The sequence below is a fragment of the Carassius auratus genome, chromosome 4 (genome assembly GCF_003368295.1).
Source record: "Carassius auratus strain Wakin chromosome 4, ASM336829v1, whole genome shotgun sequence".
Lineage (NCBI taxonomy): Eukaryota > Metazoa > Chordata > Actinopteri > Cypriniformes > Cyprinidae > Carassius > Carassius auratus.
This window is the reverse complement of record NC_039246.1, coordinates 9,364,294-9,508,472: the sequence shown is the minus strand read 5'-3', so window position 1 is coordinate 9,508,472 and position 144,179 is coordinate 9,364,294. Positions and strand designations below refer to the sequence as shown.

The window sequence follows — 144,179 nt, the reverse complement described above, 5'->3', positions numbered from 1 at the left end:
AAGTAAACATTTTTCTGCAAAAACAGACAGAGCAGGTGAGAAGAGTCTTGATTATACAATGTTTTATTTCAGTGGAGGAGAGTGAAGAGTCTCCTCGGAGTAATCTGACATGTTCAGCATCTCCTTACCAGAGACAGTGTTCAAGTAAGTTTCCTGATAATACACCTGTTAATGTTTTTTAGTTTAATCATGTATTTGCCTCATATATTATTATCTGTGGATTGGAATATTTGCATTTAAAATAAGCACATTTAAATTTCTGTCTTCAGTTTTAGTGTATTTTGTTGTAAATTATGTGCTGAAGCTGCTCCGTGCTAGTTGATGTGTGTGTTTCAGATCATGTTCCTCTCAGACTGAATGGAGGGGAGGGCCGGTGCTCTGGGAGGCTGGAGGTGTATCATAACGCTGTGTGGGGCTCAGTCTGTGATGATCAGTGGGACATCAGCGATGCTCAGGTGGTCTGCAGGCAGCTGGGTTGTGGAGCAGCACTGAGGGCTGATGGGAATTCAGTCTTTGGTGCTGGTGAAGGTGTTGTGTGGATGAACAGAGTCGAGTGCAGAGGGAATGAGATTCATCTGTGGGACTGTCCTCTCTCCCTGAAAACCCACACTGACTGTGCGCAAAAGAAGCTTGTAACACTCAACTGTGCAGGTTTGTCAAAAATTTTGGACCATCTCAATTCTAACAATATTTGCATTTAGATCAATCATTTACATTATTGTTAATGTGTTTATATCCATTTTGCCAGATTTGTCTGTGTCCTCTACTCCTGCCACAACAACATCAGCTTCTCCTCCAGTTTCTCCTCCAGTGCGCTCAACATCAGTCTCTCCTCCACAAACTCTCTCCGTCCCCCCAGTGCTTGTGATTGTTCTGGGAGTTGTGCTCTTACTGCTCTTAGTGCCACTGCTTATACTGATTCAGCAGAACAGAGTGATGAGGAGAGGTAGGAGAGATCCAGAGACTGTCATATTGTGTCTTATTCAGTGTGTGATCAGTCATGTGTTGTGAACTGACAGCAGGTTTGTCTGTCTACACTCACAGCTCTCTCTAAGAGGAGACACAGGACGACGACTGAGGCCGTTTATGAGGAGATTCAGCACAGACACAATCACTTCACTCAGAGGGGTGAGACATGAGCCATCAATCTCATTTAATAGCATTAATAAGAGTCTGTCAGACAGTTGATGTTCATCTATTATTAGTCCTGTTAAACCTCCTGCTTCAAACCACAGAATTCCTGACAGAAAACCACAGAGCTGCAGGTGCATATTTATGTGTGTGTGTGTGTGTGTGTGTGTGTGTCCGTGTGTTTGTGTGTATGTGTGTATGTGTGTCTGTGTGTGTGTGTCTTCCTTTGAGTATTTTTAGATTGTCATAAGGAGGTGTTCATTTGTTACACTTGTTTAGTGTAGGTGCAGGTGTGTGTGTGTCTATTTCTGGAATGCAGTGAGGAATGGGTTCATTTGAGGATACCTGTGTGTTTAGTAACATAAAATAAAGGGATTTCTGCCTATAATGCTTTTAAAATGTGAATAATTAATATTTGAGCTGTCTTCTTTATGATCAAAAGGTATTGAAGATTCAGTTTGTTTGTAAAGATTAACATGTTTCTGCTCTGCTCTTCTTTAACAGGGAGTCTCATCTCTGAAGAACTGCATTCTGGGTATGAAGATGCTGATGAGCTTTTCTCAGGTTCGAGAGATGATGCGCATATTTACTCAAATCTTTTTTTTTTTATTCTTAAATAAATAATTAAGTGAAGTGAACCAATGCTATTACAAATTTGATTATTGACCCAATATTATTTAAGTACTGCTGTTTGCTTATATATTAACAGTCTGTTCTCCTTTTTTTTTTTTTTGCAAAAGAGTTCAAGACTGCATATTATGAGGATGTCACCAATGGCAGTGGCCTAAAAGGTCAGAGACGTTTTTAACTGATCACATGATTCATCACCAAATGATTAATGTATTTACGATCTGCCAAAAGAAAATATTTTGGTTTGTATCCAAACATATTGTGTGTTGATGCAGAAGAGATGGTGAAGGAAATCACATCGGGATACTATGATGATGTCATCACTGATGGACTGAAACCATATCTTGAGACAGGTGTCACTCTCTTACTCTACAACAGCATAGAATATAGTTTTAATTTAAAATATTACTGTATAATTAAGTTAGATATTTATTTATTTTTTGAATGCAATGAATGTGTCTGTTATGAATGTGTGTATTTGTAGAAGACTATGATGATGTCATGACGAGCAGACTGAACTCTCATATCAGAAAAGGTGTTTTACTTTTTTTATCAGTTAAAATATATATAATATTTAAAATCCAGATTGTTACAGATAATATTTTAAATTACTGACTTTAATGGGTTTATTGGATCATATTTTATTATGACTCATATTTAAATGTGCAGTGGACACACCAGAGAATTATGATGATGTCATCATTAATAGAATGATCTCTCAAGGGGAAACAGGTGAGATGAACAGAACTACTGTATGTTATGGCCATTTTCATGTTTACAGGAGGATCAGATATTCGCTCTTTGTAATCATGTCACTGAAAGGAAAAGGGACTGTTTATAAACTGATATGAGATGTTTTTATGTCATTCTTGATCAGAGAGAGTTCATCAGAGAGAGTATGATGATGTCATGAGTGTCAGTGAAGATGTAGAGTAAGTTACTAAAACAATTTTGTTCTCATATTAACATCTTTATTTAGATTTAATATTTTATATTTTTCCAGTTGTTTAGACTTCAAATATTTATTCAGTTACAGTATTTGACATGATTTAAAATGTTGTATTTAATAACAGATTATGATGATGTGGAGGAGGAGGAGGAGTCAAACAAAGAAGGGGGTCATTTGGTCAATGATGTCATCCACTGCTTCAGTTCAACACATCTAAACAAATGCTGAGTTATTGATATATCGATATTGTTATTGATATGTAAAATTTCAGGCTTTTATATTTTTCGCCATTTTTTTATGAAATCTGTTTTGCCTTTGTGGATTTTGTTGGATGTTTTTGGCCTTGTTAATAGCAATAAAATAAAAAAAAAATTTGGACAAGTTTTTGAATGTCAATAAGAGATTACATGATCCCTGAAGTCAAATATATGTATTTACATTATATAGCACAAAAAACAGTGACAATCCAAGACTAAGTATAAAATAAATATAAACACAATGACCATCAGTGACGTAACAGCCCTCAGCATTACCACAGAAAGTACTGAGTTCATGAGCGGATAATGCTGATAATATGCTTGCATTTATTTTGGATGCGAGAAGTAACTTTCACAATGGAGAAAAAAGAAATAAAAATTAACTAAAATCAGCTGTATCAACTTATTTTCTTATGTGATCAGGCATAAACCAATAAATAAATTATGCATATTGCTTGTCTGCTGGGCTTTTATATTTTACATATAAAAAACGTTTATTTTTATTTTATTACTGTAGAAGTACTGTGTTATGTGTGTAATTCAACAACCTGTAACACGTTTAAAATATTTATTCTATCATACTGTATCATATTGTCATAATCATGGACTTTCTGTTCCTTTTTGTTCCACTCCCTTGTTTTGTTAATTAATCCCCACCGGTTTCCATTCCCCTGATTACTTTCCTTGTGTTTAAAAACCCTGTCTGTTTGGTTCCTCCTTGTCTGCTATTAATGTTATATCATATGTTTTGATGATTTGTGTTGGATGTGCCTTGTTCTCCCGTGAGCATTAAAATAACTTTTGATATAGCCTATATATCCTTCATCTTGCGCGTTAGCACACTTGTGACAGAATAGCGGACCGAAAAGTGAGTTTAGCTATGTTTTGTAATCTTTCCTTTTTTTTTGTTTTGTTCTCCCCCCTCCCAGAATGAATATCCCCCAGCTGTTCAGTTCCTATGCCTGGAGCAGTCGGTCGTGGAGTGGGTGCTGGAGAATAATGGATCCCCTTTCTCCGTCTGCCCTGCTGAGGAGTATATTATGGGATTAGAATCCCGCCAAATGTATTGCAGTCACAGATCGAAAAATAATAAGCATAAATAAAATATTTAAAAACACGTGTAAAATAATAACGCACAAAACCGAAAAACAAATGCAATTTTTTAAAATAACAAACAGTGCAGTCATGGATTACACAAAACTGAAACATGAATTAAAAATTTTCCAAATCGCAAGCAAAATCAAAATCAATTTCCTGCTCATATGTTATTTTTTTATGTGCTTGTGGTCTTTTCCCCTTTGCCCTTCTTTCCACTGTCTGCGCTTGAGTTTCTAAAAGTTGCAGTTTGAGTTTCAATCAGTCCAAGGGGGAGTTGACGTCACTCCAGTGCGACTTGTGGCTGCTGTGGCAGGTGTGTGAAGATGGATAACCAGAGTCAGCAGACAAATCTCAGGTAATTAGCCATAAATATTTTGTTAGTGGGTGACAGCACTATTTTCTGCAAGCACTATGTAGGCCGATATCCTGTTAACACGTCTTGTTAGTTTGGTTTATTTACCAATACTTTATATTTTAGGCAGTTGGGCTGCACGATAAATCACACGCGATATTTAATTTATCTTGTCAGTAAAGCCGGTTGTGTAATCAGCGGTAAATCTTCATCATCTGCTGACAAGATGCGCATTAAATATCACACAAAGGGAATGTTTCTGTCACCTGCTAACAAAATATTTAAGACCAATTACCTGAGATCGTCCGGTATTTGCCTGCTGACACTGGCTATCCATCTTCACACTAGAGGCTGACATTTATTGTAAACAAAATCACTATCACAGGATTGGGACGGGGCAAGAAAATTTTTTTGGTGGGACCTAGAATCGTAATAACACTTTGATCCACAACTTTCTACACAAATATAGCCTACCTTTTAAATAAATAAAGTATAAACTGTAGGCTTATATTTTAATTTTGAATTCAATTGTACTCGACCTGTGTCTTTATGCTGTCCTCCTGTTTGTTTGGTGTGGCTGATTGTGGCAGGGGGGGCGTGGTTTAGCGAAGTCTGCAGCGGGAGAGAGAATCAGGAGACGAGCGGTAAGTGAGTGGTTTGGGCAAAAATTATCATCACCTGTTTCTCGTTCTAGTAATTGGCGTGGAGAGAGTATAAAACGCCGGGAGAAACGGATGCAAGCGAGAGAGAGACGGACTGCTGACCCGAACCGGAAGGAGTGAACCGGAAGTTTGACGGAGTGTCAGAATAAGAGTCCCCGTTTGGGTGGTTGTGATTTTCTTTGTTCTTTGTTTAGTTTTGGTCAAATAAATACGTCAGCAGTCCAGCCGACCCCTTTGTCCTCTTCCTTGCCACACGAACTCACTACACTGGTGCCGAAACCCGGGAAGGAAGAAGGACCGCCGCCGCCATGCAAAGCCCGTCCTCCACGCCGCTTGCGGATATCATCGCTTCCCTCGCGGTCCTGCACCAAGAACAACATCAGGCCCTGCTGGACCTGAGGACCGATCAGGAGAGACGATTCCAGGCCATCGTTCAGGCCCAGCAGGAGGACCGCGAGAGGTTCCGGAGCTGGATGGATCGGGAGGTTCGCGCCGAGGCCGCCGGGCCGCCCGCCGCCCCCATGCACCTGCCGCTTCACAAGATGGGGGCCCAGGACGATCCGGAGGCCTTCCTGGAGCTCTTCGAAAAGTCGGCGGAGGCCTGCGGGTGGCCCCGCGAGCAGTGGCCGGTACGCCTAATACCCCTGCTCTCCGGTGAGGCCCAGGTGGCCGCGCAACAACTTCCGGTGGCGAACCTCCTGGTCTTCGACGACCTCAAGAGGGCCATTATCCAGCGGGTCGGCCGGTCGCCAGAGCAACATCGCCAGCGCTTCCGGTCCCTGGATTTGGGCGAGGCCGGCCGGCCCTTCGCGATGGCCCAACAGCTCCGGGACTCCTGCCGCAAGTGGCTACTGGCCGAGGGAAGTGACGTGGAGCATGTCGTCGACCTGGTGGTGCTGGAGCAGTTCATCGCTCGGCTTCCCAAGAAGACGGCCGAGTGGGTCCAGTGCCACCGCCCCACGTCGCTGGACTCGGCCATCCATCTGGCGGAGGACCACATGGTGGCGTGCCCAGGGGTCGGCGCACCCCCACCTGCTAACTCTCTCTCTCCTTCTCTCTCTCCCCCCTCTCTCTCTCGCCCTGTCCCTCTCCCTAGGTCCCGTCCACCCGGCCCTCCTCGTGTCCCGCCCCGGGGGCGGGACAGGATCGACCATGGACACTTCGGGAGCCCAAGGGCCCCGCCCAGGGGGGCAGGGATTGTGCCTGCTGGGGGGGACAGTGCTTCCTTTTCTCCACTCTCTCCGCGCCAATTCTCCAATCCACTCCCTGCCACTGGGGCGGCGGGTAGGTCTGGGCTGGCCTGTTGGCGTTGCGGGGACCCGGAGCATTTCGTGGACAGGTGTCCAGCGATGGAGGTGGGGACAATGATCCGGGTCCCGGATGTCCCACAGGTCACCCCCGGTCAGGCTGGCGAGTACTAAATACCCGTGAGTATCAAGGGGGGTACATATCCGGCCTTGGTGGATTCGGGATGTAACCAAACCTCAATCCATCAAAGCCTGATTCAACCGGGGGCATTGGATACAAGCCGCGTGGTTAAGGTGCGGTGTGTACACGGGGATGTGGTGGAGTATCCGGTTGTCCCAATTAGCATTCATTTCCGGGGACAAAAGCATAGTGTAGAGGTGGCGGTTAGTCCCCACCTCCGGCATCCGGTAATTTTGGGAACGAATTGGCCTGCGTTTACGGTTTTATTGGGGTCGTTATGTGCGGATGCCTCTTGGGGAAATAAGGCACGGAAGGAGGCCGTGCGGGTACAGGTGGGAGAAACTGAGCCAGGGTCGCTGTGGTCTGCTTCAGGGGAACTGAACGAAATCGGGAGACTAATTCTCTCGGAGCGTGATGACTTTCCTCTGGAGCAGTCTCAGGATGAGACACTAAAACATGCGTTTCAACAGGTCCGCGCCATCGATGGCCAGTCTCTCCAACCTGCCCTCCCGCTCTCCTATCCGTATTTTGCCATTTTAAAAGACCGGTTGTATAGAGTGACCCAAGACGCTCGGACAAAATTGAATACAACCCAATTGTTAATTCCAAAGAGCCGCCGGGAAATGCTTTTCCAGGCGGCTCATTCTAATCCTATGGCGGGCCATTTGGGACAGGCCGCAACACTAAATCGCCTCATGGCCCGCTTCTTTTGGCCGGGCATTCATGACAACGTGCGCAGGTGGTGCGCGTCTTGTCCGGAATGTCAATTGGTAAACCCACCGGCCGCCCCAAAAGCGCCTTTGCGCCCTCTTCCCTTAATGCAGGTCCCCTTCGAGAGAATTGGCATGGACCTCATCGGGCCATTAGAGCGATCGGCACGAGGACATCGCTTTGCATTAGTCATAGTTGATTATGCAACACGATATCCTGAAGCGGTGGCCCTCCGCAACATTTCCGCTAAAAGTGTTGCGGATGCCCTGTTTCGTCTTATCTCCCGGGTGGGGGTTCCAAAAGAAATCCTCACCGATCAGGGCACGGCGTTTATGTCACGTACGCTACGCGAACTGTACGGATTGTTGGGCATTAAATCGATTCGAACTAGCGTCTATCACCCACAAACCGACGGCCTGGTCGAACGATTTAATCGCACACTTAAATCCATGATTCGTAAGTTCGTTCACGAAGACGCCAAAAATTGGGATAGGTGGCTAGAGCCCTTGTTATTTGCTGTGCGAGAGGTCCCACAAGCCTCCACGGGGTTTTCCCCCTTCGAGCTTCTCTATGGACGCCAGCCCCGGGGGGTGCTCGACGTACTGAGAGAAACTTGGGAGGAGGGACCGTCTCAGGGCAAAAGCGAAATTCAGTATGTGCTGGACTTGAGAACAAAACTCCACACATTGGGGCGGCTATCCATGGAGAATTTGTTACAAGCCCAGGACCGCCAGAGCCAGCTGTATAACAGGGGAACTAGGTTACGCAAATTTGCACCGGGAGAGAAAGTACTTGTATTACTCCCAACGTCGAGCTCCAAATTAATGGCTAAGTGGCAGGGACCGTTTGAGGTCGCACGACAGGTCGGAGATCTCGATTATGAGGTAATACGGTCCGATAGGAACGGGTCCCGTCAGATATACCACCTCAACCTCCTTAAAAAATGGAATGAGGCGGAATCAGTGATGTTGGCAACGGTGATTGGTGGAGAGGATGATCTCGGGCCAGAGGCGAATATCAAACCCCAATCCCTCGCTCTGGCTCCAGGTGGAGACCACCTCTCGCCGTCCCAACTCACTGATGTAACGAAATTACAAGCAGAGTTTGCCGACGTCTTCTCGCCCCTGCCGGGCCGTACTAACCTAATTCAGCACCATATCGAGACCGAGCCGGGCGTGGTAGTTCGCAGCCGGCCGTATCGTTTACCTGAGCACAAGAAACAAGTAGTTCAGGCTGAATTGGGCGCTATGCTTGACATGGGGGTAATAGAAGAATCTAATAGTAACTGGGCGAGCCCGATAGTTTTAGTTCCGAAAACGGACGGCTCAGTCCGATTCTGTGTAGATTACCGCAAGGTGAATGCTGTGTCGAAATTCGACGCGTATCCAATGCCGCGGGTTGACGAGTTGCTTGATCGGCTAGGCACGGCTCGCTTTTATTCGACATTGGACTTAACAAAGGGCTATTGGCAGATCCCCTTGTCTCCATTGTCCAGAGAAAAGACAGCTTTCACAACGCCGTTCGGATTACACCAATTTGTTACCCTTCCGTTTGGCTTGTTCGGGGCCCCAGCTACCTTCCAGCACCTCATGGATCGGATTCTACGGCCCCATGCTGCATATGCTGCTGCCTACCTAGATGATATTATTATATTTAGTAATGACTGGCAGCGGCATATGCAGCATCTGAGGGCTGTCCTGAGGTCGCTGAGGGGAGCGGGGCTCACGGCCAACCCAAAGAAGTGTGCGATTGGGCGTGTGGAAGTAAGGTATCTGGGCTTCCACTTGGGGCATGGGCAGGTGCGTCCCCAAATTGATAAGACTGCCGCTATTGCGACCTGCCCACGACCCAAGACCAAAAAGGAGGTAAGACAGTTCTTGGGGCTGGCGGGATATTATAGACGGTTTATTCCTAATTATTCGGACCTCACCAGCCCTTTGACTGACCTTACTAAAAAGGAGGTACCAGATACGGTCCAGTGGACGGAGCCGTGTCAGCAGGCCTTTACTCAGGTCAAGGCTGCTCTTTGTGGCGGGCCGCTGTTACACTCTCCTGATTTTTCTCTCCCTTTTCTGTTGCAGACAGACGCATCGGACAGGGGGCTGGGGGCAGTCCTGTCCCAGGAGATAGAGGGGGAGGAACGGCCGGTGCTGTACATTAGCCGGAAGCTCTCGAAGAGAGAGGCTAAGTACAGCACCATCGAGAAAGAGTGCCTTGCCATCAGATGGGCCGTCCTCACCCTCCGCTATTATCTCCTGGGACGGGAGTTCACCCTCTGTTCGGACCACGCTCCGCTGCAGTGGCTCCACCGCATGAAGGATACCAACGCGCGGATCACTCGTTGGTATCTAGCTCTTCAGCCTTTTAAGTTCAAGGTGATCCTCAGGCCGGGTGTTCAGATGGCGGTGGCCGACTTCCTCTCCAGAAATGGGGTGGGGGGGGTGGGGCTGCAGGCCGGATGGCTCCCCGGCCTGAGTCGGGCGGTGGGGGTATGTGGCAGGGGGGGCGTGGTTTAGCGAAGTCTGCAGCGGGAGAGAGAATCAGGAGACGAGCGGTAAGTGAGTGGTTTGGGCAAAAATTATCATCACCTGTTTCTCGTTCTAGTAATTGGCGTGGAGAGAGTATAAAACGCCGGGAGAAACGGATGCAAGCGAGAGAGAGACGGACTGCTGACCCGAACCGGAAGGAGTGAACCGGAAGTTTGACGGAGTGTCAGAATAAGAGTCCCCGTTTGGGTGGTTGTGATTTTCTTTGTTCTTTGTTTAGTTTTGGTCAAATAAATACGTCAGCAGTCCAGCCGACCCCTTTGTCCTCTTCCTTGCCACACGAACTCACTACACTGATAAAGGACAGATCATTAACATCTGGTCAATGTGGTAATACAGTAGCCTACATCGGGCAGTACATCCAAAAGCCCATCTATCATTCATAGACCTCAAATATAGCTTTTCATCGAAAAGATGTATGTATATCTACATACATATACCTACAGAAATGTGCGCTATTGAAGCGTGTGTAGACACTGAACAGCAGGACAGATGGAGGCACAATAAATACAAATAAATAAATACAACATGGGAGAGGGAGAGATCGTGAGTCATTCCGGGAAAAAGGACGGGATGTTTCCCCAATGTTTTTTTCGTAGGATTGGAATGGGACGGGATCTTTTTTTGCGGGAGGGGGATGGGAGAGATTTGAAAATCCACTCCCGTGTCACCATCACCCTCTACTTCATACACACACACCTACCCTCTTGGCCACAGCAGCCACGAGTCACATTGGAGTGATGTCAAGTCCCCATTGGACTGACTGGCTAGAGGTGCAGCTGTCAATCTAGAACTTGCGGGCCAATGGTGACACTGAAGCCTGCCCTGATTTACACGAAACTCAAACTGCAACTTTAAGAAACACAAGCGCAGAACATGGAAACAAGAGCAAAGGGGAAAAAAACCACAAACACACACACAAAAAAAATTACATGTGAGCAGGAAACCTGATTTTATTTGAGATTTGGAAATTTTTTAATTCATGTTTCAGTTTTGTGCAATATAATTTTAAATGCGTTTACATTTTTGATTTACACTTATTATTTTTCGATCCATGACTGCGCTTTTGGTTAAAAAAAAAACTGCATTTGTTTTTCGGATTTGTGCGTTATTATTTTACACGTGTTTTAAAATATTTGATCTTTGCTTGTTATTTTTCGCTCTGTGACTGCAATACATTTGGCGGGATTATAAGTGGACGAGTGAACGATTTAAGAACCACTGACATATAGATGGGAAGAGATGGTCTGACTGACATGTAAACCAAACATCAGTTTTGTTTAGTGGAGGGTTTATTTAAAAGTTTATTTAGGCTATATGTCATGTGTTCACCACTGAATCACAATTATTATTTGTGTGTGCAAAATGAAAAAAAAAGAGCAATTTTATGAAATTCAATTTGACATTATTTACAGGAGTTATTTTGTCAGATGTTCACAAAATTTCCCTCATAGTCTATTAAGCCTTATACAAAGCCTAAGGTAAGCCTTTATTTACTCAAATGTCATTTTATATAATTTTACAACTTTACAGAGTTGAGTGTGATATGGAAAGATGAGGACCCAAAAGCGGTTATGCAAAATGAAGCTCCTTTAATAGAGTAGCGTTGCAACAAAACAAGTCTTGGGAATAAACAACAAAAGCAGCCGATGAGCCGTGTGTGAGTGTAGCAAAATAACCAGCAGAGGAGGGGGAAGGAGAGAAGGGAAACCGAATCCATGACAGTTGAGTATATGATATATGTACACATTTTCAGTTTATTATCAGTGCTTTTATGTCATTTCTGCAGGTGTTTGGCTTTGATGCTGTAAATAAACTGGAGAGTTTCCTGTCTCCTGTAAATCAAAAACATGTGTGAGTCTGTGAGTGTGTGTGTGTGTGTGTGTGTGTGTGTTTCCCCTCACTGAGGTCTTGATGTATGGGGAGGAGGAGTTCATCAGCTCTGATGGTTTTTATGTATATATTTATATATGGAGAAAATGAGAAAAGCGTCCTCTGATTTGTCACTGAAGTTGTTTGATGATTTCCTCTGTTGTGTCTAATAAGGTAATAGCGAGTGTGATTGGAGGGTGTTGGGCCTCTTTCTCTCTCATTAAGAGGATGTCTGTACTTCTGTATCATCAGAGCAAATAAGCTTGTTCTGGGTGTTGAGTTAATCATGCTGAGGATGATGGGAAGATGCCTGATGTTCATTTTACTGTCTGCAGTTGTAATACTCATCACAGCTGGTAAGTACACAAATTAAAAACATCAACAATTTGCTTCAAGATGTTTGATTACAACTTAACATTTCAGATTTCGATATTTTTTATTTATTTATTCACAATATGCCTTTCTTTCTCACTCTCTCTTTTTTTTTATATTAGACCGTGTGAATGTGAGGTTGGTTGGTGGTCACAGTCGCTGTGCTGGTAGAGTGGAGGTTCTTCACAGAGGTCAGTGGGGAACAGTGTGTGATGTTGCCTGGGATTTGGCTGATGCTGCAATGGTTTGTAAAGAGCTGGACTGTGGAGAACCTGTAGATGTTTTGGGGAATGCCCACTTTGGACAAGGATCAGGGCCAATCTGGATGAATTTTGTCAGATGTGTTGGTTCAGAATCCACACTGAAGGACTGTGTATCAGGAGGATGGGAACAAAGTTACTGTGATCATGCTAAAGATGCTGGAGTCATCTGCTCAGGTAACATTTGCACAATTGTGGCTAAATCCGAGTTTTGCTGTTCATATTGTATCTAAAGTATGAAAAGCCAAATTACTCAATGCCATAGTTAACAACATTTTAGACTGATGCACAGCAATATGCACAAATATAAGAAACATACTGTATGGTAAAAAAAAAAAAAAAACAGCAAAAACAAAACACTTCCAGTACCCAGAAAGCAAACTCTGTCACAAATTTTAAATGTATGATATACAGTATATTGAACACTAATTAATGTTATTTTTATTTTATATACAGTATATAAAAAAACGTAACACTTATATTTTATTCCAGTGTAAACACATTTATGGCACATTTGTGCATCATTAACAGTTACGCACATATTCAAGGTATATACTGTTTGAGATGTAGCTTCTGTCTTGCCTTGAGAAAAAGTTACATTTTTACAAAGCAAACTTATAATTGTAACACTCCTGGTTAAATGTTCACATGTGTAATGTTTAATACAACTACAGTTGAGGTCAAAAGTTTACATTCCCCTTTGTTAAATGTTAATTATTTTACCAAAAGAATTTGCCATTCTTAAGAAAAATCCTTCAGGTTCCACAAATTCTTTGGTTTTCCAGCATTTTGTGTATTTGAACCCTTTCCAACATTGACTGTACTTTTAAACAGTATGGAGGCATGTACATTTGCTCTTTGGAGGCCACAGAAGATAGTTACATGTTTCTCAGAAGAAAATAAGTTACATTTTCCCTGATTTTCAAATTCAGCTCTTAATGATTGTTTTTTTTTTTTTTTTCTTTGAGAGTGTCTGAGCGTTTGAATCTTCTGTAATAGTTGCATACGAGTCCCTCATTTGTGAAAAGATGGATCTCAAAATCAAAGTCATTGTTGGAAAGGGTTCAAATACACAAAAATGCTGGAAAACCAAATAACTAATTAAAAAAAAACTAATTGAATATAACCTAAAACAATCATTACATAAACCCATCAAAATAAATGTCATAATTAGCTACCTGTGCCCTTCAGCAAGTAAATAATAACTGTATTCAGTACAGTCACTTTGTAAGCCAATCAGCTGTTAACATCACACTGGTTCCCGTGACAATAAGCTAATAACATTTTTCCATAGGATTTTGAATTATCGAGAAAAAATAAAAATAAAATTATAATAATAATTGTGATTCCTATGGAATCGCCAGAACTTAAAAGCTAAACTTTGGCAATAAACGGACTACATTACCACGGTCGCTCGTCTTCAACGTCACCACCACCAGCATGCTTCTGACCACTTTTTCAAACTTATTTTTAACATGTTCAGTAAAAAGGATTTACTATGTATATTAAATTTAATCCACGCTACGTTTTCATAAAAACTGGAATAAGTATAAAACTAGAGCCAAACTAAAGCTGAGACAGTATGTTGGTAATTAATAGTTTAGTGGATAAATTAAATAATCATAACTAAAGGACATATGAGAGCACGTATTTCTGTTCACTTCGAAATAAGGCGCAAAGTCAATAAATACTTGAATATTTTGATTTAAAACGTGTCTCACTGCTTCAATAAAATTCTAGTGCATATCGTCTAAACAACAGCAGAGTGAGCAAGTTTTTGAATATAGTAAGATTAAACTTATTTTTGTGAATAAAGTATCACATTTTAGCTAGCCTATCATTTTCTTAGGGTGGCACACAAAATGTTATTTTATCCTTGTTTCTAGAACAGCTTCATGTGGTGGTGGCCATTTAATTTTAATGGGGCTTTAAGCAGTAATTAAAGTTTTGCGACAAAAAGACATGCGCTTAGGACTGTGCATGCACACTGACTGATCTACCCTGAAAAATAAGCTTTTAACACTATTTGAGCAAAATAAACAAACAGTGTATACAAATGACTTTTTCTCTCTCTCTGTTCCCCATTACACAGCTATTAAAATAGTTCAGTTTTTGTTTTTAATGGCAAACTGGTCATGTTTTATTTTGTTTCTTAAGTTAATTTAGAAATACGTTTGGAACATTTTATGTTCGGTAATTTTAAGTTTAGTTTTTTAAAGGAAAGATCAAGCTGCAGCAGACAGTGAGTTGTGCATAATGTTCGATGAATTAAGCCTTCTCAAACCAACACGACTTGCCTAAAATAATCAGACATAAAACACTTAATGCATTTCACACTATTCATTTAAACATTTAACCTAGATAAATGAGTGCTGTTAGGTTCATATCCAATTGTTTGTGTGGAAGCCAAAGCATGCTTTGCAGGTCATTGAGGCGGCAGTGCGACCACATGCACTTTTATTTGCAATAACAGTGGGAACTTAAAAAAATTATTTTTGTTCATAAAGGCAAAAGTATGCATCATTCAGAACTGCAAAGGGTCTACTGGTATTTGAGTGCACTCACAATATCAACGAAACCTTATGCTTTTGTAAAAAAAGGAAAACAAACAGGATGCGCTTTCTGTCCTCTTGGTCTTGACCAGGAGCGCTTCACCAAAATTTTCTATACAGTGCTTTAAATTACTATTTTTAAACAAAATAATTCAAATCAAAAAGAAAAACTCTTTCATTATACAATCCATAAAGTTGAATTTCTCTCAAAAAGCACGTCTAGTGAGGAAATGGTAAGTCAGGTTCCTCAAATTCATTTTTGCAACATTGACTCAGAAAACATTAGCTTGTTAATAAATAATTAAAACATCCCCTCACTTTTTGGTTTGTTTTTTTTATTTATTATGAATGTAATATAACACAGGATACCTTTGATTACATGCATAAATAAATTGGACAAATTTCACTAAATTTAAAATTAAATTAAAAATCTAAATTAAAGTAAATGTATGCATTTAGCAGACGCTTTTATCCAAAGCAACTTACAGTGCATTCAGTCTATCAATTTTTACCTATCATTGCAGCTTCAGACACAGTTCTGCAAAAACATGAGTAAAAAAAAACAAACAAACAAAAAACTGGCTAAATTTGCCAATCACAAGTTTGAATGTGTGTATGTCATACTGTTTACTGGGGACCAAATAGTGAAATGTCCCTGAAAGCAGTCACCTGCTCTCCTGTTTATACTAGCCTGAGATTCTGATTGTTGTGTCATCAGTTTTGCTACTGAATGCTTGCTTTTGGATAATTGTGTTATTTGAGTTCACACTGTGACACTAGAGCAGTGGTTCTCAATTCCAATCCTCGTCCCCCCCTGCTCTTCACATTTTGTTTTTCTCTTATTGCTTCAGATGTTTATTCTATTGGGATGTTAGTGCCCTGCTAGGTGGACATCACAGGATATTCCGTCATGATTCACGTTCGAAGCGATCTTATATGTTTCAATCAAAGTGCTTTGATGTGTGCGAGACATTTAAATTGTATTTATTTAGAAATATGATGTCACATTTGTCTGTGTGTGAAGAAGTGTGCAACACAAATCAAATCCGTGAATAAATGTTCTGAAGTGAGGTAAACAGATTTCCTCTGCTCAGGGAGTAGGGAGCAATGAATATGCACAGAGCTCACTTCTAAAAAAGCTGGTTATCTGAATCAGGTGTGTTAACAAAGAGCTTGTGAGGGATGTGAGGACTGGAATTGAGAACCGCTGCTCTAGAGTTGATTATTTGAGGTGTTTGTGAAAATAAAATACCTGTAAAATGAGGCCAGCTTTGGAGAAATCATTAAAAAAAAAATTGGAATGTGTGTTTAAGTATTTATGCATTCCACTATAATATATTATAATTTCTACACAACAAAATTAATTAGTAAAGCATTACATGATTGAAGTGTTTACTCATGGTCCATCATTAATTTGGTCTTTGGATTTAACTGTGTTAATGCATTAAGCCATTTTTCGATTAATGGTGTTCTTGGGGACAACACTCAAAAAAAATGTGTCTTTAGATTATACTGCCGTTATCTTAGCGAAATATGGTGCTTACAAAAGAGTGAATTGGTCATAAAATCATAAAGTCATAAATTATTTATGTTCTTTCAGAAGTCAGACTGGTTGGAGGTTCTCGCTGCTCCGGGAGGTTAGAGATACTTTATGATCAGTCGTGGATGTCAGTGTGTGATGCTGTCTTTGACCAGCAGGATGCAGAGGTTGTGTGTAGAGAGCTGGACTGTGGGGCTCCTGTACAGGTGCTGGGAGCAGCTGCTTTTGACAAAGGAGACGCTCAGATGTGGACACAAGAGATTCAGTGCAGAGGAAATGAGTCTCAGATTCACCTCTCTCCAACATCTCTGCAACACAAATACAACTGTTCACATGATAATGATGTTGGATTGGTGTGTGCAGGTTTGAGCAAATTTATTTTACTTCACTGAAATCTTATTTCAAATCGTCTTACTGTTTGTATGAAATATTTTTCTTCTTACTATCTTGTTTGCTCTGTTGATACAGTAAATATAACTTTTCTTGTTTTCTGTATTCAATATACAGGCCGTGTGAATGTAAGGTTGGTTGGTGGTCACAGTCGCTGTGCTGGTAGAGTAGAGGTTCTTCACAGAGGTCAGTGGGGAACAGTGTGTGATGCTGCTTGGGATATGACTGAAGCTGCAGTGGTGTGTAGAGAGCTGGACTGTGGAGAACCTGTAGATGCTGTGGGTGATGCTTATTTTGGACCAGGATCAGGACCAAGCTGGACTAATCGTATAATGTGTACTGGATCAGAGACTACACTGAAGAACTGTGGATAATTTCTGTTGTATGATTATGACTGTAATCATGGTACAGATGCTGGAGTCATCTGCTCAGGTGAGCTGTTCTAAAATGTAATCTATTACATCACTGTTGATCCACATGCCATATATTTTAGTTCCAAAGATATTTATTTAGATAATTTTTTTAACACCAAGTGTTGGCAACACCAAAGTCATAGGCTATATTCTCAGGGAATGCATGAACTGATAAAATGTTAATCTTGAATGCATCTGTAAGTAGCTTTTTCTGTGTGCATAAATATGTGCCAAATACATAAAGATAATATTTAAATGTAAACCCAAATAATGCAATTATTGGTTCTTTATCAGTAGCTTTTATTGTACAAACCCAGTATCACAAGTGTTTCCTTTCAAAAAAGGCATTAAGTACACCTTCAGTTTTTGTCTGTGCGATCTTAGGCCAAGTCTAATGATAGTACCAATAGTTCATGTACATTCACAAAAATATATATATGAATCAGTTTAATAACATTTGTAACAATTTGAATGCACATAAAATAATGATCTGTCAGCATTATTGATTGTTGTTTATAACTTTGATAACAATGGTTGTGGAACTTTTATTTTATTTTCTCTCACTACTGCAGAAGTCAGGCTGGTTGGAGGTTCTCGCTGCTCTGGGAGGTTAGAGATACTTCATAATCAGACGTGGATGTCAGTGTGTGACGCTGTCTTTGACCAGCAGGATGCAGAGGTTGTGTGTAGAGAGCTGGACTGTGGGGCTCCTGTACAGGTGCTGGGAGCAGCTGCTTTTGACAAAGGAGACACTCAGATGTGGACACAAGAGATTCAGTGCAGAGGAAATGAGTCTCAGATTCGAATGTGTCCAGCATCAGAGAAACACAGCTGCTCTCATGATGATCACCAGGTGCTTCAGTGTGCTGGTAAGAAGATTAATATGAGAGAAATTAGTAGCATAACTAGGATCATATGTGTCCCATTGCACTTGTTGAGGCCTTCACCACACCCACAGCTTCAAAGAATGAGCTGAAATTCATAAAAATATGACACTGATATTATGTGGGTTTTCTCTTTGGTATATTTCTATTTTTAGTTTTTCTATTTTTTTATCTATTTTAGTAGTTAGGCTAATATTAAACACAATGACATTTCTCTAGAATGATTGATTGATTTTGATCTCTGTCTTTCTCTCTATTTCTCTCTCTCTCTTAGATGTAATGCATGTGAGACTGGTAAATGGTAACAGTCGCTGTGCTGGTAGAGTGGAGGTTCTTCACAGAAGTCAGTGGGGAACAGTGTGTCATGATAGCTGGGATATGCCTGCTGCTGCAGTGGTGTGTAGAGAGCTGGACTGTGGAGAACCTGTAGATGTTTTAATTAATTCTCATTTTGGTCCAGGATCAGGACCAATCTGGATGAGTGTTTTAACATGTTTAGGAACAGAGTCTACACTGAAGAATTGTGGGTCAGCAGGATGGAATAAACCTGTGTGCACTCATAATCATGATGCTGGTGTCATATGCTCTGGTGAATAAAATTTAACCTCAAAGCATTCCTCACTTTCTTATAATTTTGTCTTGATTATGTAAGAAAATAAAGATATTTATTTTTGGATGTGGTTGCATATCCGATTTAAACATGTCTATTTTATTCTTAGAATTAATACCACTTAAGTCTTATAGGCATCTTGAAAATAATGTAAATTTACCATGATTATTTATTTGTTTACTGAATTTTCACAATGATCTAAAGAAATATTTACAGCACACCTTCCAAAGATAAAGAGTGACCTCAACTGTCTAGCTTCAAGAAGCATTTTCAGTGAATAACAACTAATGAGTTTACAATTTTCATTTTTCATTTAATAATAAAAAAAAAAACTTTCATTATGTACTACAATAAACATTTACAAATGTATATATGTAGAAAACATGTTCAAGAGTGTTCGAAATGTAATTGGATGTAAGACTTGCCACATCCAGAACCTGTCAAACAAAACCTGCTCATCTAATCCTCACTTTTATGCAATATAAACAGGTCATAAACGCTCCAGACTTGCTGATGGGTCTAATCTTTGCTCTGGGAGGTTGGAGATACTTCATGTTCAGAAGTGGATGTCGGTGTGTGACGCTGTCTTTGACCAGCAGGATGCAGAGGTTGTGTGTAGAGAGCTGGACTGTGGGGCTCCTGTACAGGTGCTGGGAGCAGCTGCTTTTGACAAAGGAGACACTCAGATGTGGACACAAGAGATTCAGTGCAGAGGAAATGAGTCTCAGATTTCATTCTGTTCAATATCATCACTTGAACACAACTGCACCTTTGACAACATTGTGGGACTGATCTGCTCTGGTTAAGTATAAATATTCAGCATCTCTTCATTTGTTTTAGATTCTAGTTCATGTCTTAGGTTTGTGTTATAATGTGATCAATCTAATGACAGCTTAGTTTAAGAATGTTTTATGCATTGTTTCTGAAGTCTCTTTACTTTTCTCAGGTTACACTGATCTCAGACTGATAAATGGCTCAGACACTTGTTCTGGAAGAGTGGAGCTTCATTTTCTAAAAGAGTGGGGCACAGTGTGTGATGCATGCTGGGATATGAGAGCTGCCAGTGTCCTCTGTAGACAGCTGAATTGTGGGATTGCTGTGACTGTTGTGGGATCAGACTGGTTTGGAGAGGGAAGTGATGAAATCTGGGATGATGTGTTTGATTGTGACGGGAATGAAACAAAACTCTCAGAATGTTCCATCTCTTCATGGAGTCGAGCTGAATGTTCTCACAGACGAGATGTTGGAGTCATCTGCTCTAGTGAGAGGATTTTATTGAGTAAAAATGCAAACAATACATACTGCAACATCTTTGTAAAATTCCACATCTCCTCAGATTCCTCTCTGGCTCTTCATGATGGTCTGGTGCGGTTGTCTGGAGAGAGACAGTGTGAGGGGGAGCTGGAAGTTTTCATCCATCAGGTCTGGAGGAGAGTTCTGCTGGACTCCTGGAGTCTCACTGAATCCTCTGTGGTCTGCAGACAGCTGGACTGTGGCTCTGTGCTGAACTTCTACAGCTCCTCTTCATCCAGTCCTGGACACAGTCATGAGTGTGTGACGGGCTTCCAGTGCTCTGGGAGTGAAGCTCATCTGGGGAACTGCAGCTCTCCACAAACTCTCAACTGCAGCTCCACACAACAGCTGTACATCACCTGCCTTGGTGAGATTAACAACATCAGGGCAGATTCTTTAGTTGTTCATGATCAGTAATATTGTTTTTCTGTCTCTGTATATCAGGTGGTGGGTCCATCAGGCTGGTGGGTTCTGGGGGAGACTGTGCAGGGAGGCTGGAGGTTTTTCACAGCGGCTCATGGGGGACAGTGTGTGATGACTCCTGGGATATTAAAGATGCCCATGTGGTGTGCAGACAGCTGCAGTGTGGAGTGGCCCTCAGTAACCAGCAGGTACCAGCCTGGTTTGGTCCTGGTTCTGGACACATATGGCTGGATGAGGTGGAGTGTGAGGGGAATGAGACGTCCCTGTGGAGCTGCTCTTCTTCAGGCTGGGGAAAACATGACTGTAATCACAAGGAGGATGTAGGAGTCCTGTGCTCAGGTAAACATGCTGCTAAATTGTTTACACTGAAATATAGGTTTATAAGTTGTACACATTTGAAAATTCAAGTTCCCATAATGTTCAAATTTTTTTCAAATTTGTTATTTTAAAATTGACATTCGTTATGTAGAGTATAAAGAGATCAGGTTAACTGAGGGCTGTGACGGGAATGTGGAGGTTTTCTACAATGGATCCTGGGGTAATGTGTGTTTAAACCAGATGGACAGAGACACAGTGAGTCTGATCTGTCAAGAGCTGAACTGTGGAAGATCTGGTGTTTTGTCTGATTCTACATCAAGAGTGAAATCAGCTCCTAACTGGCTGGATAAAGTTACATGTCGACCACATGATTCCTCTTTATGGCAGTGTCCATCTTTACCCTGGGGACAGAATAACTGTGGTGACGATGAAGTGGCCAAAATCATCTGCTCAGGTAAAACATGACTTTTTTCATCTCTAAACAATACAATAGTTATCTTTTATTATTAGTACTTAGAGAAGATGTGTGGAATACATTTAAAAATAATTAAATTATTGTTACAGAACATGAGATCCCGGAGTCTCCTCGAAGCTCTCTGAAATGCTTCACATCTCCCCATCAGAGACAGTGTCCAGGTAAGTTCATTTAACTGAAACAACCATGAAAATTATGAATGTTGAATGCAACCCCTGTTGAACAACCAGCACATGCTGGTTAGGTATGTTTTGAAGCAGGGCAGCTGGTTTAACCCTCTGGAGTCTAGGGGTATTTTTGGGGCCTGGAGAAGTTTTGTCATGCCCTGATATTTGTGCTTTTTTCAGTTTCTTACAAATATCTAAATGGGTCTAATCTCACTGTAAACAGCACAAAACTGGGCTATAATAATATGTGAAATGCATGCATGTACACGATTGTATTTTTGAGGAAAAAAATGTTATGTGTGGATAGTGAAAAACTAAAAATGTTAAATCACTTGAATAAGGCCATAAAACACATAAAGAACAATGGTTCCCAGGATTTTTGAGAACTGGAGCTTGGCTTAGAATTTTTCTTTCTAAATTATGTGAAAATCATTTTGTTTACTCACTTACAGAAAACAATATATTGATTTACATTTTCTAAGACACTTTTTGTTGGTAAGAGTCATATGTGAATAGGCGTCAACTATCATGAATATCATTGTGATTTACACCTGAGAAGACAAAGGGCTGCATAATGAGCTGCATAATGAGCCTCTCAGTCAGCTGTGCCACTGTAAGGGAGGTCTTACAAGAAAGAATGTAGGGACAAAATAAATCTATATAATTTTATGTTTGTAGTTTATTAAGAATATATTTAATTATCCCACAACATAATTTAATATCCACTTGGGGAAGCAGTTAAACAGTTTATTAGACAAGCTGAGATGCAAGTAGCTACCGTCAGATCATCAGGATGGAATTAGAGGTAGAGTTGAGTGTCATCAGCATAGCAGTTGTATGAAAAGCCATGTTTCTGAATGACATAACCTAATGATGCCATGCAGACAGAGAAGACAAGTGGTCCAAGAACTGAGCCCTGAGGCACCCCAGTAGTTAGATGATGTGAATAAGAAACAACCATGAAAATTATGAATGTTGAATGCAACCCCTGTTGAAAAAGACAGCACATGCTGGTTAGGTATGTTTTAAGCTGGTCCTTAGTGTGTCATGAGCTGATTAAAAGATGGTCATGAGCAGGAGCTAGTTGCTCAGGACCAGCATAGACCAGCACATGACCAGCTTTAACCAGCTGCCATGCTTCAAAACATATCTAACCAGCATGTGCTGTTTTTTTCAACAGGAGTTGCATTTCACATTCATAATTTTCATGGTTGTTTACCCTGTTTTCAGGGAAATAAGATAATGGTGTTTTAACATGAGAAACCAGCAGGATTTCATCTTGGAATATACAAAAGATCACACACATACTCCTGTGCAGACGCTGCTGTTCAGACAGTACTCTGCTGATAATAAATGTATCTACTTTTTTGTTATGTGTATGTGTTTTAGATCAAGTTCCTCTCAGACTGAGTGGAGGTAAGGGCCGGTGCTCTGGGAGGCTGGAGGTGTATCATAACGCTGTGTGGGGCTCAGTCTGTGATGATCAGTGGGACATCAGCGATGCTCAGGTGGTCTGCAGGCAGCTGGGTTGTGGAGCAGCACTGAGGGCTGATGGGAATTCAGTCTTTGGTGCTGGTGAAGGTGTTGTGTGGATGAACAGAGTCGAGTGCAGAGGGAATGAGATTCACCTGTGGGACTGTTCTCTCTCCCTGAAAAACCACACTGACTGCTCCAAGAAAGAGCACGCTGGACTCACCTGTGAAGGTCACAGCCAAATACTGAGAAATAATATTTATTTTTAGAGCATTTTAAAGTGTGTAATGTTGGTATATTCAGAACATTCATAGCTTTAAATGTGCTTGTGCCTGTTTTGCCAGATTTTAAAGGTTTATCAATGTCCTCTACTCCTGCCACAACATCAGCTTCTCGTCCAGTTTCTCCTCCAGTGCGCTCAACATCAGTCTCTCCTCCACAAACTCTCTCCGTCCCCCCAGTGCTTGTGATTGTTCTGGGAGTTGTGCTCTTACTGCTCTTAGTGCCACTGCTTATACTGATTCAGCAGAACAGAGTGATGAGGAGAGGTAGGAGAGATCCAGAGACTGTCATATTGTGTCTTATTCAGTGTGTGATCAGTCATGTGTTGTGAACTGACAGCAGGTTTGTCTGTCTACACTCACAGCTCTCTCTAAGAGGAGAAACAGGACGACGACTGAGGCCGTTTATGAGGAGATTCAGCACAGATCCACTAACAGACACAGTCTCTTCACTCAGAGGGGTGAGTAACTGTCATAGTATTAGATTTGTAGTCATTAACAGGATAATCACTTTATACAGAGGGATGAGTGGAATACATCTCAATGATTTATTTGTGGGACCTTGAGTGTGATTTGATTATAATATTAGTGTTGAGTGATCCAAAGGAAGTGGAGGTTTGGCAGATTTGAAAGATTTTTGATTGTGAATGTCTGTCTGATGGTTCTACTCCATAACAGGAAGTGTCTTTTCTGGAGAACAGCATTCTGGGTATGAAGATGCTTATGAGCGTCTTTCAGGTTGGAGGACTTAAATATATTAATGTCACCCACTGATAAACTCTATGTACTGTGTGTAATGTGATTCATATATAATTAAAAACTTTCCAAAAATATTCACATTGCATGTGTACAGTAGCATGCACTGTACAAATGTTCTAGATCATCATTTTCAAAAAGTTTTTGATTACTGAAATTTTTTGGGAAAGATGTTTCATCAGCTGAACAATTAATATGTTGATCCACAATAGTACAATCCACTGTACACCATTAACTTCTGTCCCATCTTTTCCTTCTGTCCTGAATAATGTCTGCTCTCTCTGTTTTTTACTCATTTAGAAAAGCAACAAATCACATCAGAGAACTATGATGATGTAATCACTGTTGGACTGAGACATGCTACAGGTTTATGTATGTATGTGTGTGCTTATATATATATATATATATATATATATATATATATATATATATATATATATATATATATGTGTGTTCATATTTTCGATATCCAAAGTGTTTATTTGATGCATTTAAATTTTCATTATTTTGTTGTAGATGACTTACCAGAAAACTATGATGATGTCGTCATCATACGACAGTTCTCCAATAATAAAGCAGGTGTGGGATTCAATTAAAAAACTTCTAGATACAGAGTTCTTTATTTATTTTTCTTCAATTTATTGTGCCAAATAAAGTAGTCCAGTGGTGTCCAATCCTGCTCCTGGAGGGTCAGTGTCCTGCAGAGTTTAGCTCCATCTCGTCCCAACACCCCTGTCTGGAAGTTTCGACTCTGAAGAACTTGATCAGCTGGTTCAGGTGTTTAATTGGGATCAGAACTAAACTCTGCAGGACTGAGGCCCTCCAGGAGCAGGATTGGTCACCCCTGATATATGTCTGTTTGTTCATGTAATTAATTATCACCACATTTATTATCAGAAGGGGTTCAGGAGGAGTATGATGATGTGAAGAATGTCAAAGAATATAAGAGTGACATGTTTGGTAAATTTTGAACACCTTCAGTTAGTCTTTGTAATCACTTTGTATGATCAATTCCTGTGGTTATAAAAGCTCATTTAAATTTACTGCTTGTTTTAGTGTTGTAGTTTTGTATCATGCATTGTAATGTATGTATCAATACATGAATCATTCTCTTGTTTTTCAATAACAGACTATGATGATGTGGAGGAGGATCCAGGAAAACAGACAGGAGCTGTTTAACTCAAACCTCCCACACAGCATCAGATCCTTTTAAAGCTTTTAAGATTTTAGCAATCTTACTATATGTTTCAGTCTAACAGTGTTTTGTTACATTCTGTGCTGAAATATACAATTAAAATTTTTGACAGAAAAAAATGCTTTGCTTTCATGACATTTTAAAAAGGTGCTTGACTTTTTCCAGACACTTTTACAAATCTTTTCTATTGTGTAGCCTTAGAAATTTGAGAGAACAAAAACCTGTTATTTTCTGACATTCAGTAACTTTGTATAAACATAATTGTGTCGAGTTCAGATCGTTCATCATTCAGCTACCACCCATCATTAATGGATAACAATATCTTCAACTTAATAATATCATAATATGAAATATCAAAATATTATTCACTGATGGTTCACTGTTAATATTTTGTTAAATGGCATTAGAATGTTACGGGGACCGAGAGCTCAATGCGCTGCAACTCCAGAAAACACATGCAAATAGAAAAAGCACCAGCAAATAAAGAAAACATCTTCATCAGTCTGAGATCACATGTGCTGAAAATACTCACAACACAACCAAATAAAGAAACAGACCACAAGAAAATTACTTTAACTAAACGAAAATGTACGTTTTCTTTTTTTTTCTTTTTATTTTTTATTATTACCATTTGTTACCACAGTTGTACAAATACCATGGTTAAACTATGGTATATAGTAAATCTATGGTTCATTTGTGCATGGGTACCATGGTTTAATTATAGTAGCAGACATGAGCATAATATTTCTTTAAAAAATCATTTAATAACTTTTTTTTCTTTTCTTTTCTTTTTTAACTGATTCATTCGTTCTTTATTTAACCAGGATAAAAACTCATTGAGATTAAAATCTCTTACAACAGTGACCTGGCCGAAAAAGCAGAAACAAATAACAGAAATATACAAGTTTACATCAAAAACAAAAAAAAACACAAATCAAAGATCACAACAATGAATTTACTGAAAAGGAAAGCATGTCGTTCACTTTCAGAACTTGTCAGAAACACATGACATGAATACTTGCTCACGACATCACAAAAAGTGAAACCACCACTCCACCATATTGCTTTTTAGCATTTTGTTTTTTTTGCATTTTTTTATTTATTTATTTTTTATTAACAATATCAGAAAGAAACTGATAAACATTAGAACAAAAACATAAACATGAGGGGATACAATAACAATTAAAAGGTAATTAAATAAATGGTTTAATGTTAAGGCATCACGCTTTGTGAATGTGGAATTTTCCCATCATACAAATAAAGTCCAGGACATCCTCTAGCTCTCTATTATCAGAAACCACAGAATGAAAGAGAACATTAACTGCTGAAATGTTACATAGAAGAAAGAATTCAAGACGTAAAGATGCTGAGATCTGAAGACAGAATTGTTTAGTATAAGGACAGAAAAAGAATAAATGTGAAAGAGATTCTTCCTCTTCTTGGCAAAAAGAACAGAGCGGAGAAAGATTTTATATAAATTTACTTAAATGTTTCTTGAAGTGGTAATAATGATGAATCATTTTAAAATAACTTATTTTATTTTATTATTAAAACAAAATTGGTTTGGGACTGCCTATAATTTCTGAAAATTAACATTTGGATAAAGAGTCAACCACTTTCCATGAGCTTTAAAAGATTATTAGCAGTAACAAAGTTTCTCACAAATAAGCTTGTAAACGTATTATCCATAATATTAACGCCTTTAATAAATTATCTAGTGATAATTAAACTAAAATTACAATATATTTTCAATATATTTAAATAAAAATTCATTTTTAAATTAAAAATTATTAAAAATTAACAACTTAGCAGGAATGGAATTTTTGAGAATAGTATAGTCCCATTTTGAAGCATTTATCCCATATTTATTAATAAAATCAACATAAGCATGCTTTGCTCTAGTATTCTCACACATTAGAAAATCATGCAGTGAGAAAAGAAACAAGAAAACTTCACCTAACAATACACAATATTTATCTCTGAAGTCTCACTATACATTCTTACAATGCAGATGTCCTAAGCCTGTAAATGATTGTTTAATGTTGGTCATTCCCCCTGCTTATTAGGCAAGGCAAGGCAATGCAAGTTGAAAATATAGTGAAAAAAAAACAGTGAAAATATAGTGCAATCAGTTCAGACATTGCACAGTGCTCATTCAATAAATGCACAGCTAAACACATGGGTTTTGAGTCTAGACTTAAATGTGACTAGTGTTGTAGCACATCTGATCTCTTCTGGAAGCTGATTCCAACTGCGGGCAGCATAGTAACTTATAAAAAATAAAAAAATGACATTCATATTCATTACAGTAGCGAATATTTGAACGAGAAATCTCAGCATATGTATTACAAATGTAAAGTGTTCATTCTGAAATCTGAATATGATGTATGCTTTGTAATGTATGCGCCGTGTTATTCACTGTGCTTATGTGATTATGTCGTTGTAAATTTGTTTTTATTAGTACAGTAGGACAACTGCAAATGTTTAAAAAAATATTTTGGTAACAGTATGCAATTTGAAGCACTTAATGATTTACACATGCTTAAATTAATAATAACATAAAAACATTTTACTCCTATGGAAACTGTAGATCAGTAAAATGCCATGGAATTTGTACAGTCTTGAAGAGTCTGAAATAAATGTTGCTCAGTCAGGAAATAACATACATATCATTTATTCAGAGAAATAATGCTGACTTTGTAGAGACTTTAAAGACCTGAATCTTTAGTGAGGTTGGTGTGTGGCAGTATCTCTGTGCTGCTGAGTGAAGGTTCATCATGACGGTCAGTGAGGAACACTGTGTGATGATGACCCTGCAGCTCTGTTATTATATGATCGGTTTCTTGTATATTGTCTAGCTTTTATTTATTTTTCACACTGTAGGCTACAGATAAAAAAAAAAACAACAACAAAAAATTCACTTTATCAGTGTAATGTTACATTTCAGAGCTCACGCTAAACAATGATGATATCATTATTAATGGACAGCACTGAACAAGTTACACAGAACTGCATTAAATATTCATATTTTATGTGTATTAGTTTAATGGTAACTGTGTATATATATCAAGGGTTCTATAGTCTTCATAGCCGGCGCCAGCGCAGCACTGGTTTTCATTTTAAGAACAACTTGAACAGCAGCAAACAATAACAATGCAGCGAAATAATTAACAAATTACGATCATCTAGCCCTCTATTTAACATGAAAAAAATAAATAAATCAAAGCTTACTCAGTATTAGTGTTGTGCTGCTTTCTTAGTTGCAATTAAACAAGTGAGTAACAATTAAAATGCCACTTTGTGAAACACTGTGCTAAATTGTTGCTATAATAGCATCATATTAATTCTAGAAAGCCTATGCATTTGGCAACTATATATTTTTTTATAAAGAATTATATTTCATAATTAAAATCTATTTTCACACTCATCTTGGGTGAGGTGCGACCATCGGCGTGTGTTTGCTTTTGACATTGGTGGGGACATAAACCCAAGTACTTACTTTATTGATTCTCCCAAATCCAAATTCATAAAGTTTGCATTCTATTTGCTTTTTTTATATCAATATTGTATGTTTAATGGAAAGTTTAAAACAAGTTAGATAAAAAAAGTTATCTAAAAAGTAGTAAGAACACATTACCTAAAATGAATTACGCTATAACTACAGTTTTCATAATGTAATCTGTAATCAGTAATGGACTACAAGTAATAATTGATGACGGACCATTGAATTATTTAAAAATAATCTACACCCCAGATAGTTACAACGTGAAGTGCTTTTTTGTATTGTTAGTGTTTAAAGAAAATAACAATAATCCAAAAATAATTATCATACAAAGAAAAATCACGTAATACATTCTGAAAAATTAAAGCATTAATATTACTCCAAAAGGATTGAAAGGACAATCCCAAAACAAATGGCTTCTAGTTTTAGGCAAAAATTTTACAAAAAGAGCAGGATTTCCAATGAGATTGGAAGACATGTTCAATTATTTTCTGGAAACTGTAAATTAGTATTTCAAAACAAAATCTGAGTGATTGAATAAATTATTGTTATGAACTAACTGGGTTCAGATAAAGTGATTCTCAATACTCTGTTAATAAATACTCTGTCAATACTCCTTACTCTGTTCTCAACAAATATGTCAGTATTTGTATAATTGCATTTTTTTAACACATTTATTTTTAATTTATATATACGTTTATTTTAATATTTTTCTTTTATTTATATATGTATTTGTCAATATTTATATATTGTTTTCACATTTAGTCAAATGTGGCATAAATGCATATATAATTAATACATACATGTTGAAATATTTTTTTTTTTTCTATTATTATTCTGGCAACTATGGCATAACACATAATAGAGACTGTCCTATAATACTTTCACTGGTGAGAAGTTCCTCATGCAGCAACACAGAGACAAGACTCTTGTCTGCTCCTCTTTACAATAAGAAGTGTTTTGCTGCCATCTGCTGTACAAATGCAGCAGCGCAGTATTAAACTCACATGATTCCTGCTCTTTTTTTATTCTCAGTTATGATACCTAATGAAATTAGATATTTTTTTTATTAAATTAAATATTATAAAATTAGCTTTAACAACAATATAGTTTATACTATGGTGTAATAATTTTTTCTTAATTTTTCCTTGGTAAGAATAAAAGAACAACTGAATAAAATCCATTAATTCATTAAATTAGTCATGAGAAATTGGTTCTAGTAAGTTTGTGTAAGTGTTTGAAGTGTTCAGACTTACAGAAGTCAGTGATCAGAGCTTGTGTCTGCTGTGTTCAGGTTCAGGTTTGATGCTGAATATAAGCTGCAGTGTTTCTGTATCAATCTGCTTTAAGTTTAGTGTGACTTTATCTCCACACTGACTTCTGACTGACACGAGTCTGTCCTCAGTGAAGTGTCTCTTCACGCTGGAGGAGGAGTCCCGCTCATCAGCGCTCACACTTTATTGATATATATGGAGAAAATCAAAATGCTGCTTTCTGATTTGTCACTGATTGTGTTTGATGATTTCCTCTGTTGTTTCTAATAAGGGAACAGTGAGTGTCATTGGCAGCTGTGAGTCTCTCTCTCTCTTTAGGGGGCTGACAGGAGCCAGTTTCTTCAGTGTGTTTGAGGAGCAGACGAGAAACTTGTGCTGTGCTCTGAGTTGATGAAGTAGTGTGTGTCGAGCTGAAGGAGAAGATGGAGAACTGTCTGATGCTGATGTTTCTGTGTTATATGGTAAAACTCATCACCTCTGGTGGTACATACTCAGAGTCAAGAGGTAATCTATTCTTTAAAATGTGCTGAAATAATTTACATGCAATGTTACACTTTACTACATACTATGTTTGGTATGTTTACTGATTCTCTCTCATGTGTAGACAGTGTGAGTGTGAGGTTGGTGAATGGCAATAATCCCTGTGCTGGTCGAGTGGAGGTTTATAAGAATGGTCAGTGGGGAACAGTGTGTCATCATTTGTGGGATATTGCTGATGCTGAAGTGGTGTGTAGAGAGCTGGACTGTGGGACGGCTGTAAAAGCAACATACAACGCTCACTTTGGACAAGGATCAGGACCAATTTCAATGGGTTTTGTAGAATGTAGGGGATCAGAGACTACACTGAAAAACTGCCGTTCAGACAGTGAGAGTCCACATATATAAATATATATATATATATATATATATATATATATATATTTGTTAAAATAAACCTTTAAACTGCTCTTCCATTAAACATTTCCGTAATTCCTAGAGCATATGTCAGGCATTTACAGTAGGCTATTATTTACAAAACGAATGTGAAGGGAAAATAAATCAAATACATAATGAATAATAATAATTATTATTATTTGAAAAAGATGATCAGTTAATGGATTTAGAAGACTGGGATGGATAAAAATGATTTCTTGTAAGCCGATTTTATTTTATGTACTTCATTACCTCATGTAACATTTATTCATTATAGGCTACAGTCCGATAGGCCTGTGGAATATATAATAATTTAATAATTTAATAATTTACATATTAATAAATGTAATATTTTCTTAATTCAAATTAAAATATTAATAAATCCTTCTCTGATAATTCAGATTTACACAGGTTTGTTTATGCAAACAACCCTGGCCATATAAAATTAAATTAAGTGAATTTATTACATTCATACATTTGACAAAAAATTTCATTGATATCATCAATGTCATCGTTTTCTCTAGTCCTCCAGCTGAGTAGAGATGTTTCAGTAATAATCTCTTTTTATATTTCAACATCTCAGAAAAAGGAGTTCGACTTGTGGACGGGCTTCACCTGTGCTCTGGGAGAGTGGAGGTGATTTTTGGGAACACATGGTACACAGTGTGTGACGCTGTCTTTGACCAGCAGGATGCAGAGGTTGTGTGTAAACAGCTGGACTGTGGGGCTCCTGTACAGGTGCTGGGAGCAGCTGCTTTTGGTAAAGGAAAAGGCCGTGTTTGGTCAGAGGAGATTCAGTGCAGAGGAAATGAATCTCAGATAGACGTCTGTTCACGATCATCTTCACAGAAATACAACTGTTCTCATGACAATGATGTGGGAGTGATCTGTTCTGGTTGAGTATTAACATTTGTCATCTCTTTAGATAAATTACATACACATGTAATATACTGCTGTTGTGTTGTTTAATTATTTTAACTCTAGTGTCATACTGTTTGAAAGAGCTGTCAGTTGTTTGTCCAGGTTGCACAGATCTCAGGCTGGTGAATGGTTCAGACTCTTGCTCTGGAAGAGTGGAGCTTCAGTATCTCGATAAATGGGGCACAGTGTGTGATGCATGCTGGGATATGAGAGCTGCCAGTGTCCTCTGTAAACAGCTGAATTGTGGGATTGCTGTATCTGTTGTGGGATCAGACTGGTTTGGAGAGGGAATTAATGAAATCTGGGCTGATGTGTTTGATTGTGACGGGAATGAAACAAAACTCTCAGAATGTTCCATCTCTTCATGGAGTCGAGCTGAATGTTCTCACAGACGAGATGTTGGAGTCATTTGCTCTGGTGAGCACATTCACACCACACTGAACTCATGGGTTTCAGACTAAAACTACACATTTCAACAAATGTAGCATATTTTATATAAATATTGAATGACAAATAAATACTCTCTCCAGAAAGTAAAGCTCATCTGGAGAACTGCAGCTCTTCACAAACTCTCAAATGCAGCACCACACAACATCTGTCAGTAAAGAACACTGGTGAGAAAATCAACATCTGGACAGATTCTTCAGTTAATAGTGATCAGAAATATGTATGTACAATCACTGTTTTTCTGTCTCTGAATATCAGGTCACGGGTCCATCAGGCTGGTGGGTTCTGGGGGAGACTGTGCAGGGAGGCTGGAGGTTTTTCACAGCGGCTCATGGGGGACAGTGTGTGATGACTCCTGGGATATTAAAGATGCCCATGTGGTGTGCAGACAGCTGCAGTGTGGAGTGGCCCTCAGTAACCAGCAGGTACCAGCCTGGTTTGGTCCTGGTTCTGGACACATATGGCTGGATGAGGTGGAGTGTGAGGGGAATGAGACGTCCCTGTGGAGCTGCTCTTCTTCAGGCTGGGGAAAACATGACTGTAATCACAAGGAGGATGTAGGAGTCGTGTGCTCAGGTAGACATTCTGATGATTTTTTTTTCCATTAAAATGAATATAACATTTATAGTATATTAATTTGTCCACAGTGCCCATTGTTTTCAATTTTTAGTTTTTTCTTTTAGTGGTATTTTTGCATTTCTATCTAGAGTTTAAAGAGATCAGGTTAACTGAGGGCTGTGAAGGGAATGTGGAGGTTTTCTACAATGGATCCTGGGGTAATGTTTGCTGGAACCAGATGGACAGAGACACAGCGAGTCTGATCTGTCAAGAGCTGAACTGTGGAAGATCTGGTGATTTGTCTGCTTCTGCACCAAGACTGAAATCAGCTCCTAACTGGCTGGATAAAGTTACATGTCGACCACATGATTCCTCTTTATGGCAGTGTCAGTCTTCACTCTGGGGACAGAATAACTGTGGTGACGATGAAGTGGCCAATATTACTTGCTCAGGTGAAATTATATTTTAATGATTTAATATGGTCTCAGTAGTCATATTTCTGCAAGACTAAACAGAGCAGATGGGAAGAGTATTTGTGATTGTTTAATGTTTTATTTCAGTGGAGGAGAGTGATGAGTCTCCTCGGAGTCATCTGACATGTTCAGCATCTCCTCACCAGAGACAGTGTTCAAGTAAGTTTCCTGATTATTTATTTACATTATTTATAATACATTATTTAATGTTTCTTTGTGCAAGCCTGTATTTGCCTTTATTATATTATTATCTGTGCACTGGATTATTTGCATTTAAAATCAGTTTTAAATATTTTATATGTTTAACCAACTCTTGTCTTCAGTTTCAGTGTGTGTTTTTGTTGAAAATGTTCTAAAGTTTGTACTAATGTGTGTTTTAGATCATCTTCCTCTCAGACTGAGTGGAGGTAAGGACCGGTGCTCTGGGAGGCTGGAGGTGTATCATAACGCTGTGTGGGGCTCAGTCTGTGATGATCAGTGGGACATCAGCGATGCTCAGGTGGTCTGCAGGCAGCTGGGTTGTGGAGCAGCACTGAGGGCTGATGGGAATTCAGTCTTTGGTGCTGGTGAAGGTGTTGTGTGGATCAGGGGCGTCGCTAGGCCCTTTTTAGGGGGGCTTCAGCCTAAACCTATGCCCAGCCCCCCTAAAAAAAATATTTGATTAATTAATTAGTGATCGCTTCAGTCCCCTTTAAAAACTCATTTGAGACGGTGGCAAGCTGCATCAAGTTCCGGCATCCCCCCTTATCTGAGTCTGCATGGATTCAGTGCGTTTTTCAATCCACAGGGGCGCCGAGCAGAGCGAACAACAGAGAGTGCAAGGTGTGTGTGTGTGTGTGCGTGTGCGTGTGTGTGTGTGTGTGTGCGTGCGTGTGTGCGTGTGGTGTGTGTGTTCTCGTATCCAATACCAGTACGTCTTCGCTGCGTTCACTTTCAGCCTTTATCACAGTGTGACAGATGTTTTTTCTTCCAGCAAAAATGAAGCGATTAACACCCATGAAAACATGCTTTAGAAAACGATCATGATTTATTTTAATTTACTTTTTGAAATTGAAAACATATTATTGTGTATTTCGGCATTACATTATGCAGTCATGCAAAATAAATTATTAACGACACACATCATTGTCTGAAAGTACTAAATGGCACAGAGAGAGAAACATCATGTGGAGTTATTTTGTTTTCTATTATTAAACATAATTTTGTATTAAGTAATAATTAATCATTAGTGTATCATGATACATATATTAGAGTAAGAGTAAAGGGATCTGTGATTTTTTTTTTTTTAAGTAATTGATTTATAGAAGTGGCAAATTGATGATGTTATTTTTAATAAATATAAATAAATATAGAACAGATTAAACATATTGCCAATAGACAATTACATTAATACATGTTTTGTCTATATTCTTAATGAATATTAGCTGGTTAGTTAAATGATTTGAAATGAAATAAATGTTCAGGGGCTGACTTGATGTATAACCAACCGTATTGTTGATTATAAAGGCTAAAAAGCTAAAAATTAATAATAATAATAATAATAATAATAATAATAATAATAATAATAATAATAATAATAATAATAATAATAATAATAATAAAATATAATAATTTATATTTCATTGTAGATGGATATACAAAAAAATTTTTGTCGTGCGGGAGTAGGTTTGCAAATGAGCAACAGTCAGGTGAGAATAGAACAGACAGCCTCACACACACACACACAATACCACCGTGTTCCCAAGATTCATTGCAGTCATTGAACCCTTATGTTGTTTTAATTTTCTGCCAATTTCCACGTACATTTCATAAGAAAAAGCAGTGGTATCATCAAAGGATAAACATGAATGTCCTAATACTGAATCAGGAAGTCTTTATTGTAAAAAAAAAATAAAATATCTACATTCCCAATTCAACATTTTCCAGTGACTGGTCACATCTAAAAAAAACGGTATTAGTTTTTTTTACAGTGTTATATATGGCTCAGTCAGTACTCCTACTCCCATATATGAAATACAGGGAATACAATGGAATAGTGGATTGCAATAAGATTAGTAGTATACCACCCTACCCTAATAGTAAAATAATGTTTTTTAATCATACCCTTATTGGGGGCTGAGCCCCCCTAAAATCAAAATCTTAGAATCGCCCCTGGTGTGGATGAACAGAGTCGAGTGCAGAGGGAATGAGATTCATCTGTGGGACTGTCCTCTCTCCCTGAAAAACCACACTGACTGTGCGCAAAAGAAGCTTGTAACACTCAACTGTGCAGGTTTGTCAAAAATTTTGGACCATCTCAATTCTAACAATATTTGCATTTAGATCAATCATTTACATTATTGTTAATGTGTTTATATCCATTTTGCCAGATTTGTCTGTGTCCTCTACTCCTGCCACAACAACATCAGCTTCTCCTCCAGTTTCTCCTCCAGTGCGCTCAACATCAGTCTCTCCTCCACAAACTCTCTCCGTCCCCCCAGTGCTTGTGATTGTTCTGGGAGTTGTGCTCTTACTGCTCTTAGTGCCACTGCTTATACTGATTCAGCAGAACAGAGTGATGAGGAGAGGTAGGAGAGATCCAGAGACTGTCATATTGTGTCTTATTCAGTGTGTGATCAGTCATGTGTTGTGAACTGACAGCAGGTTTGTCTGTCTACACTCACAGCTCTCTCTAAGAGGAGACACAGGACGACGACTGAAGCCGTTTATGAGGAGATTCAGCACAGACACAATCACTTCACTCAGAGGGGTGAGACATGAGCAATCAATCTCATTTAATAGCATTAATAAGAGTCTTTCAGACAGTTGATGTTCATCTATTATTAGTCCTGTTAAACCTCCTGCTTCAAACCCAATAATTCCTGACAGAAAACCACAGAGCTGCAGGTGCATGTTTATATGTGTGTGTGTGTGTGTGTGTGTGTGTGAGAGAGAGAGTATCTCTTCCTGTGAGTATTTTTAGATTGTCATAAGGAGGTGTTCATATGTTACACTAAGTGTAGGTGCAGGTGTGTGTGTGTCTATTTCTGGAACGCAATGAGGAATAGATTAATGTGAGGATACTTGTGGGTTTACTAACAGGTTGAAAAGGGATTTCTGCCTATGATTATTTTAAATTGTGAATAATTAATACTTCTGTTGTGTTCTTTATGATCAAAATATCATGAGAATTCAGTTTGTTTGTAAAGATGAACATGTTTCTGCTCTGCTTTTCTTTAACAGGGAGTCTCATCTCTGAAGAACTGCATTCTGGGTATGAAGATGCTGATGAGCTTCTCTCAGGTTCAAGAGATGATGCACATCTCACACATATTTATTCAAACCTTTTTCATTTAAAAAAAAATAAATATTTAAGTGAAGTGAACCAATTTTATTACATATTTGATTATTGATCCAATATTTTTTTAAATACTGCAGTTTGCTTGTATATTAAAAGTCTGTTCTCCTTTTTTAGCAACAGAGTTCAAGACTGCATATTATGATGATGTCACTAATGACAGTGGCCTAAAAGGTCAGAGACATTTTAAACTCATCGTATGATTCATCACCAAATGATTAATAAATTCTCGATCTGCCAAAAGAACATATTTTGGTTTTGTATCCAAACATATTGTGTGTTGATGCAGAAGAGATGGTGAAGGAAATCACACTGGGATACTATGATGATGTCATCACTGATGGACTGAAACCAGATCGTGAGACAGGTGTCACTCTCTTACTCTACAACAGCATAGAATATACCTTATTTTAAAATATTACTGTACATTTAAGTTAGATTTTTTTACTGAATTAAATGAAAGTGAGACTGATGAATGTGTGAATGTGTAGAAGACACACCTGAGAGCTATGATGATGTCATGACAAGCGGACTAAACTCTGATATCAGAAAAGGTGTTTTACTCTTTTATCAGTTAAAATATATATATAATATTTTAAATCCAGTTTGTTACAGATATTTTAAATTACTCATATTCAATTTTGACACATATTTTTATGTGCAGTGGACACACCAGATAATTATGATGATGTCATCATTAATAGACGGATCTCTCAAGGGGAAACAGGTGAGATGCACAGAACTACATTTTTATGACCCTTTTCATGTTTACATGAGTATTAGATATTCGCTCCGTTTAATCAAGTCACTGAAAAGGGATCCTTCAAATGATATAGTGTTTTATAAACTGATATGAGATGTTTTTATGTCATTCTTGATCAGAGAGAGTTCAGGAGGTGTATGATGATGTCATGAGTGTCAGTGAAGATGTGAGAAACCTGTTGAGTAAGTTACTATAACACTTTTGTTCTCATATTATACTTTATTTAGATTCAATATTTTTATATTTTTCCAGTTGTTAAGACTTCAAATATTTATTCAGTTACAGTATTTGACATGATTTAAAATTTTGTTTTTAATAACAGATTATGATGATGTGGAGGAGGAGTCAAACAAAGAAGGGCTTTTGGCTCCATGATGTCATCCACTGCTTGGGTTCAACACATCTGAAAAAATGTTATTGAAATATCGATATTGTTATTGATATGTCCAATCTCACGTATTTATATTTTTTCCCATTTTTGTATTAAATCTGTTATGCCTTTGTAGATTTTGTTGGATTTTTTTGGCCTTGTTAATAGCAACAAAAAAAAAAAAAGTTTTTGTATGTCAATAAGAAATGACATGATCTCTGAAGTCAAATGTATGATCTTACATTATAAAGCACAAACACAGTGACAATCAAAACATCCTAAATATAAACACAATGACCATCAGTGATGTAACAGCCCTCAGCTTCATCACAAAAAGTACTGAGTTTATGAGCGGATGATGCTGAAAAAATGCTTGCAAAAAATCCACTATAATTATCTTATGTGATCAGGCGTGTTATAAACCAATAAATAAAGAATGCATATTGCTTGTCTGCTGGGCTTTTATATTTTAATTATAAACAACTTTTATATTCTATATTTTACTGTAGAAGTACTGTGTTATAAATGTGTAATTCAACCACCTGTAACATATTTAAATATTTATTCTACCATATCATGTACAAATATATTATGAGTTAACAATGCTTAACAACAGAATATTAAAATCCTAAGTGCAGCTCATGTCATATCTATCAATATAAAACAAGCAGAGTTGCCTGCTGTGTGACGTAATGCAATTTCATCAATACACAAGATAATGTCCTTCTACTTCTGATATTCTTTTGTTTGTAAATTATCTTTACCTGCAGTACTGAGTTTATGAGATCCTCTTTATTAATGACAAACAACATTATGGAGCTGCAGGTTTCTTTTTTCACTTTTATTATTTCTATGTTAATACAGTATGAAGTCACTGGACACTTAAACTGCTCTTTAACACAGATATCTAATCAGCCACTCATGTTTTAATGATTTTAGATAAGAAAGTTTGTATGACCACAGGTGCACTAGAAGTGATATAAACAGATGCCCAGGCTTTGTTCTTCAAGGCTAAAGTAGCAGCGTGTAACCAAGTAATAAATGTAGCTTGCAGCTCACTTTCACTGAAAATAATCACTATTGCTCTAGTAACCAGCAGCAGTCGTGGTTTTAACCATCATCCAAACATTCTATGTGTGTGGGGCCCCTGTGAGACCCCCCTCCCCTGGAACCTGATTTGTCACATGCAATGTGAGCATGAAGGTTATAGTCGTTCAAGACGCCTTGCCTTAGATTTCATTACTCTGATTTCCTGTGTGAACCATGAAGAGAAGCGGAAATAATCGAAAGGGACAAAAAAAATAAAAATAACTTAAAACTTTTTTTTTCCATAAAATAAATTACAAATGTTTATAACGTTACCTAAAGAAGCTAGGTATGTTGATATTTAAGCACTCGATGAATGGGGGACACCACAGGGTAGCGTCTTGTCACCATTATTATATATATATATATTGTTATTGTTATTATATATATATATTCTAGACTGATTGTTGTCGCAGTAGTTACCCTGGACGTTATATAATTAAATTTGCAGATGATACTGTTGTGATTAGTTTATTGGAGCGAGATGAAACTGAACACGGTCCAGTGTTGCATGAATTTGTTGACTGGTGTGAAGCCTCCCAGTTGAATTTGAATAAGTCCAAGACCAAAGAGTTGGTCTTTGATTTTAGAAATGGGGCTCCCTCACCCACTCCAACTCTGATAAAAGGAGAGGAGATAGAGATGGTGACGGAGTTTAAATATATCGGTCTTATCAGTAACTGTAAATTATCTTGGGATCAGTATGCTGTATCCACTCACGGCACCCCTCCAGGAGCTCGGCTTTTCCCGGAAAGAATCGGAAAGCTGTATTTGTCTTCTATAAATATGATAAAAACTAAAGACTTTTTGGAGATATGAAGGATGCAGTACTACTCTATAGGTACTCAGGATTAACATGAGATTAGGTGAAACTGTGTATGTTATGTACCCTATAAACTGTTGTAGCTTTATTTAAAGTAATTAAAAATAATAAGAAAACGTATTTATTTACTTATTATCAAATATTAAATAACCAAAATTTAATTCTCGGGTTATGTAGCCGATGTTTTCATTAAAAAGTACTGAAAACTACTACTACTACTACTACTAATTATTATTACTATTATTAAATCAGTCAATCATAGCAACATGGATGGATGAATTATGTAGTGCAGCTATTAATGGTCCAGATACTATTTTTTTTAAATAATTCTTGTCACGCTCTCAGTCTCTGTTTTCCTGGGTGTTCCCTAGTGAGCTCACTTCTCCTTAGGCACTTCACCATAGGCACTTTAATTCCTCTAGTCTGGTTGTGTCTTCACAGTAATTGCACTCCAATTAGAATCGCACAGGTGCTGACAATCCTCTGTCATTAGTCTCCCTATGTATAGCTGTCTTTCTCTGTCATCTGTATGGAGTCCTTACCCTATGTGTGAGTTGTGCTCGTCTCCCGAGTTTTCCCTTACCCTCTTGTTCCTCCGAGTTTCCTATCCGTTTCATCCGGTTCCCACTTTTGTTTGGTTTTGTCTCTCACGACTGTTTATTTTGTATTTTTTCCCTTCTGTAAATAAACCCGTACTTGCAATTGGATCCTGCCCTCACTTTGTGTTTTTCCCAAAACCCAACCGTCACAATTCTACTATATAACTTTTATCTTAAATCCAATAGCTATTAACAGTTTTAAGTGTCATTATTTATCCAGAACACTTCTAATGTCTCCAATAAGAAAAAAATACTCTGCGATATGAATGCAACCCAACAGAGGCTCTTTCTGAGTCAGTGAGGCCCCTAATAATAATACTTTATGTGGCATTTATTGTATACAGTACCATGGTACACACAGTAAATGTTTTCCAGAGCTGAGTAGTAATGTAATCAGATACCAAAAATCAAGTATTCATAATTAGAGTATATTACATTTTTAAAAATGCTCATATCAGTTACTCCTTTATGGATTACATTATTACATATTATTCACACAATGGCAGTGAATCATTAATAATTTATTGATTCCCCCTAATTCATCTTTCACCTCTCTTTTAAAATTTCCAAACTAAAAATCCTACTTTGAGTCATACATTTAGTTTTGGCTATATTCACAATATTGAATGTTCCTGTAAATGTCATGTTAATAAGTTTTCAAACCATGCTTCTGTATTTGGGTGAAAAAGGCACCTCTCAATCAATGAGATCATGTATGACTAATGACACAAATAATAATGCAAGTTACTAAATACTGCTGATGTCTAGCTGTGAAACACTAAAGCAGTCCTCATCATTTCCAGAAGGACCTTAACTGTTGAATTGAGAAATCTGGCCTGAAAGAATTTGGCTGTGGACAAAAACAAATGAAATATATCTGTTTTTAGTGTTCAAGTGTTCAAGTAATTTATTTGACTTTTTTAAGATTTAAATAATTATTAGCCTTTTAATCAGCTCAAAAACCCACCGGAGACTGCATTGTATGACGATGATATAAATATTTAATTATTTAATTGTGCGTGTGTGTGTGTGTGTGTAGCCTATATATATACATACATATATATATATATATATATATATATATATATATATATATATATATATATATCAGTAATGGACTACAAGTAATAATTGATGACGGACCACTGAATTATTTGAAAATAATGTACACCCCAGATAATGTGATGCAGCCACAACCTGAAGAGCTTTTTTGTATAGCTAGTGTTTAAAAAAAGAAAAATACTGACACAAAAAACATTAACCCAAAAATAATAATCATACAAAGAAAAATCACGTAACTTTTTTTGAGGGAGTGACCACACATGGTCCAGTTAATATCATCATAAATATTATTTCAATAGCAAATAAATTATTGTTATCAAATAACTGGGTCTAGATAAAGTGCTTCTCAATACTCAAACTGATGCTTCCTCGTTTCCTCACTCCTCTGTTCTCCAGCCCTGACCTGAAACTAATCTAATAAATAAATACATCTACAAAGATATGTAAAAAACGACTATTTCTATATTTCATTAAATATGTATAATTGCATTTTTTCAACATTTATTTATTTATAAATTTATTCATTTTCACTTTTATTTGTGTATTTGTCAACATTTGTATATTTTCACATTTATAAATAATAAATAAATATGAGAATTAATAAATCTATAAATAAATGTAAAATAAATTAGGAAAAAATACAATTATACATAAATAATGAAATGTAAGTAGAATTCTATTTTTTACATTTTATTTATTTTCTTGGTCTATTTATATAATAATTTATTCATTATTTTGGCAACTTTTGCATTTACTATAATAGAGACTGTCCTGTAATACTTTCACTGGTGAGAAGTTCCTCATGCAGCAACACAGAGACAAGACTCTTGTCTGCTCCTCTTCACGATAAGAAGTGTTTTGCTGCCATCTGCAGGACAAATGCAGCTGCGCAGTATTAAACTCACATGATTACTGCTCTTATTTTATTCTCAAAGTTCAACCTAACGAAAGTAGATACTATTTAATGTAATAAAAACCCATAAAAATAGTTTTAACAAAAATATAGTTTATACTATGGTGTAAACATATTTTTATTGCTTTCTTGGTCAGAATAAAAGAACAAATTAGTAAAATCCATTAATTCATTAAAATTAGTCATGAGAAATTGGTTCTAGTAAGTTTGTGTAAGTGTTTGAAGTGTTCAGACTTACAGAAGTCAGTGATCAGAGCTTGTGTCTGCTGTGTTCAGGTTCAGGTTTGATGCTGAATATAAGCTGCAGTGTTTCTGTATCAATCTGCTTTAAGTTTAGTGTGACTTTATCTCCACACTGACTTCTGACTGACACGAGTCTGTCCTCAGTGAAGTGTCTCTTCATGCTGGAGGAGGAGTCCCGCTCATCAGCGCTCACACTTTATTGATATATATGGAGAAAATCAAAATGCTGCTTTCTGATTTGTCACTGATTGTGTTTGATGATTTCCTCTGTTGTGTCTAATAAGGGAACAGTGAGTGTCATTGGCAGCTGTGAGTCTCTCTCTCTCTTTAGGGGGCTGACAGGAGCCAGTTTCTTCAGTGTGTTTGAGGAGCAGACAAGAAACTTGTGCTGTGCTCTGAGTTGATGAAGTAGTGTGTGTCGATCTGAAGGAGAAGATGGAGAACTGTCTGATGCTGATGTTTCTGTGTTATATGATAAAACTCATCACCTCTGGTAGGTACATAACTTAGAGTCAAGAGGTAATCTATTTAAAATGAACTGAAATAATTTACATGTAATGTTACACTTTACTACATACAATTTTTTGTATGTTTATTAATTGTCTCTCTCTCATGTGTAGACAGTGTGAGTGTGAGGTTGGTGAATGGCAATAATCCCTGTGCTGGTCGAGTGGAGGTTTATAATGATGGTCAGTGGGGAACAGTGTGTGATCAGCGGTGGGATATTGCTGATGCTGAAGTGGTGTGTAGAGAGCTGGACTGTGGGACAGCTGTAGACGCAACACATAGGGCTCACTTTGGACCAGGATCAGGACCAATTTCAATGGCTTTTGTAGGATGTAGTGGATCAGAGACTGCACTAAAAGACTGCAGTTCAAACAGCTGGTTTGCACAGCAGCGCTGTGATCATGTTTACGATGCTGGTGTCATCTGTTCAGGTAAACTGCTCCAAACCTCAGTCTGTTGTTTCATCACTCCCTTTCATAAACCACACTAAATCAATAACATAATTATGCAGGTGTTTACAAACATCACTATCAATCTTATGAAACAGGCAGTCTCTGTTTAATTGTTTTGTTTATAATAATATCCCAGCCAGCAATGACATGTGGGGCCCAAATGGGTTAACTGCGGGTTCCATGGTTATTGTGTGGGCATGGGCTTTGGCTGGGTGAAATCAGCGGGTCCCATGTAGGTTTTGTAGTATGAGTCCTACATAGGAAGCCCATATGAGCTGATTACATGGGCCCCATAAGGGACAGGCATGGGCCAATTGGGCATGGGTTTGATCTGGGAACACATATGAGTCTTGAATGGCATATTTATGGTCCAAGTGGGCATGGGTTTGAACTGGGAATGATCAAACATGCCCACTTGGCCCATAAATATGCTATGCAGGACCCATATATGTGTTCTCACTTCAAACCATGCCCAGTTGGCCCATGCCTCTCCCTTATGGGGCCCATGTAATCAGCTCATATGGGCTTCCTATGTGGGAGTCATACTACAAAACCTACATGAGACCAGCTGATTTCACCCAGCCAAAGCCCATGGCCACACAGTAACCATGGAACCTGTACTTAACCCATCTTGGCCCCACATGTCATTGCTGGCTGGGATTCCTTATCTTTCAATGATGAAGAGAATCACCATTAAACATGTCAGGTCTTTTGTATATTCAGACAGTCTGATGATCTGACAATCTTATGTAAATTGTTAATTTAATGAAGATTATCAAATTAGAGATGGGAGATAAAATTACATATCTACGTTTTGTCGTGTTCACGAGATCATTCTGTCGAGATTAACGACATTCTTATGTTTACAAGTTTAATGTATAAACCACTCTGCGTGACCATAGCAACCTGGGATTATGAGAAATGGATAAAACGACGGGCCGTTGAATTATTAGAAAAAGTCATCAATTATTTTGCATGATCGTAACTTGTTGTGTTTTTCATCACAGTCCCGCCCACAGCCCGAGAGAGCTTCGATGCCGGTGTTGTGCCCAATTTCGCCCCTCTGCCGAATTATCACACCACTAGTATTGGTAGGTTTAGGAGAAGGTGTGGGGGAGGGGTTAGTATTAGGGGTGGGGTTAGGATTAGGCAATCAGGTAGCGATTTAAACAAAGGGGGTAATAATTCGACAGTGGGTCGAAATTGTGAACAACACCGGAAGTAAATTTCCCATTAATTTCTCCCATTGACTTTCGGAAAAATCCATATCTATAGAGTTTTAGAGCATGTGTGAGGATAACCAGCTACGGCTGAACTCATAAGCATATAACATATAATTTTGAGTGAAAGAATTAAGAGAAAATCCAAAAAAAGTCAAAGGTACAAGACTGTGTACATATTTTCATTTCGAGCACAGGAACTCTGATGACGGCTGCCTGCGCTAACTTTTTCCTCCAGTGAATTTTATTTTATATAGTGAATGTGCAGTAATAGCAGTTCTTTCAGTATTAATCATGTAAATAAATAGTGTTTTATATAGGTATTGTGTATTGATTTTTATATTTATCATTGTGTATTTTATATTGTGTGCATGTGTGAAAGTGGTTAACGATAACATCATCAACATGGTTCAGTGCTTTGTACCTGACTGCAATCACCGCTCAGTCATCAACACATGTCGTTGCCATCACACAAATGTTCAGTAAATGCACAAAAAGGTATGCCTAGGCTAAATATTGTTTTGTCAGTGGCATTATAAAATGCTTGATATGACTCATACCATATGAAGGCTACAGTAGCCTAGCTAAAGTTGACGATAATGCTAACTAACTTTACCAACCTCCCTGCAAAACACTCATGGGAGCCAAGGAGATCATGATTGCACTGATAAGTCTACCGTGCAAAAACGCTACACAGGGTTTTATTATTTTTTTTTATTAATGATATTCAGTCTTCACGGACCTTCGCGGGGTTTAACCAGAGGGTTACACGAGCTCCACCAATCAGATGCATCACTGTGGGATTGTTCAGGATTGTGGGTAATGAAGTACTTAACCAAGACATCACGAATAAAAGGCATTTATCTCAAAACAAGATTTGTGCCCTATGAACCTTTGGCGTTTATATGAGCATATACTATCGCTTAGTACAGCTGTAGCTGGTTTTAAGTCTACCATGTATGGTTACGTTTTTATGGCTTATACCCCAACTGTCAATGCAGAAATTTTATTGAATTTGTACTTCCGGCACCGGTTGTGCGCGGAACTGTGATGCTCTATGGATGAAACTACGCAAATGATCCATTCATCAACGGACATATATAAGCTAATTATAGTTTATTTTTAGCCAAAATAAATTAAAATATTTGTTAAAATGAAACCTTTAAACTGCAGTCCCATTAAACATTAAAGCTGCAGTTGGTAACTTTTGACGCTCTAGCGATTAATAAACAGAACTGCTTGCGTCTTGCAGAAGAACATCGTAGCCAGAACTACTTCTCTCTGTTTATGTCTATGAAGAATCACAAAGGTACTGGGTTACTCCGCCGCGGTGCCCCCGAAGCAATCTAAAATAGTCTGAATATAAACACTTATTATAGGTGCACCCTAGTGATTCAGGACAAGCTAAAAACACGGTTTGGAAAATGGATTCATGGTATACTCGCTTATTATATAAATTTTTCTACATTTTGAACACAAACAAAGTTACGGACCGCAGCTCTGATTGGTTGTTTTCTTACCGGGAGCGGTCTGTAACTGCAAATGGCAATAGGACCACTGGGAGGAGCCAGAGGAGCTTGATTTTTTCACAGATTATCTGTCTCATATTCTACTGTCAGGACATAATGACAGGTTTAACAAATATGTAAAAAAATATATTTTTACAAAAGTTACCTACTGCAGCTTTAATGAAAGATATAATCACTGATATTAGTGCAGATTATATGAAATAATAAAATACAAAATTTAATAAAAGTTTTCTCTAGTGCTCCAGGTGAGCAGAGATGTTTAATTAATAATAATTTGTTCATGTCATGTAAACACAGGTCGTCACCCCAAACTTGTTAATGGATCTCACCTGTGTTCTGGGAGATTAGAGATACTTCAGGAGAACAAACAGTACACAGTGTGTGACGGTGACTTTGACCAGCAGGATGCAGAGGTTGTGTGTAGAGAGCTGGACTGTGGGGCTCCTGTACAGGTGCTGGGAGCAGCTGCTTTTGGTAAAGGAGACGCTCAGATATGGACACAAGAGATTCAGTGCAGAGGAGATGAATCACACATTCGACGCTGTCCATTGTCAACTTCTAAAAAAAACTGCACCCATGACAATGACATAGGACTGATATGCTCTGGTAAAATATTCAACCTTGTAAAGAATACAGTAACTAAAATTAATTTGTTTTAGTTTGAGTAGTTTGATCGATACCACAATCTGAAATCTTTGACAGAATTAAACAGAGATTAGAACTAGTGAATTATTCAGATTATTTCTGTTCTCTTAGTTTTTGATTGATTGACTGAATAATTGTATTTGATTTCAGTAAGAACTGTGTTGTTTGCCCAGGTTACACTGAGGTTAAACTAGTAAATGGTTCAGACTCTTGCTCTGGACGAGTGGAGCTTCAGTTCCTCAAAGAGTGGGGAACAGTGTGTGATACATGCTGGGATATGAGAGCTGCCAGTGTCCTCTGTAGACAGCTGAATTGTGGGATTGCTGTGACTGTTGTGGGATCAGACTGGTTTGGAGAAGGAAGTAATAAAACCTGGGCTGATGTGTTTGATTGTGATGGGAATGAAACAAAACTCTCAGAATGTTCCATCTCTTCATGGAGTCGAGCTGAATGTTCTCACAGACGAGATGTTGGAGTCATTTGCTCTGGTGAGCACATTCACACCACACTGAACTCATGAGTTTCAGAATAAAACTACACATTTAAACAAATGTAGCATATTTTAGATAAATATTAAATGACAAATAAATACTCTCTCCAGACAGTAAAGCTCATCTGGAGAACTGCAGCTCTTCACAAACTCTCAACTGCAGCTCCACACAACATCTGTCAGTGAAGAACACTGGTGAGAAAATCAACATCTGGACAGATTCTTCAGTTATTAGTGATCAGAAATATGTATGTACAATCACTGTTTTTTTCTGTCTTTGAATATCAGGTCGTGGGTCCATCAGGCTGGTGGGTTCTGGGGGAGACTGTGCAGGGAGGCTGGAGGTTTTTCACAGCGGCTCATGGGGGACAGTGTGTGATGACTCCTGGGATATTAAAGATGCCCATGTGGTGTGCAGACAGCTGCAGTGTGGAGTGGCCCTCAGTAACCAGCAGGTACCAGCCTGGTTTGGTCCTGGTTCTGGACACATATGGCTGGATGAGGTGGAGTGTGAGGGGAATGAGACGTCCCTGTGGAGCTGCTCTTCTTCAGGCTGGGGAAAACATGACTGTAATCACAAGGAGGATGTAGGAGTCGTGTGCTCAGGTAGACATGCTGATGATTTTCTTCCATTAAAATGAATATAACAAATTCGTAGTATATTCATTTGTCCACAGTGCTCTTTGTTTTCAATTTAGTTTTTCTTTTAGTGGTATTTTTGCATTTCCATCTAGAATTTAAAGAGATCAGGTTAACTGAGGGCTGTGAAGGGAATGTGGAGGTTTTCTACAATGGATCCTGGGGTAATGTTTGCTGGAACCAGATGGAAAAAGACACAGTGAGTCTGATCTGTCAAGAGCTGAACTGTGGAAGATCTGGTTTTTTGTCTGATTCTGCACCAAGAGTGAAATCAGCTTCTAACTGGCTGGATGAAGTAAAATGTCGTCCACATGACTCAAATCTGTGGCAGTGTCCATCTTTACCCTGGGGACAGAATAACTGTGGTGACGATGAAGTGGCCAAAATTACTTGCTCAGGTGAGACTTTTTTTTAAATGATTTAAAATGGTCCCAGTAATCATATTTTCTTTATATGCCATAAGTATGTCGTCCCCTTGGAATTACAAGGTTGTATCTGCATTCCGAGTAGTTTTGGGATTTTGAGCTTCAAAGTTTTTGCATTCCATTCGACTGTGTAGATACAACTTTATTTAAATAAAAAGTCCCAAAATGTACAGAACATTAAAAAATGGATCACATAATATAAATAAGTTGTCACTGAATAAGAATATGTGAATAACTCTACACTCGCCTAAAGGATTATTAGGAACACCTGTTCAGTTTCTCATTAATGCGATTATCTAATCAACCAATCACATAGCAGTTGCTTCAATGCATTTAGGGCTGTGGTCCTGGTCAAGACAATCTCCTGAACTCCAAATTGAATGTCAGAATGGGAAAGAAAGGTGATTTAAGCAATTTTGAGGGTGGCATGGTTGTTGGTGCCAGGGGGTCGGTCTGAGTATTTCACAATCTGCTCAGTTACTGGGATTTTCACGCACAACCATTTCTAGGGTTTACAAAGAATGGTGTGGAAAGGGAAAAACATCCAGTATTTGGCAGTCCTGTGGGTGAAAATGCCTTGTTGATGCTAGAGGTCAGAGGAGAATGGGCCAACTGATTCAAGCTGATAGAAGAGCAACTTTGACTGAAATAACCACTCGTTATGCAACCGAGGTATGCAGCAAAGCATTTGTGAAGACACAACACGCACAACCTTGAGGCGGATGGGCTACAACAGCAGAAGACCCCAACGGGTACCACTCATCTCCACTACAAATAGGAAAAAGAGGCTACAATTTGCACGAGCTCACCAAAATTGGACCGCTGAAGACTGGAAAAATGTTGCCTGGTCTGATGAGTCTCGACTTCTGTTGAGACATTCAGATGGTAGAGTCAGAATTTGGCGTAAACAGAATGAGAACATGGATCCAGCATGCCTTGTTACCACTGTGCAGGCTGCTGCTGGTGGTGTAATGGTGTGGGGGATGTTTTCTTGGCATACTTTAGGCCCCTCAGTGCCAATTGGGCATCGTTTAAGTGCCACGGCCCACCTGAGCATTGTTTCTGACCATGTCCATCCCTTTATGACCACCATGTACCCATCTTCTGATGGCTACTTCCAGCAGGATAATACACCATGTCACAAAGCTTGAATCATTTCAAATTGGTTTCTTGAACATGACAATGAGTTCACTGTACTAAAATAGCCCCCACAGTCACCAGATCTCAACCCAATAGAGCATCTTTGGGAAGTGGTGGAATGGTAGCTTCGTGCCCTGGATGTGCATCCCACAAATCTCCATCAACTGCAAGATGCTATCCTATCAATATGGGCCAACATTTCTAAAGAATGCTTTCAGCACTTTGTTGAATCAATGCCACATAGAATTAAGGCAGTTCTGAAGGCGAAAGGGGGTCAAACACATTATTAGTATGGTGTTCCTAATAATCCTTTAGGTGAGTGTATTTTGACAATGTCAGATAGAACCTTATAATTCCAAGGGGACGATGTGCTAAGTAAAAAAAAACCGAGCAGATGGGAAGAGTATTTGTGATTCGTATAATGTTTTATTTCAGTGGAGGAGAGTGATGAGTCTCCTCGGAGTCATCTGACATGTTCAGCATCTCCTCACCAGAGACCGTGTTCAAGTAAGATTCCTGATAATCAGTTTTTGGAATAACGGCGTTTAAAAGAACGGCGTTAGGTAACGACGTTATTTTTTCAGTAACGGGGTAATCTAACTAATTACTTTTCCCGTCGTTACAACGCCGTTAACGTTACTGAACGTTAAATGCGGTGCGTTACAATGCACTGATTTAATAAACTATGCAACCCGAACGCACCCCTGGCTCACACAGCGAGTGAGCAGGTGTGTTTATGACGAGATAAGCGATTGTGATGGGCTAAGGCAGAGTCATGTGTTTCATGGTAGCCAATCAGAGCCAGCGTTTTTACACACATGCCGGCACACGCGGCGGCGTCAGCGGCGCCAAACACACACACACACACACACACACACACGCAACAGCTACACAGAGATTCGCAGCAGAGATTGCGAGTCAGGAGCAATCCGATGAAAAGTTGGCATTTTCAAGGTGAAGATATAAGCACTACTTCAAATTAATTGTGTTCAAAGGCAAGAACGTGCATGTAATGTGTACATGCAATGTGTGACACGCATCTACAAAGCTAGTGGCCAAAAACACTTTTCTTACAAAGATAATACTTGAAGTGCAGGATAAAACTCTTGCTGTCTGTTGACGTGCAATAAATATTGAAAGATATGTACCTGTCTGTTCTACTCATTTCAACTGACTTGTAAAAACTGGAGAGAAAAAAAAGTACTCTGACATGTAGCAACTTTTTTTTTTTTTTTTTTACAGTAACGCAAATAGTTACTTTCCCTGGTAACGAGTTACTTTTATTATAGAGTAATTCAGTTACTAACTCAGTTACTTTTTGGAACAAGTAGTGAGTAACTATAACTAATTACTTTTTTAAAGTTCCCAACACTGCTGATAATACATTATTTAATGTTTCTTTGTGCAAGCCTGTATTTGCCTTTATTATATTAATATTTGTGCACTGGATTATTTGCATAGAAAATCAGTTTTAAACATTTTATATTTAACCAACTCTTTCTTCAGTTTGTGTTTTGTTGTAAATGTTGTTCTAAAGTTTGTACTAATGTGTGTTTTAGATCATGTTCCTCTCAGACTGAGTGGAAGTAAGGGCCGGTGCTCTGGGAGGCTGGAGGTGAATCATAACGCTGTGTGGGGCTCAGTCTGTGATGATCAGTGGGACATCAGCGATGCTCAGGTGGTCTGCAGGCAGCTGGGTTGTGGAGCAGCACTGAGGGCTGATGGGAATTCAGTCTTTGGTGCTGGTGAAGGTGTTGTGTGGATGAACAGAGTCGAGTGCAGAGGGAATGAGATTCACCTGTGGGACTGTCCTCTCTCCCTGAAAAACCACACTGACTGCTCCAACAAAGAGCACACTGGACTCACCTGTGCAGGTCACAGAATTTTTTTTTTTTATTAAAATACACATCACAAAAATTATCAATCAATTGCATGATTAATGTGTTTGTGTGTTTGACAGATTTGGCAGATTTGTTGGTGTCCTCTACTCCTGCCACAACAACATCAGCTTCTCCTCCAGTTTCTCCTCCAGTGCGCTCAACATCAGTCTCTCCTCCACAAACTCTCTCTGTCCCCCCAGTGCTTGTGATTGTTCTGGGAGTTGTGCTCTTACTGCTCTTAGTGCCACTGCTTATACTGATTCAGCAGAACAGAGTGATGAGGAGAGGTAGGAGAGATCCAGAGACTGTCATATTGTGTCTTATTCAGTGTGTGATCAGTCATGTGTTGTGAACTGACACAGCAGGTTTGTCTGTCTACACTCACAGCTCTCTCTAAGAGGAGACACAGGACGACGACTGAAGCCGTTTATGAGGAGATTCAGCACAGACACAATCACTTCACTCAGAGGGGTGAGACATGAGCAATCAATCTCATTTAATAGCATTAATAAGAGTCTTTCAGACAGTTGATGTTCATCTATTATTAGTCCTGTTAAACCTCCTGCTTCAAACCACAGAATTCCCAACAGAAAAGTGTGTGTGTGTGTGTGTACTTGTTTTTCTATTCTGGTGGGGACTTAAACCTGAATACACACAGACTCATGGGGACTTGTGTCACGGTGGGGACCTAAATTGAGGTCCCCACGGGTAAACAAGCTAATAAATTACACAGAATGAAGTTTCTTGAAAATCTAAAAAAAGAAAGTTTCCTGTGAGGGTTAGGTTTAGGGGTAGGGTTGGTGAAGGGCGATAGAAAATACGGTCTGTACAGTATAAAAACCATTACACCTATGGAGAGTCCCCACAAGGATAGCTGACCAGACGTGTGTGTGTGTGTGTGTGTGTGTGTGTGTGTCAGTAAGTATCTCTTCCTGTGAGTATTTTTAGATTGTCATAAGGAGGTGTTCATATGTTACACTAAGTGTAGGTGCAGGTGTGTGTATTTCTGGAATGCAGTGAGGAATGGGTTCATGTGAGGATACTTGTGTACCTGCAGCTCAATTGGTAGAGCATTGCGCTATCAAGTGCAAGGTTCGTGGTTCGATTCCCCAGGAACACATGATAGGTAAACACTGATAATGAAAGGTAAACATTGATAGCCTTAATGCACTGTAAGTCTCTTTGTATAAAAGCGTCTGCTAAATGCATACATTTAAAAAAGGGATTTCTGCCTATAATGACTTTAAAATTTGAATTGATATTTGAGTTGCCTTTTTTTATGATCAAAAGATAATAACAATTTAGTTTCTTTGTAAAGATGAACATGTTTCTGCTCTGATCTTCTTTAACAGGAAGTCTCATCTCTGAAGAACTGCATTCTGGGTATGAAGATGCTGATGAGCTTCTCTCGGGTACGAGAGATGATGCACATATTTATTCAAACCTTCAATTTTTTTTTTCAAACCCAATATTATTTAAATACTGCAGTTTGCTTGTATATTAACAGTCTGTTCTCCTTTTTTATCAAAAGAGTTCAAGACTGCATATTATGAGGATGTCACCAATGGCAGTGGCCTAAAAGGTCAGAGACGTTTTTAACTGATCACATGATTCATCACCAAATGATTAATAAATTCTCAATCTGCCAAAAGAACATATTTTGGTTTTGTATCCAAACATATTGTGTGTTGATGCAGAAGAGATGGTGAAGGAAATCACACCGGGATGCTATGATGATGTCATCACTGATGGACTGAAACCAGATCGTGAGACAGGTGTCACTCTCTTACTCTACAACAGCACAGAATACACTTTACTTTAAAATATGACTGTACAATTAAGTTTTTTTTTTTTTTTTTTTTTACTGAATTAAATGAAAGTGAGACTGATGAATGTGTGAATTTGTAGAAGAGACACCTGAGAGCTATGATGATGTCATGACAAGCGGACTAAACTCTGATATCAGAAAAGGTGTTTTACTTTTTTATCAGTTAAAATGTATATAATAATTAAAATCCAGATTGTTACAGATATTTTACTCCTACTTCATTTTGACACTTATTTTTATGTGCAGTGGACACACCAGAGAATTATGATGATGTCATAATTAATAGACGGATCTCTCAAGGGGAAACGGGTGAGATGCACAGAACTACATTTTATTATGCCCATTTTTCATATTTACATGAGTATCAGACATTTGCTCGGTGTAATCAAGTCACTGAAGGGAAAATGGATACTTCAAATGTGATAAAGTGTTTTATAAACTGATATGAGATGTTTTTATATCATTCTTGATCAGAGCGAGTTCAGGAGGAGTATGATGATGTCATGAGTATCAGTGAAGATGTGACAAACCTGTTGAGTAAGTTACTATAACACTTTTGTTCTCAAATTAACGTCTTTTATTTAGATTATATTTTTTATATATATATTTTTCCAGTTGTTTAGACTTCTAATGTTTATTCATTTACAGTATTTTAAATTATTTAAGATTTTGTTTTTAATAACAGATTATGATGATGTGGAGGAGGAGTCAAACAAAGAAGGTGGCCATTTGGCTCAATGATGTCATCCACTGCTTCGGTTCAACACATCTGAAAAAATGCTTAATTGTTAAATGCTTAAATGCTAAGTGCTTAGTTCTTGATCTTGTTATGGATATATCATCTCAGGTTTTTATATTTTTTTCCCCATTTTTGTATTTAATGTGTTATGCCTTTTGTAGATTTTGTTGGATTTTTTTTTTTTTTTTTTTTTTTTTTTTTTTGGCCTTGTTAATAGCAAAAAAATAAAATAAAAAGGGTTTTGTATGTCAATAAGAGATTACATGATCCCTGAAGTCAAATATACAATCTTACTTTATAAAGCACAAACACAGTGACATTCTAAATATAAACACAATGACCATCAATGATGTAACAATCCTCAGCTTCACCACAGAAAGTACTGAGTTCATGAGCGGATGATGCTGAAAAAATGCTTGCTTTTATTTTGTATGCGATAAGTAACTTTCACAATAGAAAGAAAATAAATAAAAATCAACTATTATTATCTTATGTGGACAGGCATGTTATAAACTAATAAATTATGCATCTTGCTTGTCTGCTGGGCTTATACATTTTGCTTATAAACTACTTTTTATATGCTATATTTTACTGTAGAAGTACTGTGTTATATATGTGTAATTCAAAGATCTGTAACGCGTTTAAAATATTTCTTAGGGATATGCCAGAATCAAATGTTCCTGTTGCGATTAATTGCTCATGCTTTTATCACAGTATACGGTATTATCACAGTATTGAAATTACAATTTTGGTCAGAATACAGTATAAAAGGTTAACTAACTTTTTTTTTTCTTATAACAAAAATAACATTTAAATGCAATAAAGCAATACAGAGAAAAAAATAAAGTCAAAAGTTTTACACAGATTAAAGTGCAAAAGAACTAAAAAGACTCCTAGGTATCATTTTACAATAAGACCTCTTTAGTTAACCATTAACGTTCACACTGTGCAATGGCTACATTTGTTACAGAAGTTATTCATCTTTTTTTTTTAAGTCTTAGTTCACGTTAGCTGATTAAATATACAGTTGCAACTTTAGATTTAACAACATGTTATTAGATACTGGAATAGCTAAGATTAATGAATGTTCAGAAGAATTTTTAATTGGCAGAGATGTTGCTATGATTGACTGATTTAATAATAATAATTATTATTAGTAGTAGTAGTTGTAGTAGTTTTCAGTGCTTCTTTAATGAAAACATCAGCTACATGACCCGAGAATTTTTTGGTTAAGTATTTGATTAAATAAATGTTTTTCTTATTATAATTTTTGTTAATTAGTTTAAAAAAAGCTTCAACAGTTTAAACCTGTAATATTTACTCGATACATATGAAAGCACAAACCAATACTTCTTCACCTGTAAACGATTCTCCCATTTCTTCTGGAATTTAAATCCAAAGTCAGCGAGGCTTCTCTGAGGAGAACAGCATCCTTTGTGTTGTGCACGTAAACCGTTTTAATCAATGTTTCTGATTATCTTTTATTAATCTGTGGTTCTGGTGTCTAAACAAATGTATGTCATGATATTCTGTCTTTCTTTTTGTGCTGATTTTTTTATGAAAGCTCATTTAAATCAGATCATGACAAAAAAAAACACACTTGCGATTTCTGAATGAGTGAGCATTTCTGATGGTAAGCAAAGTAGGCTAATTTCTAAAAATGTAAAGTGATGATAATACTTTATGTGGCATTTATTGTATAAACAGTACCATGATACACACAGTAAATGTTTTCCCCAGCTGAGTAGTAATGTAATCAGATTCCAAAATCATTTAGATTGTAGTTTTAGATTTTAGAATTAGAGTATATTAAATTTTAAAAATGCTCGTAATCAGATTAAAGTTTCTCCTTTATGGATTACATTATTACATATTATTCACACAATGGCAGCAAATCATTCATAATTGATTGATTCTCCTTAATTCATATTTTTTTTTCTCTCTCTCTTTTCATACATTTAGTTTTGGCTATATTCACAATATTGAATGTTCCTGTAAATGTCATGTTAATCAGTTTTCAAACCATGCTTCTGAAATTGGGTGAAAAAAGTGCCTCTCAATCAATGAGATCATGTTTGACACAAATATTAATGCAAGTTACTAAATACTGCTGATGTCTATCTGTGAAACACTATAGCAGTCCTCATCATTTCCAGAAGGACCTTAACTGTTGAATTGAGAAATCTGACCTGAAAGACTTAATGAAAAAAGACTTATAATTTATAAGACTTATAATATATCTGTTTTTAGTGTTTAAGTGTTTAAATCATTTATTTTTATGATTTAAATAATTATTAGCTTTTTAATCAACTCACTGCAGTTCTTACATTAAGCCCAGTTTGGGAAACCCTGAATTAATGTATTTTTTAATGCATGATGATGACATACATTTTTCAAATATAGTTTTATTCAATTTTATATATTCACCTGTTAACTAAGGGAGTGACCACACATGTGGCCAGATAATATAATCATAAATATTATTTCAATAGCAAATTGTGGAAGGAATTGGTTTAATATGATCCAAAAATTGAATCTGACTTTGTAATCACACTTTTGCATTGAGAAACAAATACCAACCAGTGAATTCAACAGAAATCATTAGCTGTAATTATTGTTGCTAAAGAGATTGAAAGCTATATTAAATTTCCTGGATACTGTAAAATAGTATTTCAAAACAAAATTTGATAGACTGAATAAATTGTTATCAGAAAACTGGGTTTAGATAAAGTGCTTATCAATACTGAAACTGAAGCTTACCTTGTTTCCTCGCTCCTTTGTTCTCCAGCTGTGACCTGAAACTAATCTAATACATAAATAAATAAATCTACAAAGATATGAAAAAAAAATTATATATATATATATATATATATATATGTATGTATATATATATATATATATATATATATATATATATATATATATATATATATATATATATATATGTATATATATATATATATATATGTATATATATATGTATATATATATATATATGTATATATATATGTATATATATATATATGTATATATATATATATATATATATGTATATATATATATATATATATATATATATGTATATATATATATATATATATATATAGTTAAATATGTATAATTGCATTTTTACACATTTTTCTTTATTTTTATTTACATTTTCATTTTATTCATATGTGTATTTGTAAACATTTATATATTTTCACATTTATTCAAATGAGGCATAAATACATATATACAAATATATAAATATGGAAATAAATGTATAAATGAAAAAATAAATGTTGAAAAAATACAATTCTACTTTTTTTCACGTTTTATTCATTTTTGTATATTTGTATACAATATGATATATTCAGTTGAAACTGAATGATTTACACTGAGTTTGAATATTTAGCATTAGCTCCCTCTGCAGGTCCTTGGACAGGTCCATCTTGGTTTTACTTTTCATCAACATTTCAGCTCTTAAGAACTGCTACACATGCAGGCATAATTAAACAAGCATGAATTATTAAATTACCATTTACAAAAAAAAAAAAAAATCACAATTTTATCCCTTATCATGCTAAATACCCATCACTCATAAATCATTAAATCTGACTCCTGATTCTTAGTGATTGGTTAAAAGTGCAGCAAGTGATGTCAGCATCAGAGATGGGCATAAATACATGAATTTTTTTTTATTATAAAATACAAAATAGAGTGTGGAAAAACGTATTTAAATACAAATACAATATTTTGTATTTTGAAAATATATACATGTGAAATTGTCCATCCAGTGCAGATATCCCTACAGGGTGAAATCTGTCTGGACCTATTCTGAATGCAAAAATGAAAATAAAATTGATGTTTACAACTGCTTAGAAACTTTTGATTTCACCCCCCTCAATATTTATTTAATGTAAAGGTTTTTGGTTGTATATAAAGTTGAGTAAACTTGTAAAGTTTATCTAAAATAAAGGGGAAGTCGTGGCCTAATGGTTAGAGGGTTGGACTCCCAATCGAAGGGTTGTCGGTTCTAGTCTCGGGCTGGACGGAATTGTAGGTGGGGGGAGTGCATGAACAGCTCTCTCTTCACCTTCAATACCATGACTTAGGTGCCCTTGAGCAAGGCATCGAACCCCCAACTGCTCCCCGGGCGCTGCAGCATAAATGGCTGCCCACTGCTCCGGGTGTGTGCTCACAGTGTGTGTGTGTGTGTTCACTGCTCTGTGTGTGTGCATTTCGGATGGGTTAAATGCAGAGCACAAATTCTGAGTATGGGTCACCATACTTGGCTGAATGTCACTTCACTTAAAATAAATAAAAATAGAATTTATTTAGTTGGCATTTACAGTTTTTCAGAATTTCGAAAACACATTTCTTGAAACCATCACTAATTTTCTCAAAAACTTGAACATAAATCCAAATACTCAAACTAAATTCACAAAACCTCGCAAAACGATTTCACTTACACTCAAAATCAACTGGTGCTCTCAGATCACACGAGTGAATCATTAAACACTACAGAGCATTTATTAGACACTACATGAAAAAATGGAGAACAAAGCACCCAAAACATTACAGGAAAAAAAATTATATTGTATTGAGTAAACAATTTTGCAATTCTGTATGAAAAAGTATAGTAATTGCAACAGAGTAAGGTGAATATACTGAATAGGCCTATGAAAGAACAGCCTTGAGCTGAATTCTGAATAGTACTGTATGTTTGTGTATATTCAGCACTTGGATACTGCAAAAATACTGCAGCCCAACTGCAAACGCCAAATATGTCAAATAAAACTCTAAACGAATCTGTCTGTTTATAGATAAATAATCTGTAATTGTTTATGTCTGTTGTAGATAAAGTTTAGTGTGACTTTATCTCCACACTGGCTTCTGACTGACACGAGTCTGTCCTCAGTGAAGTGTCTCTTCACACTGGAGGAGGAGTCCCGCTCATCAGCGCTCACACTTTATTGATATATATGGAGAAAATCAAAATGCTGCTTTCTGATTTGTCACTGATTGTGTTTGATGATTTCCTCTGTTGTGTCTAATAAGGGAACAGTGAGTGTCATTGGCAGCTGTGAGTCTCTCTCTCTCTTTAGGGGGCTGACAGGAGCCAGTTTCTTCAGTGTGTTTGAGGAGCAGACGAGAAACTTGTGCTGTGCTCTGAGTTGATGAAGTAGTGTGTGTCAAGCTGAAGGAGAAGATGGAGAACTGTCTGATGCTGAAGTTTCTGTGTTATATGATAAAACTCATCACCTCTGGTAGGTACATACTCAGACTCAAGAGGTAATCTATTCTTTAAAATGAGCTTAAATAATTTACATATATTGTTACACTATTCTAGCATATTACATGTTTGGTATGTTCACTAATTGTCTCTCTCTCATGTGTAGACAGTGTGAGTGTGAGGTTGGTGAATGGTAGTTATCCCTGTGCTGGTCGAGTGGAGGTTTATAAGAATGGTCAGTGGGGAACAGTGTGTCATGATGCCTGGGATATGACTGATGCTGCAGTGGTGTGTAGAGAGCTGGACTGTGGGACGGCTGTAAAAGCAACAAATGAAGCTCACTTTGGACAAGGATCAGGACCAATTTCAATGGCTCTTGTAGGATGTAGTGGATCAGAGACTGCACTGAAAGACTGTACATCATATGGCACACAGGGCTGTAATCATGATGAAGATGCTGGTGTTGTTTGTTCAGGTAAGCTGCTCCAAACCTCAGTCTGTTATTTCATCACTCTCTTTCATAATTCACACTCAATCAATAACATAATTATGCTGGTGTTTACAAACATCTCTATCAATCTCATGAAAAAGGCAGTCTCTGTTTTATTTTTTTGTTCATAATAATATATTCTTATATATATCTTAATTCCTTATTATCTTAAAATAAACTATGATGAAGAGAGTCACCATTAAATATGTCATGTCTTTTGTATATTCAGACAGTCTGATCTGACAATCTTATTTAAATTGTTAATTTAATGAAGATTATCAAATTACAGATGAAAGATAAAATGACATATCTACGTTGAGCGGGAGGGACATGTTCGTAGTTTTGTCGTGTTCACAAGATCATTTTGTCGAGATTAACGACATTCTTATGTTTACGAGTTTAATGTGTAAACAACTCTGCGTGACCATAGCAACCTGGGATTATGAGAAATGGATAAAACGAGGAGCCGTTGAATTATTAGAAAAAGTCGTCAATTATTCTATTCTATTCTATTCAGTTATTCAAAATTTGTAAATGCCTGACAATTAAACCAATAATGTTTTGACTTTATGATTGTATTTATGATCGTATATGACATGTTGTGTTTTTCTTTAACAAATTAAACTACGCAATTGATCCATTCATCAACAGTCATGTATAGGCTAATTATAGTTTATTAATTAGCCAAAATGAAATATATCTTAAATTAAACCTTTAAACTGCCCTTCCATTAAAATTTTCCATAAATTCTAGAGCATATGTCAGGCATTTAAACTAGGCTGTTATTTACAAAATGAATGTGAAGGGAAAATAGATCCAATACATAATGCATATAATAATATTAATAATAATATTATAAAAATATAAAAATATTATGGGAAAAAGATGATCAGTTAATGGATTTACAAGACTGAGATAGATAAAAATGTTTTCTTGTAGGCATATTTTATTTTATGTACTTCATTACTTCACAATTATTCATGATAAATATCTTTCGAATGCTGTCTATGAAAGGCTGCAGCCTGATTTGGCCTGTGGTAGATATAATAATTCAATAATTCAATAATGTAACAACCCCACGGAGTTCAGGGGAGGCAGAGACCATCACACTCAGATGCCAGTTAACACGCAATTCTTTATTAATTGTTAAAAACATAACACCATCTCATAAAACACGTTACCCCCCTTTTTCATTCGAAATTGGTCCACATGCAAAGCAGACAAGTTCACATCAGGAGAGGAGGATACACAGGAAATCTTTATCACTTGTGTCTCTCGACAGACATAATCAGACCCCTAGTTTCTTTAGTGCTTAAACAGTTACTGGTTGCATTAGTCATATCCCATTCTGCTGTACACCTTAATTTAATTAAGCAACACCCATTCATTCAGATTAAGGGGGCGTGTACATTAATCACACCTAAATTCAAAATAATTTCCTTCTATTCTTCACAATAATTTCTATAACAATTCATGTAATATTTTCTTAATTCAGATTAAAATATTAATAAATCCTTCTCTGATAATCAAAAGTTTCTATAGTTATGCAGGTTTGTTTACACAAACAACTGTGGCCACGACAAAACTAAGTGAAACGAACATAGTGAATTAATTACATTCATACATGTGAAAAAAAAAATGTCAAAATGTAATGATAGTTTTCTCTAGTCCTCCGGCTGAGTAGAGATGTTTCATTAATAATCTCTTCTTATATTTCAACATCTCAGGACAAGGTCTTCGATTTGTGGACGGGCTTCACCTGTGCTCTGGGAGAGTGGAGATGCTTCATACAGAAGGATGGGGTTCAGTGTGTGACGCTGTCTTTGACCAGCAGGATGCAGAGGTTGTGTGTAAACAGCTGGACTGTGGGGCTCCTGTACAGGTGCTGGGAGCAGCTGCTTTTGGTAAAGGAAAAGGCCGTGTTTGGTCAGAGGAGATTCAGTGCAGAGGAAATGAATCTCAGATAGATGTCTGTTCACATTCATCTTCACAGAAACACAGCTGTTCTCATGACAATGATGTAGGAGTGATCTGTTCTGGTTGAGTATTAACATTTGTCATCTCTTTAGATAAATTACATACACTGCTGTTGTTTTGTTCAATTATCTTAACTCTAGTTTCATACTGTTTGAAAGAGCTGTCAGTTGTTTGTCCAGGTTACACAGATCTCAGGCTGGTGAATGGCTCAGACATTTGTTCTGGAAGAGTGGAGCTTCAGTATCTCGATAAATGGGGCACAGTGTGTGATGCATGCTGGGATATGAGAGCTGCCAGTGTCCTCTGTAGACAGCTGAATTGTGGGATTGCTGTGTCTGTTGTGGGATCAGACTGGTTTGGAGAGGGAAGTGGTGAAATCTGGGCTGATGTGTTTGATTGTGACGGGAATGAAACAAAACTCTCAGAATGTTCCATCTCTTCATGGAGTCGAGCTGAATGTTCTCACAGACGAGATGTTGGAGTCATCTGCTCTGGTGAGCACATTCACACCACACTGAACTCATGGGTTTCAGAATAAAACTACACATTTTAACAAATGTAGCATATTTTAGATAAATATTAAATGACAAATAAATACTCTCTCCAGAAAGTAAAGCTCATCTGGAGAACTGCAGCTCTTCACAAACTCTCAAATGCAGCACCACACAACAGCTGTCAGTGAAGAACACTGGTGAGAAAATCAACATCTGGACAGATTCTTCAGTTATTAGTGATCAGAAATATGTATGTACAATCACTGTTTTTCTGTCTCTGTATATCAGGTCGTGGGTCCATCAGGCTGGTGGGTTCTGGGGGAGACTGTGCAGGGAGGCTGGAGGTTTTTCACAATGGCTCATGGGGGACAGTGTGTGATGACTCCTGGGATATTAAAGATGCCCATGTGGTGTGCAGACAGCTGCAGTGTGGAGTGGCCCTCAGTAACCAGCAGGTACCAGCCTGGTTTGGTCCTGGTTCTGGACACATATGGCTGGATGAGGTGGAGTGTGAGGGGAATGAGACGTCCCTGTGGAGCTGCTCTTCTTCAGGCTGGGGAGAACATGACTGCATACACAAGGAGGATGTAGGAGTCGTGTGTTCAGGTAAACATGCTGATTAATTTTTCCCATTAAAATTTATATAACATATTCATAGTATATTAATTTGTCCATAGTGCCCATTGTTTTCAATTTAGCTTTTCTTTTAGTGGTATTTTTGCATTTCTATCTAGAGTTTAAAGAGATCAGGTTAACTGAGGGCTGTGACGGGAATGTGGAGGTTTTCTACAATGGATCCTGGGGTAATGTGTGCTGGAACCAGATGGACAGAGACACAGTGAGTCTGATCTGTCAAGAGCTGAACTGTGGAAGATCTGGTGTTTTGTCTGCTTATGCACCAAGATTGAAATCAGCTCCTAACTGGCTGGATAATTTTAAATGTCGACCACATGATTCCTCTTTATGGCAGTGTCCTTCTTCACTCTGGGGACAGAATAACTGTGGTGATGATGAAGTGGCCAAAATTACTTGCTCAGGTGAGATGATATTTAAATGATTTAATATGGTCTCAGTAGTCATATTTCTGCAAGACTAAACAGAGCAGATGGGAAGATTATTTGTGATTGTTTAATATTTTATTTCAGTGGAGGAGAGTGATGAGTCTCCTCGGAGTCATCTGACATGTTCAGCATCTCCTCACCAGAGACAGTGTTCAAGTAAGTTTCCTGACAATACATAAGTTGATATTTCTTTGTGCAAACCTGTATTTTCCTTACTATATTATTATCTGTGCACTGGATAATTTGATTTTTAAATCAGTTTTAAATATTTTATATATTTAACCAACTATAACTTCAGTTTGAGTTTTTTTTTTTTTTTTTTTTTGTAAAGGTTTGATCTAAAGTTTGATCTAATGTGTTTTAGATCATGTTCCTCTCAGACTGAGTGGAGGTAAGGGCCGGTGCTCTGGGAGGCTGGAGGTGTATCATAACGCTGTGTGGGGCTCAGTCTGTGATGATCAGTGGGACATCAGCGATGCTCAGGTGGTCTGCAGGTAGCTGGGTTGTGGAGCAGCACTGAGGGCTGATGGGAATTCAGTCTTTGGTGCTGGTGAAGGTGTTGTGTGGATGAACAGAGTCGAGTGCAGAGGGAATGAGATTCACCTGTGGGACTGTCCTCTCTCCCTGAAAAACCACACTGACTGCTCCAACAAAGAGCACGCTGGACTCACCTGTGCAGGTCACATTATTATTTTTTTATATTTGTGTATATAAATCAATTAATTGCATGATTGTTAATTTGTTTGTGTGTTTGACAGATTTGCCAGATGTGTCAGTGTCCTCTACTCCTGCCACAACAACATCAGTTTCTCCTCCAGTTTCTCCTCCAGTGCGCTCAACATCAGTCTCTCCTCCACAAACTCTCTCCGTCCCCCTAGTGCTTGTGATTGTTCTGGGAGTTGTGCTCTTACTGCTCTTAGTGCCACTGCTTATACTGATTCAGCAGAACAGAGTGATGAGGAGAGGTAGGAGAGATCCAGAGACTGTCATATTGTGTCTTATTCAGTGTGTGATCAGTCATGTGTTGTGAACTGACAGCAGGTTTGTCTGTCTACACTCACAGCTCTCTCTAAGAGCAGACACAGGATGAAAACTGAGACCGTTTATGAGGAGATTCAGCACAGACACAATCACTTCACTCAGAGGGGTGAGACATGAGCAATCAATCTAATTTAATAGCATTAATAAGAGTCTGTCAGACAGTTGATGTTCATCTATTATTAGTCCTGTTTAACCTCCTGCTTTAAACCAAAGAATTCCTGACAGAAAACCACAGAGCTGCAGGTGCATGTTTATATATATGTGTGTGTGTGTGTCCCTACCTGTGTATATTTTTGGAAGGCAGTTAAGAACGGGTTCATGCAAGGTTACGTGTGTTTGCTAATAGGCCCAACAAAAAACATGCCATTTCTGTTTCTGATGCTTTTGTGTGTGTGTTGTGACTAATTCAGTGCTACATGATCCAAAGGAAATGAGGATTCAGTCTTTTTGTAATGATGAACATGTTTCTGACTGCTCTGATCTTCTTTAACAGGGAGTCTCATCTCTGAAGAACTGCATTCTGGGTATGAAGATGCTGATGAGCTTTTCCCAGGTCAGAGAGCTGAAATATAATTAAATAATACCTAAATAGTGGTCAAAATCTAATTCACACTTATAAATCACACATATAAAGTGTAATTATATCACTAAATTAAATATATGACCAATGACTCAAAGGATGTGTTGATGCGGTTCATAATACTAAAACTTTTAACTTATTAAACAAGTAAAACGCTGTATATTATAATAATGTCAACAATGCCAAGTCTCAAGACCTGCAACAGCACAGTTTACATTTTGTTTTCTACAATATTCCACAAGCACCAAAACATATGATATGTTTTGATGCAGAAGAGATTAACAAAATCATGTCAGGCTACTATGATGATGTCATCACTGATGGACTGAAACCAGATCGTAAAACAGCTGTCACCCTGTTTTATATACATACAATACACATGTATTTACATATGATACATTTATAGAAGACACACCAGAGAGTTATAATTATGTCATGACAGGTGGACAGAACTCTAATATTAATGTGCTTTTACATTTTTATCTGTGTTTAACTAAATACCTTTTACATTTTTACTCAGTAAGTCTGATATGACAAAATGTGTTTTGTTTAGATCTACATGTATGTGTAGTGGACTCACCGGAGCATTATGATGATGTCATAATTATTGGACAGAACTTTAAATGTGTAACAGGTGAGTCACACAGAACTGCTTTTTATCATAACCTACTGTATTATATATTTATTTATCATGTTACATAATGAACATGTATTCAAACCATTAATGAATCATCATAGGTTTATCAGGTTTAATCTAGTCTTCAAAACTATTTTTATCTTAAAATAGTCTTAGACAGTCTTGAGGAGAAAGAGATCAGTGACACAAGCTGTGTTACACATTACAATGTGAGGTTTTATTTCACATGTGTATCAGAGGGAGATCAGGAGGAGTGTGATGATGATGATGATGATGATGTGAAGAGCAGGCGGTAAGACGAGAGAAACATGCTGGGTTGGTTATTGTTACCTTTTTACATAATCTACTTTCAATCAATATATTTAAAATTTAAACCCAATTTTAACTAAATAATGATATAATTATAATAATGATTTTTTTTCTTTTTTTTTTAAACAGACTATGATGATGTAGGGGAAGTCGTCAAATAAAGAGGGAGGAGCCATATGACTCTATGGAGACTGTTTATGAAATCATATAACAGTTACTGGTTCTACTGAGAGTTTCTTATATTGCTACAAATGCATCAATGCCTTCTGTTTTTATGAAAATTTTCATGTTTTATCAACAAATTTGAGTATTAAAATTTTAGTATTTGGCCTTTTATTTTGATATCAATGCTTTTAAATTAATAATCAAAATATACCATTCATTCATCATGTCACAAAAATATATTTTTTAAATAACGGTTAGAAGAAAAGAGAAATAATGCAAAATTCTATGAATGTTTAAGAAAACACTTTTAGGCAGTTCAGCTTCTGAAAGCATTTTATAGCTAAATATAATAATAAAATATAGATCTACCACTTATAAGATCTTAAAAAGCATCATTTTTTTTTCACAAACTTGAATTAACTCTAGTAAAATAATTTAACATTTTGTTTACTAGAAATATTACTGGGAAAGACAAACTTATGCACATCCTTGTGGTCAAAAAATAAAAAATAAAAATACACTCACCCAAACTGCAGAGTTTATTGTGTGGTAGTCTATTTTAACTTCAAACAGTCTCATTTTATGTTTGATGGTGAATTATTTACGCTGAGCTTGAATCTTTTGCAGCAATAGCTCTGTATGCAGATTGAGGTTGGGCTGACCTTTCTTAGTTTTTCTCTTCAACAACTGATAGGTTGATATTTTCTTCTACATATATTTTTTCAGCACCTCCTCTCGCTGAACTTTGTCTTTCAAAAATGCCTACAGACACACATAATAAAACATACATCAATCATGTGCTAAAGAATGTAAAGGATGATTAAAATGTGTTGTTTATATGACATAACTAGTCTTCCTTAATGACATCACAAAGGAGATTGGTTAGGAAACGGAAAACTGTACAATTCCATCATACTGATGGCTCTAGCACTGAGAATACATTTGACAGTTTTTATTTCTTCACCTCTTGTTTTCATGCACATTCCTCCTTTATCCTTTCATATTCTTGCTTTGTCTTCTGATACGATGACATTTTCTGCTTCCTTTGGATGAATGGAGTCTTATGGGAGCTGAAGACACAAATCAGAAATGTGGCTTTGTGTGTGTATACAATATATACCATATACATAGAGAGATATATATATTTTTTTTTTACTATCTGTGACTGTACCTGTCAGACTCTGAATCAGAGGCAGGTGTTTGGTCAGTTGTTGTGTTTGAGATTTGTTTCTCAGTAAAAGGTAAATCCAACACTGTTTTTAGTTCATCATATACCTCTGTCTCTTCATCTACTGCTCTCCCTTTACATCATTTCCTCTTTTTTTCTTGTTCTTCTTCATCTAGGCGTTCTTTTTCAGCCAGGTACAGATGTCTCAGATGCTCGGGATATTCCTTCCTCCTCACCGGATTGGTGATGCTTGATTTTCTTCTTCTCCTTTCTGAGAAGTTTGTCATATTCATGTTTTATCTTCTCCTTCCTTTTGAAGGCAAATCCCTTATCTGAGAAGGATTGAGAGGGAGATGAGATTCTAACAGTAACTTATACACTTAGTCCTAGTTAACTATTTGTTTTATAACTATTTGTACGACATTTTCTGGATCTATTACGTTGATCAAAAATGTAATTTATATAAGAAAAATAATTAAGTTAACTTTTTTGTATAACATGATATTAACGTTTTTCAAAATGTAACCAACGTCTTTATTTGTCATTGACCCTTATGTCAGATGTCTTATGTTTATTAATTGTTAACTTTCTACATCTAAAATACATTTTCTGAAAAAGAAGCTAGGTTTAAAGTGGACTAACGTTACCCACCTTTTTTAAACTAACGTTACCATCAAAAACTTTGTCCTCTAGAACCCATTTTCTTTTCTTCTTGCTATTATGTGTTAAACCACCATGTGCACATTTGTTATTGAAGTATTTTCCTTTAATCGGACCTTTAGTTTCTGCGATTTGTTTTAAAAGTGCCATGTTTCACGTTAACATATTCTAATTTGTGAACCAAACATTAGTTTGTTTCTCGCGAAAAGAAAGACGCACATTAATGACGTAATGACTATTTGTGTGAGGGCAACATATTCGATTTCACCATTCAACAAAACGCACACCGGTACACTCAACATGGCCGCGCATTCGGTCGCACAGAGGAATCATTTTCTGATTCGACTACTTACGTCTTAAATTACTGTGTCAACAGCTGCTGCTGCTCAGCCTGCTCTCAATAAATATTCTCACTTTTCTGTGCCCGTAAACAATGATATAAGATGATTTGCATTAAGACCGGGTTCGGGCAAAGATCTTAAGCTCGAATGCAGAATCTGAGACTGATGACTGGAGACACTTCAGCAGGTAACTGCAGTCAGACCAGAAGCACTGAAAATGACATTTACATTCCACTGGATCTTTAATATGATTATTATGCATGTCAGATTCAGATTATTATTAGAAGGTCACATGTCATGCATTATCTTTACACAAATAAATATATAAATAAGAAATAAATAAGAAAATGAATACATGTATAAATACCTAAATAAATAAATGAAAAATAAATGTTAAAAAATACAATTATACATAATGAAATATAAGTAGGAATTCTCATTTATTTTTTCACATTTATTATTTTTTTCTTAATATATTTATATAATAATTTATTTTGGCAAATTTGGCATAACACATAATAGAGGCTGTCCTGTAATACTTTCACTGTTGAGAAGTTCCTCATGCAGCAACACAGAGACAAGACTCTTGTCTGCTCCTCTTTACAATAAGAAGTGTTTTGCTGCCATCTGCTGGACAAATGCAACAGCGCAGTATTAAACTAACATGATTCTTGCTCTTATTTTATTCTCAAAGTTAAACCTGATGAAAATACATAATATTTAATGTAATAAAAAATCATCAAAATAGCTTTAGCAACAATATAGTTTTTACTATGGTGTAAACATATTTTTATTATTTTCTTGGTAAGAATAAAAGAACAACTGAGTAAAATCCATTAATTAATTCAAATTGGTTCTAGGAAGTTTGCGTAAGTGTTTGAAGTGTTCAGACTTACAGAAGTCAGTGAAAGTAGATAATATTTAATTTAATAAAAACAATATAGCAACAATATAGTTTATACTATGCAATAGTAAAATAGTATAATAGTAGCATAGTTTATACTATGGAGTAATCATATTTTTATAAGTGTTCAGACGTACAGAAGTCAGTGATCAGAGCTTGTGTCTGCTGTGTTCAGGTTCAGGTTTGATGCTGAATATAAGCTGCAGTGTTTCTGTATCAATCTGCTTTAAGTTTAGTGTGACTTTATCTCCACACTGACTTCTGACTGACACGAGTCTGTCCTCAGTGAAGTGTCTCTTCACGCTGGAGGAGGAGTCCCGCTCATCAGCGCTCACACTTTATTGATATATATGGAGAAAATCAAAATGCTGCTTTCTGATTTGTCACTGATTGTGTTTGATGATTTCCTCTGTTGTGTCTAATAAGGGAACAGTGAGTGTCATTGGCAGCTGTGAGTCTCTCTCTCTCTTTAGGGGGCTGACAGGAGCCAGTTTTTTCAGTGTGTTTGAGGAGCAGACGAGAAACTTGTGCTGTGCTCTGAGTTGATGAAGTAGTGTGTGTCGAGCTGAAGGAGAAGATGGAGAACTGTCTGATGCTGATGTTTCTGTGTTATATGATAAAACTCATCACCTCTGGTAGGTACATACTCAGAGTCAAGAGGTAATCTATTCTTTAAAATGTGCTGAAATAATTAACATGTAATGTTACACTTTACTACATACTGTGTTTGGTATGTTCATTATTGTCTCTCTCTCATGTGTAGACAGTGTGAGTGTGAGGTTGGTGAATGGCAATAATCGCTGTGCTGGTCGGGTAGAGTTTTTTAAGAATGGTCAGTGGGGAACAGTGTGTCATTATTATTGGGATATTGCTGATGCTGCAGTGGTGTGTAGAGAGCTGGACTGTGGGACAGCTGGAAAACCAATATATAGTGCTCACTTTGGACAAGGATCAGGACCAATTTCAATAGGTTATGTACATTGTAGTGGATCAGAGACTGCACTGAAAGACTGCAGGTCCAACAGCCAGTATACACAGAAGTACTGTAAACATGGTCACGATGCTGGTGTCATCTGTTCAGGTAAGCTGCTCCAAACCATTTCATCCCTGTCTCTTAAAATGCTTACTCAAGCAATAAAATACTTGACATGGACAACCTGCATCAATTTCAATCCCATGAAATAGGCAATTTGTTTAATTATTTTTTTTCAAAATAATATATTAATATTCATTCCTTATTCCTTTATAATAAACTATAAAGAGAATCACCATTAAATTTGTCATGTCTGCTGTTTTATTTTATTTTTATCTTATTTTACTCCGATTTAACAAAGATTATAAAATTATGGATGGAAGATAAAATTAGTGCTGATTAAGTGAAATTAATGAAACCCAAAATGTCAAAATTAAATACCAGTTTACTTAATTATCTGTCTTTATATTTCAAAGACTCAGAGCAAAGACTTCGACTTTTGGACGGATTTCACCTGTGCTCTGGGAGAGTGGAGATGTTTCGTACAGAAGGATGGGGTTCAGTGTGTGACGCTGTCTTTGACCAGCAGGATGCTGAGGTTGTGTGTAGAGAGCTGAACTGTGGGGCTCCTGTACAGGTGCTGGGAGCAGCTGCTTTTGGTAAAGGAAAAGGCCGTGTTTGGTCAGAGGAGATTCAGTGCAGAGGAAATGAATCTCAGATAGACGTCTGTTCACGATCATCTTCACAGAAACACAACTGTTCTCATGACAATGATGTGGGAGTGATCTGTTCTGGTTGAGTATTAACATTTGGTATCGCTTTAAATTAATTACATTCTTATGTAACATACTGCTGTTGTATTGCTCAGTTATCTTGACACTAGTTTCACACTGTTTAAATAAGCTGTCACTTGTTTGTTGTTTGTCCAGGTTACACAGATCTCAGACTGATAGACGGTTCAGGCTCTTGTTCTGGGAGAGTGGAACTTCAGTATCTTGGTAAATGGGGCACAGTGTGTGATGCATGCTGGGATATGAGAGCTGCCAGTGTCCTCTGTAGACAGCTGAATTGTGGGATTGCTGTGTCTGTTGTGGGATCAGACTGGTTTGGAGAGGGAAGTGGTGAAATCTGGGCTGATGTGTTTGATTGTGACGGGAATGAAACAAAACTCTCAGAATGTTCCATCTCTTCATGGAGTCGAGCTGAATGTTCTCACAGACGAGATGTTGGAGTCATCTGCTCTGGTGAGCACATTCACACTATGGTTTCAGACTAAAATTACACATTTTAATAAATGTAGAATATTTTACATATAGAATGAATGGCAAATTAATATTATCTCCAAGCTCATCTATTGAACTGCAGTTCTCAACAAACTCTCAGTGAGCTAGTGTTTGAATCAACATCTGGGCAGATTCTTTAGTTGTTAGTGATCAGCAGTGTACATGTACAATCAATGTTTTTCTTTCTCTGGATAGCAGGTCGCAGGTCCCTCAGACTGGAGGGTTCTGGGGGAGACTGTGCAGGGAGGCTGGAGGTTTTTCACAATGGCTCATGGGGGACAGTGTGTGATGACTCCTGGGATATTAAAGATGCCCATGTGGTGTGCAGACAGCTGCAGTGTGGAGTGGCCCTCAGTAACCAGCAGGTACCAGCCTGGTTTGGTCCTGGTTCTGGACACATATGGCTGGATGAGGTGGAGTGTGAGGGGAATGAGACGTCCCTGTGGAGCTGCTCTTCTTCAGGCTGGGGAAAACATGACTGTCAACACAAGGAGGATGTAGGAGTAGTGTGCTCAGGTAAACATGCTGAATGCTAATATGGCTATAAAATATTTTAAAGGGGTCATATAATGTTGCTAAAAATGTCTGCATTTGTGATCAGAGAAACGACAAACAACATGCGCTACTCTACCATACTGAAAACTTGCGTTTGAATATTCAGTTGCAAATTCTTTAAATATAAAAATTTACTTACAGGCTGTGAGTCAGAACAGACAGCATTGTACGCTACTCTCCCAGGTTCAGGTAACAGTCCTCTGTAAAATGCGTTTCACACACACAAATGTTTAGTTTGAACTGTGTTGTAAATACAACCTAACCACTGGTTTCTAGTTGTGTCCTCATTTGGAAGGCCAAACAAAGTATTTTCATTTTCACAATGAAACACAAAGCATCTTCACAACATGGCGGTGGCAACGATACTACAGCGAGAATCAAAGTTACGCCTTCTTTCTTTGCGTGAACATTTGGGCGTCATTATGCAATCTTTTCAACACCGTGACGTAGACATGCGGAGACATGTTTAAACAAGGTGTTTAAGGAGGGCGTGGTTGAGTCTTAACTTTTATAAAGAGTATCTCTTTGGGTTTGAGACTTTTGTCTTTGCAACTTTAGGGATCTTATCAATTCACGAATAGCTTGTAACACTCCAAAGAGAAAGAAAAACATGAAATCGCATCATATGACCCCTTGAACACATTTAACGCACATGCCCCGGCCCGCCCCCAGACCTGTACATCATCTTATATTTCATTCAGTTGACTACTGACAAATATCATGCACTCCATAAATGCAGTTATGCCCTAAAATTCAAGATAATGGGGTAATATTAGCCCCTGTATGAGTTTTTGTCTAATATTTATATCATATTCATATGTTCATGTTTTCCTGGGTCTGTGCAAGCAACAAGTGGATGGGCAATCTGCTAATGTTTCATGTTGACATGACATGAAATGGCTTGAGATTAGTTTTAAAAAGGATCAGAGTCTACACCTACTTTTGATAGACAATAACTTTATACACAGTGAATTTCAGATTTAAAACTTTGCAGGATTTTTTCATTCACTTCACACTTCATGAAAGGTTAAACTGAATTTTTATTTTATTCTCCTAATTTCTGCTTTATTCTCTAAATTTTACGACCTTTATCTTGTAATCTTAGATTTTTAAAATTTATTTAATGTGGCATTAAAACACTGTCATACTAAAACACCATCGTAAGTTCACCCCAAATTAAAAATCTTTCATCATTTACTCACCTTCATGTAGTTTTACACCTGAATAACTTAAAGAAGGTAGTTTAAACACTGTTGGTAACAGCAGATTTAGTTGCCAGTGACTTTCATTGCATGAACAAAAAATACTGAGATGTTTCTCAAATCATCTTTCTTTATGTTCCATAGTTTATGTTAGGCTGTTGTAGCCTAAATGTTTGTGTAATAAATTTTATGTTGAATCAAATAAAATATTTTTCTAAAGCTACTATTTTATATCTACTTAATACTTTTCTCGTTTAACTCAATAATAGCTTTATATTACCTTTTGTGGCTATTTTCAAAGTTAAATTTAGTTTAGTTCATTTGTTTCTGAAATTAATAGCGATTAATCCCACCTAAAGTTAAAGTTTTTCAGTATACTTTTATATTGCAATAATTTCACATTCAATCTTCAAATTAATGCAGAAACAACAAAGACAATATATTTGTAATAATTGTTTAGTGGCATCTTTTATTACATATCCATAATGCCCAGATTTTTACACTTTGGTATTTTAAAATGACATTTTCTTTTCATTTCTATCTAGAGTTTAAAGAGATCAGGTTAACTGAGGGCTGTGAAGGAAATCTGGAGGTTTTCTACAATGGATCCTGGGGTAATGTTTGCTGGAACCAGATGGACAGAGACACAGTGAGTCTGATCTGTCAAGAGCTGAACTGTGGAAGATCTGGTGATTTGTCTGCTTCTACAGCAAAAGTGAAATCAGCTCCTAACTGGCTGGATAAAGTTACATGTCGACCACATGACTCAAATCTGTGGCAGTGTCCTTCTTCACCCTGGGGACAAAATAACTGTAATAATAAGGATGAAGTGGCCAAAATCACCTGCTCAAGTGAGACGATATTTAAATAATGTAAAATGGTCTTAGTAGTGATGTTTCTTTAAACACAATGTTTTTATCTAATATGGTGAGTAAACTAATGTTTATGAAAGACTAACCTGAGCTGATGGAAAGAGCCTAAAAATTATTTATGAGGCTTAAATTATGTTTTCACATTGATATGTTTCACTGTGAGGTGTTACAATTTGTGCCTTGTATCTGAATGTTCTCTTTATGTTTTAATCTCAGAGGAGGAGAATCATGAGTCTTCTCGGAGTCGTTTGTCTTGTTTTATCTCACCATCTCCTCAACAAAAACAGTGTTCAAGTAAGTTTTTTTTAAAACAAATTTGGTACATTTTAGTTATTTAAACTTTTTTTATTTTTATATTTTTTTGCTTTAAAGGTCCCGTTTTACGTACTTTTTTTGAAGCTTTGATTGTGTTTACAGTGTGCAATATAACGTGTTCATGTTTCGCGTGTAAAAATACACAGTATTTGTATACCGCTGTTTTCACTGTCATAAAAACGGGCTGATATCTTCCTTGTTCTATAAAGTCCCTCCTTCAGAAATGCGTAACGAGTTCTGATTGGGCCTGTTGTTCCTGTGTTGTGATTCGACAGCAACTGAGCGCGTGCTGCCCTCCTGGAAACGCGATTGGACTAGTTTTGAGAAGCAAGGGGGCAGGAGCATGGGCAGGAGATGTATTTATAGTCACAGGAGCGTTTTTACTGACGATATGCGCATGAAAATCGCATTAGATTTTTTGCACAGCCCTAACATCTAGTTAACAAACCTAACAGCATTGCCCTTTGTGTAATAAGTTACAGAAACTGTTAAACACACCAACTTAAATAATAAAATACACTTACCGGTTGTGGTCCATAAACAACACCTTCTTCAGACAAAGAGGGAACTGCTCCATCTTTCAAGAATAATCTTTGTGCGAATCCGGCATTAAACTGATTGAGATTGAGGAAGTTATCCCCAGCAAGCTGTCCTCAGCAAAATTTGTTGCACATAGTTTTACATGTGGATTATAATTTTGGGGAACCGAGTTAAACATAAATTGTAACCATTAATCTCCAAGTACAGCATCCCTGGGAAGCCCAAACAAAGATGATTGGACTCCGAGATGATAATAACTGCTTTTCAAACGACATGGTGACAAACACAAACACATCTCTTCCTCCTTCTCCGTCGGAGCACAACAAGGCCACGCCCCCCTTTTTGTTAATTCATGTGGGCGGAGGTTAGTCAAAAAACTGTTTTAGTGACGTCATTACTGCAGGAACTAGAGGGCTGTAGTCCAAACGGGTCGTTTTTTGTAGGCGAATTCTGTTAAATCAAATATCTCGCTTGGCATTGAACTTTGAGCTTTAGAATTTTACAGATATTATATATACTCTATCAACAACATTACACACTAACTAAAGTTTAAAACATGGAATCACGAAGAAGGGGACCTTTAAATATGTGTGTTCAAAGAAGATCAAGAAGTCTAATCATACATTTAAAGCCATCTTGGTTTAGCTTCAGTGTGCTTTGTTATAAATTATGTTTTGAAGCTGCTCAGTGCTGGTTGATGTGTATGTTTTAGAGAATATTCCTCTCAGACTGAATGGAGGGGAGGGCCGGTGCTCTGGGAGGCTGGAGGTGTATCATAACGCTGTGTGGGGCTCAGTCTGTGATGATCAGTGGGACATCAACGATGCTCAGGTGGTCTGCAGGCAGCTGGGTTGTGGAGAAGCACTGCTTTCTGATGGGAATTCAACCTTTGGTGCTGGTGAAGGTGTTGTGTGGATGAACAAAGGTCAATGTAGAGGGAATGAGATTCACCTGTGGGACTGTCCTCTCTCCTTGAATAACCACACTGACTGCGCCCACAAGAAACATGTTAGACTCAACTGTACAGGTTACAGCAAAAAAAAATTAAATAATTTTCTAATAGTGCTAATAATATTTGTCATTTGCATGATTATTAATGTGTTTATGTATGTTCTGCCAGATTTGTCAGTGTCAACTACTCCTGCAATAACAACTTCAGCTTCTCCTCCAGTGCGCTCAACATCAGTCAGTCCTCCAGCAGTGTCTCTCTCCGTCCCCCCAGTGCTTGTGATTGTTCTGGGAGTTGTGCTCTTACTGCTCTTAGTGCCACTGCTTATACTGATTCAACAGAACAGAGTGATGAGGAGAGGTAGGAGAGATCCAGAGACTGTCATTTGTGTCTTATTCAGCGTGTGATCAGTCATGTGTTGTGAACTGACAGCAGGTTTGTCTGTCTACACTCACAGCTCTCTCTAAGAGGAGACACAGGATGACGACTGCGGCTGCTTATGAAGAGATTCATTTAAGACACAATCACTTCACTCAGAGGGGTAAAACATAAGCCATCAATCTCATTTAATAGCATTAATAAGAGTCTGTCAGTTGATGTTCATCTATTATTAGTCCTGTTAAACCTCCTGCTTCAAACCAAAGAATTCCTGAAAAAACCACAGAGCTGCAGGTGCATGTTTATATGTTATTGTGTGTGTGTGTGAGGTGAGCATGTGTCAGTCAGTGCCTCCTCCTGTGTGTATTTTTAGAGGGTCGTAAGCAGGGGCTCATGTTTGTACAAGTACAGTAGGTGCAGGTATATGTGTGTGTCTCTTCCTGCATGTATTTCTGGAAGGCAGTAAGGAATGGTTTCATGTGTGTATGCTAGTAGGCCTAAACTCCATTGGATTTATGTGTTGAATGCTTAAATAATTAAATTAACTGTGTTGAGTAATAAATTCATTTGTTGTGTTATCACTATTACGATGCTTTATGATTCAAAGGAAATAAATCAGTCGGTTTGTAATGATGAACATGTTTCTGACTACTCAGCTCTTCTTTAACAGGGAGTCTGATCTCTGAAGAACTTCATTCTGGGTATCAAAATGATGATGAGCTTCTCTCAGGTTCGAGAGCTGAAGCGCACATTCATTCCACATCCTTTTTATGAATTAACTGAAATGAATGAATAAATAAATAAAATTAATAGTTCTATTATATATTTGACTGATGATTCTATACTAAAAACTGGTGTTTACATATACAGTATATTAACAGTCTGCTCTCCTTTTTAGCAAAAGAGTTCAAGACTGCATATTATGATGATGTCACCAACGGCAACGGTGTCCTAAAAGGTCAGTGACCTTTTTAATTGACCACATGATTTGCAACCAAATGTTTCAGAAATTCTCCGTCTCATGTTCTGTAACAAGATATTTTGGCTTTTGTATCCAAACATATTGTGTGTTGATGCAGAAGAGATGGTGAAGGAAATCACATTGGGATACTATGATGATGTCATCACTGATGGACTGAAACCAGATCGTGAGACAGGTGTCACTCTCTTACTCTACAACAGCATATAATATACTTTTAAATCAAAATATTACAGTATATTTAACTTAATATTTCACATTTGTGTTGAATGTAATTAATGTGTTTCTGTGATGAATCTGTGAATTTGTAGAAAACACACCTGAGAGCTATGATGATTTCATAATGAGCGGACAGAACTCTGATATCAAAAACGGTGTTTTAATCAGTTCATAAATATAATAAAGATCTTGAAAACATTTTAAATTAGTGTTAATGTGTTTGTGGCGAGTGGGGCGGGGCCGAGAGGCGTGGGAACGAGGAGTGAGGCCAGGTGTAGTGATTGGAGATGAGCTACACCTGCGCCCCACCGACAGTATTGAGTCCCACGTAGGAGATGGAAGGATATAAAACTGGAGTGACGACCATGAAGGACGAGAGAGGACCAGGCCTGGGACGTTATTTTATGTTGGCTTTTTATTTGTGCGCCTCAGTCGCCGTTAGGGGCTGACGCGCTGTTTTGTTTATTTTTGAATATTAAAATTATGTTTTGATTGCGCTGGTTCCCGCCTCCTCCTTCCCGATGATTAGGGAGTTTTTATCGTTACAGTGTTTTTTTTTTTTTTTTTGGCTTATTTAATTTGGACTATTTTTATGTGTAGTGAATGCACCAGAGGTTTCTGATGATGTTGTCATAAATAGACAGAGCTGTCAAGAGGTAACAGGTGAGATGCACAGAACTAAATGTTATCTTATTTAATCTTTGCATATTTAAATCAGTATTAGACATGCCTTCTGTGTAATCGAGTCACTTAAAGTGAAAAGGGATCCTTAAAATGAGATAAAATGCTTTATAAACTGATATGAGATGTTTTTATGTCATTCTTGATCAGAGAGAGTTCAGGAGAAGTGTGATGTCATGAGTGTCAGTGAAGATGTGAGAAACTTGTTGGGTAAGTTACTATAACCCTTTAGTTCTCATTATATAAACATCTTTATTTAGAATATTTAAATATTTTTAATATTTTCCAATTTTTTTTACTTTTAAAATATTATGCTAATTATACAGTTTGACATGGTTTAAGCTTTTGTTTTCAATAACAGATTATGATGATGAGGAAGAGTCCAACAAAGAAGCCATTCAACAAATCTGAACAAAGTTTGAGTGACACATTATTGATTTGTCAAATCTCAGGTTTTTATATGATTTTGCATTTGTGAGATGTTTTTGTATTGTTTTTTTTGGCCTTGTTAATATTAATAAAAACATTTATGACACATTTTTTTGTGTATTTCAGTATGATGTTACACGATAAAGCACATCTATAGTGACAATCAAAGACATCCTAAATATAAGCCCAAATGACCATCAGTAATTAAACAGAAAAAAAACATATTTGCATTTATTTTGGATACATTAAGTATGTCTTCTGGGCATTTTATTTACCAGGCTTTAGAAGTGTTGCGTTATACAGTAGGCGGCCAACCAGAACGTGCTTTCTACCACTGTGGACACCTGTGAATTTCCAAAATCCAAAATATCATATAAAACACTTAAATAGACAGATAATGTTCTGATGTCTGGACTCTACTTGGGATTTAGAAAAACATAAAGAGATGGTTCTTGGTAATGAATACATCCTGTGAGAATTTATATTTCAGGTTTTGACTGTGTATGTAATGTCCTTAATGCTTGAATTGCTCAATAATGAAACTAAAAATAGTTAGGCCTACATGAAGTCTCGGGACAGTTTCTTATTACTGCACTATATTTTTACATTTGTATTGCCAAAACTACTGCAGTATTGCCACATACTATTAAAACTGAAACTAGTACAAAGCAGCATAGACTATAAATTAAGAACAAAACTTTTTGTCTCTCTGGCAGACGCACTTCTCTTTCGGCCAGTTTCTTTTTCTTTCTCATCTCTCCTGAGAAAAAAACTAAACCCTTTCATATAAAAATAATTTGCCACCCTGTATTGTTTTTTAATTTGATATAAAAATACATGAAACCAGTCCTGGAGCAATCTAGAAAAGTCACATGTCTCATGAGTTTCTATTTCAAATCTGAAGAAGATAACATGAAAAATTAGATTCCTGCAACCATTTTTCTGAGACTATGTCTAACAAGGGGAGTTCAGGGCGCCCGCATTTGGTTGCTTGTTAACAGGTTAAGGATCTACGTGCAGCAACAGATTTCGAACTTAAAGCCACAAAGAAGACGGCCCAGGCAATCGGACGGAGCATGGGCTACATGGTCGTGCTCCACTGGCACCTGTGGCTGACACTCACCTAGCTGAAGGACGCGGACAGGAGGGCGCTGCTCAGTGCTCCTGTATCTCAATCTGGCCTATTTGGACAGGCAGTGGAGGCTATCGCAGAGCATTTCTCAGAGGCACGGAAATGCTCTAAGGTGATGAGACACTTCCAGCCATCAGTGCCAGACCCGGAGCCATCTGTTCATGCCAAAACTCCATGGCAGAGGACACCAAAGGAAAGGCGTCGCAGATTCAAGAAAGGCAGCCGTCCTGGGTGAGGAGAGTCCGTGATGTCCTTACGAAGTCCCCTTTGCAGTTGCAGGTGACTATGAGAATGTGTTGTGTATGTTCAAAATGCAAAATTAAAATCTGTGACACCCTCACAAAAAGAGCACTTTTCTCCTCCTCCAGCGATAACGGCTTTACAAGCAGCCGTGAAATCGTCAATAGAATTGGCCTCGCAGCTTCCCCATGTATCTGGCAATGCTCACGCCCTGGTGACAGGTGTCGGACCCCCGCAGCCATGGCTTGCTCTCGACATCTTGCACACACACATGTTCATGTTGCTCGAACATTCAGCAGAAGGCTCGAGCACCCCGTTGATCAGCAAGGCAAGATCCTCTCTAACATACAGCACTCCTACTCGTCCCGTGAGCTTTCTGAATATGACCCCAGTACGCAGCAGTGTTGTTCAAAATTCAGAGGGTGAAGTGCTCGCCCTCTGTGTCTTTTTGCGAGCGCATGGCGGTACATTCCGGGCATTTTGGTTTGGTTGTGGAACGTCATAGAGAATGGCTACACGCTTCAGTTTCGACACAGACCACCCTGTTCAATGTCGACAGTTCCGGCACACAACGAGCCAGTTCTGAGGCAAGAAATTCTCAATCTCCTTGTGAAACATGCAATAGAAGTTTTTTGTAGTTTACGAAGAAAGATGCTGGTCTCCGTCCAATAGTAGATTTGTGACCTATCAACCATGTGTTTTACAAATGCGCTTTCAAAATGACAACGCTAAAGCGGATGCTCACACAGATTCGACCTGGAGATTAGTTTGTTTCAGTGAACCTGAAAGACACATATTTTCATATCCAGATCACCCTTTGTAATGCTTTCTGAGATTTGCGTTCGAAGGCATAGTGTATCAGTTCACCGTGAAGCCGTACGGGCTAGCACTGGCATCATGTACATTTACAGAATGTGTGGACGCAGCACTTTCCCCTCTGAGAGCCAGCAGAATGTGCATACTGAATTATTTAGAGGATTGGCTGGTCTTGGTCCATTCAGAGGATGTGCTCAACAGCCACAAATGTGCTCTGTTACGTCACCTGAAGAGTTATGAGTGGGTCTCTGTGTGAACAAACAAAAAAGTGTGTTATGCTCCAGCCAGAGGATCATGTATCTGGGGTGCAGTTGGACTTGATCTCAATGAGAGCATGTCTGAGCCAGGAGCGCATACTAGATTTAAGCAAAAAAAAAAGCCTTTTACAGACATGCAAAAATGTCTCCTTTTGCTGTTGGCCGATCACAATCTGCTCTCGATTCGAGCAGGGCATGTTCCAGGATGCCTGAACTGCGGTGCAGATATGCTTTCGAGGGAAGGGATTCCTCACAGAGAATGGAGACTGAACCCTGGGACAGTGAGGCTTATCTGGGAAGGGTTCAGGAAAGCGGAGGTAGACTTGTTCGTGACAGAGGAGAACACTGATTGCCCTCTGTTCTTTTCTCTGTCACATTCTCCCCAGGTGAGGACGCACTCACAATGCCGTGGCCAAATGCCCATCTGTATGCATTCCCTCTGCTGAAGATTTTGTCACAAAATCAGAGAGGAGAAGGCGACAGTGTTATTAGTCGCTCCGTACTGGCCGAACAGGCCTTGGTTTTCCGATCTGCTGGAAATATTATTGGCTCCCCCAAGGCCGATCCCGCTGAGACGAGATCTCCTGTCTCAGACGGATGGCTAGATTCTGGATTTTCTGCAACAACGAATGGATTGCGGCAGTATGCCCTCCACACTTAAGGTTTACGTTGCAGCTATATCAGCCTTTCATGCTGCTATTGACGGGCAATCAGTGGGAAAACATGATCTAGTGATCAGATTTTTGAGAGGCACGAGAGAGTGCCATCCTGGGAACTGGCTCTGGTGCTGGGAGTGCTAGCCCTCCCCCCACTTCAGACTGTCGGCTTGAAAGAGTTCTTGCTTAAAATTGTACTGCTCCTCGCCTTTGCTTTGGTCAAGCATGTAGGTGATTTGCAAGCATCCGGACTACATGCAGTTTGGACCAGGTGATTGTAATGTCACACTCAAGCCAAAATTTGGCTACATGCCTAAATCGCTCTCGACACCGTTCAGAGTGCAAGTGGTGGCTCTTTCTGCTTTCACTCCAGATTCGGAGACTTCATTGGATGTAACCCAGACTCAGGTTTTGTGTCTGATGAGGGCCTTACGACTCAGTTTCAGCAATCCGAGCAGCTATTTGTATGCTTCGGAGGCAGCGCCAAAGGGCAGCCTGTCTCAAAACAGTGGCTGTCATATTAGGTGGTCGACGCTATTTCCTTCGCATATTCTAGCCGTGGTATGGAATGTCCTATTGGTGTCCGAGCCCATTCGACGAGGGCTGTCATCTCCTCGTGGGCGTGGACTAAGGGAATTTCTATCAAAGATATTTGTATGGCGACTGGATGGTCTTCACAGAATACCTTCACCAGATTCTACAATTTGGACATGCAGTCATTAGCCTCACAGGTCCTATCTGTGAGTACGACCTGCGGTTCTACCTGCAACCACTAGCCGCTCAACTGCGCTGGTAGTTTCGACTAGGTCCTGTAGGAAAATTGGGGGCAGGATCATCGTCAGGTTCAGACTGGCACCTCGATGCAGCCATTCTCTATGCATGTTATATTGTGCCCGACATTGTCACTCACATGCTTGTTGCACTCTTTTAATACATGCTTGTATGTGTTCACCAAAATGTAATTTCTTATCTTTGTAAGGCGACAGTGCTGCATCTCTCTCTCAATAAGAGACCTGTCGTCGGACATGAATAAGTAATCTGATCGGAAACCCATATGGGAGTCTACATCCAATCCCCTCGAGGCATGTCACAGGGTCGTATCTGATTGGTTGGGGATTCATTTTTTGGGTCTCGCCAAGGCTGAGCCTTTTTACCTTGCTGTTTCCACAGCATTGTTCTATACAGTCCCCAAGGCATAAACTCCATGTCGAGAGACCGTTCTTGAGAAGGAACGTCTCCGGTTACGGTCGTAAACTCAGTTCCCTGAGAGATGGGAACGTGACATGGCGAGACATGGCTGTACACTGCTCAGGTCTGCTGGTTCAGTCTGAAGATTCGGAGTTTATGCTGCCAATAAGGCCCCGCCCCCATTCGCCGTCTTGGCTGGCATTGGCCAGTGAGAATTGCAACTTCACTGGCATTGTGCAAGGTAGGTTAACAAGGGAAGTCCCCAAGGTGTTAATGCCATGTCTCGTTCCCGTCTCTCAGAAAAAACGAGGTTACAACATTTTGTGACATAGCCCTGACACTCCAATTATATAATTTTCATGCGAGTGTGCGGCTTTGAGACTGCTCCAGCCGTGCTCTCTCGCCTGCGTGTCCTGGAGCTTGGTGTTCAGATCTTGGCACTCAAGTCTTGAGTTTCAGTTGCGTGTCGGGACATCCGCGCTTTTCTTTTTGTGGTGTTCTTGCACACAGCTTGTGTTATCGGCTGCATGCTTTCATGTCCTGCTTTTTCTTTTACATTGTTGCACGCAGTTTGGTTTTGCTGTCTTGTATCGTTCCGTATCGAACGGTTTATCTTTCACTAATCCCTTTGAAGGAAGTCGTGGCCTAATGGTTAGAGGGTTGGACTCCCAATCGAAGGGTTGTGAGTTCTAGTCTCGGGCCGGACGGAATTGTGGGGTGCATGTACAGTTCTCTCTCCACCTTCAATACCACGACTTAGGTGCCCTTGAGCAAGGCATCGAACCCCCAACTGCTCCCCGGGCGCCGCAGCATAAATGGCTGCCCACTGCTCCGGGTGTGTGCTCACAGTGTGTGTGTGTGTGTTCACTGCTCTGTGTGTGTGCATTTCGGATGGGTTAAATGCAGAGCACAAATTCTGAGTATGGGTCACCATACTTGGCTGAATGTCACTTCACTTCATTTTATTTGTTTGTTGGGTGTGTCAAACATGTCAACATGTATATAAACCAAGCTGTATTAAAGAGACTGCTTTCACAATGCTATATATTGCTTTTCAAGAAAATATCGCCTGGATTAAGGGGAATGGAGTTTGCACCCCCAAACAGTGAACCATATACGCCGAGCGTTTGGAGAAGCGGAAGTGGACTTTCGAGCATGAGTATGCATTGCCCCCATGGTTCTCCCTATATCCCCCATCGCCCCTGGGACTGGAGGCTCTGGCACATGTATGGCCCAGGACCAGTTTGTATGCTTTTCCTCTGATTCGGCTAATTCCAGCGGTGCTATCCAGAATATGGCCCGACAGAGTGGAATAACTGATGTTGGTGGCTCCGTGGTGGCCCACTCAGCCGTGGTTTGTGGAACTGAACAAATTTGTTAGCGAGCTCTACATGGGAAATTCCTCTCAGACAGATTTTGCTGTCACAAGCACGGGGAATGATTTGGCACCCAAGGCCAGATCTATGGAAGCTAATATGTCCCGGTCTCTCAGTTGAGACCACCGAGACTATAATTAATTCTAGAGCAGTTTCTACGAGACGTTCATATGCCTTCAAGTGGAAACTGTTAACTACTTGGTGTAGAATTCATAATATGGACCCAGTTTACTGCCCTGTCGCTTCAATAATGGAGTTTCCTCAAGACTGTTTTTCAAAAGGAATAACAGCAGCCACTCTTAACAGCCACTCTTAAAATGTAGGTGGCAGCCATATCAGCTAACCATGCATATATAGATGGCGTTTCAGTGGGCCGTCATCCTCTGGTCTCTCGCTTTATGCAGGGTTTGCGATGGCTGAGGCCTTTCCGTCCTGCGCAAGTTCCATCGTGGGATCTAGTTATTGTATTGGAAGGATTATCAGAACATCCGTTTGAGCCCTTGGAAACTTTGTCTGAAAAAATCCTGACTCTAAAGACAGTCCTCCTTTTAGCTTTTTCTTCCCTCAAGAGAGTTGGGGATTTACAAGCTTTTTCTGTTTCACCTTCATGCATTGATTTTGCACCAGGATTTGTGAAAGTTTTGCTGCAACCAAGGCCTGATTATGTCCCTAAGTTCGCTTTGAATCTTTTTCACTTCCAGCAGGTGGTCTTGGAAGCTTTCTCCATTACAGAGGCAGGGCTAGGAGATCTAAGCCTTTGTCCTTTGAGATCGCTGAGGGTCTATGTTGATCGCACAGTCCCATGGCGTGAGTCCGACCAGCTGTTCATCTGTTTTGGACATAAAAATAAAGGCTGTGCTGTTACAAAGCAACGCATGTCCCATTGGCTGGCGGGATGGTCCTCACCAAGCACTTTTGTCAGGTTTTACAGCCTGGATGTGAGGAGGGCTCCTGGCTCCCAGGTTCTCTCTACTAGCTCAGGTACGTCAGGCGTGATGGTATAGGGTTCACACAAAGTTAAGCAAGCTTAGAATATAATTGTTCGTTTGTTCACAAAATGTAATAAATTGTTTCTTGTGTTATATGTTTATTCAACGATTACAGCCAATGATTTGCCAGAGGTAGCCTATCGTTAAATAAGGTGAGATATAAGGAACAATAAAAGGACTCTTAGGAATTCACAACTTTTTACCTTACATTGTTTTTTACTTTTATTTTTCTCCTTTAAAAAGGTGTCACATGGAAGTGCACGACAGCCTTCAACAAGATGCCCATGTGGTGTGCAGACAGCTGCAGTGTGGAGTGGCCCTCAGTAACCAGCTGGTACCAGCCTGGTTTGGTCCTGGTTCTGGACACATATGGCTGGATGCAGGGGCAGACTGGCCATCTGGAGCACCGGGACTTTTCCCAGTGGGCCTCTGGCCAATGTGGGCCTGCCCACCTGGTACACAAATATATATAAATGACGGAAATCATAATATTACATCTCGCGGCCGACAAGGAGCATGTTTCGTTTGCATGTGAGTGTTTTGCCCTCCCTCTCTGTTTAGTTTGGTTCACTACACTGCCTATCTTGAAACACGCCCCCTTTCACGTCATCTAATTTACAGAGAGAGAGACAGATTTATCCGGTACAGAGAATTTCTCTGAGCAGCAGGCCACTCTATTGAGAGTGAGGAGTCACATGCCGATTTGGGTTGATTTGGGAGGGGTCTGAGCCGATCGGCCATGGTGGCAGGATACGCTATCGGTTGCCAGGGGCAATGCCTTCAGAACTTCACAGAGGCGCGACTAAACATTTCAGAGCGCTTTCATTTTTGCACATTTATTTTGTCGGCGGAACAGATCGAGACGGATCTACGAATACGAGAAAGAAAAGGAAGAAAGTAAAGCAATGCAAAAACATAAGGCGAAAGAAAGGGGACTTTACAGGAACAAGCTCACACCAAGCGCAAAAAAAACAGTGTTTGGAGAAGCTCTCAGGCATCCAAAATATATACCCATACGAGCTCCCTGCAGCGGCACAGAGACCTGAACAATTTACCTCTGTGCACACATATGGACATTGGGAATTATATTGTTTACGATGTAAGTCACCTTGCATTCACGCTTATAATGGCTTTAATATATCCAGGACATTTACATCTTGCAATCACACATTTAATTACCCTAGCCAACCCAGCACTGGTTTGTCCACTTTGCAGCCCCGAACACAAAAACCTGGTACAGTATGTGTCACTGGGCTAAAATCAAATCATATCTAAACATACACAGCTTTAGCCTACATCAAAACATGTTGGAAACGTTTGTATACATTGAACATCTCGTTACAATCTAGTGTTTACGAAACAGTCGCAGTTAATTACTTTGTCATTTTGGTCAAAAAGTGCATTCTAAATGCAATGCAATTACAATACACTAAAACGCATGTGAATAAACTTACTTTGGCCAGTACAACACTGTTTTCATCACCTGCTGTAGATGGACCCAGCCACAGCAGAAAGCCTCATAACTTTCCAAAGACTTGTGGCTTTTAAACTCCTGCATTGTGTAGTAACTTAAAACAAAAACAATATAATTCCCAATGTCAATATGTGTGCATGAGGTAAATGGTCCAGGTCTCTGTGCTGCTGCAGGGAGCTCTTGTGGGTCGATATTTTGGATGCTTGAGAGCTTCTCCAAATCCCGCTGTTTTGCGAAAAAAACTGTATTCCATTGTTCCTATGTTTTCCATATCTGCAGTTTTTAACACAGCAGTAACTTCCAGGGATGGTAAAATAGTGCAGAATTGCGAGAACCTCCTCTAATACCGAGTTAACAACACATGTAAACAATCCTGTTTCACCACCCGTATCCTGCCAACATGGCGGAGACAGTGATTTTGAGGGAGGGGCTTTGTGCTATGACGACAACTTCTCATTCTCAATACGTTCACTTAAAACATAACCGAAAGTGTTTACGAGAATACTTGCAGAGACAATTATTTTGAGATAATTTTGTGTGTATGTGTTCATTCAGAAGTTACGATACGCTAAAGATTAATTAATTCTGTGTACACTTATTGTCTGAAATGCTGCACTCAGCGCATGCTTTGAACGTGTGCGCGCAAGCTCCGAATGTGCGCAAATTGTTTAAAATGCTTGAATCAGCAAGATTTAGTATATTTTGGAGCCGACTGAAAAACACAATAGACCTGAGACGTCGGGCAAGCGATTTTACGAGCCCTGCACCTCAGATCTATCCAGTTTGTGGACCATTGGTTTCCACACTGGTTTCGTTCAATAAAAGAAATTATTATTTAAAAAAAATGACTCAAAAGAATAATCTGTTCACAAATCGGATCATGAACTTGTATTACCGAGCCAAAGATGATCTATTATTGAACATCTTGACTGAATAAAGACTTCAAGTTCATCGGTAAAGCACATAAAGCTATCGTTTGACTTTATAAACTTATATTTCATGCATGATTCGAATGGATCTGTTAAGTGAATGCAAAGTGTGAGTCTTAGGAGAATGTTTGTGTCGTGATGAGCATGTATCACTCACTGGGAGTCGCTAAATGAACAGTTGCTGCGCGCAGGGTTTTGTTGTTGTTGTTTCAATGGAGGATCAGTTGCCCTATTGGTTAAAATCCCTGTTTACTTAAATATTAAATGACATCAAAACGGGCAGATGTGTTATGATGTGGTGGGCTGCTGTGGGCCAGAAAGTCCAGGGCCACTTTTTGGTCCCAGTCCGCCCCTGGCTGGATGAGGTGGAGTGTGAGGGGAATGAGACGTCCCTGTGGAGCTGCTCTTCTCCAGGCTGGAGAAAACATGACTGCATACACAAGGAGAAAGTAGCAGTCATGCTCAGGTAAACAGTACACTAGTGTGCATGTTTTATCAAAGATGTATTCATTGTTTCCCACAAAATATGCAATTATTAAACTCCTGTATGATGAGGAGTGGAGAGGTCTTGTATCACACTGATGGTGTTTAATTTGAAATAATAACTGACTGTACAGTTTGTGGGTTCTTACCCAAAAAATAAATAATTGGAGCTGAAAATTTAGTTTTTTCAGTGTATATTATTTTAGAACTTTAAATATCCATGTATATTAAGTAATATTACTATGGATGTTTCCAGAGGTATTGTGTATTAAAAATTTAAATTACATTAAAAGATGCATGTTTTAGATGCATTTTATGCTTGCAGCATGCATTAGACTTGGATTAATCAGATATTTTGGTGATATTTTAGGTTTAACACAACTTGATCTGAATTGTATTTATGCACCTTTCTTATTTAGAGTTTAAAGAGATCAAATATATGATTTTACCCTGGGGACAATAGTATATGCAACGAATATGGATTGGTAAAAATCATATGCTCAGGTAGGATGATATTTAAATGGTAAACCGTAATCTGTAAAACGTAAACTGTTTACTCCAAACAAACTCCCCAACCCCTCCCACCACGTTGATGGTACTCAAAAAAACTTTCAAATTTGGCAGGTCTGCTTCTGTAGTTATTTTGGTGAAAGTAACTCAAAAGTAATACAGGAGTAATGTAACGCATTACAATTCTGAAACAGTAATATTGTAATGTAAGGAATTACTTTTAAATGACAGTAACAAGTAATCTATTACGTATTACAGTTTGGAAGTAACTTGCACAACACTGTTTATGATTCAGCACAGCACAGACACAATCATTTCACTCAGAGGGGTGAGACATGATCCATCAATATCATTTAATAGCATTAATAAGAGTCTGTCAGACAGTTGATGTTCATCTATTATTAGTCCTGTTAAACCTCCTGCTTCAAACCACAGAATTCCTGTCAGAAAACCACAGAGCTGCAGGTGCATGTTTATGTGTGTGTGTGTGTGTGTGTGTGTGTGTGTGTTAGTGAGTATCTCTTCCTGGGAGTATTTTTAGATTGTCATAAGGATGTATTCATATATTTTTAAGTGTAGGTGCAGGTGTGTGTGTGTGTGTGCATTTCTGGAAGGCAGTGAGGAATGGGTTCATGTGAGGATACTTGTGTGTTTGTTAATAGGCCTAACAAAAAAGGGATTTCTGTCTATAATGCTTTTAAATGTGAATAATTAATATTCATACTGTGTTTTCTACATAATAATTAAGGAAATGAGGATTCAGTTTGTTTGTAATGATTAACATGTTTATGCTCTGCTCTTCTTTAACAGGGAGTCTCGTCTCTGAAGAACTGCATTCTGGGTATGAAGATGCTGATGAGTGGACTGAACTCTGATATTGAAAAAGGTGTTTTACTTTTTTTTACGTTTTTTCTTTTTTTAATTCTAAAATCAAGATTCTTATAGATAATATTTGACATTACAGTCTTAAATTTTATTTTGCCTTCTGTTGATTTTTGACTCATATTTGCATGTATCGTGGACAGAGCAGCAAATTATGATGTCATAATTAATAGACGAATCTCTCAAGGGGTAACAGGTGAGATGCACAGAACTACATTTTTCATGTTTAGATGAGTATTAGATATTTGAAGGGAAAAGGGATCCTTCAAATTTGATAAATTGTTTTATAAACTGATATGAGATGTTTTGATGTCATTCTTGATCAGAGACAGTTCAGGAGGAGTATGATGATGTCAGTGTGTGTCATGAGACATGAATGTCAGTGAAGATATGAGAAACCTGTTGAGTAAGTTACTATAACACTTTGTTCTCATTATATTAACATCTTTATTTATATTTCAATATTTCTATTATAATTTAAAAAAAATCATTTAGATTTAAAAAATGTTATAGAATTGCAGCATTTGACATGAGTAAAGTTGTTTTATGATGATGTGGAGGAGTCAAACAAAGAATTTGACTCCGTAATCTCATCCACTGCCTCGTTTCAACAAATCTGAACAAAGTTCAGGCGATATTGTTATTGATATGTCCAATCTCAAATTCTAATTTTTTTGTATCCATTTTTTTTTTGGCCTTGTTAATACCAATGATAATACAAAAAAAAAGCAGACAATTTGTTTGATATTCAATACATCGCCCAGCCCTACTCGGTACTGATATGATAAATTGTTTTTGTATCTATCTTCATGTATGTGTAGTGGACTCACCAGAGCATTATAATGATGTCATAATTATTAGACAACTTTAAATGTGTAACAGGTGAGTCACTCAGAACTGCTTTTTATCATAACATACTGTATTATACACACACACACACACACACACACACACACACACACACACATATATATATATATATATATATATATATATATATATATATATATATATATTTAACATGTTACATAATTAAACCGTTAATTAATCATCATAGGTTTAACGGGTTTAATCTAATAGTCTCAGACAGTCATGAGGAGAAAGAGATCAGTGACACAAGCTGTGTAACATTACAATGTGAGGTTTTATTTCACATGTGTATCAGAGGGAGATCAGTATGGAGGAGTGTGATGATGTGAAGAGCAGTCGGGAAGATGAGAGAAATATGCTGGGTTGGTTATTGTTACCTTTTTACATCTACTTTCAATCATTATATTTATAATTTAATGATATGAAAATGTGCTTTTGTTTGTTAAAAAACAGACTATGATGACGGGGAGTAGTCAAATAATGAGGGAGGAGCCATATGACTCTGAGGACGGTTTGTGAAATCACATTACAGTTACTGGTTCTACTGAGAGTTTCTTATATTGCTACTAATGCATCAGTGCCTTCTGTTAAGAAAATTTTCATGCTTTATCAACAAATCTTAGTATTTGTATTTTTTTTTGTCCATTTATTTTGATATCAATTATTTTCAACTAATAAAGAAAATATAGAATTCACTTATGTCACAACAGTATTTTTAAAAGAATGGTTAGAAGTAAAAGAGAAATTATTCAAAATTCGGTTGCACGTTATTTTACAGTACGTGTACGTGCATGTACTTATATTGTACTTACAATGTATTTATCTAAGAAAGTTCTGTAATACAAGGTAACTACATGGGGTAGAGTTAGGTTAAGGGGTAGGTTCAGGGTTAGTACCTAGTTATTACATAGTTATTGTAATTACTGTAATAAGTACATATGTACACGAGGAACAGGACTGTAAAATAAAGTGCTACCCAAAATTCTATAAATGTTTAAAGAAAGCACTTTTAGGCAGTTCATCTTCTGAAAGCATTTTTAACCTGATCTCATGAAAGTGCATCTAAAAAGTACGCCAAATAAAAACAAAAACTTGTGGTATTAAAATGCAAAAATTTACTTTGGAGTGCATATGTTACACGATGGGTAGGTTTATGATTGTGGGGTATCATATGTACATGAAACCTGTGTAAGTCCATTTTTGCGTTTCAATACCACAAGTTTTAATTTTTATTTGGCATACTATTTAGACGCACTTTCATGGGCTCCAAACTTGCTCGAAATTGCGTTACTCTCAGACCCCCGGTGCACACAGATAACATTAAAGCCTAAAAATCTAGATCAAAATATAAAATGTAGATACAACTATACAATAAGGGAATGTTAAAAAAGACATATAATAAAATTTAAAATAAAGTTAAATAAAGCAGTGCAAGGCAAAAGGCAGATAGAGAGCAAATCAATGAAGTGAACAGCAGTGCAGATAAAAGATTATTTAGTGCAAAAACAAAAGCTTAAGTCTGATAAAAGTGGCAAAGGGCTCAAGAACAGTTATTTTATTTAATTGACTGATGAGGTAGTGGGATGACGTCAGTTCCATGGAGAATGAGGTAGTGAGCAGACCAATACTGCACAAAGTGACTGGTGCATGTCATCGTATATTAGTGGGGGGAGGTATCTGGGGGGGGGGGGGTGTTCATAGTTCAGTGGTGCCTGGGGCAGAAGAGGGGAGGGGGGGGAGAGTTCGGGAGTGAGTTCAGCTTCCTGACAGCCTAGTGGATGAAGCTGTCCTTTAGTCTGCTGGTCCTGGCCTGGAGACTCCGCAGTCTCCTCCCTGATGGCAGCAGGCTGAAGAAGCTGTGTGATGGGTGGGTGAGATCACCTGGGATGCAGAGGGCTTTGCAGGTGAGACGGGTTCCATAAATGTCCTGGAGGGAGGGGAGAGAGACACCAATGATCTTCTCAGCTGCTCTCACTATGCGTTCCAGAGTCTTTCGGCAGGACGCGTTGCAGGCGCCTAACCACACAGTGATGCAGCTTGACAGGATGCTCTCGATGGTGCCTCTGTAGAAGGTGTACATGATGGGGGGCGGGGCTCTGGCTCTCCTCAGTTTGCGGAGGAAGTAGAGACACTGTTTTGATTTCTTGGCCAGTGCTGCTGTGTTTTCAGTCCAGGAGAGGTCCTCTGTGATGTGCACACCTAGGAACTTGGTGCTGCTCACTCTCTCCACAGTCGCCACATTGATGCTCATAGGAACTTGTTGAGTGTGTGCTCTCCTGAAGTCTACAACAATCTCCTTCGTCTTCTCCACGTTCAGAGAGAGATTGTTGTCACTGCACCACCTGGACAGGCGGCTCACCTCGCTCCTGTAGTTTGTCTCATCTTTGTTGCTAATGAGACCCACCACAGTCGTGTCATCTGCAAACTTAATAAAAAGGTTGGAGTTGTGTGAAGGTGTGCAGTCATGGGTCAGCAGAGTGAAGAGGAGGGGGCTCGGCACACATCCTTGGGGACCCCAGTGTTCAGTGTGATGGTGCTGGATGTGTTGCTGTCAACCCGTACTGCCTGAGGTCTTCCAGTCAGAAAGTCCAACAGCCAGTTGCACAGCGAAGTGTTGAGCCCCAGTTGGATCAGTTTTTAAATGAGCTGTTGAGGGATGATTGTGTTGAATGCTGAACTGAAGTCAATGAACAGCATTCTGACATATGAGTCCTTTTTGTCCAGATGTGTGAGTGCTGAGAGGAGGGTAGTGGAGATGGCATCATCAGTCGAGCGGTTGGACCGATATGCAAACTGGAAGGGGTCCAGGGAGGGCAGACTTGATCTGGTGTATGACTAGCCGTTCAAAGCACTTCATGAGGATGGGGTTAGGTGCAACAGGATGGTAGTCATTGAAGCAGGATGGAGATGGCTTCTTCGGGACTGGAATGATGGTGGTAGTTTTAAAAAATGTGGGAACAACAGCCTGACTCAGTGAGATGTTGAAAATGTCTGTGAAGACATCCGTGAGTTCTGCTGCACAGTCTCTCAGTACACGCCCAGGGATGTTGTCAGGACCCGGAGCTTTGCGTGCATTGATCCTGCTGAAGGATTTCCTCACGCTGTCTGGGGTCAGCATTATCACCTGGTCGCCGGGAGGAGGTGGAGTCTTCTGTGCAGTGGTGCTGTTTTGTTGCTCAAAGCGAGCAAAGGTCCGTGGTGGGGGCTTGTAGTCCGTAATGGTCTGTATCCCCTGCCACAGGTTCCTAGTGTTTCTGCTGTCACTGAATTGATGAGCTATCCTCCTGGAGTGTTGTCTGGAGTGTGCCCTGGCTGTTCTCAGGCCCACCTCATCTCCAGCTCTGAAGGCAGCGTTCTGTGCCTTCGGGAGTCTGTAGACCTCCCCTGTCATCCACGGCTTCTGGTTGGCCCGGACGGTGATGGTTTTTGTGACCGTTACATCATCAATACACTTGTTGATGTAGGCAGTGACAGTCTCCGAGTACTCCTGGAGGTCAGTGGTGTTATTGAATATGGCAGCCTGCTTAAACATGTCCCAGTCAGTTGTGTTGAAGCAGTCTTGAAGAACCTCTGATGATCCTTCTGGCCGCCTGTTGTGAACTGGTTTGGCGACTTTAATGAGTGGTCTGTATCCATGCATTAGCATGACAGTGATGTGGTCTGAGGCTCCGAGGTGGGGGAGGGGAGGGCTTTGTAAGCTCCTCTCTGTGTGGTGTAAACAATGTCCAAAATGTTATTACCTCGTGTTGGAAAGTTAATGTGTTGGTGTATTTTTGGAAACACACCCTTTAAGTCAGCATGGTTGAAATCCCCAGCTATGATGAGAAAAGCATCGGGGTGTGCTTTCTGCTGCTCACTGATGTGCTGGTACAGTTCATTTAGTGCGTTGTTCCTGTTGCTGATAATGTTATTAGTATATTCCCTCGGCAGATAGAACGGCGGCACTTAATAATCATAAACTCCACCAGGGGTGAGCAGTGTTTGCTGATCACAACAGTATCGCGGCACCACGTGCCATTGATGTAAACACAAAGCCCGTGTCCGCTCGATAGCACGTCAGCTGGTCGAGCTGAATAGCGCCGTCTGGAACGCTGTTGCTGAGCCATGTTTCCGTGAACACAAAAACACAACAGTCTCTTAAACTCCTCTGAGTTGAGCGTAGTAATCGAATGTAATCCAGTTTATTGTCCAACGAGCGTACGTTAGCCAGTACTATGGTGGGGATAGATGGCTTGTGTGGGTTAGCCGTTAGCCTAGCCCGGATACCTCCGCGCTTCCCCCTCTTCTGCTTCCTCTCACACCGCTTGTGGCGCCTCCGCTGTGGGCGAGATGCAGTAGTGGGTGTTGGTGATGGTGAAGGCCTCCGTAGCAGACCGAGATCCCGTAGCTGTTCCGCATGCGCGGAGTTTAACTGTAAAAATGCGGTTCTGCCAACATCGAGCAGAAACTCGCGACTATATGCGCGCTTACAGACAGGTAGATGCGATGACGACGTACAAAAACTCTGCGACTCACAAGACATAAAGCACAAAAACACCATTCTGTCCGGACAGAGAGAAGCTGCTGCGTGTGGACGCGCCGCCATCTTGGTTAGATCCCACCATCTTGGTTAGACATTACTGGGAAAGACAAAGTTATGCACATAATTGTGGTCAATAAAAAAACTCACCCAAACTGCAGTTTATTGTGTGATGGTCCATTTTAATTTTAAACAGTCTCATTTTATGGTTGATAGTGAATTATTTGTGCTGAGCTTGAGAATCTTTTGCAGCAATAGCTCTGTATGCAGATTGAGGTTGGGCTTACCTTTCTTAGTTTTTCTATTCAACAACTGATATGTGGCCATTTTCTTCTCCTTATATTTTTCAGTGCCTCCTCTCGCTGAGCTTTGTCTTTCAAGAATTCCTACACAGACACGCATAATAAAACATACATAAATCATTTGCTAAAGAATGTAAAGGATGATTAAAATGTGTTGGTTTGTGTGACATAACGAGTCTTCCTTAATGACATCACAAATGAGATTGATTAGGAAATTGAAAACTGTACAACAATTCCATCATACTGTTGGATTAAAGAAGTGCATTTGTTAGCTCTAGCACTGAGAAAACATTTGACAGTTTTTATTTCCTCACTTCTCGTTTTCTTGCACGTTCCTCCTTTATCCTTTCATGTTCTTGCTTTGTCTTCTGATACGATGACATTTACTGCTTCCTTTGGATGAATGGAGTCTTCTAGGAGCTGAAGACACAAATCAGAAATGTGGCTTTGTGTGTGTGTGTGTATATATATATATATATATATATATATATATATATATATCTGTTACTGTACCTGTCAGACTGCTGGTTCATTAGCTGAATCAAAGACAGTAGTTTATTCAGTTGTTGTGTTTGAGATTTGTTTCTCAGTAAAAGGTAAATCTAACACAGTTTTTAGTTCATCATCTGCCTCTGTCTCTTCATCTACTGCTCTCCCCTTACATCTTTTCTTCTTTTTTTCTTGTTCTTCTTCATCTAGTCGTTCTTTTTCAGCCAGGTACAGATGTCTCGGATGCTTGGGATATTCCTCCTCTAACTGGATTGGTGATGCTTGCATTTTCTTCCTCTCCTTTCTGAGTTTGTTATATTCATGTTTCATCTTCTTCTTCCTTTTGAAGGCAAATCCCTGACCTGAGAAAGTTTGAGAGGGACATGAGATTCAAACAGTAACTTACTCTACTTTTAGTCCTAGTTAAATATTTGTTGTTTATGTTGGTCGATGACACATGACTACAATTTTTTTAATCTGTTGTGGCATTTTATATAAGAAAAATACGTGTTATATATATATATATATATATACATGGCCGCGGGAAGTGGGGGTGCTGGGGGTGCTGCAGCACCCCCTAGTGACGAGAAGGAGATAAAAAAAATGTAGGCCTATTAAAATATTTTGCACAATTTATAAATTCCTTATGAATATTTTAGAAAATGATTTTGACACACGCAGTCTATTACGTATATTTTGGATTTTAATTTCATATTTTGAGGCCTAATCAACACAGGTTCGGAAGTTAAGTTGTCAACGTCAGGCAGGCAGGTTTGGTCGCCGAGTAACGAGGTTTCCCGCTCGTTCCATGCAGAATACATTCATCTTTATATAATACAGCGCACCTCGACATTTGGACACCTGTAACCAGGGCACCCCGCCTGCATGTAGCTCAGGTAAGAGCATTGTGCTGCCGCGATTGTAACATTTATTTTTTTGGCAACAAGTGTGGGATCAGCTTTGACTAGCCAAGCAATTGTAAGTAGCTAGTATACTATAGTATATTTTTGGAAGGTGGTGGGGATGGAGATGGAGAGTATTATTTCGTTCGTGTGTTCTTTGCGTAATGGTTGTGGAGAACTGTTAAATAACGTTTAAATAGTCGGAAATTATTTCCTTGTGGTTAGTGTAAAAATGTTGGAGATGGAGACAGAAAGCTTTATACTGTGCGTGTGTTTTTTGCGTAATGGATGTGGAGAACTGTTCAATAAACAAATTGCTTAAATAGTCAGAGATTATTTCCTTGTGGTGTACGTAAAAAGATTTTGGAGTTTATAGAGTTGCGTGTGACACAAACGTACAGTGACTCAAGCCAGCTGCCCAAATCGATTGCATTGTTTTAGCGTTATTGTGAAGTTTGATTAATATTATATTTTGTTGTAATGTTATTTGTTGTATCTAAATAAGTTGCATGTATGTATAGGCTATCTGAAATTGTAATGAAAGTAATTATTTCGTTTTCTTTCGATTATTAAACTATTATTTCTGATTCTGCTTCTGCTTCAGATTAATAAGGCATTGCGCATATCTGAGAACTGATGTCTGTGTGTTTCAGACCCTGTGCACTGAAGTGTATATGACAATAAAGTAGTAAATCTCAAGGTATTTATTTTTAAAATGTATTTTAAATAGGCCTATAGGCTCATAGGTTTTTTGTAAAAAAAAAAAATAAAAAAAAAAAAAAAAAAAAAAATTCACAGCACCCCCTCTTCAAAATTACTTCCCGCGGCCCTGTATATATATATAATATGTTAGTAACGTTTTCCAAAACGTAACCAAAGTTAAAGCAACGTAAAATATCTAACAAATGGGCTCGTGCGTTTTAAACAGATTCTGCTAATTTCGGACGTCTTTATTTGACACTGACGAGATGTCAGATTTGTTTATTCAGTGTTAACTTGATACATCTAAAATACATTTTCTGAAAAAGTGGCTATGTTTAAAATAGACTACTCACCTTCTTTCAAACAACCATCAAAAACTTTGTCTTCTGGAACTCATTTCTTTTTGGCGTTGTGTGTTAAACTACCATGTGCACATTTGCTATTGAAGTATTTTCCTTTATTTGGACCTTTAGTTTTTGCGTTTTGCTTTAAATGGCCATGTTTCACTTTTACATATTCTAATTTGTCTACGAAACGGTCTGTTTCTCGCATAAAGAAAGACGCACAATAATGACGTAAGGATGGTCCCAAGGCATTACTATTCAAAATAAACACCATTTGTGTGAGGGCAACATATTCGATTTCGCCATTCAACAAAACGCACACTGGTACACTCAACATGGCCGCGCATTCGGTCGCTCAGAGGAATCATTTCCTGATTTGACTACTTATGTCTCAAAGACTGGCCTGGGTCTATGGTCTACAGCTGCTGCTCTCGCTATTCTGTGTCCTTGTGAACAATAGCATTTAATGACATACCCGTCGACACTTTAAAGAGAAAATAAATCTTAAGCGCTTTCTCTCCATATCATTAAAGAGCATTATTAAAATAACATTATTTTCTGGCATTTAAAATATTCCAAATATTGTTTTAGAAGTCCCCAACAACAGTTTTGCATGCATGCAAGGACAAAAAAGAGTTTAGTTTTCTTATAATTTGCATTTATTTTTACCTGTTTTGACAGCGATTCTCAAATGATTCGTTTAGTGATTCACTTTTCAAAACCCCGCCTTTACGTGACGCTAATCTGCGGTGATTGGTCCGATGTGATTATTTTCGGAAACGGAACGCCCATCAAAGTGTATGAACAAACATGGCATCAATTTTACCCTATCACTTCAAGTCTGAATATGAAGGGGAAACGTCTGGAGATGCGAATGATCAACAAACTCAATCGCAAACACCACGACTGGAGCAGGATTTCTCAATGGTAAACATCAATGTAACGTTACCTTGGTTTTTGTCACTTCCCAATGGAGCAGGCTAAATATGATGTTAAATAATTTTGCTATCAAAGTGTAACGTAAGTTACAGATGAATTAATCGGCGATTTTTTTAGGCGCACGTGCGGAAACTGCATTAAAATGCCAAGCGAGAGAGAAAATGTTTGCTGCAAAGAAATACGACAGGTAATGCTAATCTATTGTTTATTCAATACTTGTGCTTTCGAAACTAGTACATGTAAACCTATAGATTAAAATCACAATCTTTACGTTAAGTGAACACATTCTATATATATATATATATATATATATATATATATATATATATATATATATAAGGAAGAAATGTAGTGCTCTAAATGTCCATGGATTAAACTATTGTGTGATTTCATGCAATATTCAAATTTTCGGAGATTATAATATTGTGGTTTTCACAAGCTGTAAACCATAATCATAGATTATAACAAATAAAGGCTTGAAATATCTCACTTTGCTTGTAATGAGTCTATGATTTATTTTCAAATTTTAAGTTGAATTCCTGAAATTAATTAATATATACACACACACACACACACACACACATATCTATCTATCTATCTATATATATATATATATAGATATATATATATATATATACACACACATATACATACACTCACATACATACATGGACTTATACTTGTTCTTTGATGATACACCTTTTTTCAATATAGGTTGTAAAAAAAAATGAACGAAGTTCCAGTCCCACCAACATGCATGCTGCATCATCCAGGCTTTGATCCGAATTGTCTGAATATGCATGTACTGCAGAACATCTATAACATATACAGATGTGACTATGGCCGTCTAAGGCGAAGAACCACAGAGGAGTAAGTATAGTTTGATATTACTACAAATAATCAAATCTATATAATAACATACTTATATTTTTAGTTGAACACGTAAATGATGAAATTGAAATAATGTTTTTATTTTCATTAATCTTTATTTACAAAAAAACAATATGTAATCATCTTATTTGGTCACATAGAAAAAAAAAAGTCTTTTATTTTTTTAGAAAGTTCCACCATGTGGCATACCGCAGCTTTGTTAGCTGTTGCTGGGGCTACTTGGGTCGGAGTGTCCGGGTTGTCCTTCCGAGCTGTGTTGTGAACCTGATACACCAGGAGTTTCCAGATCCGACTGGAGAGTACACCGGCTTTCGACCTCCGCTTGACTGAATCTTGAAACATGGCTGGCAATTGCTTCCACCTTTGATGGTCTGACAAACTCTGCACAAAGTGGCTTTGGAATGGGGACTGATTTCAGTTCTTCCACAAATGTAGAGGGGTCCATGACCACTTCTTCAAATACGAGCTTCAGTAGCTCATCAACATAAGCTGTAATAAAAACATTAAATTTTTTATTACTTATTTCAAATTTAAAATATCTTTATTTTTTAGTTGGTGTTTGTAATTTAAATGTTACATTACTTATTACACATTTATAATATTTGACAAATTTTTTAAAATTTTTTTTTAGTAAAATGTTTTGTTACTTACTATATTTTGACTTTTGTTTTAATGGCCGTGCTACACATTGCCCTTTTTTGATTTCGGGAACACCAATCGGTACACCGCCTGTCCTGCCTTGGTTGTGGCTTGTTTTCTGTTGGCGTTTTCATTATGAATCGCAGCAAGATACAGTCTGCAATAACAGAAGACACAGTAAAGGACAGCTTCTCTACAATACGTTTCTAATTTTTTTGTTAATAGTCATATTGACTCTTCCTCCTCCTCTCCCCTCTCTTCTTCCAACAGCAGAGGTATTTTTGGTGGTCTGAAACCAGACTTTACTGGTGTTGATGCAAACGGTATATCAGGGTTCCTTAAATCTTGCCCTGGAGGTCCAATGCACTGCATAGTTTAGCTCCAACCCTGATAAAAGTCAGCTACCTCTGATTTTCTAATGATAATGAAGACATTGATTGGCATGGGTTAGAATGCTCAGGTGCGTATGATTAGGGTTAGAGCTAAACTCTACAGGAAAGTGGATCTTGAGGTCCAGATTTGAGGATCCCTGCGGTATATCACAGGTGGTTGATGTGCCAACAGTCACACAAGCAACTGTAGCCTGTGAACCTTAAAAATAACATACAATTACGTTAAAATTTTTATATTAAAAAATGACATTTAAAAAGTGATATTAAAATCTTTAAAAATAAATAAATAAATAAAACATTTATTAAATGTATACCTGTACTCCGAATGTGAATGTTCTTCATTGTACTAGAGGACAGTTGGGTTCCAACAGATTTTTTCTGAAATTCATCTGTTTGCGTCGTCACAGAAACAGTTTGTGGACAGGCAGTCTGACAAGCCACATCAGATTGTAAAACTCTACTTTGAATGCATGCTCTGATATGATTTACTCTGAAAGAATAAAAGCAAATAATTTATTTGTTAACGAAATGTTGGTGCATAAAAAGGAATAAAAACACATAATTTACGTAAAAATTACAAAAAACAATATAAAAGTTTATTAAAACATTGGTGCACATATTCTGACCAATGTGAGTATATAAGTAAAATGTTAGCAGTGTTTACAGAGATAATACTTATTGTTTAACACGGAGCACAATTTAATTTTATCAATTAAATTGTGTTATAATAATGATAATAGTCCACTGCTTTGTAGTTTGTAGTAAAAAATTAAAAATAAGATAAGGAATTCAATGGTATGTTAGCGAGTATAGCCCAGAGTTCATATTGTAAAAGCACAATCAGTCTTTGTTTGCGTTAATTCGATGCATAAACATAACGTCTTTACCAAAAAAAAAAAAAAAATGCAGTAACGTTCCTTTACTACGAGGTATGACTCTATTAAAGAAAACTCCGAAAACAACGACAAACAATTCACATATCTCAATTGTCATTGAAGACCTAGAAGCTAAACGGTGCTTACACAACAAACCAAACAATTATTAAGCATGCTACATAAAACATAAAAGCAACAATTATTAATAACACTTACAGGTTGTGATACGGAGGAGGAAGCTGATGCAAATACACTTGGAACTGAACATTCCTCAGCCGGCTTGCCATTAATTCACATTTTTTAAAGTTTAGAGTCAGGCCTGATGCCTTTGAGAAAACAGAATTTTTTTCAATAACTAATGGAAGTACCTCTTTATTTTTAAGAAATAAAAGAGTGTCATCTGCAAATTGACTTATAGTAAAGGTTCTACCAAGAATATCTATGCCTATACTATCTTCAAAGTTTTTAATGAATAAAGACATAAGTTCAACTGCAAGATTAAAAAGTAATGGTGAGACAGGGCATCCCTGACGAATTCCTCGTTTAATTTGGATTTTGGGTGATGAACCAACATTAAGAGAAACACTACTAAAAATATCATTATAAAACATGGAAATTACTTTACAAAACATAGGGCCAAAACCAAAAGTTTCTAAGGATCTAAACAAAAAGGAGTGTTCAAGGGTATCAAATGACTTGAAGAAATCTAGAAATAGAAGTAAGCTTGTCTGGGGAATTAAAAAATTATAATCAAGCATATCAAGAACTAGTCTAATATGACTGTGAATACTTCTCCCTTTAATAAAAGCAGATTGTGTTTCACTGATAATTTCACCAATACCCTTTTTTAATCTATTTGCAAAAACATGAGAGAGCAGTTTGAAATCATTACATAAAAGAGTTATTGGTCTCCAATTGTCTAAAAATAATTTATCTTTGTTCAACTTTGGAGCTAGAATAATTAAACCGTGCTTCATTGATGGAGATAATTCAGCTTTATCTATACATTCCTTTAGTGCTTCAAAAACTAAAATTCTTATTTCGTGCCAAAAGTGTTTATATAGTTCTACTGTGATGCCATCAATACCTGGCGACTTTCCATTAGACATTTGCTTTATAGCAGTGTCTAATTCTGAAATCTCAATGTCAGCATCCATCATATTTCTAAAATCAGAGTCTATAATAGGAACTCTATCTTTTAAAAAGGAGAAGAAGAGATCACAATCGCTTTCTGAAAATTTAGATTTATATAAATAGTTATAGAAGGAATATATGTAGTCATCAATTAGTGTTTTTTCTTGGCTTATACAATTATCAATACTAAGTCTATTAATAATTTTCAAAGCTTGTTTTTGTTTTTCTAGATTAAAGAAATATGAAGAATTTTTTTCCCCTTCCTCAATCCACCTGGCTCTAGATCGTATAAATGCTCCTTTAGCCTTTTCTGTATAAAAATCATCTAACTCTGATTGAAGAGTATAGTTCTTTTTCCTCACTCTTACTAAGTATGTCTTTATTACTGAAATAATTTAGTCTTGATAAAATTGTTGTCTGCCTAAATTTTCTAGCATTTGCAATTTGTTTGCCTTCTTTAATCGCTTTTTTTTTTTTACATTAAATTTGATCCATTCCCATTTGCCAATTGAGGTTAATTCAGACATGGTTTTAACATTATTAATCATTAACAAAATAGAATTACAAAAAGATTCACATTTTAGTAAATTATTATTAAACTTCCAGTGAGTTCTGGTAGACGTAGAGCTGTCATTACTCCTAAGAGAAAGTGAAATGGCACTGTGATCAGTTAAAACTGAAGGAGAAATATTACAATCAAATGTAGAAGAAAGAAGATTAGTTATCAACCAAAAATCCAACCTGGAACGCTGAATGCGCCCTGAAAAGGAACCCCATGTAAATTGTTTCTTATGTGGGTTCTGTACACGCCAAACATCAATTAAATCAAGAAACTGAGATATATTATAAATCAGGGGGTTATAGGAAAAAGTGGTGAAAGGAGTGGGGTATCTATCCTGCCATTCATCTGGAACAGCGTTAAAATCCCCTCCAATAATAATTTTATCTGTAAAATATGTGTTCTTCCAGACATCAATTTTTGTAGCCATATTCTGAAAAAACAACTTATTAGCGGCCTTGTTAGTGTAACCATAAACATTTATCAAAATTAAATTACATTCATTTGATTCAAGAACCACCATAATCCAGTGACCCTCATTATCGCTTGAACTTGCAACAATTTTGCTGTCCATCCATTTAAACAAAAAAGCGACCCCTGCTGAGTGAGAAGTTCCATGAGAGAATAAAGCCTCTCCACCCCATTGTGATTTCCAAAATCTCACATCTACATCAGTTGAATGAGTCTCTTGAAGAAAGAAACAATTTACTTTTACTTGCTCCTTGCAAAAAAGAAAAAGTGCCTTACGTTTAACATTACACCTAATACCTCGAACATTTAGAGATAACAGAGAAAAAGACATAAACTTGAATTAAGAAGAAGAAGAAGAAGAAGAAGAAGAAAAAAACTAATTACAGATTTTGCAGAAGATCAAATATCGTTCCTCTTACACAGGCATATAATAACACATTTAAGGCCGATAAAACCGAACTCAAAATAAGCCTTAAAGAATGATGTACAAATAATATATTCGATATTAACTTTGAATAGAATTCTAAATGAAATACCTAGATCCATACAATCGCATGATCCTGAATACGACATAGCCTAACTGTGCCTTAGTAGACAATTGAAGCTATTCTCCTCACAGATTTAAAGTAACTCAAAAGCTATCACTTCATTCACCACTAACTAAGCTGTCACTCTCTGACCATTAATCACTGCATATCCGTCGCGAAGGGATGCTTTCAAGTTTTTCTTTCTTGCCTCCTCAACTTTAGGCCATATCACTGTAAAAACTAAAGGTGCATCAGGTATCCTTTTGAGTACTCCAGGAACCTTAAAATGTATTTTAAGTGCCTCAAAGCTCTTTTTCTCATAATATGGTTCCAGGAGGAACCATTAGAGTCTTTGCAGTTCGTGCAGGAACTCATGGGATCCTCGAAGCACTTTGTTCCCAGTTCTGAGGTTCTGGAGTCACCCTTTCATTACACTGAGACCTCAAAGTGCTCTGAAGGTTCCTGGAGGAACTCACATTTTAAAAAAGGGTTACTGTAAGCTCTGTTAACATTAAAGTGGTTCCTGGAAGATCTCACTTGTAAAAGCCAGCATCTGGAAGAACCAAGAGATTCATGTGACAAAAATGAAATTTGACTGATTATTATTATTATTATTAATTACTTTTGAGGAATGTGATGGAACAATGACTTTTGTGGCACTTTCCATGTGAAAAAAAACTAAATGTAAAAATCTTCACACTTGTTCTGTCAAAACATAAATAAATAAATAAATAAATAAAATAGTTTTATTGAAATAGGCTAAATGTTAAATCATTTGAAGGTGGATAGAAATATGATTGAACTAAATGACTCATTACGCATTAGCTACTTTAATAAAAAAAATATTCTAATTATAACAATCGGTACAATAGTAATATTTAGAGTTTTTTTTTTTTAATTTGCCTAATAAAATAAGTTTAAATTATTCAGAAATAATTTTTCAACTGTTGTCAAGAAGAAAATGCATGAGGTTTGGACGCGTCCTCGCGCTCCTACTGTTTGCTCACGCGCGCGTGCGTGGAAGAGAGATTTCAAATACAAAGAAGTAACGGCTCCAAGCTCCATTCATCAAAGAGAGTAAGAAACAACCGCTGCGCAAGGTGAGTAAAGACTCCGAAATAAATACACAGGTTTATTATTTGTATACTAATTCCCACACTGACACATTAGACTGTAGCCTATGTTTTTTTTTTTTTTTTTTTTTTTTGTATGTTTGTTTTAACCATTAATTTAATAGCCGCGATGCTTACGAGTCTAAAGCACTTTGTGGGACAAACAATAATTAACGTTATTAGTTTGGTTTACGCATGATGTTTAAATGTTTACGTGTTTATTCATTGTTTACGTGTTTATGTGTTTATTGATTGTAACTTTTTCGTTTACGTTTGTTAAATAGTTAACGTTACACATCCATGTTAACGTACGTTACATTTGCACATAACGTACTTAAACTGGTTTTAAGTACTTAAACTCTCCTCAGAAAATCCAGTATGACTTCTCTGAAAGTCTCAAAAGCTTAACAGAGCAGCACCATGTAAGTATTTCATTATTTATTTGACATTGAAATAACTGAAATAGTGTTTCAGCTTGGCCTAATCCAAAATTATATATGATACACTGTTACACTGAACTGAATTAAACAATAAAAAAAACTACCCATATGTTATTTTTTATTCAGCAGTTAATGAAGAAATGTGGCTCTGTAGTGGACACCTGTGAGGCAGTGGACAGACAGCTGCTGAAGTCTGATGCTGGTTGACAATAAACAGACCTCTCTGGACGTACCCCATCTTTTGCAGGTGTGTAATTAAGTGAACGGTAGCAGACACACACCAGAAACCCTTCTAAAACATTCAATTATTTCACTAGCTAGGACCACGCCACAAACCAACTATGCAACTGGGGAAGAGTAGAAAGAGGATGAAGGGGTCGAGGGAATGGGATGATGGTCAGGTTGATCAGGGAATCTTGAATTGATGGCTCAGGGAGACTCAGGGTGGGGGTACCGTCTCTAGCGTATATTTAGGCCAGACAATGAGGACCCCCTGATACAACCTGATAGAAATATAATGTGGGATAAGGTTGGTTGAATGGATGAGAAAGGGAGGGAAGGGTGGGTTCTCGAGAACGAGACTAGCAGAGCGGTGTGAGGTGGCCCGGTATATATGGAGGTTTGGAAGTCAGGTGATTGTTTGAGGTGTGGCCCTGCTCCCGAACTTTAGTTAACTTCACTTAACCCCATTTATAGGTTATTAACAGTTCTTTTTTATTTTTTTTATTTTAGAGAAATTATACCATTGCCCTTCCTGTTACATGATGATCCTGCTGTCCTGGACTGTATATGATGAGGTAAGTATGAGTTTGTCCATGTGTGCAGACATATGTAGTGTACACACACACATTATAGACACATTGTGTACTTAATTAGTCTACAACCATTATTCAATGCAATAATATGACATAAATAATTCCTGTGGTGTTCCTCATTTTTAAGATAATAAAAAAATACCTGTGCTAAATGAATAAATGTAAATATTTTATTATTTAATTTGATGTATATCACTATAACAGCCTACACATAATCTCAGAACAGCTGTGGTAATAACAGAGGACCCATTTGGTGAGAGCAGCACTGCAGACTTTCCTGATGGTGAGGAGCTTCTTGCTGATGAACATGCAGACATGAGTTCACCTTACTATGAGTAACTGTGTTCTGTTCAACATTATATAGAAAAGCAATTAAAAGTTCACTAAAGCGCACTATTTTTCTGCTGTATCTGTTGGTCATTCAGGAGGAGATCATGGACAATTTTCACAAGACTGATGATGTGTTTCAGCTGTGTTTGTATCGTAAATCCTCACAATGTTTGTATATTTTGATTTTTTTATTATTATTATGTGCATTTATAACACTATACTTTGTATTATAACACATTCATATCAAATTACAGAAAGAAATAGTTAATGCTAATGCAAGGGTGTTTCTAATCCAGAGTCTTTGGGATGAATGCTAAATTTGACATTGTTCTCTCTTCTGACTGCTGTTATCAGTCGCTGTCAGATTTTTTCCTCTGATTGAAAGTTGTGAAAATGCTATTGTAGAGTTTTTCATTTTGCTATTTGAGTAAATGAGAATGCAAAAATATATTTATGATACTCTCCCATTCACTGCTCTCGAAGTTAACCCAACTATAACAACTTATGCTGCTGAGAAACTGGTTTATCTCGAGGCTTATCAATTTCTTGAAATGTCCTGTGTGAATTCTCCCAATCAGTCACCACTATTTAGAACAGGAAAGAATATGTTACTATTAATTGCATTGTGTCTAAAATTTAAATCATTGTTTTAGGTACATAAGATGTATTTTTAAAGTTCTAAGATTATTGAGTCACATTTATTTGTTTCTAATTTTAACCAATGTGTAAATGCTTTTTTTGTTGTTGTTTATAGCAGTATTAACACTGATGTTGCCATGAATGGGACTGTGATGTGCAGTATTGTGATTATGGATATTGTTGTTGTTTATCAATAAACTGTTTTATACGCATTTGTTTTATTTTTAATCATTAAAAAGGTCAATAGCAGGACAAATAAACCAGGAGGGGGGGGGGCATTAAAGAACTGAAATGGTGCCTTGAAGCACCCCAGGTGGTTCCTGGCCATCATAATAAAAGGGTTCCTCCTGGAACCATTGAAAGTTCCTCAGAGAACCACCACCATTTAGAGCAGTGCCTAGAGGCTCTTCAGACGGTTCCGCCGGCGTGGCGAAGTGAAGAACCCCAAAAGGTGCCTCCAGGAACCTTTAGTTTTTACAGTGTAGATGAGCATGAGCCTCCCGGTCGTCCTTGCAAAAATCCTCTCTAAAACTCATTTTTTTCTCCATGCAGACTGGTGCATTCTTTGACATTCTCCAAACCATGTCACGTACAAATCTCATGCCAAACTGAATGATGATTTGCCGCGATCTTGCACCCTTCACTTTTTTGCCGAGGCGATGAACTGTGTCCACAGTATTCTGCAATTGTTCTGGAGAGTGAGGGACAATCTGAGACAAGATATCAATCACGACACTTCTGACATCCTCATCTTCTCTTTCTGGAACTCCATTTAGCCTCAAACACCACCTGCGTTTGTATCTATCATGCTCCACACATTTCTGTTTCAACACTTCGTTTTCCTTCTGTAAGTGAGTTACCTGTGATTTCAAATTAACCACATCCTCCTTAACACCTTTCAACGCCGTCGTATTGGCATCCAGAGACTCGGAAATTTTGACAATTGCATCAGTGTTCACTTTCAGTTGGAATTCAAAGGCACAAATGTATTCAGAATTTTCATCGAATTTACGACTGAGGCTTTGGATGGCGGCGTACAGAACGCTAGTGGAAATATCATCACTTTCCTTTTCCTGTACTGCTTTCACTCTTTTGGGTCCAGGACTTTTGAGAGGGGTGTGAGGCATAGTCTTCTGTCTAACATCTTTAGCAGACGACACTTCAATCTCCATCGTATCGATAGGTTCATCTTTTTCTTCACCTGAAGCTATTCCAGCATAGGCATGTTCTCCAGTTTTCCCGCCATAATGCTTCAGCGAGTGCAGCAAAAAAGACAAGCGAATAGACTCGTATAAACAAAAAATCTCACGAATGTAGTAACAGAAAACAGAGTAAATCAATAATCTTAAATAAAGAAAAACTGTAGACTAAGAATAGACGGCCTTTTACACAATTACATCAGAGCCTGTAAAAAGTTCGACTTATCTCTCCGCCATCTTAACACGCCCCCCTCGCCATTATGTTTTGTAGTTTTCACTGGCGTCTTGGAGCGCAATAAGTGGGCGTGTCGTTTTCAAATAACTTGACAAGTTGACCTCATCTAGTCAGAGAAAAGGCTTCGGTCTTCTAACGATTCATAAAAATGACTCAGAGTCGACTCTTATTTTTGAAATACAATAACTTTATATACGGTGCACTGTTATATTTCAAACTTTGCAGGATGTTTTTGTTCACTTAGATCTATGTTACAAACTACATGAAAGGTAAATTTCAAAATTCCATGATAGGTGCTCTTTAAGTATCTCAAATGCTCACACTGTGTGGACTTTTACCTACATGCGTGATGTTTGGACTTGGAGCACGTTTATGTGTGTGAATCCAGAGGAAGTGTTGTGTGCTTTCAGTTCCACACAAGACCGCATGAGAGTGATAAGAAGGTAAGATGCTCTCCATCTGATTTGCATAAAAATATATATGTATATATTTATTTATTTATTTTTAGGAGAGAAAAAAAAAACTTTTGGTTTCTGCAATTCCTCAAAGAAGTTGGTGGACATATCAGCCCTGCTGAGGGCAGCGAGAGCCCATTGTTTACCAGGTCTGGGGGTCTGTATGCAGCTGGAAGATCTGATGCAGAATCTGAGACTGATGACTAGAGACACTACAGCAGGTAACTGCAGTCAGATCAGAAGCACTGAAAACCACATTTAGATTCCACTGCATCTTTATTGTGATTATTATGCATGTCAGATTCAGGTTATTAGAAGGTCATATTTCATGCATTGTCTGTAATTCCCATAGGACAGTCATCAGACAAAGCAGTAACACCGGATGAGTTTATGAACTGTAAGAAGGCCCATGAGGTGCAGGCAGTGTCCGAGGTTGTGGCTAGTTTGGCCAAATACTGCCGAGTCAAACAGGTAAAAATGATTGAAATGTAATTAGTTCAAAACAAAATGAATTTATTATTTTGATCATCTGTTTCTTCTTCTCAGGTGATAGACGTGGGTTCAGGGAAAGGCTACCTGTGCTCCTATCTGTCCATGCGGTTCAACCTGCAAGTGTTCGGGATCGACTCCTCCAGCACCAACACACATGGAGCTCAGGAGAGGAACAGGAAACTGAAGAAGTTCTCCAAAGCTTATCAGAAACCAAACAAAGCCACTAGGAAGCAAACTTTGGACAGCGAGGATGCGAGTATACAACACAGCAGAAACTTTGAAAACAGTGATGGCATCAGAAACTTTATTACTGAGGAAAAGGAAAGCTTTGAGGCTCGAGCGGATAGCAGTGCTTTATCAAAACAAGTCACCAATGATTTATCTGCTTCATATAATGCTGCTGAATGTCAATTAGACCTGAATGATTCAGATTCAGGAAGCAGCTTCCTCAGTTTGCTGTCTCTAGACGTCACAGAAGACGTCTCTCTCCGCGTCAACCACAGCCAGCTGAGTCTGGAGAAGAGGAAGAGAGAGAATCTGGAGAGGAAAGCTGGAGAAGGAAGGGGGAACATCAGAGACAACGGCCTGTTTTCCCCTCTGACCTCATATGACCCTCTAACTTTAGCACTCACTATTCTAATTCAATTCTTAAAAAAGAAACTACTTTTCTAATCTTTTTCTTTTCTATCTGTTTTCTTTTTATTTATTATATTATTTAAAAGCACTTGCTATGCGTGCTGCGTTGAAGCTAACTGAGACTTGTTATAGCACTTATATATCATTGCTCTTTTGCTGGTTTTGATTGCTTCCATTGTCATCATTTGTAAGTCGCTTTAGATAAAAGTGTCTGCTAAATGAATAAATGTAAATGAATGTCACTGCAGAAACTGAGCTCAAGACGCTGATCACAGAGCTGGAGGTCAAGAGATGATGGTTTTGTCCAAGGGAGAATAATAATAGCAATAATAATAGTAAGAATTATTTATTATTGTAATTTATAAAACCAAATATTTAATTAATTGTTTAAAAATAATAATTATTATTAAGTCACTATGAATAATTAATAATACATTTTAGAATTATTGTAAGAAAAATAGTGTAAATATGCAAAATAATTCATGTTTAATAAATACATGTTAATAATTATAATAATAATTATCAAATAATAATCATAAAATTCTAATTATAATATAAAGTATCAGGGCAGAAAATGTGTTTACAAAATATACAACAGTATGGTTTTATAAAATCAGTCATTTAATTGATTGTTAAATAATAATAATTATAATAATAATTTTAAATGGTTTAAGTACATATTGTTAAAATGATAACAATAGCAGTAGTAATAATAATAATTTATTATTCATTGTGAACTAAATTACAAAGACAAATAACAAATAACAGAAATGAAAACAACATTAATTATAATAGTAACTACTGTATTATTATTAATAAAATTATATTGTAACAATTTTAATGACTTCGAATATTTTAAAATATAAACATTATTGAATTACTTTTATAATTGCAATTTAACTAATTATCATCATTATAATTAATGAATAAATTAAAGAATTTGATGTTGTTTTTATTATATTAATTCATCATATTGTAACGGATATGCAGATCATCGATTCATGTGTTTAATTCAGATTTTCCAAATGAAACCCTTTTTGCACTAAATGCCTGGGCCTGGCACCAGCCTGGCTGGACTTAAATTATTTACGATACCCATGCGAGCTTCAAAGGAGACCTGAAAACCCCCCCCAAATTCCTCCAACACACTGGAGACAAAGGAAACCTTTCGTAAAGTTCCTTACTTTTGTAAGTCCTTATTAATATGTATTTTTAATGTTTGTGTATTGCATAAAAATGGTTAATCCTGGGTAAATGGTTAAAGTGCTGACTTATAAGTGGAAATGTTCTCCTCAGCCTAACTCTTTCTCAAATAGTCATGTGTATGTAACCCCCACCTTTGCAGGTCGTAAAACTTTACGACCACCCTGGACAACAGGAGAGGAGAGAAGCCAAATCACTGGTTTCTTTTCCCCAATGCATTCTATGGAATGTATTCATTACCTTTTTGTTTTTATGTTTTATAAATGTATTACGTATTCCTTTTTGGTACATTAGATGTTTCCCATATAAATTGGGACTATCTGGGTTTTAGCAGTGTGTGTTAATCTTTAATTGTCTCCACAGAGACAAAGGAACTTTTCCCTCCGCTGCAGATCGCAGACATTCATTGGATGTTCCCTCGAAAAGGGGCGTGAACCATTTCAATCTATAAGAATCGACCGAACAAGATCCGCCCCCTCTTCCTCTCTTCTTCTCGTTCTTGGTCCTCGGACACGCTGCTCTCCTGTGCGACCCTCTGCGCGGCCTCGTGCCGCGCTCATTTCAGCCCCCCTCAGCACAGGGGCTGAGAGAAAAAGCCATTTTAATGGCTCCTTTGGAAGCTTTCGTTCTTTTCTTTTCTTTACTAAGTTTATTCGACTATTCGCCTCTCCACACAAGGAAGACGAATTCTGGAACATTGTTTGTTGAACCTTTCAAATACCGCGCGAGGACAGAACAAAGGACAACGTGCTACACGCTCACGCCAAGATCAAGCGCAGCGTGCACGCGCGTCACATGGCCTCCAGGACCACGCAAGCTGTTTTCAAAAGGAACAGCGTGCAAAGCTCACAAGCTCGACGCCGATCTCACGCCACGCACACTGGGCCATGCAAGTATCAGTTTCTCTATGGAGATTTAAATGCTGCTTTAAAGTGTTGCTATGATCTGATCGTTGTTGGCTTCCAAAAGTTACTGACTATGATTTCCATACCTGAGCTCCTTATGTGATCTCATTCTATTTTCTCTTTCTTTCTCTCTCTCTCTCTCTCTCTCTCTCTCTCTCTCTCTCTTTTATTTGGATTCCGTTATGTCTTGTATAAAGCTTACTGTTTGTATTGTCGTACGCATATTTACTCTGTGTGATTTGTAGTTTGATGTATTACTAGTTGATTTATTAAAAACCCATATACTGACGATTGGCTTGGACTCCACCCCACTTACATTACGAGTCACTGAGATGTCTGATCTTTAGCTACAAGCTTTAAATTTAGAAACTAAATTTATCATAAGGATAGGATAATGTTTTCATGGCCAGAGAATATTTTTCCTTGAATTATAAGGCGTGATAACTTTATTGAAAATTGATAGGTCAACAGTGGTTTGCTGGACAAACCACTGTTTGATTTGAAGTAATTTACAGTAAGAAATATCACAATAATTGATATGAAGAATGGAATATTGACATTAATGAGTAAGTTACAGTGCCCTGTGATTATTTATTGGTATAAGCAATTTCTGCTATTTTTCATAATCAATCAAATTTAATGTAACTGTCATCTGAGGTATAAATTAATCATATTCCTGATTAATTATTCAAATTCCCTATATATCATTTGAGTTAATTATTCTGTAAAACTCATTGTTGTTACAATATAATATTGAGATTTGGCCCCCAGCACTCTGAGGATGTTTGGGGCCAAACAGGAGCTGCGCGCTGTTTGTAGTGTGGACTGCTGCTACCATCTGCTCTCTGAAGAGTTTGATCACGACAGACAGGGTAAGAACACACACACACACACATGGGCAGATCAGTCTCTATCAGAACAAGACAAGCTCTGTGGAAATGCATTTCTCTGTATAATATATATTTTTTTCCAGCAATGTGCAGCCCTGTATCAAAAAAGTAAAATAATAATATTCAAATGTGTTATTATTTTATAATTAATATGTTTGTTCTTGATTGTTTAGTTAAAATATATATATATATATATGTGATAATATAAATTATTCAATAATGTATTGAAATTGGAACAATATAATATACAGTATACAATGTAATACAGTCATGTCCCAAAACTTGGACACCCTTGGTAAATATGATCAAAGAAGGCTGTGAAAATGTATCTGCATTGTTAATCCTTTTGATCTTTTGTTTTTTAAAAAACACAAAAATCTAACCTTTCATTGTGTAATAATAATTTAAAATGGGGGGGAAAATCATTATGAAATAAATGTTTTTTTCTCTTATACACATTGGCCACAATTAACCACACCCTTTTATTCAATACTTTTTGAAACCTCCATTTGCCAGTTTAACAGGTCTAAATGTTCTCCTATAATGCCTGATGAGGTTAGAGAACACCTGACGAGATCAGAGACCATTCCTTCATCCAGAATCACTCCAGATCCTTCAGATTCCCAGCTCCATGTTGGTGCTTCTCCTCTTCAGTTCACTCATCTCATTTTCTAGGGTTCAGGTCAGAGGACTGGAATTGCCATAGCAGAAGCTTGGTTTTGAGCTCAGTGACCCATTTCTGTGTTGTTTTCAACCCGGGATTATTGTACGGTTGGTTGATCCAAACCTGGTCCATTATCACATTTCTAACAGAGTCAATCACTTTTAGATTTTTTATCTGTTGGTATTTGACAGAATCAAAGAAGCCATGTGTCTAAACAAGATGTCCAGGACCTTCAGCAGAAATATAGGCCCACAACAACAAAAATACAGCAGTATATTTCATTGTACACATGAGGTACTTTTTATCTCTGTGTTCACCAAAACCATCTTGAGTGTTTGCTGCTAAAATGCTAATTTTTTTGTTTTTGTTTCATCTGATCATAGAAGCCATTCCCCTTTAAAGTTAGTCATGGCTGATAACTGAATATCCTGGAGTTTGTTTTCAGATGAGCTACGAGAATTTTTCTTGAAACCCTCCTAAACAACATGTGTTGATGTAGGTGCTGTTTGACAATTTTTTTAAGGTTTTCTGAACCAGAGACTCAACTATTTTCAGCAAATTGTCCAGCTGTGATCCTTGGAGAGTCTTTAGCTACACAAACTCTCCTTCTCACCGCACATTAGGACGATATAGACACATGCCTCTTCCAGGCAGTTTCGTAACATTTTCTGTCGATTGGAAATTCTTAATTATTGCCCTGATGGTGGAAATGTGAATTTTCACTGCTCTAGCTCTTTTGTTAAAGTCACTTTCTAATTTGTGAAGCTCAATTATCTTTTACTGCACATCAGAAATATATTATTCGGTTTTTCTAGAAGTGCTGTTAACAGATGCCCAGGCTTTGTTCTTCAAGGAGTAGCAGCGTGTAACCAAGTAATAAATGTAGCTTGCAGCTCTCTCTCTCAGTGAAAATAATCACTATTGCTCTAGTAACCAGCAGCAGTAGTGGTTTTAACCATCATGCAAAACATGTAAGTGTGTGGGACCCTCCTTCCTTGGAACCTGATTTGTACCGAGGGGGCCTGGGGTCTTGATGTCACTGATGGACTGAAACCAGATCGTGAGACAGGTGTCACTGTCTTACTCTACAACAGCATAGAAAATACTTTAATTTAAAATATTAATGTACATTTAGTTAGATTTTTTTTACTGAATTAAATGAAAGTGAAAGTGAGACTGATGAATGTGTAAATTTGTAGAAGACACTCCTGAGAGCTATGATGATGTCATGACAAGCGGACTAAACTCTGATATCAGAAAAGGTGTTTTACTCTTTTATCAGTTAAAATATATATAATACATCCGGATTGTTACAGATATTTTAAATTACTCATATTTAATTTTGACACATATTTTTATGTGCAGTGGACACAGCAGAGAATTATGATGATGTCATAGACAGATCTATCAAGGGGAAACAGGTGAGATTCAAAGAACTACATTTTTCATGTTTAGATGAGTGTTAGATATTCACTCCGTTTAATCAAGTCACTGAAGGGAAAAGGGATCCTTCAAATGTGATAAAGTGTTTTATAAACTGATATGAGATGTTTTTATGTCATTCTTGATCAGAGAGAGTTCAGGAGGAGTATGATGATGTCATGAGTGTCAGTGAAGATGTGACAAACATGTTGAGTAAGTTACTATAACACTTTTGTTCTCATATTATACTTTATTTAAATTTAATATTTTTTTTTATATTTTTCCAGTTGTTTAGACTTCAAATATTTATTCACTTACAGTATTTGACATGATTTAAGATTTTCTTTTTAATAACAGATTATGATAATGTGGAGGAGGAGTCAAACAAAGAATGGGGTCATTTGGCTCGATGATGTCATTGATATATCGATATTGTTATTAATATGTCCAATCTCACATTTTTTTTTGTATTAAATCTGTTATGCCTTTGTAGATTTTGTTGGATTTTTTGGCCTTGTTAATATATATATAAGTTTTTGAATGTCAATAAGAGATAACATGATCACTGAAGTCAAATGTATGATCTTACATTACAAAGCACAAACACAGTGACAATCAAAACATCCCAAATATAAACACAATGACCATCAGTGATGTAACGGCCCTCAGCTTCACCACAGAAAGTATTGAGTTCATGAGCGGATAATACTGAAAAAATGCTTGCATTTATTCTGGATGTGATAAGTAACTTTCACAATAGAAAGAAACAATAGAACTATCAACTATTATTATCTTATGTGGACAATAAAAATAAATAAATGATGCATATTGCTTGTCTGCTGGGCTTATATATTTTACTTATAAACGTCTCAGGTTACGAATGTAACCATGGTTCCCTGAGAGCGAACGAGACACTGCGTCCTCTCAAGGGACACTATGGGGAACACCTCGTCGTGACCCGTGTCTGAAGCATACTTTGAAAAACTCCAATGTGTTTGCCGGCGACAGCCTCTGACGTCGCTACCGGCGCGACTATAAATACACGCCCGTAGGACCCGTCACTTATCTTCTTCGTGAAGCTTGCGTCCAAAGCATGGCAGGGAGCTAGAGGACGCAGTGTCTCGTTCCCTCTCAGGGAACCATGGTTACATTCGTAACCTGAGACGTTCCCTGTCTAGGGAACTTCAAACTGCGTCCTCTGAAGGGACACTATGGGGAACAGTATACCCACGCCGCCATGCTGAGGGGAGTTGAGGCCAGAATCATGGCAAACACTAAGTACCAACTCTACCATTTCACCGGGAGTCGCCCCTGGGACGGTTCGATGGCTGTCCATGACATTATCCCTTATGGCCAAAGGCCTAACCTACATACCCAACTTACCTGAAGGGCCTCGGCCCGGGGTAGAGCTGAAGGCTTGGAATCACGAAGGATTCCTTTAAAGGGATACGGCTAAGAACTTAGCACTGTTTATTACCAAGTCTTGCCTGTCACAAAGGAGGGGCTCTCGTGGCACTCTGATAGAGCAGCTCGTAGATGGAATGGCCCGGGAGCAGAGCAATTGGAGGATGGAACGTACAGATGAAGCCTCGGCCCCAATGGAGCTGGATGAGTCAGAGGAAGCCAGAGGGGATAGTGCAACGCTCTCTTGAGCCGCAAAACTGATCCACCCAGGTCTGGCCAACCTCTCTAACTCTGCTTCAACACCTTGGTGATCAGGCGCCATTCCCCGAGCCTCAGCCCCTGCCTCAGCAGGATGTCTGCTCTCACAGTGCGTCTCAAAACAGTATGTAGTACTGGAGCGCTCTGATGAAAAAAACGAGAATTCAGTCTCCCATGAGAGGAAGACTTGAGCAGCATGCTCATAGGCGACCCTTTTTGAAAAGGGGAGCGCTGCTAAACTACCGCGAGAATTGCCCATGCAGCCCCCCATGTTGAGGGGCGGTGCTTGAGGTGTATATCAAATACACACTGGTTGGATGAAGCCCAAGGAACCCCGGGGCTAATCAACTTAAGAAAGGGAACGAAGCGGAGCGCTTTTAGAAAGTGCGCAGAGCCTTGCGTGCACACTTACCACTTACGTGGATTTGAGACAGTGCGCAAAGTGTTCACGTGCACACTGACCACCATGTGGTTTTGAGAAAGTACACAGGCTTAGCGTGTGTACAGAAAAGTTACCTGACAACCACTGTATGTGGGAGCTCACCTTCAGAGAGACCTGTGAAGCCTACTATCTGATAACCACAATATATGGGAGTTCACCTACAGAGAGGCCTACTACCTGTTACCAGATAACCACCTCAGTGGAAGGTAATATGGAACTTGACTCCAGGGAGGCCTGGTGAGGCCTACTACCCGACAACCACAAACCGTGGGAGCTTGTTTTTTTTTGTTTTTTTAGTGGAAATGCACAGCATGTGGGAGCTTAATCTCCAGGGAGGCCTGGTGAGGCCTACTACCTGACAACCACAGTATGTGGGAGCTCGCTTTCAGAGAGACCTGGTGAAGCCTAATATCTGTAAAAACCACCAAATGCTGGAGTCCACACAGCCCCTCATGTTGAGGGAAGCGATGCTTGGGGTGTATATCAAATACACACTGGTTGAAGGAAGCCCAAGGAACCTCTGGGCTAATCTTCTTAAGAAAGGGAACGAAGCGGAGCACGTAACCCTTACCATACAGGATTTTAGAAAGTGTGCAGAGCCTTGCGTGCACACTTACCACTTACGTGGATTTGAGACAGTGCGCAAAGTATTCACGTGCACACTGACCACCATGTGGTTTTGAGACAGTACACAGGCTTAGCGTGTGTACAGAAAGGTTCCTAAGCATGGCAGAGGCGCTGGGTCGCACGGGAGAGGCGAGCTCCAACCCTCAAGCTAGGGGAGCATCACCTGAGGCAGTACATACTGAAGGACTCCGTAACTACCACCTCCCTGGATGCGCCAAGCGGCCAGGCGGCCCCTCAGGGTGACCTGGCCGGATATCCATGAAATTCCCTGCAGTGCTGTGCCAGTTCTGATCAGCCAGGCTCATCGGAAGGGGTGTGGGACGAGCAACCGCAGAGCGCTTGCTTCCCGCACGTGGAACTCGCTCCATGGTGGGTGTCAGCCCACGCGGCACAGCCGCCTGCCGAAAGCCTGTGATCGTGGCCAGAGCACAAGGCTGGAACGGAGCACTGTAAAGGAAACTCACAGAGTCTGTTAGTAGACATAACCACCAGCAACATAACACCCATAAGCAGAAAGGGTTACATACTCACCCACCCTCCTGTACTGGAGTCCCGCTTTACGGGGCGCCCCCTTTTGGTCTGGACTGTCAGTAAGGTGGTCACTATAAAAATAGGACCAACCAAAAACATAACAGGTCCAGGATAGGAGACTGTTATGTGAGAAACTTTCCACCTAACCCCGATCAGGTGGCGCGCTGGTGGCTACAGGGGAATTAGGTAGGGGAGAAATAAAACAGAATTTAAAAACATCCAAAAGGAAGTGACGAACTCCTAGGTATCGCTATGATCCGGACGAGAACGCTGCCCCGTCTGAATCACATCCCTCAGACCCTGCTTACCTCTTAGTGACCCGCGATTCCTCTTGCCACTGCCCTCAGGCGGGGGAGGAGCGCGAGCCGCGACACTAGCCTTCTGCACCCGTCTTCGATCCTCAGATCGAGATGTGCCAGGACCCCTTTGTTGTTCGGGCTCTGTTGCTGCGTATGATTAACCATTTAAGCGGGATGTATCCTGGAAGGGCTTAGATGGCAAAGAGGGAGATTTTTAGAGAGGATGTTCCCCCACTGAGAGATAGCAAGCCAGCATCTCTTCTACAGGGGGCATCCTCTCATAGCCGTTCTCGTGCATGCCATCGATATCAGCATAACTTGTATGCTGAAACCGATGGATGCGAGAGAAAAACGGCCTCTTCCATTCCTTTTCGACTTCTGCATGTAAGTCAGGCAAGAATGGGAGGCTCACCTGGGCTGGCGGGCTATGGTCTGAAAAATAACGCTCATCGAGGCTACCTCGCGTCGTTACCTTTCTGGCACGCTTCCACGGCAAGTTTATTTATTTTTATTTTTATTTTATTTAATTATTATTATTTTTTTTATTTATTTTTTTGCCGCGGCGCGATCCATAACCTCGAACAGCTCCCCATACGCAGAGCAGGAGAAATGAGTGGCTCAGCCTCAGCTTCTTCGCCACTCTCAAATATCTCCTGCTCTTTCTGGGTAGAACCCAGCAGAGCACTAACTTCAGTGTCAGAAAGGGTTAATGACAACGCATCTTCCTCTCGAAGTTCGCTCTCGTTTGCCGCCGGAGAGTGTGAGAGGAAAAGTCCCTCTCTACACTCCTCAGCGAGATCCACCTGTGATCCCCACGAGCTTATTCTCCTCCGTGCCTCGGCAACGGCTGGTCCTGAGCCGCGAGATCCAGATGACAAACGAGAGCGGAGCTTTTTCATAGAAAAACGCTCGCAGTGCGCGCAGATTGCCCCCTCAAGGACATCGCGCCATGCTCTTCGCCCAAACAAGAGACGCAAAGACTGTGTGTGTCATTAGGTGTCAAATAATGCTGACATGGATGCACACACTGTTTAAACGCCTTGCTAGTGGATGCCATGATAACGATAATAGATCGCTCTTACCGTTCTGGGGCCTCATTTATAAACATTGCGTACGCACAAAAGAAGGCGTACGCCACTCTCTACGCAATAATTGATATTTATAAAAAGCAAACTTGACGGGAAAATGTGCGGTCCTTCACGCAAGCTCTGACCCAGGCGTACGCACAAAAACGGGTGAAATGAGAAATGGCGACACCGTCGGCAGATGGAAGAAACACGTGAAAGTGAAAGTGAAAATGACAATAGGCTACTGCCTCTCATAAATAACATGAAGACTTCACAAAGCAAGTCTTACAATTAACAGCCTACACGAACACCCGTTTGATCGATCAGCAGTGAAACAAACAAAAAAAATCAAACGAAAATTACAACAGAAATTCAAATGAACACATATTTGCAAAAAGAAAAGTGAAATATGTTCTGCAATATTGGCATGTTGTGCAATTCATCCTCATAAATAATATAGTTAACAGAACGAAATAATGTACAAAACTGATATTCTCGTCAATGTGTCCGTCTGGCGGAGCAGATATAGTTGCAATTAGATAGACAGATAGATAGATAATTAAGGAGATAGATAGATTAGTTTGTTTTATTTTTGATAAAACAATGTATGGCGTATGTCTCAACCATTCAGAAAGCAACAAGAAATTACATTTGCGCTGAACAATTTCCCATTTCCACGTCGATTATTACCGACATCTGTAGCTTGTCAGATGCAATTAAATGGATGGAAATAAAATGCCCCATCACAATGCGTAATGACGCACAATGGCTGATCTTGCGCTCTTAGAAGATGTGGCAAATGGAAGAATTCGGAGTGAACGCATCTTTAGACAGCAAGAAGACTTGCTGGCAAACGAGGACGAGTGGCTTATGAGCCGGTTCTGACTTCCTCGAGCCGTCCTGTTGGACCTCTGCGGGCTTTTGGGCCCGGCGTTACAGAGGAGCACTCGGAGGAACCACGCCGTGCCAGTCCCACTTCAAGTCCTAACAACACTAGGATTCCTGGCGACTGGCACTTTTCAGAGGGAATTGGCTGACAGGTCAGGAATATCTCAGCCGACCCTTAGCCGGGTAATGCCAGACGTGTTAAAAGGCATAATAGCTTCGTCCCATGATTCCATAAAGTTTCCATACACGGCGGGTGAACAGGCAAACAAGAAAGCTCAATTTGCAGCTATGTATGGTTTCCCAAATGTCATCAGTGCTATTGACTGCACTCATGTTGCCGTAAGGGCACCGAACGTTAATGAAAATACTTTCATTAATAGAAAGCATTTTCATTCAATCAATGTCCAAATTATTTGTGATGCAGACATGTTGCTCACTAATGTAGTAGCTCGTTGGCCTGGGTCAACCCATGACTCATTTATTTTAAGACGCAGCAGTGTTGGACGCAGACTCGAGGCTGGTGCTATAGCCTACGTGATGGCTGGCTTCTAGGTACGTTTGATTATAGACATTCACATTTTAATGTACTTCAATGTCTTAACCCTTTCACTATCCTTGCAGGGGACAGTGGATATCCCCTCAAACAGTGGCTGCTTACGCCTTTCCTCAACCCACATAGTGCAGAGGAAAGGCACTACAACATGTGCCACAGCCGAGCTCGCGCTATAGTGGAGCGCACCATCGGCCTGTTTAAGGGCAGATGGCGCTGCCTCGACTGCACTGGAGGGAGGTTATTGTACATGCCTGAAAAGGTGTGCCAAATCGTGCTGGCATGTGCTGTGCTACACAATGTGGCACAGCTTAAAAACGTGCCTCTACCCCCTGGCGCCGATTGCTGTGCTGGCCCCGACCCTGAACCCCATCCCCACGCATTTGAGCCAAATGCTGCTGCTGTGCGCCAGCGTTTGGAAGTGATGCGTCGCTTGTAAAGAACAACAAAAGGTGTGGAAAATATTATTTATTCAAGAAATCCCTCATCGTGCAGTTTATTTCAGTCAGGGCAGTCTTGATTTCGCCCAACTCCTTGGCCACCTCTCTGATTGAACTAATGACTTCCCTCTGCATTTCAAGGACTGCATAAGTGAGGACACGTCCACTGCTGGAGGGTTGAGAGCCGCGTGCCATGGAGACGCTGGGTCCAGACGGCTGCTCAGCTGCAGCATCGTAACCACTGGCCCCGCTGTAACACCCAGCAACTGAAATAAAATTGTTCTATATTAATAAACTGTAATTGTGTAGCCTGCATACATTTGACTTGACTGCATTCATTTTACTTATTTCTCTTACCTGTGTCACCCGGTGCATCTGGCGCGTCAGTGTCCCCCTCCGCCTCAGTCACCACTCCACTTAATAGGGATTCCCAATAATTGCCGCCAGTCTCTCATCAAGAGGGGTCAGCTCCGGTGTCCCCTTTCCCCCACCCGTGGCAGACACACTCTGGCGATGGAGCGCTAGACGTTTTTTTGCCTCGACCTTTTATGTCCGACCATTTCTTTTTTATTTCGGCCACGGTACGAGGTTGTGAGGCTACAGCATTTACGGCGTCTGCCACCGTTTGCCACTCAAGTGCCTTTTTGGCATTAGTAATGCCCACACTGTGCCCTCCAAACAACATTTTTCTCCTCTTTTCCACCTCGCCAACGATAACTTCTACTTCACATTGAGTGAAGTTAAGTTTTTTTTATTTCCTCTCTGTGTTTGCCATGATTTCGCAATCAATGAATATTAACTTGTTGGCGTTTCACGGACTATTTATGGGCAACTATGGGCGTGTCATGAAGCCGCAAAAGCTGTGCTACATTTAGAATTGATTGTGATTTTATTAAGGGAAAAATCCGTAGGATGTGCGTGCGCACGGTTTTATAAATCCGAATATTTCTGTGCGTACGCGCGTCCTATGTTTCATCCGTACGCCACTTCTGACGCAAATCCTACGCAAAGTTTTATAAATGAGGCCCCTGGTCGTTTCTCAGATGCACGCTTCAAACAAAACAGTCAATGAAGACGAAGAAGATAAGTGACGGGTCCTACGGGCGCGTATTTATAGTCGCGCCGGTAGCGACGTCAGAGGCTGTCGCCGGCCAACACATTGGTGTTTTTCAAAGTATGCTTCAGACACGGGTCACGACGAGGTGTTCCCCATAGTGTCCCTTCAGAGGACGCAGTTCGAAGTTCCCTTGACAGGGAACTACTTTTATATTCTATATTTTACTGTTACACGTTTAAAATATTTCTTAGGGTTATGCCAGTATCAAATGTTCCTGTTGCGATTAATTGCTCATGCTTTTATCACGGTATACGCTATTTTAATGGTATTGAAATTTTAATTTTGGTCAAAATACAGTATAACAGGTTAAATAACTTTTTTCTTATAACAAAAATAACTGAACATTTAAATGCAATAAAGCAATAAAGATTTTTACTATAAGGCCTCTTTAGTTAACCATAAACATTCACAATGAGCAATAGCTACAATTACAACAGAAGATAAATATTTAAATATTAATATTTTTAGAAACCTTTTGATGTCATATTTGAAAGAATCATGTTCCGGTTTACTTAACATTTATATATTACATTAATCTTGAGTGCTGGACATTTTTGTGACAGGATTTTTTTGTTTTTGATTTGTTTTCCTTTAATGTTTGTCTTGTAATATTTTATGTGTGAAATTTTGTATGCTGCCATTTTGGCCAGGAGTCCCTGGTAGAAGAGATTTGTATCTCACAGGGATTATTCCTGGTAAAATATGGGTCAAATTAAAAAAAAAAAAAAAAGATATTCATCTTTTTTTTAAGTCTTAGTTCACATTAACTCATAAAATAATACAGTTGCAACTATAGATTTTAATAACATGTTATTAGATAACAGAATACCTAAGATTAATGAATGTTCAGAAGAATTTTCCATTGGCAGAAATGTTGCTATGATTGACTTATTATTAGTAGTAGTAGTAGTAGTACTTTTCTGTACTTTTTTAATGAAAACATCTGCTACATGACCCGAGAATTATATTTTGGTTATTAAGTATTTAATTAAATAAATAAATAAATATGTTTTCTTATTATTATTTTTTTATTAGTTTTTAAAAAAACGCTACAACATTTTAAACTTGTAATATTTGCTCGATACAAATAAAAGCACAAACCAACACTTCTTCACCTGTAAACGATTCTCCCATTTCTTCTGGAATTTAAATCCAAAGTCAGTGAGGATTCTCTGAAGAAAACAGCATCCTTTGTGATGAGCACATAAACCATTTTAATCAATGTTTCTGATTATTTTTATTTATCTGTGGTTCCCTATCTGTCGGTCACTACGAGTTATGTCAAACGACATATGGCGTCTCACCTGGGAGGCCAATAATCTCTGAATTTAAGAGAAAACGCCAATGAAAATTGGCTAGTGGATTAACATACCTGAGCCACTCCCCGTGCCAACGGTTATAAATAGGCCGACAGGTGCATCCACTCATTAGATTTTTGCTTCGGAGCCGAGTAGTTGATGAGAGCAGTCACTACAAAGCCAATTCATCTTTGTGTTAAGAAGCCGTTCCTGGTGGGTGTGACGGCGCGGTACAGCGGTGTCCCTGTGACGGCGATTCCCCTGGGTGCTTCGGCTAAAAGAGACAGTTTTATAATAGAGCAAATTCTCCTTCCTCCGAGTTGCAAGGCTCGTGGGTTGACAATGAGCGACGCGCAGCCTCCTCACTCTCACCCACGATGCCCCCTTTTGCCAGCGGCCAAGAGGTCGCGGTTCGGAGATGCAACGCCTCTCCACGCGTCTCTGGCCAGTTCCTCCGGGAACACTGGGAGTGTGGCTGTGATGACTCAGGACGCAATGCCTTCTGGGCCTTCCGACATGACTGCCCATCGCTGCACCACTGCGGGTGCGTCGACTGTCCCTTTGGTGCCACTTGTACGGAGTCTGGGAGCGTGGCTTGCGCTGCCCAACCCGTCACGCTGGCTCATCCGGACGGTCCGACTCGGCTACGCGATTCAGTTCACCCGCCGACCCCCCAAGTTCAATGGCGGTGGCAGTCCGGGACGCCTCTGTCTTGCGCGAGGAGATTGCTGTCCTGCTGGCAAAGGATGCAATCGAGCCGGTCCCTCCAGCCGAGATGAGGACGGGGTTTTACAGCCCTTACTTCATCGTGCCCAAGAAAAGCGGTGGCCTTCGGCCTATCCTGGATCTGCGAGTCTTGAATCGGGCCCTACACAAGCTCCCGTTCAGGATGTTGACTCAGAAACGCATTATCAAATGCGTCCAGCCCCAGCATTGGTTTGCAGCAATCGACCTGAAAGACGCGTACATTCATGTCTCGATCTTCCCTCGTCACAGACCGTTTCTGCGGTTTGCCTTCAAGGGTCAGGAGTAGCAGTACAAGGTCCTCCCCTTCCCCGTCCATCCCCTGACGACTGGCTCATTATGGCCCGGTCCCGTGACGAGTTGTGCGATCACAGGGACTTCGTGCTCCGGCACCTCAGTCAGTTGGGGCTTCAGGTCAACCGGGAGAAGAGCAAGCTCTCCCCTGTGCGGAGAATCCCTTATCTTGGTATGGAGTTAGACTCGGTGAGTATGACGGCACGTCTCACCAGCGAGCGTGCCCAGTCAGTGCTGAACTGCCTGAGTTCCTTCAGAGGCAGGACAGTGGTACCACTGAAACACTTTCAGAGGCTCCTGGGGCATATGGCATCCGCAGCCACAGTCACGCCACTCGGGTTGCTTCATATGAGGCCACTTCAGCATTGGTTGCACTCCCGAGTCCTGAGATGGGCATGGCGGCGCGGTACACATTGTGTCACCATCACACCGATGTGTCGCCGCCTATTCAGCCCCTGGTCGGACCTTGCCTTTCTACGGGCCGGCGTGACCTTAGAACAAGTGTCCCGGCATGTTGTTGTCACAACAGATGCCTCCAACTCAGGCTGGGGCGCGACATGCAATGGGCAGGCAGCTTCAGGGTCCTGGACAGGACCTCGACTGCTTTGGCACATCAACTGTCTGGAGTTGCTGGCAGTGCATCTAGCTTTGCAACGGTTTCGTCCGCTGCTGCTGGACAAGCACATGTTGGTCCGCACGGACAACACTGCGGCTGTTTCGTACATCAACCGACAGGGCGGTCTACGATCACGTCGCATGTATCAACTCGCCATCTCCTTCTCTGGAGTCAGACATGGCTCAAGTCGCTGCGCATTGTCCACATCCCGGGGAAGCTCAATCGTGCAGCCGACGCGCTCTCACGACAGCTCACTTTCCCTGGGCAATGGCGACTCCATCCCCAGATGGTCCAGCTGATCTGGAGTCGATTCGGGGAAGCCCAGGTAGACCTGTTTGCTTCCCACGAGTCCTCTCACTGCCAGCTGTACTATTCCCTGTCCCAGGCCCCCCTGGGCACAGATGCACTGGCACACAGCTGGCCTCGGGCTTTACGCAAGTATGCGTTTCCCCCAGTGAGCCTGCTCGCACAGACACTGTGCAAGGTCAGGGAGGACGAGGAACAAGTCCTGTTGGTTGCGCCTTACTGGCCCACTCGGACCTGGTTTTCGGAACTCATGCTCCTCGTGACAGCCCCTCCCTGGCGGATCCGCCTGAGGAGAGACCTCCTCTCTCAGGGGCTTGGCACCATTTGGCACCCGCGTCCAGATCTATCACTCAGGCTAGAGCCCCTTCTACGAGGCAGGCCTATGCTCTGAAGTGGAGTCTGTTCACGAATTGGTGTTATTCTCACCGAGAAGACCCCCGGAGATGCCCGGTCATTTCTTTCCTGCAAGAAAGGTTGGAGCGTGGGCTGTCACCCTCCACCCTGAAGGTGTATGTGGCTGCCATTGCAGTCCATCACGATGCAGTAGATGGCCGGTCCCTGGGGAGGCATGACCTGATCGTTAGGTTCCTGAGGGGTGCCAGAAGATTACATCCTCCTAGGACACCCCTGATTCCCTCTTGGGACCTCTCTATTGTCCTAGCGGGACTTCAGAGGGGTCCCTTTGAGCCACTGGATTCAGTCGAGCTTAAGTTCCTGTCTCTCAAGACAGCGCTCCTGATTGCGCTCACTTCCATCAAGAGGGTCGGGGACCTCCAAGCATTTTCGGTAAGTGAAGAGTGCCTTGTGTTCGGGCCGGCCTACTCTCACGTTGTCCTGAGACCCCGGCCTAGATACGTGCCCAAGGTTCCCACCACTCCCTTCCGAGATCAGGTGGTGAACCTGCAAGCGCTGCCCCTGGAGGAGGCAGATCCAGACTTGGCGTCGCTGTGTACCGTAAGAGCACTTCGCATATACAAGGACAGCACCCAGAGCTTTAGAAGCTCTGAGCAGCTCCTGGTCTGCTTTGGAGGTCAGCAGAAGGGGAAGGCTGTCTCTAAGCAGAGGTTGGGCCACTGGATAGTGGATGCCATCGCCTTGGCTTACCATTCCCAAGGCGAGGCGTGCCCCTGGGGGTGAGGGCCCACTCCACACGGAGTGTGGCCTCCTTCTATGCACTGGCGCACGGCGTCTCTCTGTCGAGCTGCGGGCTGGGCGAAACCTAACACCTTTGCGAGGTTTTACAACCTCCGTGTAGAGCCAGTTTCTTCCTGTGTGTTGGGTAACAGGTAAATGGCGGGAAGGGCTGGCCCGGTGTCAAGCTTGCTGCACCATTCCCCCTAACACGGGGATGTGAGCGCCTTTCTTCTCCCAGTAGAGTTCCCCGGTTGGCATACCCTGGTCGAGCATCCTCCAGCACCCTCGGCAGTCAGATTTGGCGGAGCAGTCTGTCGCCAGGCCCAGTACTGGCGTTAGCATGCCCGGAGTTCCGGTCAGCCCCTGTACTGGGCTAGGTGTTCATATGGCTTGGTTCCCTACAGTTAATCCCATATGTGTATTTTTCCACGGTAAGGTTTCCCTCTTGGCAAACCCATGTCTTCCCTTGACAGACCCTTCGGTACCAAGGTCAGTGAATTTGCGCTGGGGCTTTGGGAAGGTTACGACCTTAAGCGTAGCTTTTGTGGCACGCCAGGGCTTGTCGACAATTGCAGCGCCACAGGGTTGTGGCAATATTCAGGTTGTGGCGTTTACCATAGGACCCCATATGTCGTTCGACATAACTCGTAGTTACCGACAGATAGGGAATGTCTCAGTTACGTACGTAACCCTCGTTCCCTGATGGAGGGAACGGAGACGTTATGTCCCCATGCCACAACCTTGAACCGGTCGCTGTTGCTGGGACACGTTCTCGGCTCCTCAGCGTAAAACCTAATGAGTGGATGCACCTGTCGCCCTATTTATACCCGTTGGCACGGGGAGTGACTCAGGTATGTTAATCCACTAGCCAATTTTCATTGCCGTTTTCTCTTAAATTCAGAGATGATTGGCCTCCCAGGTGAGACCCCATATGTCGTTCGACATAATGCCTCCATTCCCTCCATCAGGGAACGAGGGTTACGTACGTAACCGAGACGTTCTCTGGTGTCTAAACAAATATGTAGACAGGTCATGATATTCTATCTTTCTTTTTGTGCTGATGAAAAAGAAAGTTGATTTGCAGATTATAAAAAAAGAAAGCTCATTTTAAATCAGATCATGAAAAAAATACACTTGTGATTTCTGAATGAGTCAGCGTTTCTGATGGTAAATATTAAGTAGGCTAATTTCCAGAAAAGTGAAGTGATGATAATAAAAAATTTAAAATTTCATACATTTAGTTTTGGCTATAATCACAATATTGAACGGTCGTGTAAATGCCATGTTAATCAGTTTTCAAACCATGTTTCTGAATTTGGGTGAAAAAAGCGCCTCTCAATCAATGAGATTATGTTTGACACAAATAATAATGCAAGTTACTAAATACTGCTGATGTCTATCTGTGAAACACTGAAGCAGTCCTCGTCATTTCCAGAAGGACCTTAACTGTTGAATTGAGAAATCTGACCTGAAAGACTTAATTAAAAAAAAAAAGGCTTAGTTAAAATATATCTGTGTTAAGTGTAGTGTTAAGTGTTCAAATCATTTATTTACAGCTTATTTAGCATTTTAATCAACTCACAAACTCACTGCAGTTCTTACATGAAGCCCAGTTTGGCCCTTTCATTTTTAATGCATTGTATAATGATGATATACATTTTAAAAATATATTTTCATTCTATTGTATATATTTAACCTGTTAACTGTCACTCAAATTTTTAACAAACTTGAAAGTGCATGATCTGAACCTACATTTTTTATAATTCATGACTGAAAACTTTTGGTAATGTGATTTTGATGTACCGTTTTCATGGTAATGCAATGTTTAAATTTATGAATTTTGAGATTTTCAGTTTTCAAGTGATATATAATTTCTGATGATTTCTAAAGTCTGACAACAAAGAAGACTTTTTTGACAAAGGTCAGAACTCATGTTATGAGGTTTTTGAGGTGCACTCTTGCCATACATTTATCTATTACTTTTCCTACATAATTTTTAACAAAAAAAATTGTTAAAATATCTATTTAGTAGTCTTAGACCTTTCCAATGATATATAGTTTGTCATGATTAGATAAGGGTTTAAATTGTAACATAGTGAACTAAACGTAAGCGTCCCACTGAGGGTCCGGTGACAGTTAACAGGAGATATATATGGTATGTTAAATGGAAAGTTTAAAACAAGTTAGAAAAAAAAATCTAGTAAGTATTCAAAAATAATACACACCCGAGAATGTGATGCAACCACAAAGTGAAGAGCTTTTTTGGATTCTTATAGTGTTAAAAAAATAATAATACTGACACATAAAACGTTAACCCAGAAATAATTATCATACAAAAAAATAAATAAATAAAATCACGTAACTTTTTTTTTTTTTTTGAGGGAGTGACCACACATGTGGCCAGATAATATAATCATAAATATTATTTCAATAGCAAATTGAGGAAGGAATTGAGGTAATATGGTCCAAAAATAGAATCTGACTTTGTAATAACACTTTTGCATTGAGGAACAAATACCAACCAGTGAATTCAACAGAAATCACTGAGCCATTATTATTATTTCTAAAGAGCATACAGATTTTCTAAGAGATTGAAAGCTGGATCCTGTAAAATAGTTTGAGTGACTGAATAAATGATTGTTATCAGATAACTGGGTTATCAGGTAACTGGGTAATCAGATAACTGGGTAAGATAAAGTGCTTCTCAAACTCACTTATGCTTCCTCGTTTCCTCACTCCTCTGATCTCCAGCCCTGACCTGAAACTAATCTAATAAATAAATACATCTACAAAGATATGTAATATATATCTGTTAGCTGTCATCCAGGCCCATGGTGGGATATATATATACATATATTTCATTAAATATGTATACATGCATTTTTACATATTTTTTTATTTTAATTTATACACATTTTCATTTTATTTATATGTGTATTTGTAAACATTTATATATTTTCACATTTATTCAAATGTAGCATAAATACATATATAAAAATACATAAATATGGAAAGAAATGTATAAATAAAAAATAAATGTTGAAAAATACAATTCATGTTTTATTTATTTTTGTATATTTATATACTCATTTATTTATTATTTTGTTAACTTTATCATTCCACATAACAGAGGCTGTCCAGCAACACAGAGACAAGACTCTTGTCTGCTCCTCTTTACAATAAGAAGTGTTTTGCTGCCATCTGCTGGACAAATGCAGCAGCGCAGTATTAAACTCACATGATTATTGCTCTTATTTTATTCTAATTTCATTAAGTTAAACTTAATGAAAATAAATAATATTTAATTTAATGAAACTAATCAAAATATCATTAGCAGCTATATAGTTTATACTATGGTGTAATCATATGTTTATTGTGTTCTTGGTCAAAATAAAAGAACAAATGAGTAAAATCCATTAATTCTTTAAAATTAGTCATGAGAAATTGGTTCCAATTAGTTTGTGTTTGAACTGTTCAGACTTACAAAAGTCAGTGATCAGAGCTTGTGTCTGCTGTGTTCAGGTTCAGGTTTGATGCTGAATATAAGCTGCAGTGTTTCTGTATCAATCTGCTTTAAGTTTAGTGTGACTTTATCTCCACACTGACTTCTGACTGACACGAGTCTGTCCTCAGTGAAGTGTCTCTTCATGCTGGAGGAGTCCCGCTCATCAGCGCTCACACTTTATTGATATATATGGAGAAAATCAAAATGCTGCTTTCTGATTTGTCACTGATTGTGTTTGATGATTTCCTCTGTTGTGTCTAATAAGGGAACAGTGAGTGTCATTGGCAGCTGTGAGTCTCTCTCTCTCTTTAGGGGGCTGACAGGAGCCAGTTTCTTCAGTGTGTTTGAGGAGCAGACGAGAAACTTGTGCTGTGCTCTGAGTTGATGAAGTAGTGTGTGTCAAGCTGAAGGAGAAGATGGAGAACTGTCTGATGCTGATGTTTCTGTGTTATATGATAAAACTCATCACCTCTGGTAGGTACATACTCAGAGCCAAGAGGTAATCTATTCTTTAAAATGAGCTGAAATAATTTACATGCAATGTTTCACTTTACTACATACTATGTTTGGTATGTTCACTGATTGTCTCTCTCTCATGTGTAGACAGTGTGAGTGTGAGGTTGGTGAATGGCAATAATCCCTGTGCTGGTACAGTGGAGGTTCTTCATAGAGGTCAATGGGGAACAGTGTGTGGTTATTGGTGGGATTTGGCTGATGCTGCAGTGGTGTGTAGAGAGCTGGACTGTGGGACGGCTGTAAAAGCAACTTACAATGCTCACTTTGGACGAGGATCAGGACCAATTTCAATGGGTTATCTATACTGTAGTGGATCAGAGACTGCACTGAATTACTGTAGTTCAGACAGCGACGTTGCACAGTGGGTCTGTAATCATGATCTTGATGCTGGTGTCATCTGTTCAGGTAAACTGCTCCAAACCTCAGTCTGTTATTTCATCACTATCTTTCATAATTCACACTCAATCAATAACATATTTATGCTGGTGTTTACAAACATCACTATCAATCTTATGAAGTCTCTGTTTAATTGTTTTGTTCATAATAATATATTAATCTTAATTCCTTATTATCTTTCAATAAACTATGATGAAGAGAGTCACTATTAAATATGTCAGGTCTTTTGTATATTCAGACAGTCTGATCTCACAATCTTATTTAAATTGTTCATTTAATGAAGATTATCAAATTACAGATGAAAGATAAAATGACATATCTACGGTGAGCGGGAGGGACATGTTCGTAGTTTTGTCGTGTTCACGAGATCATTTTGTCGAGATTAACGACATTCTTATGTTTACGAGTTTAATGTATAAACAACTCTGCGTGACCATAGCAACCTGGGATTATGAGAAATGGATAAAACGACGGGCCGTTTAATTATTAGAAAAAGTCATCAATTATTCTTTATATTGTAAATGCCTGACAATTATACCAATAAAGGTATACATTTATGATTGTATTTATGATCGTATGTGACGTGTTGTGTTTTTCATTAACAAATGAAACTTCACAAATAATCCATTCATCAAAGGACATGTCTAGGCTAATTATAGTTTATTAATTAGCCAAAATAAAATAAATTTTTTTTTTTAATTAAACCTTTAAAACTGCACTCCCATTAAACATTTCTGTAATTCATAGAGCATAGGCTATGTCAGGCATTTACAGTAGGCTATTATTAATGTGAAGGGAAAATAAATCAAATACATAATGAATCTAATAATAATAATAATAATAATAATAATAATAATATACAAATGTTATGTGAAAAAGATGATCAGTTAATGGATTTAGAAGACTGGGATGGATAAAAATGTTTTCTTGTAAGCCTATTTTAATTTATGTACTTTACTTCATACATTACTTCATGTAACATTTATTAATTATAGGCTACTGTCCGATAGGCCTGTGGTATATATAATAATTAAATAATGTAATAATTTATATATTAATAAATGTAATATTTTCCCAATTCAAATTAAAATATTAATAAATCCTTCTCTGATAATTCAGAGTTACACAGGTTTGTTTCAGCAAACAACCGTGGCCATATAAAATTAAATTAAGTGAATTAATTACATCCATACATTTGACAAAAAAATTTAATTGATAGTTTTCTCTAGTCTTCCAGCTGAGTAGAGATTTTTCATTAATAATTTCTTTTTATATTTCAAAAACTCAGAAAAAGGACTTCGACTTGTGGATGGGCTTCACCTGTGCTCTGGAAGAGTGGAGGTGATTTTTGGGAACACATGGTACACAGTGTGTGACGCTGTCTTTGACCAGCAGGATGCAGAGGTTGTGTGTAAACAGCTGGACTGTGGGGCTCCTGTACAGGTGCTGGGAGCAGCTGCTTTTGGTAAAGGAAAAGGCCGTGTTTGGTCAGAAGAATTTCAGTGCAGAGGAAATGAATCTCAGATAGACGTCTGTTCACGATCATCTTCACAGATACACAGTTGTTCTCATGAAAATGATGTAGGAGTGATCTGTTCTGGTTGAGTATTAACATTTTTCATCTCTTTAGATAAATTACATACACATGTAATATACTGCTGTTGTGTTGCTCAATTATTTTAACTTTAGTGTCATACTGTTTGAAAGAGCTGTCAGTTGTTTGTCCAGGTTACACAGATCTCAGGCTGGTGAATGGCTCAGACTCTTGTTCTGGAAGAGTGGAGCTTCAGTATCTCGATAAATGGGGAACAGTGTGTGATGCATGCTGGGATATGAGAGCTGCCAGTGTCCTCTGTAGACAGCTGAATTGTGGGATTGCTGTGTCTGTTGTGGGATCAGACTGGTTTGGAGAGGGAAGTGGTGAAATCTGGGCTGATGTGTTTGATTGTGACGGGAATGAAACAAAACTCTCAGAATGTTCCATCTCTTCATGGAGTCGAGCTGAATGTTCTCACAGACGAGATGTTGGAGTCATCTGCTCTAGTGAGCACATTCACACCACACTGAAGTCATGGGTTTCAGAATAAAACTAAACATTTTAACAAATGAAGCATATTTTGTATAAATATTGAATGACAAATAAATACTCTCTCCAGAAAGTAAAGCTCATCTGGAGAACTGCAGCTCTTCACAAACTCTCAACTGCAGCTCCACACAACATCTGTCAGTGAAGAACACTGGTGAGAAAATCAACATCTGGACAGATTCTTCAGTTATTAGCGATCAGAAATATGTATGTACAATCACTGTTTTTCTGTCTCTGAAAATCAGGTCGTGGGTCCATCAGGCTGGTGGGTTCTGGGGGAGACTGTGCAGGGAGGCTGGAGGTTTTTCACAGCGGCTCATGGGGGACAGTGTGTGATGACTCCTGGGATATTAAAGATGCCCATGTGGTGTGCAGACAGCTGCAGTGTGGAGTGGCCCTCAGTAACCAGCAGGTACCAGCCTGGTTTGGTCCTGGTTCTGGACACATATGGCTGGATGAGGTGGAGTGTGAGGGGAATGAGACGTCCCTGTGGAGCTGCTCTTCTTCAGGCTGGGGAAAACATGACTGTAAACACAAGGAGGATGTAGGAGTCATGTGCTCAGGTAAACAATAATGTGAATAATGACTTTTTCAAAAAGGTTTAAGATTTCAAAACTATTTGCTCGTCTACACCACAACATAACACTACTGAATCTACAAAACAAAACATGCAAACAATTAACTAAACTAATCTTTGTAGTGAATCACAGACCGCTTACAGCTAACTTTGAGATTTAAATGAGTGTAGTTACAGACTGGATGTTCATATGACAAAATTCATCAAAAGATATGCAATTTGCATTTCGTCATGTATTAGTATTATTTTATACATATTAATAAATTAAGTATTTTTGTTTTGTTTGTTCATGTTGTTTTTACATAAAAAAATTAATGGAACTATTAATGAACTGTAATCGTAAGGATTAATTAGAATCATCAAAACATGTATAATTCAAATCACTAATTAAAACGCTGTCATTCTGTGAGATTTGAGGTTGATTCTCATTCTTTTCCATCTAGAGTTTAAAGAGATCAGATTAACTGATGGCTGTGAAGGGAATGTGGAGGTTTTCTACAATGGATCCTGGGATAATGTGTGTTTAAACCAGATGAACAGAGACACAGTGAGTCTGATCTGTCAAGAGCTGAACTGTGGAAGATCTGGCAGTGAACCCAGTTATTCAGAGGGACTGAAGTCTCATTATTGGCTTGATAAACTGAATTGTCGACGACATGACTCCACTTTATGGCAGTGTCCATCTTCACCCTGGGGACAGACTAACTGTGAAAATGAAGTTGCCAAAATCACCTGCTCAAGTGAGATGATATTTAACTGATTTAAGATTTAAGATATAAGATTTTTTCTATTTAGTAGTAAATTAAATTTTAACATGTTTTATTCTCAGAGGATCAGACACACGAGTCTCCTCGGAGTCGTCTGACATGTTCACCATCTCCATACAAGAGACAGTGTTCAAGTAAGTTTATTATGATTATTTTAATTATAATCACAACTTTAGACTTTGTGGTGAATTTTGCTGCTCAGTGCTGGTTGATGTGTGTGTTTTAGATCATGTTCCTCTCAGACTGAGTGGAGGTAACGGCCGGTGCTCTGGGAGGCTGGAGGTGTATCATAACGCTGTGTGGGGCTCAGTCTGTGATGATCAGTGGGACATCAGCGATGCTCAGGTGGTCTGCAGGCAGCTGGGTTGTGGAGCAGCACTGAGGGCTGATGGGAATTCAGTCTTTGGTGCTGGTGAAGGTGTTGTGTGGATGAACAGAGTTGAGTGCAGAGGGAATGAGATTCACCTGTGGGACTGTCCTCTCTCCCTGAAAAACCACACTGACTGCTCCCACAAAGAGCACGCTGGACTCACCTGTGCAGGTCACAAAATTCTTTTGATAATTTTAGTAATTTGTGTATTTAAAACAATTGCATGATTGTTAATGTGTTTGACAGATTTGGGGGAAGTCGTGGCTTAATGGTTAGAGAGTCGGACTAAGTTCACAATCGAAGGATTGTGAGTTCGAGTCTCGGGCCGGCAGGAATTGTGGGTGGGGGGAGTGCATGTACAGTTCTCTCTACACCTTCAATACCATGACTTAGGTGCCCTTGAGCAAGGCATCGAACCCCCAACTGCTCCCCGGGTGCCGCGGCATAAATGGCTGCACACTGCTCTGGGTGTGTGTTCACAGTGTTGTGTGTGTTCACTGCTCTTTGTGTGTGTGCACTTCGGATGGGTTAAATGCAGAGCACGAATTCTGAGTATGGGTCACCATACTTGGCTGAATGTCACTTCACTTTACATACTTTTATTTGCCAGATTTGTCAGTGTCCTCTACTCCTGCCACAACAACATCAGCTTCTCCTCCAGTTTCTCCTTTAGTGCGCTCAACATCAGTCTCTCCTCCAGTGCACTCAACATCAGCTTCTCCTCCAGTTTCTCCTCCAGTGCGCTCAACATCAGTCTCTCCTCCACAAACTCTCTCCGTCCCCCCAGTGCTTGCGATTGTTCTGGGAGTTGTGCTCTTACTGCTCTTAGTGCCACTGCTTATACTGATTCAGCAGAACAGAGTGATGAGGAGAGGTAGGAGAGATCCAGAGACTGTCATATTGTGTCTTATTCAGTGTGTGATCAGTCATGTGTTGTGAACTGACAGCAGGTTTGTCTGTCTACACTCACAGCTCTCTCTAAGAGGAGACACAAGATGAAGACTGAGGCCGTTTATGAAGACATTCAGCACAGACACAATCACTTCACTCAGAGGGGTGAGACATGAACCATCAATCTCATTTAATAGCATTAATAAGAGTCTGTCAGACAGTTTATGTTCATCTATTATTAGTCCTGTTAAACCTCCTGCTTCAAACCACAGAATTCCTGACAGAAAACCACAGAGCTGCAGATGCATGCTTATGTATATATATATATATATATATATATATATATATATATATATATATTGTGTATGTGTGTGTGTGTGTGAGAGAGAGAGAGAGAGAGAGAGAGAGAGAGAGTATCTCTTCCTGTGAGTATTTTTAGATTATCATGAGGAGTAGTGAAGAGTCGTTCTTGAACAATTCGTTCATTTTGAATGAATCTTTAATGTGACTCGGGAAGAACAAGTCGTTCTGGGAGTGATTCTTTCAGTCGCGCGTGCGCAAAATACTGTTTCAGTCAATGCAGTCTGAGCCAGAAAGAGAATTGATTAGTTCATCTCGTCTTTGGGTTTTTTGAGTCGTTCATTCATCACATGGCAGACCCAAAATACCTTTAACCTACTGTATGCAGTCTGAGCCGGAAATAGACTTAATAATAATAATAACCAAATCTTTATAACCTTTGTTACAACATTCAGTGTATGGAAAATAACAATCATGACAGAAATTCACACATTTATAAACTTTAAGAAGTAAAAAGCTTCAATTTGAGACCAAAAATGCAGTAACTGTAAGAGTAAATAATAATTATAATAATGATGTATTAGGAAATGTATTAACTGTGATGTCAGCTGTAACCCAAAAGCACTCATAAAGTGGAAACAATCTTTTTTTATACCCTCCACTGAGAAAATATGGTCGGCTACTAATACATTTTTACTGCCAAATAAGGCAAAGGAAGTACATTTTAAGATACTACATAGGTACTATCCTTGTAACACATTTATTAACAAGTTTAGAAAAGATGTCTCTCCAAAATGTTCTTTTTGTACATTACACATTTATTTTGTAACTGTAAATATTCTGAAGACTTTTGGAAATCGGTAACTAGGCTGTTTTTTATATATATTTTATAAAATAATTTAAATAGACGAATCTATGATCCTTTTTTTTTAATTGTAATACTGGATCAGATGTAGTTGATAACACTTTGAAGGTGATAATTCTTCTTGGGAAGTTTCATGTACATAAAGCAAGAATAATGTCCATTACTCCCTCCTTTAAATTTTTTTGTAAAGAACTTAAAATATTTTATGACTCATTGATTTCAACTACCAGGAACAAGAAATGTATAAAAACATCCCTCATGTTAAAAAATGTCATTTGTAAACTGTAATTTTTTATTTTATTTTTTATTTACTGTCCATGATGTATATCTGTGTATCCCACTTGTTTTTTTTTTATGTTCTAATTGGTGTTAAGTGTTTGTTTGCCTGTTTCTGAAAGAGAAAAAAAATAATAATTATAATAATTATGATGATAAGAATAATGACTGCACCCGTTTGTAAGGAACGTTGTAAATTAATTTCTCTATCCAATGCTGTCACGTGACAAAAGAATAAACAGTTGGTTAAAGCCTTTTATACAGCCTTTTTTTAAGTAAACAATACAAATATTAAAACATTAATGCAGTACAAAATCATAAAGACAAAAAAATTATATAAAAAAATATACAAACCAGTGGCGTAGCCACGGGTGTGCCAGGGTGCACCTAAAAATAGATGCAGAATAATTTTTTATAGTCTCAATAAAAATGTTTTACTAAACTTGGGCTATTGTTGTTTACTTAGAAAATATATATATTTTTAAATCAACCCTGTCACGCGTAAATTACAAATATTTTAACTTGTTATGATTGTCATGATTGTCACGTGACACACCGCAGCCACAAACAGATGTATCGGTATTCGTTTTATTTCATTTTTCATTTTTTATTAAAATATATACACAAACTTGCTTACCATGTCAACTATCTGATATTCCGATTCTTCGTTTAAACACCTTTATTAATTATCTTGATCTATAACGAGATGAGCGCTGCAGTTCAGAGTCCTGTCAGCCGGTGTTGTTTTAACGTACAGCACTTGAATTCCCCAGTTTCTCGCGAAATACATGAAAGTAAGTGGCTGTTGAACTGGACGAAGAATAGAGTAAACTTTATTGTTCTGCTATGTGTGTCTGATATATGAATAAAACACGTCGGCAAATTACATTTGATTAGATAGTTTTTGCTGCTTCCATAGACATCAGTGTGTATTTTACAAACTACCAATGTATTGTTTTACTAGTGATTATGTATATTTAAATGTATGAAACCTAAAATAAACATTATGTGGTTGAAAACACTGCATATTAATTGTGATGACAAGCGCTGAGCGCGACCGTCTCTGGCTCAGTGCCAGCCAACGCGCGAAAGCTTTTTGAATCTGGCAGTTCTGTGACGCCACTGAACATTCTAAATCTCGGGGGCACAGAAATAAGAATCCAATATATGGTGCAATAATGCTCAAAATGCTAAAATGTAATTTTGTTTGTTTTTTTTTTTTGTTTGGACTGCCAACCAATCAGCTAACAGCAGCGGACTGTGACCCCAGCAGTCTATGATATAAACAGATAATTTTTGATTGCACATTGCTAGCTAGCAATATGTCGCAGAGCTCCTTTCTTAATTTTTTTTTAGCAAAAAAAAAAAAACCTTGGCATGATGGACAGCCGGACACAAGGCCTAACGTTACACCTTATGAGGATGTTTCTCCCTCCCCAGGCCCAACATCAACAGACAGTGTTGCCAGATTGGAAATGTCCAAGTATCGTACCAGAAGTTCAGAATTTTCGTACTTGGAAGAAAATTATTACATTTAACAATTAACTACATTTTGACACGACCTGCAAATTACCATAGGAGTATGGTTGGACGGAAGCAGTGCGACAAAAATACTATCCCATAATTTTGCACAGAAATCTGACAATAAATGTGGCACACCCAGCTTTTCATATGCACACCCAGAGTCTCTTTTCTGGCTACGCTACTGATACAAACAGATTCGTTGCCAGGGTAACTCCTTTTATACATCTATGGTCAAAGTTTATGGGGCTGTCATGTGATAAAGGAAGAACTCAAACCTGAAGACTTTTCAGATAAGAGGTGAGGTGAGCTAGTCATAGACTGAAGACCCAGGTAAACAATGAATTGATATTTTCTGTTTATTATAGCATTATAGTTTTGTATTCGTTTGCGTAAGTACTAGTAGAGATGTTAGGGAAGTAACACATAAGATTTTAATTATATTTGATAAAATGAACGAAATGACTCAAAAAAAGATTCATTCAATTTGCTGAACGAGACTCAAAGTTCTGAGTTGGTAAAATGATCCGATCATTCTTCCCATCACTAATAAGGAGGAATGGGTTCATGTGTGGATACTTGTGTGTTGATAGACCCAAAAAAGGGAGTTCTGCCTATAATGCTTTTTAAATATAAATAATTAATATTTGTGCTGTTTTGTCTTCTTTATGATGCAAAGGAAATCAGGATTCAGTCTGTTGTAAAGATGAACATGTTTCTACTCTTCTTTCACAGTGAGTCTTATCTCTGAAGAACTGCATTCTGGGTATGAAGATGCTGATGAGGTTCTCTCAGGTTAGAGAGCTGAAGTCCACATTTATTCCACATTCCTATTAAAAGGCAAATTTTTAATGAATTCACATAAATAAAATAAATAAATGAATAAATAAATAAATAAGTGATGTGAACTAATTATTTTATATATTTGATTAATGATTCCATACTGTTAAAATACTGCTGTTTACTTGTATATTAACAGTTTTCCTATTTAGTACAGTATAACCTATTTAACTGATTACATGATTCACTACCAGATGTTTGATAAACTCTTATTCTCATGACCTGCAGCAAGAACATATTTTGGTTTTGTATCCAAACATATTGTGTGTTGATGCAGAAGAGATGGTGAAGGAAATTACACTGGGATACTATGATGATGTCATCACTGTTGGACTGAAACCAGATCGTGGGACAGGTGTCACTCTCTTATTCTACAACAGCATAGAATATACTTTTAAATTAAATTAAGTCCGATATTTTAAATTGGTTTTTAATGTAATGAATATGTTTCTGTGATGTATGTGTGAATTTGTAGAAGACACACCTGAGAGCTATGATGATGTCATGATATATCAGAACGCTGATATTAAAAAAGGTTTTACTTCATCAATTAAAAAAAAAATATATATATATATATATATATATATATATATATATATAATTATTATTATTATTATTATTATTATTATTATTATTAATAATAATAATAATAATAATAATAATCCTTCACAATCAAGATTGTTCCAGATTTTAAATTACTGCCTTAATGGGTTTACATTTAAATTGACTCCTATTTTTATGTGTAGTGGACGCACCAGAGAATTATGATGATGCCATGATTAATAGACGGATCTCTCAAGGGGTAACAGGTGAAATGCAAACCCTTTTCATGTTTACATGAGTATCAGACATTCGCTCTGTGTAATCAAGTCACTGAAGGGAAAAGGGATCCTTCAAATGTGATAAAGTTTTTTATAAACTGATATGAGATGTTTTTATGTCATTCTTGATCAGAGAGAGTTCAGGAGGAGTATGATGATGTCATAAATGTCAGTGAAGATGTGACAAACCTGTTGAGTAAGTTACTATAACTTATTCAGATTTAATATTTGTAATATTTTTAGAGTTGTTTAGACTTAAGATATTTGTTCAATTATGGTATTTGACATGATTTAAGATTTAGTTTTTAATAACAGATCATGATGATGTGGAGGAGGAGTCAAACAAAGAAGGGGGTCATTTGGCTCCATGATGTCATCCACTGCTTCAGTTCAACACATCTGAACAAAGTCTGAGTTATTGATATATAGATATTGTTATTGTCAGGTTTTTATATTTTTCCCCATTTTCTGTATTAAATCTGTGATGCCTTTGTGGATTTTGTAGGATTTTGTTTTTGCCTTTTTTATACAAATAAAAAAAAAATATATTTTTTATGTCAATAAGAGATACATGATCCCTGAAGTCAAATGTATGATCTTACACTATAAAGCACAAACACAGTGACAATCAAAACATCCTAAATATAAACACAATGACCATCAGTGATGTAACAGCTCTCAGCTTCACCACAGAAAGTACTGAGTTCATGAGCGGATAATGCTGAAAAAATGCTTGCATTTATTTTGGATGTGATAAGTAACTTTCACAATAGAAAGAAAATAAATAAAAATCTACTAAAATCAACTATCAACTATCTTACTCATCTTATATATCTATCAAAATAAAACAAGCACAGTTGCCTGTTGTGTGACATAACTAAATTTCATCAATACATAAGGTAATGTCCTTTTACTTTTGATATTCTTTTGTTTGTAAATTACTGTATCTTTACCTGCAGAACTGAGATTATGAGATATTTTATGAGGAGATTCAGCAAAGACACAATCACTTCACTCAGAGGGGTGAGACATGAGCCATCAATCTCATTTAATAGCATTAATAAGAGTCTGTCAGACAGTTGATGCTCATCTATTATTAGTCATGTTAAACCTCCTGCTTCAAACCACAGAATTCCTGTCAGAAAACCACAGAACTGCAGGTGCACGTTTTATATGTGTGTGTGTGTGAGAGAGAATATCTCTTCCTGTGAGTATTTTTAGATTGTATAAGGATGTGTTCATATATATTACACTTGCATTTATTATTGCCCTACATTTATTATTGCCTAAATAAGTGAAATAAACCAATTATATTACATATTTGATTAATGACCTAATATTATTATGTAATTAATGCTGTTTACTTATATATTAACAGACTACATATTATGATGATGTTACATATGAAAGTGGCCTAAAAGGTCAGTGACCTATTTAATTGCTCACACGATTCATTACCAAAGTCTTTTGATCTGCAGCAACAACATATTTCACATCATGTGAAGTGAGCAGTCAGTGATCAGGCTGTGATGCTGGTTTGATGCTGAATATAAGCTGCAGTGCTTCTGTATCAATCTGCTTTAAGTTTAGTGTGACTTTATCTCCACACTGACTTCTGACTGACACAAGTCTGTCCTCAGTGAAGTGTCTCTTCACGCTGGAGGAGGAGTCCTGCTCATCAGCGCTCACACTTTATTGATATATATGGAGAAAATCTAAATGCTGCTTTCTGATTTGTCACTGATTGTGTTTGATGATTTCCTCTGTTGTGTCTAATAAGGGAACAGTGAGTGTCATTGGCAGCTGTGAGTCTCTCTCTCTCTTTAGGGGGCTGACAGGAGCCAGTTTCTTCAGTGTGTTTGAGGAGCAGACGAGAAACTTGTGCTGACGGAGTCAAGCAGACAGTGTGACGAGCAGAAGAAGATGAAGGGATTTCTGACACTTGTTTTACTCCATAATCACTATAATAATATCTGGTAAGTACACACATACAGCGTAAAAAGGTATAATGATACATTTTAATAAATAGTTTATCTACAGTGGCCTCACATCACTATAGAAACTGAATAGAAGCCAGTTTAATCTCTCAAAAAAATAAAAATAAAATTGAGTGACACTAGGTCATTGATTATTCATTACATTTCATAAGCAATTTAATCTTTTTCAAGCTAACAGTGGTGTGTAGAGAGCTGGACTGTGGAGAACCTGTAGATGCTGTGAGTGATGCTCACTTTGGACCAGGATAAGTACATATCCTTGACGGATGATGTGTCCTCTAGTGGATCGGAGTCTACACTAAAGAAGAACTGCAGCTCATGAGGATGGGTTGTTAGTGACTGTGGTTATGGTGAAGATGCTGGATTCATCTGCTCAAGAGAGCCAATTCAATCTGCTTTATTGTTTTGTTAGAAAAACAAAATAGAAAATTTAAACGATGTGATCTTAATAATGAAAGAATTAGCTCATCACACATTTTTGTTATGCTGATTTTTACAGTATGCCACATTGTCAGACTCGTTTCTGTGCATCAGGAAATTAGAGATGCATCATTTGCAGACCTGGGATTTAGAAGCTGAAAAGTAAATTTTCAAAAAAAAAAATATATACTTTTTGTGTACCTCTCTGAATAACCACTTTGTGTGTGTGTTTTTATGTAATATATAGATCATTAACATTCTAGACCTGTAAATGGGACTCACCTGTGCTCTGGGAGATTAGAGGTGATTTATGGGAACACATGGGGTTCAGTGTGTGACGCTGTCTTTGACCAGCAGGATGCAGAGGTTGTGTGTAGAGAGCTGGACTGTGGGGCTCCTGTACAGGTGCTGGGAGCAGCTGCTTTTGACAAAGGAGACACTCAGATGTGGACACAAGAGATTCAGTGCAGAGGAAATTAATTATTATGTATGTTATAAATCAATGGGTAATTTGTGATTGGTAAGTATGGTTTAACCATTTTTTGTTTTCATTTCCTTTTTATATAATAAATGTATTAATTATATATAAATACTTTTTAAAGCTACGGTTAATTTTTATTGGGGAGGTTGTAAAAGTAAGTGATTCACAGGATGTTAAAATAAATCTCACCTTTCAGAGCAAACATTGATCACCATCTCACAGTGTGAAAGTCATGACATTTGCCAAGTATTGTAGCCCATACTCAGAAATGGTGCTCTGCATTTAACCCATCCAAGTGCACACACACACACAGCAGTGGGCAGCTGTATCCAGCACCCGGGGAGCAACTTGGGGTTCAGTGCCTTACTCAAGGGCA

The 144,179-nt window shown here is 38.5% G+C and overlaps 7 protein-coding genes, 1 long non-coding RNA gene and 2 pseudogenes across 8 annotated transcripts; 8 read left to right on the top strand and 2 right to left on the bottom strand.

Annotated features, from left to right (window-relative positions):
- Positions 1 to 526: 526 nt before the first annotated feature.
- On the top strand, positions 527 to 3,119 carry LOC113068611 (antigen WC1.1-like). The gene is made up of 10 exons (XM_026241392.1): positions 527 to 651; positions 749 to 946; positions 1,045 to 1,128; positions 1,636 to 1,695; positions 1,872 to 1,922; positions 2,037 to 2,114; positions 2,246 to 2,296; positions 2,431 to 2,493; positions 2,639 to 2,693; positions 2,835 to 3,119. Exons 1-10 carry the CDS (start codon positions 540 to 542, stop codon positions 2,839 to 2,841), a joined length of 759 nt encoding a protein of 252 aa, XP_026097177.1. The 5' UTR covers positions 527 to 539; the 3' UTR covers positions 2,842 to 3,119.
- Positions 3,120 to 11,902: 8,783 nt separating this feature from the next.
- LOC113068600 (putative DMBT1-like protein) lies at positions 11,903 to 19,153 on the top strand. The gene is made up of 4 exons (XM_026241381.1): positions 11,903 to 11,992; positions 12,131 to 12,445; positions 16,421 to 16,547; positions 19,147 to 19,153. The coding sequence occupies exons 1-4, from the start codon at positions 11,923 to 11,925 to the stop codon at positions 19,151 to 19,153; spliced, it is 519 nt and encodes a 172-aa protein (XP_026097166.1). The 5' UTR covers positions 11,903 to 11,922.
- A 642-nt stretch (positions 19,154 to 19,795) lies between these two features.
- On the top strand, positions 19,796 to 21,341 carry LOC113068593 (scavenger receptor cysteine-rich type 1 protein M130-like). Its single transcript, XM_026241374.1, has 5 exons — positions 19,796 to 19,814; positions 20,198 to 20,317; positions 20,395 to 20,712; positions 20,843 to 21,145; positions 21,256 to 21,341. The coding sequence occupies exons 1-5, from the start codon at positions 19,796 to 19,798 to the stop codon at positions 21,339 to 21,341; spliced, it is 846 nt and encodes a 281-aa protein (XP_026097159.1).
- Positions 21,342 to 22,847: 1,506 nt separating this feature from the next.
- LOC113068149 (antigen WC1.1-like) lies at positions 22,848 to 24,893 on the top strand. The gene is made up of 7 exons (XM_026240795.1): positions 22,848 to 23,037; positions 23,151 to 23,354; positions 23,453 to 23,548; positions 23,766 to 23,825; positions 24,144 to 24,215; positions 24,360 to 24,422; positions 24,741 to 24,893. Exons 1-7 carry the CDS (start codon positions 22,926 to 22,928, stop codon positions 24,812 to 24,814), a joined length of 681 nt encoding a protein of 226 aa, XP_026096580.1. The 5' UTR covers positions 22,848 to 22,925; the 3' UTR covers positions 24,815 to 24,893.
- A 7,509-nt stretch (positions 24,894 to 32,402) lies between these two features.
- LOC113068581 (scavenger receptor cysteine-rich type 1 protein M130-like) lies at positions 32,403 to 33,526 on the top strand (annotated as a pseudogene).
- A 1,759-nt stretch (positions 33,527 to 35,285) lies between these two features.
- LOC113068572 (scavenger receptor cysteine-rich type 1 protein M130-like) lies at positions 35,286 to 37,916 on the top strand. The gene is made up of 10 exons (XM_026241353.1): positions 35,286 to 35,397; positions 35,495 to 35,692; positions 35,791 to 35,874; positions 36,348 to 36,407; positions 36,580 to 36,636; positions 36,752 to 36,829; positions 36,954 to 37,016; positions 37,127 to 37,189; positions 37,345 to 37,407; positions 37,548 to 37,916. Exons 1-10 carry the CDS (start codon positions 35,286 to 35,288, stop codon positions 37,598 to 37,600), a joined length of 831 nt encoding a protein of 276 aa, XP_026097138.1. The 3' UTR covers positions 37,601 to 37,916.
- Positions 37,917 to 51,067: 13,151 nt separating this feature from the next.
- Positions 51,068 to 51,802, top strand: LOC113068213 (antigen WC1.1-like). The gene is made up of 3 exons (XM_026240879.1): positions 51,068 to 51,242; positions 51,329 to 51,535; positions 51,636 to 51,802. Exons 1-3 carry the CDS (start codon positions 51,131 to 51,133, stop codon positions 51,728 to 51,730), a joined length of 414 nt encoding a protein of 137 aa, XP_026096664.1. The 5' UTR covers positions 51,068 to 51,130; the 3' UTR covers positions 51,731 to 51,802.
- Positions 51,803 to 62,131: 10,329 nt separating this feature from the next.
- On the top strand, positions 62,132 to 141,473 carry LOC113068563 (antigen WC1.1-like). The gene is made up of 20 exons (XM_026241327.1): positions 62,132 to 62,600; positions 62,729 to 63,031; positions 63,140 to 63,211; positions 63,420 to 63,451; positions 64,590 to 64,649; positions 67,132 to 67,198; positions 70,763 to 70,845; positions 71,029 to 71,077; positions 71,312 to 71,632; positions 73,419 to 73,724; positions 73,962 to 74,039; positions 75,313 to 75,627; positions 75,721 to 75,909; positions 76,007 to 76,090; positions 139,980 to 140,039; positions 140,362 to 140,439; positions 140,560 to 140,619; positions 140,831 to 140,893; positions 141,039 to 141,101; positions 141,221 to 141,473. Exons 1-20 carry the CDS (start codon positions 62,243 to 62,245, stop codon positions 141,274 to 141,276), a joined length of 2,697 nt encoding a protein of 898 aa, XP_026097112.1. The 5' UTR covers positions 62,132 to 62,242; the 3' UTR covers positions 141,277 to 141,473.
- Positions 65,022 to 68,140, bottom strand: LOC113068301 (thyroid transcription factor 1-associated protein 26 homolog; annotated as a pseudogene).
- On the bottom strand, positions 94,286 to 95,411 carry LOC113068322 (uncharacterized). Its single transcript, XR_003279514.1, has 4 exons — positions 95,372 to 95,411; positions 95,173 to 95,278; positions 94,844 to 94,942; positions 94,286 to 94,656 (listed from the first exon to the last, which is right to left on the bottom strand). It is a non-coding gene; the product is annotated as an uncharacterized LOC113068322 (long non-coding RNA).
- Positions 141,474 to 144,179: the final 2,706 nt, after the last annotated feature.

Coding starts and splice junctions, on each gene's coding strand:
- LOC113068611 (XM_026241392.1), top strand. CDS start 540: ATGAACAGAGTCGAGTGCAGAGGGAATGAGATTCATCTGTGGGACTGT. Junction 947..1,044: donor GAACAGAGTGATGAGGAGAG/GTAGGAGAGATC, acceptor CTACACTCACAG/CTCTCTCTAAGAGGAGACAC. Junction 1,923..2,036: donor CAATGGCAGTGGCCTAAAAG/GTCAGAGACGTT, acceptor GTGTTGATGCAG/AAGAGATGGTGAAGGAAATC.
- LOC113068600 (XM_026241381.1), top strand. CDS start 11,923: ATGCTGAGGATGATGGGAAGATGCCTGATGTTCATTTTACTGTCTGCA. Junction 11,993..12,130: donor TGTAATACTCATCACAGCTG/GTAAGTACACAA, acceptor TTTTTATATTAG/ACCGTGTGAATGTGAGGTTG. Junction 12,446..16,420: donor TGCTGGAGTCATCTGCTCAG/GTAACATTTGCA, acceptor ATGTTCTTTCAG/AAGTCAGACTGGTTGGAGGT.
- LOC113068593 (XM_026241374.1), top strand. Junction 20,713..20,842: donor TGTAGGAGTCCTGTGCTCAG/GTAAACATGCTG, acceptor TTCGTTATGTAG/AGTATAAAGAGATCAGGTTA. Junction 21,146..21,255: donor GGCCAAAATCATCTGCTCAG/GTAAAACATGAC, acceptor TTATTGTTACAG/AACATGAGATCCCGGAGTCT.
- LOC113068149 (XM_026240795.1), top strand. CDS start 22,926: ATGAACAGAGTCGAGTGCAGAGGGAATGAGATTCACCTGTGGGACTGT. Junction 23,549..23,765: donor CAGTCTCTTCACTCAGAGGG/GTGAGTAACTGT, acceptor ACTCCATAACAG/GAAGTGTCTTTTCTGGAGAA. Junction 24,423..24,740: donor GTTCTCCAATAATAAAGCAG/GTGTGGGATTCA, acceptor ATTTATTATCAG/AAGGGGTTCAGGAGGAGTAT.
- LOC113068572 (XM_026241353.1), top strand. CDS start 35,286: ATGAACAGAGTCGAGTGCAGAGGGAATGAGATTCATCTGTGGGACTGT. Junction 36,408..36,579: donor TGCTGATGAGCTTCTCTCAG/GTTCAAGAGATG, acceptor CTCCTTTTTTAG/CAACAGAGTTCAAGACTGCA. Junction 37,017..37,126: donor AAACTCTGATATCAGAAAAG/GTGTTTTACTCT, acceptor TTTTATGTGCAG/TGGACACACCAGATAATTAT.
- LOC113068213 (XM_026240879.1), top strand. CDS start 51,131: ATGAACAGAGTCGAGTGCAGAGGGAATGAGATTCACCTGTGGGACTGT. Junction 51,243..51,328: donor CACTGGACTCACCTGTGCAG/GTCACAGAATTT, acceptor TGTGTTTGACAG/ATTTGGCAGATTTGTTGGTG. Junction 51,536..51,635: donor GAACAGAGTGATGAGGAGAG/GTAGGAGAGATC, acceptor CTACACTCACAG/CTCTCTCTAAGAGGAGACAC.
- LOC113068563 (XM_026241327.1), top strand. CDS start 62,243: ATGTATGTACAATCACTGTTTTTCTGTCTCTGTATATCAGGTCGTGGG. Junction 71,078..71,311: donor TGTTGGAGTCATCTGCTCTG/GTGAGCACATTC, acceptor TTCTCTGGATAG/CAGGTCGCAGGTCCCTCAGA. Junction 140,040..140,361: donor TGCTGATGAGGTTCTCTCAG/GTTAGAGAGCTG, acceptor GTGTTGATGCAG/AAGAGATGGTGAAGGAAATT.